Source organism: Muscardinus avellanarius, assembly GCF_963383645.1.
Source record: "Muscardinus avellanarius genome assembly, chromosome: 1".
NCBI lineage: Eukaryota > Metazoa > Chordata > Mammalia > Rodentia > Gliridae > Muscardinus > Muscardinus avellanarius.
In genome coordinates, this window is record NC_137786.1 from 224,199,542 (window position 1) to 224,323,596 (window position 124,055).

Below are 124,055 nucleotides of genomic sequence, written 5' to 3' on the forward strand. Positions count from 1 at the left end.
AAATGGCTAGAACTTAATTCAGTGGTAAGGAAAAGAAAATGGACTCAAGAATGTTGTGTGAGCCGGGAATGGTGGCGCAAGCTTGTAATCCCAGCATTTGGGAGGCTGAGACAGGAGATAGTGGTTCAAGGCCAGCCTCAGCTACTGCTGCTTAGTGAGGCCCTTTGCAACTCAGTGAGACCCTGTTTTAAAATAAAGAATAAAAAAATAAGGCTGGGTGTGTAGCTCCGAGGTAGAAAGGCCCTGGGTTCCATTCCTAGTACCAAAAAAAAAAAAAAAAAAAAGTGTGTGTGTGTGTGTGTGTGTGTGTGTGTGTGTGTGTGAAAACCCAGGCTGTGCATGTGTGTGGTATACTAGAGAGACAGAGACAGACAGACAAGGAATAAAACCCAAGGCCTGAGTCGGGCGTGGTGGCGCACGCTTGTAATCCCTGTGCTTGGGAGGCTAAGACAGGAGGATCGCATAGGTTCGAAGCCAGCCTCAGCTACTTAGGCTCTAAGCAACTTAGTGAGACCATTTCCAAAGAAAATAGAAAATAGGTCTGGGAGTATAGCCCGGAGGTAGGAAGCCTCTGGGTTTCACCCCCAGTACCACAAAAAACAAAAAACAAACAAAAAACCCAAGGCCTAGGTTTTTTGTTCTGATTTTAGTAACTAGATTGGTTTTGGTTATGAGATTGAAGAAACTCAGGGACAAAGGAATAACAAGGGTGTTTGGGCATTGTTAAGGTTTGCCTTATTAGTCATTCAGATGGTGACATAACTGGAATCTGGAGTGTGGGAAGTTAGGGCTGAGAGCATGTTAAGAAGTACCGGATAAGCTGGACGCGGTGGCGCACACTTGTAATCCCAGCATTTGAGAGGCTGAGACAGGAGGATCGTGGTTCTTGGACAGCCTCGGCTACTTAGGGAGGCCCTCCGCAGCTCAGTGAGACCCTGTTTCAATGTAAAGAAAAAATAGGGCTGGGGGTGTCGCTTGGAGGTAGAATGCCTCTGGGTTTTATTTCCAGTGCTGCAAAATAAAAAATAAAAGATAGTAGTACTGGATGAAATAATTTAGAGAAAGTAAAGGACACGAGAAAGAAGCAAAGGGGGGAATTAGGAGGATGAGCAGGGGCTGAAGATGCAGGTCACGTGGTAAAGTGCTTGCCTAATTAGTATGCAGGAGGCCTGGGTTCCATCACACCACATATACACACAAAAAATTAAAGTGTAAAGGGAACTAGCAAAAGTGACTTCGCTAGAAGCAATGATATATATTGGGTTTTTTTTTTCTTTTTCTTTTTGTGGTACTGGGGGTTGAAACCAGGGGCATTCTACCTCCAACCTGTACCCCAACCCTTTTTAGTTTTTGAAATACGGTCTCGAGCAGGTGGACCTAAGGTTCCGAGAACAGCCTCAGCTATTTAGTGAGGCTCTCTGCAACTCAGACCCGATTTCAAAATGAAGACTAAAAACTAGGGCTGGGGTGTAGCTCCGAAGTAGAATGCCCCTGGGTTCCATCTCCAGTACTGCAAAAGTTAATTAAAAAAGAAATAGGTTCTCCCTATGTTGCCGAGGCTGTCCTCGAACCTGTAATCTTGCTGTCTCAGCCTTCTAAATACTAGGATTACAGGTGTCTGTCACCATGCCGCCCCGCCCCCGGTACTAGAAATTGAATCCAGGGCCTCCTACATGATAGGCAAGCGCTCTACCCCTGAGCTCCAACCCCAACCCTTTTAAATTTTGAGGTAAGGGCCTTCAAAGTTGCCCGGGCTGGCCTCGAATTTGTAATCCTCCTGCCTCTGCATATTGAGTAGCTGGGATTACAGGGATGTACCATCAGCCTAGCTTATATGCATGTCTTGACATTGTTTTTTTCTGTATGTTTCATAATTTTCAAATAATATGCCAAAGAAAAAGTTACGAAGAAAAAGCAGGAGTGAAGGGGATAGGACCCAGAGGGGGAGGGCTGTTCTTTAACATAAGCAGAGACCTTTTTGCTTTTTTCCTGGGGAGTAAAACCAGGTTTCTTTTGTTTGTTTGTTTGCTTTTTGTTGGTACTAGGGATGGAACCCAGTGGCATTCTGTCTCAGGGCTTCACGCCTGGTCCTATTTTTTATTCTTTGCTTTTGAAACAGGGTCTCACTAGTTGCAAAGTACCTTGTTAAGTAGCTAGGCTGTCCAGGAAACTGGATCCTCCTGTTTCAGCCTCCTAAATGCTGGGATTACAAACATGCACCACTACGTCAGGCTAAACCCAGGGTTTTGCTAATGCTAAACTAAGGCTCTACTACTTGAGGTACAACCCCATTCTCAAAGAGACCTTTCATAAGGACAGGAGGGAAGATAGCAGTATTCATTTTTTTTTATTATTTTCGGTACTGGGGATTGCATCCAGCGGCATTCTACCTCCAAAATACACCGACAGCCCTATTTTTTTATTCTTTATTTTGAAACAGGGTCTCACCAAGTTGCAGAGGGCTTCACTAAATAGCTGAGGCTGGCCTCGAGCCTGTGATCTTCCTGCCTCAGTTCCCAGGTACTCAGATTACAAGCATGCGCCACCATGTCTGGCCATGATAGCAGCATTTCTTTTTTATTTTATTTTTACTACTTTTATTTATTTTTTGTGGTACTGGGGATGGAACACAGCACTATTCTACCTCTGAGCTATACCTTCCAGCCCTATTTTTTCTTTATTTTAAAATGGTCTCACTGAGTTGCAGAAGGCCTCACTAAGTAGCTGAGGCTGGCTGTGAACCTGCAATCCTCCTGTCTCAGCCTCCCAAGTACTGGAATTACAAGCGTGTTCCACCACACCTGGGATGGTAGCAGTATTTAAATAAAGAGAAATATAGAGGAGCCAGGCATAGTTATGCACACCTGTAATCCCAGTATTCGGGAGGCTGACAGAAGGATCACAGGTTTGAGGACAGTTTCAGTAAGTAGCAAGAGTCTGTGTAATCCAGTGAGACTCTTTCAAAAACGAAAAATGAAAAGGGCTGGGAATGTAGCTATGAGGTAGAATGCCTCTGAGTTCAATTCCCTAGTAACACACACACACACACACACACACACACAGTTGGTGTGGTGGCACATGCCTGCAATCCTAGTACTTGGGAGGCTGAGACAGGAGGATGGCAGGTTAGAGGCCAGCCTCAGCAATTTAGTAAGGCCCTCTGCAATTCTGACCCTGTTTCAAAATAAAAAAAGGGCTGGAGGTATAGCTCAGGGGTACAAAGCCTCTGGGTCCAATGCCCGTTACCACCCCAAAACAAAACAACCAACTATCAGGGCTTAAATTTCAATTATGATCACTTAGATATTTCATTGTTTTAAATTTTACTCTGGACAACTCCGCAGATGTGGGTGTCAGTTTAAACCTATGTTCAACTGTTGGACATTCTTTCCAGGAATTCTTTTCATGATCTTGAGGAAAACTGGATAAAAAAATGGAATCTCTCTAAACCTAGTGATGGTGACTATGCCTGTTAGTACTTATCCAGGCTAAGAAAGAGCTTGGCAATTGAGCAGTTTAATGTCCCTAACGACCCAGAGGAGTTCTGTGCCTTTTGGAAGGCTGACTTTTTTCCTTTTAGCACTGTCTAGTCAAGAGACATTACTATTTACAGATTCTTAGTTGAAAGTAGGAAAATGACTAATTTGTGAAGTGGAGGAAATCACGTATTAAAATACAAGAAAAATATTACATGTAAAAATAAAATTTGATTTCATGCAAGAAAACACGATTTACAGGTAGAAAATACAAGTAAAATAGTGTATCCAATAACACCTTGCGTGTTTATTTATTTCTGTGGTACTGGGGATTGAACCCAGTGGTATTCCACTTCTGAGCTACACCCCCCAGCCCTTTTTTATATTTTGCAACAGGGTCTCGCTAGGTTATTTATTTATTTTTGCAGTACTGGGGATGGAACCCAGGGACATTCTACCTCCGAGCTACATTCCCAGCCCTGTTTTTTATTCTTTATTTTGAAACAGGGTCTCACCGAGTTGCAAAGGGCCTCACTAAGTAGCTGAGGCTGTCCCCGAATCTGGATCCGCCTGGGCTTACAAATGTGCGCCACCAAGCCCGGCTCTCCCTGGGTTGCTGAGGCTGGCCTGGATGGAAGCTGTAATCTTTTTGTCTCAATCTTCCAAGTATTGGGATACAGGCACGCGCCACCACACCCAGATCTTTAATATACATTCTCAAAAGAACTTTCCAGTGTGTTGCAATAAATGCTGGATTGAAGCTTGTAGCGAGAATGAACTAGAGCTGATAACGTGTATAATAGATGCCACGTTAGAGAAGAAACTAGACCCTCGAAAACAGAAGGTGGTCTTTCTCCTTTTACCTTGCTGCCTAAAGCTCAAGTATCAGAGCGCAGATGAACCAGCACTATTTGAAACCAAACCCAAAGATGCGGCAGGATTTAGAATCATATTTGACAGGACAGGAGGGAATGTGACAGGTTCAGAGGGACGGCGGCCGGTGGGACACCTCTTTGAAGGGCCATTATGTAATAGTCAGAACTGCTTTCAAACGAGAGCCGGCCTCGAGCTGGATGAGGGAACCTGTGGCACTGCTGCTGGGCTCACAGCTGTCTTGGGCTAATTAGGGCAAAGTGTGGCGCTGACATCTATGGGGAGTCGGCCAGCAGCTCGCCAGGGACAGGAGCTATTCTAGAAAACCTCTTCTTTTCAGCCTGTGTTCTCAAATCGGGCGAGGTCAGGGCCGAGGGCGCCCATCCCTGGCGCAGCAGCGGGGTCGAACGGAGCCCAGCGGAGCCGACCGGCGGCGAGCGGCGGGGGGCGGCCGCTGGGAGACCGCTGCTCTCCCCGCACCCCCTCGGCGGGCGCTCGGGCCTCGGCGGGGGCTTCGCCCTACGCGGGCTCTTCCGGTCCAGCCCACCCCGCCGCCCGGGAATTCTCCTAGGATCAGAGAACTTGAGGGACCAGAAACTTCTCTAGCGAGGTGATGGCTGTAAATAAAGTTTCCGCCATCAAAAAAAAAAAAAAAAAAAAAAAAAGGGTGAGTGCGCGCGCGTGTGTGCGCGTGTGTGCGCGTGTGTGCGCGAGAAGGTCCACTTAGTCATCGCACGGCTGGCCAATGCGCGGAGGGGCGAAGCAGGAAGACCGAGGGACCCAGTGCTAATTGGCTACGCCGGGCGTCTGTCTGGACTGTACCACACTTACTTGGCGGGGGGTTGGCGCATGGCACTTCCAGTACCCGGGCATGGTTTGTTTTTTTTTTCTCCAGAAGGGTTCTGCTCGGCCATCACGGGAACACAAAATAGGACGCAAGAAAAGGGAAGACCCGGCCGGCTGGCCATCCGCTCGCTCCCGACTCCGGCGCAGTCCGCCGGTCCTCCTCGCCCAGCGGCCCGCGGAGCCCGACGGGGCCCTGGCGCGCGCGCCCCCGCCGGCCTGCGTGCGTGCGGCGCCGCGCCCCCACAGCCAATCGGAGCGCGAGGTCGCCGCGGTCGCCGCGGGTCGCGCGCACGCCCCGGAGCCGGGTGGGGGCGGGGGCTGCGGGTGAATGGGAGAGGGCGCGGGGGCGGCGCGGCGGCGCGAGCCGCATGAATGAGACGAACGTGCCCCGCGCGAGACGTCGCGCGCGCCCGGAGCGGGGAGCCAATGGGAACGCCGGGAGGGCTCGGGCCCCGGCGCTGAGGGCAACGGCCGCGCGCCGGCTCGAGGACGCGCGTCGCCGGGCGGGAGCGCGCCGGAGCGGGGCGGGCGGGGAGCGTGCGGGGGCCGCGCGCTGCCTCTCAGAGGCCGGACGGCACTGCCGGGAGGCGGCGGGGACCACGACGGCGGCGGGGACGGCCGCCGCGCCGCGCCGGGGTGAGTGCCGGGGACGCCGGCCGCTGCGGAACCGGAAGTGCCGGGCCGCGGGGTGGGCGGGAGAGTGACCTCTGGGGACGGGGGGCCGCGGGGAGGCGCTGGGCCCGCCGCCCCCGGCCGGCCGTCGGGGACGGCGCGCCGAGGCCGGCTGCCGGCCGCCGGGCCGCGGGCTCCGGACCCGGCCGCCGCCCCTTCCGCCCGGGCCGAGCGCCCCCGGCCCGCCGCGCCTCGGCCCCGGACGCGGGCACCGTGCGCCCCCTGGTCGCGGCCGCGGGCTCCCGCCCCCCTGGGCCGACTCGCTGGGGCTCAGGCTTCACCCTGCTCCCCGTTTTCGCCCGCCCGCCCGCCGGCCCGGTGCGCCGGGCTTTGCGTACGCGACTTCTGGTAAACGGAGACCGAACGCGTTCGCCAGCATTTTGCCCGTAGGAATCTCTTTGTGGGGCAGGAAGGTCGGCCCTGTGAAAACCCTGAAATGAGAAGTGAGAAAGTGATGTAAAGTTACTGGAAGGCAGTTGTGGGGTCAGATAGATAGACGTTGCATACGGCGTGCTCTAGACCATTTTTCTGCTTTGGGTTTTTCACTTCCTAAGGCCATCTCGACCCGGTGAGCCTTAACCTTTTCAACCCCATCCTCTTCATCCCCGTGGCCCGTGCCACATCTCCTTGGAGCGCACATTGTCACCTGTTCTATAAAACCCACCTACAGTTTATACGAATTGTGTTGCTGTGTACTTTGCTACCTCTGTATAATGATAACACACTCATTAAACTTCTCCTTGGCTCTCTGCTCTGATATCTGCATGTAGATTATTTCATGGCACCTCAATTACTGTTTTCAGGTTACTGTATGGTGTTGTTACACTCATTTATTTCAATAAATAATACTTAGGCTGTCACTGATACTGCTCATATACACTCCTTTAAGGAAGTACTCATATTAAAGCCTTTAAACAACATGTCCCCTCCCTCCCTCTTTCTCTCTCTCTCTCTCTCTCTCTCATTATATACATGTATTTCCCTTCCGTACTTTACTCTGGCTGGGGGTATATATGATATATATATGTCATATATATTCTTGTAAACTTTTCTGATACTGATAGGGATCCAGACTATTGACTCTTGAACCATACTCATCCTTCTAGTCTTATCCCTAGTATGTAAGGCAGACCCTTCTCCTAAGACTTGGTGTGTCTTTATACCCAGTAAGTGCTCATTTGGGAGGCTGAAACAGGAGGATTGCAGTTCCTAGGCAGCCTCAGCTACTTCGTGAGGCCCTTTACAACTCAGTGAGACCCTGTTTCAAAATAAAGAGTAAAAAATAGGGCTGAGGGTGTAGCTTGGAGGTAGAACGCCCCTGCCCCTTGTGTTTTATCTTGTCTCTTCTAATGTATGTCCTCCAAGCATCTCAGATGCGGATCTTTTTCGTATCCTAGTACTGTACTACCAAACTTGCATGGACTCTGTATTACTAGGGCAATATTAGCCCATGCGACTGTTTTCCTATAGAAAATGTAATCTGAAATAGTATATGGTGTCTAATATCTTGTTCTAGATAAAATTTAAGTCATATAATTGCTCATCTTTTTTCTAATCTTAGGGGTTTTGACAGAAACATTTACTTTAATAATATTGTGTGCAAATCAAGAATTTGCTTCTTAGCCAAGCTTGGCGGTGCACACCTGTAATCTCAGTACTTGGGAGTCCGAGACAGGAGAATTATAGGCTCAAGGATAGCCTCTGCAACTTTCTAGTTTTTTTTTTTTTTTTTTTTTTTTTTTTTTTTTTTTTTAAGGGTGGGAAAAAGCCAGGCATAGTGATGCACGCTTGTAATCCCAGCATTCCGGAGGCTGAGGCAGGAGGATCTCGGTTCCAGCTACATAGCGAGGCCCTCTGCAACTCAGTGAGACCCTGTTTCAAAATAAAGGAATAAAAAATTAGACTGGGGGTGTAGCTCGAAGGTAGAATGCCCCTGGGTTCCATCCCCAGTACTGCAAAAACAAACAAATGGGGGTGGGGTGGCTGGGGGTATTGCTCAGAGGTAAAATGCCTCTGGGTCAATCTCTAGCAACACACAAGAAAAGGAATTTGCTTCTTGTTAACAAAGTTACGTGGACCTAAATTCTGAAGGTGAGACTGTTTTTATAAGAAACTGAGGGCTTAAAGTCAGTCAAAATCAGGGACTAATGAGGATGTATCTTTTTTAGGACTTTAACAATTTGTTGTAATCTCTGAGTCTTTAATATGAATGTGAATGTGGGGGGGCATTGGGAATTGAACTCAGGGGCATTCTACCTATGAGCTACTCCCTCAGCCCCTATTTTATTTTTACTTGGAAACACTGTCTAGCTAGATAATTCTTAGTTCTTCCTTGAACCTGTGATACTCTTAGCCTCCCAAATACTGGAATTACGGGCGTGTGCCCAGCTTACGATTTGTTTTGAAACAAGGTCTTACTGGGTTGCTGAGAGTTTCACTATATTGCTGAGGCTGTCCTTGAATCTGAGATCCTCCTGTCTCAGCCTCCCAAGTACTAGGATTATAGGCGGGCAACACCACACCCAGCAAGATGATGCATTTTGAAGGAAGGTGCCTTTGCCTTCCATGCCACAGGGAGAAAGAAAATGACAAGTTCATATTTGTATTTCACTATCCTAATCTGACACATTTATTTATTTATTTATTTATTTATTTATTGTGGTACTAGGGATGGAACCCCAGGCATTGTACCTCCGAGCCACACCCCCAGCCCTATTTTTTATTCCTTTATTTTGAAAAGCATCTCGCTGAGTTGCAAAGGGCCTCACTAAGTAACTCAGGCTGTCGGTTAACCGAGATCCTCCTTTCTCCGCCTCCCAAATGCTAGGAATACAAGCATGCACCACCACGCCCTGCTTTAAATCTGATATTTTTAAATCTCTGCCTTTATTTAGTATTAAAGTAGACTGTGGGAAGAATGAAAATGCTTTGTTTTAAGATTAAGTAATGCTGGGTGTGGTGGCACATGCTTGTAATCCCAGCACTTGGAGGCTGAGACAGGAGGATTGCACAAGTTTGAAGCCAGGCTCAGCTACTTAGTGAGGCTCTTAGACCCTGTTTCCAAATAAAAATATAAAATAGGTCTGGGAGTGTAGCTCGGAGGTAGAAAGCCTCTGGGTTCCATCCCCAGTACCACAACACACACACACAAGAAAACAACAAAATTAAGTAAAAATTTAAGTATATAGATTCCCTGTTTTTATCTTTGGCACTCAGTGGATGAGAAAGAGTTTGTGTCAGCAAAGGGGCATGTGAACTCTTGGGTTTTGAACCCGGCTGCTCAAGTGACTCAGTAGAAGGCCTTGGGCATTCTCTACCCTTCAATTTTACAGAGTGGGATAAGGGACTGTGTCACCTGATAATGTGCTTGAGTAGAGTGCTTTGAGATCATCAGAGGAAAAGCATCATGTAAAATCAAGGTGCTGGTATTATTTTCCTACTGTCATCAACAGAAGTAATTGCTATTTTTTTTTTTTTTTTCTTTGCTGGGGATAGAACCCAACTCAGGGCCTTGGGCATACTAGGCAAAGGTTCTCCCACTGAGCCACCCTCCTCCCATCAATTGTTACTCCTAATCATTATGGTATTTGGGGGGAGGCTCAGTTTACTTCCTGATAGGCCATTATAGGAATGAAAAAAAAAAGTTGGATTAGGAAGAAAAGCACCAACCCCTTGTGGTAGACCCAGTTTCTCACAGAGGGCATTTCACCTTTTAGTTACAAGAACATTTCTTACCCGGGTCCCTTCATAGATGATTCCAGAAAATGAAAAGTTCAGCTCCTGTTTCTTTAGGGTTATAACTAAAAAACACAGAGGGGTAAGAAAGAGACACACATACACAGAGAAAGGAAATGAGATTTGCTGTCCTAATTTTGAGGTTACATTTTTCATTGTAGCAATAAATACCTCTCTTTGTCCGAAGAAATCTCTGTTCTAGGACTGCACTTTGCTGCTGTGCCCTTATTTGTTTTTAGATTTTTTATATTCGTGGTATTTGTTACTGCCTATTTGTGTCAGGTAAGGTGGGCCCCTTATAAGAGCTAGTCCTTTGATGACCTTAGGCCAGATAAAGCCATGTTCTTCAAGTCTGAACAGCATTTAAAAGGGTGAAAGATTCTGAATTCATTTTCCTCTAAGTGAGAGTTTATACATACAAGTGAAGTGAAAAGAATCTTTCTTTCAAAAGGCATTTTTTTTTTTTTAGCAAAGTAGCCTGTGGTGTTCTTAAAAAGTGCCCTAAAATAACTTTTTTGATAAAGATATTTGTTGTTTTTTTTCCCCCAGGTGAGGTACCACAGTGACACAGTTGAACTCTGCATCTGGAAAGCCCCAGATTGAAGAAAGATTGGAGACATTGACTAACCTGGAAACGGGGACATCTTTACTTTGCTTTTTAAATCCACAGTAATCTTTTAAAGTATCATCAGGTGGAATTGATTTCTTCATCTTATTCTTCTTGTTAGGAAGAACATGGCTTCAAGGATTTTAATTTTCCCTTTAGTTTTGCATGAACTCTGTAGGAAACGGAGCCCATAACAGGTTTGGAAATAACAAGAGACGGAAGACAGACAAACTTGTGTTCTCTCTTCTCCCTCCCCCTTCAAAGAAAAGGATTTACAACTCAATCCTGTAACAGCTGTTGTCCAGCTTTGGCCATCAAGAGAGAAATAAATAAAATTAAACCACCATTGCCAGACTCCAAGCCCTGGTGAAGTGAAGGTGTGGGAGCGTGGCATTGAGGAGACGGCCTGAAAGGGACAAGGACTGCAGTGAAAACAGCTTCTCTTTAAAGCTGGAAAGGGGCCCGGGTTCCTTCTTGGATTAAAATAGAAGCACAGGGCACACCTCTCTTAGGTGCTGCTCACATTTTGTGGCAGTGCAGTGGCGGAGGGACTCCTATATCTCCTGTATCGCCTGAGAAGAATTTTTTCGTCCCCGTCGCTTTCTGCCCTACCCTGATACTGCCCGCTTCTTTCCCTTTGAAGACCTGCCTCCCTCCATGAGTTCTCGCCTGACCTGTCCAAGCGTCCATGTTCTCCACCCGCACCTCTTTGCATGTGTGCGGCCTACCGTGTGTCTCCAGTTTTAACACTGCACAAGCTGTGTTTCTTACTCTCCCCTTTTGCAGTGTTCTGGGGAGGTGGTTATTCGTCATTTAAAATCACCTTTCCCCCTCCCATGTGCTTTCCCTCATTTGAGATCTTTTGACCTTTGGTTTTGTTTGGGAGGGGGAAGGGTGATCATTTCACATTTTCTGTTTTCCCTGTTTTGGTTTTTCTCTCTGTTGGTTCCCTCGGCCCATTTTCTTGTCTGTTCTGCCGCCGCGTGGGCCTGGGCTATGCGGCAGGGCAGATCTCCCATCAGAGCTCCAACATGCCCGCAGAGTCTGGAAAGAGATTCAAACCCAGCAAGTATGTCCCGGTCTCAGCAGCCGCCATCTTCTTAGTGGGAGCTACAACACTCTTCTTTGCCTTTACGTGAGTTTCCTCCCGGCTGTGGTATTTTGGGGTGTGGAGGTGGGGGATTCTGTGAATGGGGAAGAGTATATTTGAGTTTTGCTAGTTACTTGTCAAGTCAAGCGACTTGAGAGTGCTAAGTGTCTTGATTGAGGTACATACAAATCTCAGAGATGTATAAGAAAAGTGAAACCGGGCGCGGTGGCGCACGCCTGTAATCCCCTCGCTTGGGAGGCTGAGACAGGAGGATCACGGTTCACGGACAGCCTCAGCTACCTAGTGAGGCTCTCAGCAACTTAGTGAGACCCTGTTTCCAAATAAAATATAAAAAAAGGTCTGGGAGTATAGCCCGCAGGTAGAAAGCCTCTGGGTTCCACCCCCAGTACCACCAAAAAACCCAAAAACAAACAAACAAACAAAAATAAAGAATAAACCAGGCGTGGTGGCGCACGCTTATAATCCCTGCGCTTGGGAGGCGGAGACAGGAGGATCGTGCAGGTTCGAAGCCAGCCTCACTGGCTTAAGAGACCCTGTTTCCAAATAAAAATATAAAAAATAGGTCTGAGAGTGTACCCTGGAGAAGGGTTTCCAGGAACCCCAGTACCACCAAGATAAATAAATAAATAAATGGGGCTAGGAATGTAGCTTGGAGGGAAAATGCCCCTGGGTTCAATCCCTAGTACCACAAAAAGAAAAAAGAAAAGTGAGAAAAGGCCTATCTTTTCAGCTTTGTTAGAAACTTTATTTTTGATCTATTTATCTATTTTTCCCTTTCTCCCTTCTTGTGGAATCAGATATCTTCCTGTTTTCCTGCTCATCTCCCCTAGTAGATGATTCTAAACTAGGAAGGAAGTTGGAGGAAGCCAGAGGCTTGAAACAGCGTAAGCAGTCGATTCTGTGTGAGAAAGAGAACTGGACTAAAGTCTTTTCCAATGGTCATGCTTTTCCCCAGCATGTCTGAAACTTAGGTTTGAAATTGTGGAAACTGAGTAGTGGAAAATTTCAGAATTTATGAGATACACCACTGAGATGGTTTTGGCTTACAGTGTTTCTTAGATGGTCTTCTCTGTCCTCTTAAGAGGGGAAGCCTGGAGAAGTGATGGCCACTGGGAAAGGACAGTGTTCTTGTGTGGCACTGGGGTTTGAACCCAGGGCCTCCTCTATGCCAGGCTGTCTGTGGCTGAGCCATGTCCCTAGCCTCCTTTGTTTAGGAAGAGAGGAGCCCCTTTGCATCAGTTCCTTTTGAAAGGAATGACAGTAATTCTCCTGTTCCTTTTTGTTTTGGAAAGAGCAGTTAGCATTGAAAGAGTTCCTCCTCAGGCTCTAGGATCTGCATCGTTGCCGTTAGGATCGGCAGGTGTGGTGAGTCGCTAAAGGGGACAGCGTGATTCACCTTTACTCTCCTCCTCAGTGGTGTAGCTGTTGGCCACCTGGCAAGCATCTTTGCCATTATCAGTTTGTAAAGTAACCTGTACCAGGCTTCTGAGCCTTATACTGTTGAGTCATTGAGTTAGTGTTGTAGTTGAAACTCAAAACTATTAGAGGGTGCTAGATCATATGAGAAGTTTACTTTGACATAGTTCAAGCTCAGACCTAATTGTGAGGTGCTGTTAGAGCAACGTGAGGTTGCTGGGAAGAAGAAAATGAAGTGATAGGGAATACAAGCAGTTTGGGCTTATTGAAGTGGAATTGTTGGGGTGGAGATAGTTACACAGAAAACAAGTCTGAGGTAGGAGGAAGGAAAACCCCCAGACTGAGTTTCGTATGACGAAAGGAATTCTAAAAATATAGGTCAGTTGGCCAAAAGACTTTGCTGATATTTGTGTATCTAGTTTTTAAGCAAGAAAAGAAGAAATCAGCTGGGCGCGGTGGCGCACGCTTGTAATCCCAGCATTCGGGAGGTGGAGACCAGAGGATCCCAGTTCATGGACAGCCTCAGCCGCTTAGCGGGACCTTCTTGGACCTTTGCAACTCAGTGAGACCCTGTTTCAAAAAAGAAAACTAGAGCCGGGCGTGGTGGAGCACGTTTGTAATCCCAGCGTTTGGGAGGCTGAGAATGGAGGATTCTGGTTCGTGGACAACTTCAGCTTACTTAGGCCCTTCGCAACTCAGTGAGACCTGGTTTCAAAATAAAAAATAAAAGCTGGGCGTGGTGGCGCACGCTATAATCCCTGCTCTTAGGAGGCTGAGACAGGAAGATGGCACAGGTTTGAAGCCAGCCTCAGCTACTTAGGCTCTCAGCAACTTAGACCCTGTTTCCAAATAAAATGTAAAATAGGTCTGAGAGATAGCCTGGAGGTAGAAAGCCTCTGGGTTTCACCCCCAGTACTACCCCCAAAAAAGAAAAAAGAATAAAAAAATAGGGCTGGAGGTATAGCTTGGAGGTACAGTACCCCTGGGTTCCATTTCAAGTACCTCAAAAAAAAAAAAAAAAAAAAGAAGAAAGAAAAGAAATAAAAGAAATTTTCACCTTTCTCTGAAGGGTAGAAGTCAAGAATTTTTTGACCCCCGGCCCTGCAGTTTGAGCATACCTGCCAAATCCCTGAAGGATCTAGAGATTAGCCCTGCTTTTTTTTTTTTTTTTTTTTTTTTTTTTTGCTGGTCTGGGGATGGAACTCAGAGGTATTTAACCTTTGAGCTACATTCCCTGCCCTATTTTTTATTCTTTATTTGAAACAGGGTATTATTAAGTTGCAGAGAGCCTCACTAAGTAGCTGAGGCTGTCTGGAACAGCAATCCTCTGCTTTTCTTTACTGCCGTTGCCTCATCTTTTTTTCTTGTTTGTTTGTTTTTGGTGGTACTGGGGGTGAAACCCAGGGGCTTTCTACCTCCAGGCTATACTCCAGACCTATTTTTTTAATATTTTTTTTTTGAAAATAGGGTCTCACTAAGTTGCTGAGAGCCTCACTAAGTAGTTGAGGCTGGCTTCGAGAACCTGTGTGATCCTCCTGGCTCAGCCTCCCAAGCGCGGCATTACAAATGTATGCCACCACGCCCGGCTTTATTTTCTCTTGTTTAAATTCACTATTCAGTATGTTCAGTATTCTAACATGCATTGACTTTCCATGCATTGACTACCAATAACAAAGGGTGGGACCTCAGTGTTAGAACTTGTTTTGACTTTTCCTTTAATGGCCAATAAGCAGAATCAAAATTTTTAGCCAAGCAGCCAGGCACAGTGGCGTGGTACATGCCTGTAATCCCAATAGTTGGGAGGCTGAGACAGGAGGATCACAGGTTCAAGGACAGTCTCAGTGAGTAGTGAGACTCTCATCAATCTACTGAGACCCTGTTTCAAAATGAAAATAAAAATCTGGGTGTGATGGCAAATGCTAGTAATCCCAGTACTTGGGAGGTTAAAACAGAAGGATGGAAGTTTTGCAGCCAGCCTCACTACTTAGTGAGACCCATAGCCTAGTAGGACGCTGTTTCAAAATAAAGAATAAAAAATAAGATTGGGGGTGTAAGTTGGTGGTAGATTGCCTTGGAGTTCAATCCCCAGTTCTGCACATAAATATATAAATTTATTAATTAGAGTTGGGAGTGTAGCTCAAAGGTAGAGTTCCCCTGAGTTCATTCCCTAGTACCACACACACACAAAGAATTTAACCAGGGAACATTGTATCATATCTTATTTTTCTGTAGCAATTGTAGTGCTGTCAGGAGTGGTATGTACTAGGGCTATGTGACTCCCTTAGACCTTTTGATTGGGGAAGGTCTATTTTCCTTTGAGAAGCAAAGCTCTTGGAGAAGCTTGGCTAGTCAGGGGAATAAGTAGTTTTCTTTTTCAAACTATCTGTTCCTAAGGTAAATCATGCAGAATCCTTGTTCTTAATATGTTAATCTGGAACCATTGAAGTGCTTGGCTGGTTATACCAGTTTGTCTACAAAGAGTTGTCCTGACATAGGCATTTTCTCAACTGATAATTGAAGCTATTTAACCTACTTTCCTATTCTCTGGTGCTGGTAAAGTAGGGGCCCTCCTTATTCCATGGTCTTTCAGCCGTAGAAGAAAAGATCTGGGGAACTTCATTGATTCAGTTTGAAACTCTGCCTTTAATCCAAGGTTAAAAATACCTTAAGTCACAGCTGTCCAGTTCCCACTGGCATTAGTTTTCTTAGGACCAATTTCTGGACTCCCTTTTCTGTTTATGGTCTCTTTTCCCCCATTGCAGATTCAACCTGTGTATCTTGCTCTTGTCACCTAGCTTTTGTACCTCTGAAAGTATCATTTCTTTTTTTCTTTTTTTTTTAATCTCTGATGCTGGGGATTGAACCTAGGGGCATTCTACCTCCAAGCAACACCTCCAGCCCATTTTATTTTTTGTTTTAAAATAGTCTTGCAGCTGGGCATGGTGGTGCATGCTTGTAATCCCAGTACTTGGGAGGCTGAGACAGGACGATCTCAGATTCACAGCCAGCCTCAGCAATACTAGGCCTTCCACAACTTAGTGAGACCCTGTTTCAAAATAAACAATAAGTAGTGCTAGGGTTGTAGCTCAGAGGTAGAACACCCTTGGGTTCGAGGCCCCCCCCACCCCCCCACACACAGATACAGTCTTGTTTGGTTCCTGAGGGTCTTGCTAAGTTGCTGAGGCCGGCCTGGCTGAAGCAGCACTATTTTAAAAAATAAATTTAGGCTGGGCGTGGTGGTGCACACTTGTAATCCCTGCACTTGGGAAGCGGAGACAGGAGGATCGCACAGGTTTGAAGCCAGCCTCGCTGGCTTAAGAGACCCTGTTTCCAAATAAAAATATAAAATAGGTCTGGGAGTGTAGCCTGGAGGTAGAAGGGTTTCCAGGAACCCCAGTACCGCCAAAAAAATAAATAAATTTGTACCTCAAGACAGCCATGGTAGCACACGCTTGTAATTCCAGTACTTGGGAGGCTGAAACAGGAAGATTGCAGGTTTGAGACCAGCCTCAGCAGTGTGAGGCTCTTCACAACTTAGACCCTGTTTCAAAATAAAAGAATAAAATAGAGCTAGTTGGTGTGGTTGGGATGTAGACTGCCCCTGGCTTCCATCCCCAGTAGCATCAAAAGGCAAACAAAAAAACTATTTCTCCATAGGTTCTTTTCTCTTTTCTTTTGGTACTGGGTTCATTCCACAGGGACGTTCTACCTCTGAACTCCAACCCCAGCCCTTTTTCTTTGAGACAGGGTCTTGCTGAGTTGCTAAGGCTGCCGTGGAATCTGTGGTTCTCCTGTTTAAGCCTTGTGCACCAGCAGGCCTGCTGCTTTCTACCCTTTTGAGGTTCAATTATTTGTAGAACCCCTTGTTGAAAACCATATACAATGCACAAAATAAAAGAGTTTATTATAGTTTTAAATAGAAAGCGAGAGGAAGGTTATCTCCAAATCAGTTCCTGTGTGGGGCCTTAAATATGTAACTACTGTCATCCTCCACCTGTTCTCTTTACTAGGTGACAACTGTCTAGTCTTACATCAGTGGTAGGACTCAGGTGAGGACTGCTTTGCCACATAGACGACTAGGAGGAGGAGGAAGAGTCCCTTTCAGCTGGCAGACATAATTACAGGAGGCACGTAGGCTTCAAATAATTAGGGACAATTTTATCCTCCGTTTCTTTGTCTAGTAGGGAAAGCTATGAGCAGAAATTACCAGTTGGATTGGTCATCAAAGGAATAGTGATCTTCTTCAGAGAAGCTTGAATAGAACAGCTGAGGCCTTTCTTTCCAGAGCTAGATCTCATCTCTCATTCACTGAATTTGTCCAGTAAAACTAAGCAGCAGTGTTGAGCCTCAGTGTGTCTCCTCTTCCACTGTTTTGGAAGGAGAGTGTTAAAGTAACTCGTCCCCTCTCAGGTGTTGGAGTTTGCATTTAAGATAATGCACCTGGCCCTGGTGTGCTGGCCACTCTTGTAACCTCAGTATTTGGGAGGCTGAGACAGAAGGTCTGCAGGTTTGAGGCCAGCTTCAGTAGTTTAGCAAAACCCTCGGTGACTTAGCAAGACCCTATTTCTATTTCAAAACAAAAAAATTGAAGCTGGGCGTGGTGGCGCACGCTTATAATCCCAGCCTTTGGGAGGCTGAGACAGGAGGATCATGGTTTATAGCCAGCCTCAGCTACTTAGTGAGGCCCTTTGCAACTCAGTGAGACTCTGTTTCAAAATAAAGAATTAAAAATAGGTCTAGGGGTGTAGCTGGGTTCCATGCCCAATACCATAAAAATAAAAATTAAAAAAAGGGTTGGGGGTATAGCTCAGAGGTAGAATGCCCCAGGGCTCACAGGGTTCAATCACCAATACCACACACACATAAAAAAAAAAGATAATGTATTTGGATCCTCATCTGTCATAGTTCTTGTGACTGACAAGGGGCAATCCTAAGTAAGTAGGATGAACTTTTTTGTTTCAGGGCCAGGAGACTAATTTTGGTAAAGTCTCTTAACCTTTGTGGACCTCAGTTTTTTCTTGTCTGTAATGGGAAAGTTAACCCAAAGCTGTTTATTAGGTAGGACAGCCGTCTTTGGAAGGAAATCTTAGGCTGAACCCAAGTGTGACATGTCTAGGTAGGAATGCTGTGGTTCAAGTGTGTCTCCGCTGCCTTCCTGGGTCCCTCTCCTATCTGCGGGTCAACTCATGGCCTCGTTTTGTCCATTTCTGAAGATGGAGAGGAGAGGAGGTACACTTAAGATCTTTTTTTTTTTTTTTTTTTTTGTGGTGGTACTGGGGTTCCTGGAAGCCCTTCTACCTCCGGGCTATACTCCCAGACCTATTTTTACATTTTTATTTGGAAACAGGGTCTCCTAAGCCAGCGCGATCTTCCTGTCTGCCTCCCAAGCGCGGGGATTACAAGCATGCGCAACCATGCCCGGCCAAATTTAAGATCTCTTTTTGAGGTGATACTCTTAAGGGTAGGATAAAAATCATGGTTGCCAGTAAATCCATAGTGGTCATTACAGTGTCCCATCCAGGGTGCTGCTGCTTTTAGTTTCTGCCTCTGGTCCCTTCCAGCCTTTTTACTCAGAGTTGGGCAACCTCAGTGGCTCTCCCTGTTTTTTCTTGTAACTGCGGAGGTGCTAGCACCTGACTTGAGTGGGAGCAGCCTCGTGATTGAGGGCATTAATTGAGCAGTGGTTGTTCTTTCCTTCCCACATGGTTTTCTCATCCAGGAATAAGTGCCTGGGACCTCCTATAGCATTCAGGTGCTCGAAAGTCTAGGTTATAGAGACACCACAAGGCAAGTATTTTAAGAGGAACTTACCCAGCTATAGAGGCAGAAGCTATTTTCTCATGGAATCTTGAAGCAGTCCTAGATGGGGATCCCCAAGGGCAGGAAATGGGACACACTCCAGCCTTCTCATCAGAAGGAACACTAATCATATGCTCATGCAATACGGTAGGCATGGGTGGAATGCATGGACCTGTTTTTTAAGAGCCTCGTGTCTGTTTCACGTGTCCTTGAATCCCTTATACCTCAGGTAGAGGAAGTGGAATTGAGCATGAAGGTGGAGCTGGAATGATAATTGATGATGACGGAGATAATTAATAATGTTTTCTTGTGTCTCCTATCCTGTGAATGCTTAGTACTAAGCTAGCTGGCTAAAAAAGAAATCCAGGATCTTTTCAAACATTTGCCCTCATCCTCATACTGGGTTATGTGGCCGACATAACAAGCTCGAGCGTTTTCCTGTGGATTGCCAAGGATACATAGTGAAGCATCGAGATAGGATTTAAAAATCCAAAGCTTCTTGATTCTACTTGTTCTTTCCAGGAAGTTAACCATTTTTCATATAGGCATTGTTAGGGAAGGCTAGGAAACAGGGCTTCTGGAATATGGATATTGAAATCCCCTCTTCCAGTTTTATTTGGCTTTGAGAACAGAAGTGTAGAATGGGTGGGCAGAAGAACCTGTTCTACTGAGAAGGTTTAGGTCTGGATCACATCTGTGAGTCAGACAGCCTTCTGGGCCGTGGCCACTCCCTTTGCTTCTGGTGCTCTATGATTATTGCTGTAGTTTGAGGACGAGCCCCAACAGCTCCTCTCCTCGGCATGGCCTCATCTCCCTGCATCAAAGGCAGCGGATTCAGACAGGCCACTCAGGGTGTCACTTAGCAATCTGGCAAGTGCTAAAGCAGTGGAGCGCCTCCTCGAGCCGAGCCGAGCGTATGGGATGTGGCAGACTCTCTGCTCACACATGCCTGGCCTTGGGTGTTTCCTCAGCTGTAGTGCTAAGGTTGGAAGTAATAGGTCTGAATCCTAATGCTCACAGCTGAGTGACTCGTGTCACCTGGAGATTATGCCACTGTGGGGGCTGACTTTATTATGGCAACAGATATTGGAACTCAGTTCCAGGATTACACACTGCAGCTGGGGTGGTTGATATGAAGAAGGCTGTAGGGGTAAAGTTCATCATCCAGGGGTGGGTTGGCAGGATACCCGAGAAACTGGGTGAGTTGCTTTGTTTGGAAATGAAACTGAGAAAAGAGTAGGATGAGGAAGCTCGACACTGGAGCTTCCGGGGAGCTGGGACTCGTACTGATTGTAGTTTCTCTGGGATGGAAGGTATCCTTGCTTATTTCTTTTAGAAGCTCAAGAGGCTACAGTGGCCAATTCTAAGAATTTTAAATCACAGGCACCTCTGTGTTCTAAGGATTTAATTTATTTTTCCCATCTAATTATCTTCCCAGGGTGTAGGAGTGAAATGAGTCACCCTTTCTCTTCTTCCCCAGGCGGAAATTGAAGCGACAGCTAAGTACTAGGGAGGGGCTCTGACCTGGATGACTGGTTTTCAGTTTCTCTCTTCCCTCCCTCCTGAGGAACCCCGGAGGTCAGGCCTTCGGGTGGGGCTGTGCAGGGACTCTTCCTTCTTGCTTGTATTCCTCCTCACACTGTGCCAAAGTGTTGGGACATCTCTGAGCCGAAGAACTCAGAGGAAGAGGCTTCATAAGGAACATTTATTTATTTATTTATTTATTTATTTGTATTGGGGATGGAACCCAGAAGCATTCTACCTCCGAGCTACACCCTGAGCCCAATTTTTTATTCTTTATTTTGAAACAGGGTCTCACTGGGTTGCAGAGGGGCTCACTATGTAGTAGCTGAGGCTGTCTGTGAACCCGGATCCTCGTTTCGTGAATCCCAGATGCTGGGATTAAAAGCGTGCGCCACCACTCCCAGCTTCATAAGGGTCTTTTTTGATGATAGCATAGAACTAACTGTTATTGAAGGTCTGTTTTGTTGTTGAAAATAGTGTCTACATTCCAGTTTAATTATTTTATTTTATTTTATTTTTTGCAGTACTGGGGATGGAACCCAGGGGCATTCTACCTCTGAGCTACACCCCTAGCCCTTTTTTTTTTCTTTATTTTGAAACCAGGTCTCACTGAGTTGCAAGGGGCCTCACTAAGTAGCTGAGGCTGTCTGTGAATTGCAGTCCTCTACTGTGATCCCCCGGTCTCAGCCTCCCAAATGCTGGGTTATAAGTGTATGCCACCACGCCCAGCCAGTTTCATTATTTTTTTCTCCCAACTATGTATTGACTTAACCAAGAGAAGCACAGAGTTTGATACTTACTATCTAAAACCCCTGGCACAGCTGGGCATGGTGGTGCATGCCTATGATCCCAGTACTTGGGAGGCGGAGACAGGAAGATCACAAGTTCAAGCTAGCCTCAGAGACTTAGAAAAACCTTCAGCAATTTAGTGAGATCCTATTTCAAACCAGAAAATAGTCTGGGGATGTAGTTCAGAGGTAGAATGGCCGAGCCGGGCGTGGTGGCGCACGCTTGTAATCCCTGCGCTTGGGAGGCTGAGACTGGAGGATCGCACAGGTTCAAAGCCAGCCTCGGCTACTTAGTGAGACCCTGTTTCCAAGTAAAATATAAAATAGGTCTGGGAGTATAGCCCAGAGGTAGAAAGTCTCTGGGTTCCACCCCTAGTACCACCAAAAAAAAAAAAAGAAAAAAAAAGGTAGAATGGCCCAGATCTATCCCCAGTCCCCCACCCCCAAAAAAGAGATAAAGCCTAGCACATAATAAGTATTAAAAAATTTTTTTAAGCAAGGCGTGGTGGGTCATACTTGTAATCCCAGCATTTGGGAGGTTGAGACAGGAGTATCACAGGTTCAAGACCATCCTTAGCAAGTAGTGCGACTTAGCAACCTAGTGAGACTCTGAAAACAAAAAAATAAAGCTGGAGTTGTAGCTCAAAGGTAGAATGCCCCTGGGTTCAGTCCCCAGTACACCACACATACATGCACACACGTAATGAATAGAATTTGTAAACATGGGTACTAGTAGTAAAGATCTGTGAGGTGTGAGTTTTGCCTCTTATGGTTTTATTTATATCTCGTTGAGGAGCTCAGTACCTCCACACTGTCTTGAATCACTATTCAGGGCTGTGCTTTTTGATTGATGGGGACAAATTGCATTTCTTGACAGAATCCAGGACTGCTGTGGATTAGTCTTCCAGACTCATATGCTGTCTTATTCTCCTGGCCCCTTTCTTTCCTTCAACGAGGTCTTTTTTTCTTTTAACTGGTCCAGATAAAGGGGACAAGGACAAATGCTGTCCTCATTCTGGAGATTAAGTTCTCAGCTACAAAGCAGATTAGGGTATTTAGCCACTGTCTTGCAGTGGGAAGTTCTTCTTTGCCTGGGACAGGAGAAGAGGGCATGTGAGACTACTCACAAAGCAAGGCGCACATCAGAAGTTCCGTGCAACTGTGTGTGTGTGTGCACATGTGCGTGTGCGTGCATGTGTTACTGGGCATTGAACACAGGGACATTCTATTTCCAAGTTACACCCGTAGCTCGCTCATTCATTCATTCATTCATTCATTCATTCATTCATTCATTCATTCATTGTGGTCTGGGGACTGAACCTAGGGGCATTCTACCTCCAAGCAACAAGCTAAACCCTCAACCTTTTTGAGTGTGTGTGTGGTGCTGGGGATTAAACCCATGGGCATGCTACCTGAGTTATACCCCTATTTTTAATTCTTTATAGCCCTATTTTTAATTCTTTATTTTGAAACAGGGTTTCACAAAGTTGCAAAGGGCCTCATTGAGTAGCTGAGGCTGTCCATGAACCCTGATCTTCCTTTCTCAGCCTCCCAAGTACTGTAGGATTACAGGTGGCTAGGTATTTTTTTTTTGTTGTTGTTTGTTTGTTTATTATTTTTGCGGGTCTGGGGATGGAACCCAGGGGCATTCGACCTCTGAGCTACGCCCCCTGCCCTATTTTTTATTCTTTATTTTGAAACCGGGTCTCACTGAGTGGCAGAGGGCCTCACTAAGTAGCTGAGCCTTGTCTGCGAACCGCGATTCTCCAGTCTCAGCCTCCCGAATGCTGGGATTACAAGCGTGCGCCACCATGCCCGGCTTTTTTATTTGTATTTTGAAACAGAATTTCGCTAAATTCTGAGAGCCTCACTAAATGACGAAGGCTGGCTTTGAATCTACAATCCTCCTGTCTCAGCCTCCCAAGTGCTGGGAGTACAGGCATTCACTGCCGTGCCTGGCTCTGTAGGAAACTTTGACTCCCAGGAAAGCAGCCAAGAAAGGAAATGCTCTTGAAGTGCTTCTACTTCAACACCTCCTGAAAGAACCTGAGCTTAACCCAGAATGGCAGTTTTAAACCTTGAGAACTATCCTCTGGTTGAATAAAACTCTCAGGAGTATTGGACGCAGTGAAGAACCTGTGGCAGTTCAGAATGGTTGACAGCCAGCTGGGCGGGGGAGGTGGACGGGGAGGCGGTGTATCTCGCGCTTTGGGTCACCGTGCAGGCCAGCGGACATGGCTGGGATCCAGAAGCCTCGGGCTCCTCCAGACAAGGGAAGGTAGCTGGTGTCAGTTACATAGTCCCTAGTTCTCATGCGTGGTTATAAAGGAGATAAGTACACATTCCCAAACCTATGGATTGATGCACAGAACATAGAACTTAATGCGGGCGGTTCAGATAGAAGAGATTCTCTATCTCATACCTTGGTTTAGTCTATAATGAGCAGTTCCATGAAACTGGGCTATGTGATGAGAAGGAAAAGGTGATAATTTGGGATGACAAAGGTAAGCCACATAGATTTATCTATGAGGGCTGAATCTTAGCAGAGTATGGTTGGTATCCAAAGTGGTAAAGGCAGACCTTCATTTTCTTTATTTTCTGTGTAGGTGTCCAGGACTAAGCGTGTATGTGTCACCTGCAGTGCCCATCTACAATGCGATTATGTTTCTCTTTGTGCTGGCCAATTTCAGCATGGCCACTTTCATGGACCCAGGGATTTTCCCTCGAGGTAAGATCATTCTGTCTCTTAGAAGCTTCTTTTTGCCTTTAAAAAATAATTATCTGGGCAGACACAGTTGATCTTGACCCTTTAGAGTCAAGGATTGTGAGATCCTTTTTCTTTTTTTTTATTTTATTTATTTTTTTGTGGTATTGGTGGTGGAACGCAGGGGATTTCTACCTCCAGGCTACACTCCCAGACCTATTTTATATTTTAGTTTGAAACAGGGTTTCATTAAGTTGCTGAGAGCCTCACTAAGTAGCTGAGGCTGGCCTCGAACCTGAGCAATCCTCCTGTCTCAGCCTCCTAAGTACTGGGATTATAAGTGTCTGCCACCATACCCGGCTTGGAAGATACTTTTATAGTCTAATAAAAGTATAAATAAAAGGAAAATAGGGCAGGAACTTCAGGAATATATGTTATATAATATCTAGCCATTTGATTCACTTTGGGCAAATCTTTGGTTTTTAGTTATTCAGCAGAATTATTTTGCAGAGCTGGGTATTGAACCTAGGGTTGCTCAACTATTGAACTACATCCCCAGTACCTCCCCCTCTTTTTTTTTTTTTTTTCTTTTGCACTGGGCGTAGTATGTAGGGGCATTCTACTTCTTAGCTACACTATTTTATTTTATATTGCCCTATTTTATTTTATATTGAAACAGGGCCTTGCTAAATTGTTGAGGCTGGTCTCAAATCTGTAATTCTCCTATCTTAGCCTCCTAAGTACTGGATTACAGGTGTATGCCACTGTGTCTGCTACATAGCATTTATTCTTTTGAGATGGAGTTTGGCTACGTTGTCCAGGCTGGCCTTGAACTCAAGATCCTCCTGCCTCTGCCTCCTGTAGTTGGGATTGCAGGTGTGTGTTCATCATCGCCATTTATTTATTTATTGGTACTGGGGATTGAACCTAGGGGCATCCAACTCTAAGCAGTACCCCTACCCCTTTCTTTCAGTTTTTACTTTGATACTAGGGTCTTCCTAATTCTCAGCCTCCCAAGTACTGGGATTATAGTGTGCTTCACCATGTCCAGCAGCAGAAATTTATGTAGAGCATATGGATTGGGTGGATTGCTAATTACAGTAATGCCCATGATGTTTAAACTGTTAAAACAGTGTGTGTGGCTAACTGTATGGAGGTATCAGGAAGGGCCTGTGAGAACACAGAAAAGGGTACAGTTACATCTGCTTAGAGAAGCTGGGGAAATGCTTTTAAAAATGGGCGGGAGGTATGGCGCACCCTTGTAATCCAGTATTTGGGAGACTGAGTCAGGAAGATCTGGGTTTGTGGACAACCTCAGCTACTTAGTGAGCCCCTCTACAACTTAGTGAGACCTTGTTTCAAAATAAAGAATAAAAAATTGGGCTGGGGGTATAGCTCGGAAATAGGATGCCCCTGGGTCCCATCCACAGTACTGCAAAAAAAAAAAAAAAAAAGTGGTGGGGAAAACCACCAAGTAAAGATGGAAGGGAGGGATCCTTTTAGACAAAGCATGCGGCACAGGTAGAGCTCATAGACATGAAGTAATAAACTCAGGGGGTTGAAGGATTTGCTACATGAAGGAACTGCCCAGAAGGGGCAGGAAATAAACTCAGCCAAGTTGTAAGGGACTTTATATGTTAAATCCAATGATTTATTTATATATGTTCAATTAAACAGATTACTATTTATTTATTTATTTATTTATTTATTTATTTATTTATTTATTTTGTGGTACTGGGGGTGGAACCCAGTGGCTTTTCTACCTCTGGGCTGTCCTCCCAGACCTAGACTTATACTTTATGTGGAAACAGGGTCTCACTAACTTGCCGAGAGTCTCACTAAGTAGCTGAGGCTGGCTTTGAACCTGTGTGATCTTCCTGTCTCAGCCTCCCAAGCGCTGGGATTACAAGTATATGCCACCATGCCTGGCTAGATCACTTCTTTTGACATAGAGGTCTTTAATTGGAGGAATCCTGGGATTGGATTTCCTATTATAACTTTTTTTCCCCCCGGTACTGGAGATAGAACCCAGGGGTATTGTACCTCCAAGCTATACCCCCAGCCCTATTTTTTAGTCTTTTTATTCTTTGAAACAGGGTCTTACTGAGTTGCGAAGGGCTTCTCTAAGTAGCTAAGGCTGTTTGTGAACCATGATCCTCTGGTCTCTGCCTCCCAAATGCTGGGATCAAAAAAATAATTTTTAAGCTGAGCATGGTGGCATATACTTGTAATTCCAGTAAAAGAGGATTAAGGGTCTGAGGACTGCCTTAGCAAGTAGTGAGACTATCATCAACCTAGCATGACCGTGTTTCAAAATAAAAATAAAATAGGGTTGGAGATAGTTTGGAGGTAGAATGCTCCTGTGCTCAATCCCTAGTACACACCCCCCCACACACACACACATAAAATAATGATTTTTAGCTGAGCGCTGTGGCACACACTTTTAATCTCAGTACTTGGGAGGCAGAGACATGGAGGATCACTGGTTCAAAACCAGCCTCAGCCAGGTGTGGTGGCATGTGCTTATAATCCCAGTACTTGGGAGGCTGAGACAGGAGGCTCACAGGTTTGCAGCTATCCTCAGCAGCTTAGTAAGGCCATTTGCAACTTAGTGAGACCCTGTTTCAAAATAAATAAAATAGGGCTGGGGTATATTTCAGAGGGAGAGTGCCCCTGGGTTATATCCTCACTAACACACACACACACACACACACACACACACACACACACACACACACACACACACACACAGAGTCTCAGCAATTTAGCAGGAGTCTCAGTAACTTAGTGAGACCCTATTTCAAAATAAAAAGAGTTAAAGGTGTAGCTTGGAGGTAAAATGCCCTTGGGTTCAATCTCCAGTACCCCAAATTAACAATTATTATAAGAATATAAAGATACTGTTTGGGTGACTGTGGCAATAATACAACCCAGTGAGAATTTGAGTTCATGTGGATTTACAGATTTTTAAAACGTAGGCTCTACAGAGTTCATGAGAGCTTACTGGGTCAGAGTGAGAGGTAAGAGTCTATTGCCATACTACCCCGAACACTCCTGGGTCTCATCTGATCTTGAAAGCTAGGCAGGGTTGGGACTGGTTAGTACTTGAGATAGGAGAGGGTAAAGGAATTATCTAGAGTAGTTAGTTTCAGGGTATCTAACTTGTGAGATAACTTGGATGCTAATTTTATAAACTACGAGGTATAAGAATGTTTACATGTTTGGAGGGAACAGAGCGCCTTCTCCTAGACTGGCGCCTGTGTGCAATGTCGGGTGTTGAGCACAAGGCTTGCCATATGCGGAGCGAGTGCGCTACCACTTTTTTTTCTCCCGGCCTCAGACACGAGATACTGATGTGTCATTGAGGGAGAGTTAACCAGTGGACAGTTGAATAGAATCAAAGACCCTGATTTAGGACTCCAATCGCGGTATTCGAAGATAAGGAGTAAGATTATCTAGAGAAAGTCGAGTGCGGTCAGGAAAGAATCAAAGTTAGACACTTTTATAATGAGCAGTGGAGGGGGAGCCAGTGAAAAGGGATTGAACAAGAGCGGTTAGTAGGAAAAAGTGGGACAAAGATGGAACTTGGAAAGTTTATGAAGTCACTGATAGTTGGCAGTGTCAGAAGTAGATCCAATAAACTCAAAACTTCCATTGTTTTGGTAACTAAGAAATAATAGGTCTTAACAAGAAGAGTATTAACACTGCCTAGTGGCTCATGCCTGTAATCCCAGTACATGAGAGGCTGAGAAAGGAGGACTGTATGTTCTAGGCTAGCCTCGGCAACTTAGTGAGACCGTTTCAAAATAAAATAGATGCCGGGCATGGTGGCACATGCTTGTAATCCCAGCATTCCGGAGGCTGAGACAGGAGGATCGCGGTTTGCAGACAGCCATAGCTACTTCTTAAGCCCTGTGCAACTCAGTGAAACCCTGTTTCAAAATAAAGACTAAAAAATAGGGCCATGGGTGTAGTTTGGAGGGAGAATGTCTCTGGGTTCTATCCATGGTGCCGGGGAAAAAAACGAGCCGGGATGTGGTGGTGCACACTTGTAATCCCAGCACTTGGGAGGCTGAGACAGGAGAATCACACAGGTTTGGAGCCAGCCTCAGCTACTTAGTGAGGCTCTCAGCAACTTAGTGAGACCCTGTTTCCAAATAAAAATATAAAATAGGTCTGGGAGTATAGCCCGGAGGTAGAAAGCCTCTGGGTTCCACCCCCAGTACCACCAAAAAATAAAATAAAAAATAAATAAAATAAAATAGAAATAATAAAAAGGGCTGGGGGTATAGCTCAGAGGTAGAATGCCTTTTGGTTCAATCCTCAGTACCTTCTTTCCACCCAAAAGAATAGTTTTAATAGTGTATTTATGTATGTGTGAGAAAGAAATACAAAGAAATTACTAAAAGTGGTTCGGATAGGAATGAAGAAGCCAAGTTGGTGAGTAACAAAACTTCTTTCAAGAAGTAAGCAGCCAGGCATGGTGGCACACACTTGTAATCCCAGTACTTGGGAGGCTGAGACAGGAGGATCGCAGGTTTGTGGCCAGCCTCAGCTACTTAGTGAGGCCCTTTGCAACCTAGTGAGATCCTGTTTCAAAATTAAGAATAAAATATAGGGCTGGGGGTGTAGCTCAGAGGTGAAATGCCCCTGGATTCAACACCTAGTTTAAAAAAAAAAAAAAAGCAAAAAAGCTGGGCATGGTGGCACACATTTGTAATCCTGGTACCTGGGAGGCTGAGCCAGGAGGATCACAGGCTCGACAGCTCAGCAAACTGAGACTCTCATCAACCTAGCGAGATCCTTTTTCAAAATTAAATAGTGCTGAGGGTGTAGCTTGGAGGTAGAATATTCGGATCTCAAGTTTGAAGCCATCCTTAGCAACTTAGGGAGACCCTGTTTCAAAATAAAATAGGGCTAGGAGTTTGACTCAGAGATAGAATGTCCCTATGCTCAACACCCAGTACCACAAACAAGAAAAACATTTTATTTCATTTCATTTCATTTTATTTATTTATTTATTTTTGGTGGTACTGGAGGTGGAACCCAGAGGCTTTCTACCTCCGGGCTATACTCCCAGACCTATTTTATACTTTATTTGGAAACAGGGTCTCACTAAGTTGCTGAGAGCCTCACTCAGTAGTTGAGGCTGGCTTCGAACCTGTGCGATCCTCCTGTCTCAGCCTCCCAAGCGCGGGGATTACAAAGTGCGCCACCATGCCCGGCTAGAAAAGCATTTTATTTAAAGTAAAGATTTTTGAGCCCTGGTCTTGAGGTGCATGTCTGTAGTTGCATCTGCTCAGAAGGCTGAGGCAGGATTTCTTGAGCCCAAATTTGAGGCAAGTCTGGGTAGCCCAGCAAAACCTCATCTAAAAATGAAGAAGAGCCGGGCATGTGGCACATGCTTATAATCCCGGCATTTGGGAGGCTGAGACAGGAGGATCCGGGTTCACGGTCAGCCTCAGCTACTCAGCCTTTGCAACTCAGCGAGACCCTGTTTCAAAATAAAGAATAAAAAATAGGGCTGGAGGTAGAGCTCGGAGGTAGAATGCCTGGGTTCTATCCCCTGTACTGCAAAATGAATGAATGAATGAATGAATGAATGAATGAATGAGCTGGGCATGGTAGCACATGCTTATAATTCCAGCATTTGGGAGGCTGAGACAGGATCTCAAATTCAAGGCCAGCCTGGGCAAAATAGCAAGACTCTGTCACAAAAATAATAAATAAATAAAAAGGGCTGGGGAGGTACCTCAGCACTAGAGCCTAGTACTCCAGAGGTTCAATCCCCAGCACCACAGAAAATAAAAAATAAAGATTTTAATAAAAGTAGCATACTCATTTTATGAAGTATTAGAAAGATAAATGTTACCTATAATTTGACAGCCCAGAGATAACTACGGTTATACTGACATATATTTCCTTCTAGTAATGCTAGTAATGTTTTTTTCTTTTTTGGCAGTGCTGGGGATTGAACCCAGACCCCTGCACATACCAGGCAAGCTCACTACCTGAGCTACATTCCCAGCCCTAAAAAGGTTTTTTTGTTGTTGTTGTTGTTGTTGGTACTGGGGTTCCTGGAAGCCCTTCTACCTCCGGGCTACACTCCCAGACCTATTTTTACATTTTTATTTGGAAACAGGGTCTCCTAAGCCAGCGCGCGCGGCTGGCTTCGAACCTGCGCGATCCTCCTGTCTCTGCCTCCCAAGCGCGGGGATTACAAGCGTGCGCCACCGCGCCCGGCAAAAGTTTTTTATTTTGTGTGTGTGTTGGTGCTGGGGATTGAACCTCTGGAGTACTAGGCTCTAGTGCTGAGGTACCTCCCCAGCCCTTTTTATTTCTTTCTTCATTTTGTGAGTCTTGCTATTTTGCCCAGGCTAGCCTTGAACTTGAGGTCCTCATGCTTCAGCCTCCTGAGTACCTAGGATTACAAGTGTGTGTGCCCACTATACCTGGCTTGAAGATACAGTTTTTATATCTGCATTTTTAAATTTTTCTTTTTTTTAATTTTAACTTTTTGTGGTTCTGGGGGTTGAACCCAGGGGCATTCTATCTCTAAGCTATACCCCCAGCCCTCTTTTTTATTCTTTATTTTGAAACAGAGTCTCACTAAGTTGCAGAGGCTGGCCGGGGACCTGCGATCTTCCTATCTCAGCCTCCCAAGTACTAGAATTACAGGCATGTACCACCATGCCCAGCTTTTCTGTATTTTTTAAATTAATTTATATATGTCACATATCTGTAGTAGTATGTCCATTTTTATTTATATTTTCAAAGTGGGTTCATTCTTTTTGTATGGTTCTTTACATTTTTTTATTTATTTATATTGTGGACATTTTTCAAGACAGTAAAATTTGAAACTTAATTTTTAATCCCCACGCATCATTTATGTTTCCTTTCTATGTATATCTTTTGCTAGAATAATAATAAAAAATAAGTTGGGTGTGATGGTGTAATCCCAGTACTTGGGAGGCTGACACGGGAGGATCGAAGGTTCACTGCCAACCTTAGCTACACTAAGTTGTAGAGGCCCTCTACAACTTAGTGAGACCCTGTTTCAAAAATAAAGAATAGCCGGGCATGGTGGTGCACGCTTGTAATCCCAGCATTTGGGAGGCTGAGACCCAGAGGATCGCGGTTTGTGGACAGCCTCTTAGTGAGGCCTCTTAGTGAGGCCTCTGCAACTCAGTGAGACCCGGTTTCAAAATAAAGAATAAAAAATAGGGTAGGGGGTGTAGCTCGAAGGTTGAATGCCTCTGGGTTCCATCTCCAGACCTGTGAAAGGAAGGAAGGAAGGAAGGAAGGATGGAAGGATAAAAGCCGGGTGTGGTGGCACATGCCTGGGAGGTGGAGGCGGAGACCCGCTTGCTGGCTTAAGAGACCCTGTTTCCAAATTTTAAAAAAAAATGGTTTGGGAGTATAGCCAAGTTCAGAGGGAGAATACCCTGAGTTCAATCCCTAGTACTGCAAAAATAATAAGAGGTGGGGAACTGGGCATGATGGTGCAAGTTTATAATCCCAGTACTTGGGAGGCTGAGACAGGATCACGGTTCATGGCTACTTAGTGAGCCCCTCCACAACTCAGTGGGATCCTGTTCCAAAATAATAGGGCTGGGGTTGTGGCATGGAAGTAAAATGACCCTGGGTTCAATCCCCAATTCTGCCCCCCCAAAAAAAAAAAAATAGAGTGGAAAAAACCATCTGGGGATTTGTGTAGGAAAAAGGTTGATGCTAGCTCCGTGTGGTGGCACGAGCTTGTAATCCCACCATTTGGGAGGCTGAGACAGGAGGATCAACGTTCAAGGACAGCCTCACCTACTACTTAGTGAGGCCCTTTGCAACTCAGGGAGACCCTGTTTCAAAATAAAGGATAAAAAATAGGGCTGGGGGGGGGGGTAGCTCGGAGGTAGAAAGCCCCTGGGCTCAATTCCCCAGTACCACACACACAAAAAAAGGTTGATGCTAGTTCTTCTCTTGGATTATTATAGTTTAACCATGTACTTTTAGATATTGAACTATTCTGCAAACTCATTATATATGTATTATATGTAAACTATTTCTTTAAAACATTCATAATATTATGTAAACTGAAGAATATCAGCATGTGCATATGAGAGCCACCTCCTCTGAGTCATTTTCTCTCAGACCCACTTCCCAATGCAGAATAAATTACTTCCTCATCTGTGTTCCCATAGTATTCCAAAGCTCTCTCCGTCTTACAGTTCCTAGTTTCTAGTCTTTCTTAACCATTAGACTGCATTTCTCAAAAGCAGAAGCCATATTTTAAATGTTATCGCATCCCTAATGCTAAGTAGTGTTTGTTGTTTTGTTTTTGTCATACTGGGGATTGAACCCAGGGGCTTTCTAACTCCAGAATACAACCCCAGTCCTCCTTTTGAAAATTATTTTTGTGGTGCTAGGGATTGAACCCAGGGGCATTCTATGTCAGAGATACACCCCAGCCCTACTTTTTATTCTCTATGTTTAACAGGGTCTGACTTAGTTGCAGAGGGTCTCACTAAGTAGCTTAGGCTGGCCTCAAACCTGAAATCCTCCTCTCTCAGCCTCCCAAGTACTGAGATTAGAAGTGTGCACCTCCACGCCAGGCTTTATTATTATTATTATTATTATTATTATTATTATTATTATTATTTGAGGTGCTGGGCCTTGAACCCAGGGGCATTCTACTTCCTAGCAACAATCCTAGCCCTATTTTTTATTCTTTATTTTGAAACAGTGTCTCCCTGTGTTGCAAAGGGCCTCACTAAGTAGTAGCACAGGCTGTCCACTAACCTAGATCCTTCTGTCTCAGCCTCTCAAATGCATGGGTTACAAGTGTGCACCACCGTGCCCTACTGTTTGTTTAGAAATAGCATCTTGCTGAGTTGCTGAGGCTGGTCTTGAACCTGAGGTCCTCTTGTCTAATCTCCCAAGTACTGAGATTGAGGTGTGCACCATCATGCCCGGTTAGCACCACTGTCTCTAATTGACTTTTCTTCTTTATAGCTGAGGAGGATGAGGACAAAGAAGATGATTTCCGAGCTCCCCTTTACAAAACAGTGGAGATCAAGGGCATCCAGGTGCGCATGAAGTGGTGTGCCACCTGCCGCTTCTACCGTCCTCCTCGATGCTCCCACTGCAGTGTCTGTGACAACTGTGTGGAGGTGAGAGCGCTGGGCGAGCAAGACTCGACTCGTGTTCGCGCAGGTGTCTCCTTCCTACCCGCAGAGTGGGTTCTTGGCCTTAGTGAAGTGCAGTCCTGGCCGGCTGGCCTCGCTTGTCAAAAGGTTTCAGGAATGAAGTATGTGTGAGAGGCAGAGCGGTAGTATTCTGTTACTACTGGAGGGGAGCTTTAATCCCACATGAGCAGACCATTCCCACACCGGGGCTCATAGTGCTAGCCTTCCCGCCCTTGGCTTGTCTTTCGCTATCTGTCCTGGCTTTGTGTATCTCTTGCTTCCACGAGGCAGAGTCATCGTGTTGCATTCAAATTTCAGTGACATTTCTCCTCCTAGCTGCCCTGCATTGCTTGTCTTTTCTTTTTAACCTTTTTTCTTTTTTTTTTTTTTTTTCCAATACTGGGGATGGAACCCAGGGGCATTCTACCTCAGAGCTCTACCCCCAGACCTATTTTTTTTATTCTTTGTTTTGAAACAGGGTCTCACTGAGTTGCAAAGGGCCTTACTTAGTAGCTGAGGCTGTCTGAGAACCACTATCCTCCTGTCTCAACCCCCAGATTCTGGAAATACGAGCATGTGCCCCCATTCCCAGTTTTTAACTTTTTTTTTTTTTTTTTTTTTTAAGGAACTGGGGATACAATCCAGGAGCACTGTATCTCCAGCTACATCCCAAACGCTATTTTTTACTTTTTATTTTTTTATTTAAAAAATTTTTTTTTGGTGGTACTGGGGTTCCTGGAAACCCTTCTACCTCCGGGTTACACTCCTAGACCTATTTTTATACTTTTTTTTTTTTTTTGGGAAACAGGGTCTCTTAAGCCAGCGCGGCTGGCTTTGAACCTGCGTGATCCTCCTGTCTCCACCTCCCAAGTGCGGGGATTACAAGCGTGTGCCACCACGCCCGGCTATTTTTTATTTTTCAAACAGGATTTCACTAAGTTGCAGAGGGCCTCACTGAGTAGCTGAGACTCTCTGAGAACCTGCAATCCTCCTGTCTCAGCCTCTCAAGTGAGATTATAAGCATGTGCTACCACGCTGGTTTTATTTTTATTTTATTTTGGTTTTTTTTTGGTGTGTTGGGTATTGAACCCAGGGGCATTCTACCTTTGAAGTTCACCTCAAGCCCTATTTTAATTTTTATTTGGAATCAGAGTCTCACTAAGTTGCTGGGGCTAGTTTTGGACAAGCTACTGAGTACTGGGGTTTCAGGTGTTTGCCACCACCCCCAGCTACATTTGTCCTTTGTAGAGTTCCTTGGTTGTATAGGATAATTTTTTTCTTTTTTTTTTTTTTTTTTTTTTTGGTGGTACTAGGGGTGGAACCCAAGGGCTTTTCTACCCCCAGGCTATACTCCCCAACCTAATTTATATTTTATTTGGAAACAGAGTCTCACTAAGTTGCTGAGAGCCCCACTAAGTAGCTGAGGCTGGCTTCGAACCTGTGCGATCCTCCTGTCTTAACCTCCCAAGCACTGGGATTCTAAGCGTGTGCCATCACGCCCGGCTCTAGGATAAACTTTTGAGAACTGGCCTTAGCCTTTGACCAACCTCTGGGTGGTCTTCCTTTATAGATAATACAGAGCAAGAGAAACTGCCTGAGTTTGTTTTTTTTTTTTTTAATTTTTTTATGGTACTGGGGATTGAACCCAGGGGCATTTCTACCTCTGAGCTACACCCCCAGTCCTGTTTTTTATTCTTTATTTTGAAACAGCATCTCACTAAGTTGCAAAGGGCCTCACTGAATATTGAGGCTGGCCACGAACCTGAGATCCCCCTGTCTCAAGTACTTCTCCCAAGTTTTGGGACTAGAAGCATGTTCTTTTTTTTTTTGGTGGTACTGGGGTTCCTGGAAGCCCTTCTATTTCCGGGCTACACTCCCAGACCTATTTTATATATTTTTGAAACAGGGTCTCTTACGCCAGCACGGCTGGCTTCGAACCTGCGCGATCCTCCTGTCTCCGCCTCCCAAGCGCGGGGATTACAAGCGTGCGCCACCACGCCCGGCTAGAAGCATGTTCTTGACAGAAATGATCAAGCGCTATAGTCCAAGGATACCTTTCATTCTGTCTCTTTTTGCTTCTAGGAATTCGATCATCACTGCCCCTGGGTGAACAACTGTATTGGTCGCCGGAACTACCGTTATTTCTTCCTCTTCCTTCTTTCCCTGACAGCCCACATTATGGGTGTGTTTGGCTTTGGCCTCCTTTATGTCCTCTACCACCTAGAGGAACTCTCAGGGGTTCGCACAGCTGTCACGTATCCTTCAAGGCCTTTGGGCTGTGGGATTGGGGTGAGGTGGAATGAAGAAAGTTGAAAGTTGAGTCCTGTGGTAGTGAGGGTCAAAGGGGAAATGACTACAGTCGGGCTTCGGGAAGACACATTGTTCTTTTCTCCTTGACTACTTGGCAATAGAATGGCAGTGATGTGTGTGGCTGGCTTATTCTTCATCCCTGTAGCTGGCCTCACAGGATTTCATGTGGTGCTGGTGGCGAGGGGACGCACAACCAATGAACAGGTATGGGAGAAGTGACAGGAGATGCCTGAGGAGCGGGCAGTGTCTTAAGCCCTCTGACTAGTGTGCAGCATTGTCTGCTTCTATGAGTAGACACTTTCTATGATGGTGCAGATAGTGATGGGTGAGGTATGACTTATTAGATGTGAAAACAGGCCATTTGTTAAATTTTTACTGAGCCAGGCGTGGTGGCACACACCTGTAATCCCAGTACTTGAGGCTGAGACAGAAGGATTGCAGGTTTGAGAGGCCTGGGTACCTTAGTGAGAATCTGTTTCCAGATAAAAATAAAATAGTACTATAGTCTTGGGGTTATAGCTCAGAAGATTGAGTGCTCCTGGATTCAATCCCCAGCACCAAAAAGAAATATGTTTACTGGATGGCACAATATGTGTGTGTGTGTGTGTGTGTGTGTGTGTGTGTGTGTGTGTGTGTGTGTATTCTACCTCCGAGCTAAACCCTTAGCCCCATTTTTTTTTTTTTTTTTTTGTGGTACTGGGGTTCCTGGAAATCCTTCTACCTCTGGGCTATACTCCCAGACCTATTTTTATATTTTTAAAATTTGGAAACTGTGTCTCTTAAGCCAGCGTTGCTGGCTTTGAACCTGCGCGATCTTCCTGTCTCTGCCTCCCAAGCGCTGGGATTACAAGCGTGCGCCATCACGCCCGGCCTATTTTTTATTCTTTATTTTTAAACGGTCTCACTAAGTAGCTGAAGCTGGCCACAAACCTGTGATACTCTTACCTCAGCCTCCCAAGTACTGGGATTATAAGTGTTCACCTACCATGCTTGGCTATACTAGACTATTTAAGCTCTGGGTTTATAGAAACAATGAAAGAGTTGGTCCATCCCTCAAGAAGTTTATAGTGCTAGTTAAATTGAAAAAAAAATTTGCATGTAATAGTAGCTAGTCTTAATTGCTTACTCTTGTACATCTGCCGCTCTATCTGTGGGTTCTGTATCTGTGATTTCAACTAACTGCAAGTGGAATATTCTTGGGAACAAAATTGCCTGACATTACATTAGGTGCTGGAAGTTACCAAGAGAGGGTTTAGAGTATATGAGCTGTGCATAGATCATATGTATGTGCTATGCCATGTTATATAAGGGACTTGAGCATCTGTGGATTACCCTATTGTTGAGTATTGAGAAAGCTGCTTATCTCATTTCACATAAGGAAACTTATTTTTTATTTATTTATTTATTTATTTGGTGGTACTGGGGGTGGAACCCAGAGGCTTTCTACCTCTGGGCTATACTCCCAGACCTTTTTTATATTTTATTTGGAAACAGGGTCTCACTAAGTTGCTGAGAGCCTCACTAAGTAGCTGAGGCTGGCTTCAAACCTGTGTGATCCTCCTGTCTCAGCCTCCCAAGTGCAGGGATTACAAGCGTGCACCACCACACCCAGCAGGAAACTTATTTTAGAGTTAGATAGCTACCATGAGTTAGACCTAGGATAAAAATTTGAGGACCCTAGCCATGTGTGATCGTACAAGCTTGTAATCCCAGTACTTGGGACTGAGACTGAGATGAGGATCACAGATTAATAGCAGCCTAGGCAACTTAGCGAGGCCCTCCACAACTTAATGAGACTGTTTCAAAATAAAAAACATAGGACTGCAGGAGTAGTTCAGAGGTAGAATGCTCCTGGGTTCAACCTCCAGGGGGAGACAGACAGACAGACAGACAGACACACACACACACACACACCTCTGCCAAGACACACACACACACACACACACACACACACACACACACACACACACACACACCCTACCTACCTGCCAGGATGCCAGGCATGCTTGTAATCCCAGCATTTGGGAGGCTGAAACAGTAGGATCACAGTTCATGGACAGCCTCAGCAACTTAGTAAGGCCCTTTGCAACTTAGTGAGACCGTATTTCAAAATAAAGACTAAAAATAGGGCTGAGGGTATAGCTGCGTTCCGTCCCCAGTACTGCCAAAAAAAAAAAAAAAAAAAAAAAACCCCAAAAACCTGAGGACCCGGGCTCTAGAGTCTCTATTCTTAATCATCACACATAAAAGTTTCTTGATGGTGGAACTTTTTACTCATTTTTGTATCGTCCAGATAATGGGCACACAGTAATTGTTTATCAGGTTTGGCCTTTGGGAGTCAAGGTCCCATAGTCTGACGGACCTGCTCCTTTTATCCTCCTTCTAGGTTACGGGTAAATTCCGAGGTGGCGTGAACCCCTTCACCAATGGCTGCTGTAACAATGTTAGCCGTGTACTCTGCAGCTCTCCAGCACCCAGGTACACCTACCTTTTTGGAGTAGTGTTTACCCTTGGTACAACTTTTGTCTCCTTTGGGCTTGTTGGGTATAGGGGAGTCTGGTGGTAGATAGCCTTTTAGGAAGGGTTTTCTGTCTTGGTGGGAAGTGCCTGTAAGGGAGAGGCATGCTCAGCCTTTCGTGGACCCTGTGAGTTGAGCTGATATTCTTCAGGCATTTTGGTAAATTCCTTTGAGGGTTGAGTATGAATAAGATTTACCCTAGAATGTCTTGAGATATGTCTCTGCTCAGAGTTCTAGTCTTCCTGCAGTTCTTCATGGAACACAATAAATTGACTTCGTGCTAACCTTCTCCCTGGCCTGGGAGGACTGTTTGTTTTGCTGCTGAGGATTGAACCTAGGACCCTGCGCTCTATTCACTGAGCTATATTCCCACCCCAACCCCAAAATGCTTTACACATAGTAGGCAACCAGTAGGTTTTTTTGAATGAATGAATGAAATGAATGAATTAAAGCCTTCTCACTTTTGAAACTTAGGTATTTGGGGAGACCAAAGAAAGAGAAGACAATTGTAATCAGACCTCCTTTCCTTCGACCAGAAGTGTCAGATGGGCAGAAAACTGTGAAGATCATGGATAATGGCATCCAGGGAGAGCTGAGGAGAACTAAGGTGAGGAATTGAGAGAAGTAAGGCCAGGTAATTTGGAGAATCCCACCCATGGCAGGGATGGAAACTTGATTTTAGTCTATATCTTTCTTATAAAATCACTAATTTGTATTAGTTATTTATATACAAGTCTTTAAGTTCAGCGACAGTAGAAATTGAGTCCATTCATTAAGTTGTCATAACACTTAAGAGCCTGCAGGTGGCAGAACTCAGCAAGCAATTGTTGGCTGACACGAACAAATGTGTGATGGAATTAAGCCTGTTGGACACTTTTCCTAATTTAGTACCTTCCCCGAGTTCACTCTTGTGCGTTGTCCTCCTGTCCTAGAAATATATAGCTGATTCTCCAATACTTCTGTATGAATTTAATACTTTGAGTTGTCCCAGTGCCCAGGTCTCTGACTTCCCTCCCCTCCCCTCTTTTATCAAGTCTAAAGGAAGCCTGGAGATAACAGAAAGCCAGTCTGCTGATGCAGAACCGCCGCCGCCTCCCAAGCCGGACCTGAGCCGTTACACAGGGCTGCGAACACACCTCAGCCTGGCTACTAATGAAGGTAAGGGCCGCCCTGACCTGTGGGACCCCAGAACTAGAAGACAGGCGTGAGACCGTTTCTCCTGTGAACTTTGGAGACCGTTTCTCCTGTGAACTTTGGAAGGCAGGCACGGACCGGGAGCTCTATTCTTGTGGCTTCGAATACCCAACAGGTGGCACTTAAATCAGTTTCTTAGATAGGTGGGAGAGGAGCGATGCCATTTAGCAGTTGGCAGTGAACCGGGCTTTTGTGGGGGAAACTATCGCCTTAGACAGACCAGAGAATTTCCTAGGACCTGTTGGTGCCATTCACCACCCTGCGTTCTGGGCTGGCAAAAGCTTTTAGTCTCTTTTGAGGGAGGGGTGTGGCCCTGGGGTGCCCACCACTGAGCACTGAGCTACATCTCCAGCCCTCTGTATCCTGAGGTGAGGCGGTCTTGCTGAGTGGTCCAGGCTGCCCTTGAGCTTGTCGTCATGCTTCATGCTCCCAAGTGCCTGGAATTACAGGAGTGTGCTACCATCCTCAGGGGGTTAGTCTAAACTTCAGCATAATCGTGTCTCTTACTTTCCTTTTGCTGGGTATATCTGTTCTTACCTTGAATGCTCCATATATTAAAGAACCCCAGGCAGATTAAGAGAACAGCTTGTAAAGTAGTGCTCCCTGGGCATTTTCCCCCTGCAGATAGCAGCCTCTTGGGCAAGGACAGCCCCCCCACGCCTACCATGTACAAGTACCGACCAGGTTACAGTAGCAGCAGCACATCAGCCGCCATGCCTCATTCCTCCAGCGCCAAGGTACTGTGCACTCTAAGGGGGTCATAACACATGCCAGCTCTTGGGAAAAACAGAAGCTGGGGAAGAAAAGGCAAAAGGGAAGAGAAGTAAACCATGGGCATTTTATGAATTGATGGCATTAGTGGAACTGAATTTCCTTGATAGTGTGTTCATCAGAGGGTACAATTTATTTTTATTTACTTATTTATTATTATTATTTTGTGTGTGTGTGTGTGGTACCAGGGATTGAACCCAGGGACATTCTACTTCTGAGCTACACCCTCAGCCCTATTTTATTTTTTATTTGGAAACAGGTCTCACTAAGTTGCAGAGAGCCTCACTCACTAAGTAGCTGAGGCTGACCGTGAACTGTCGATCTTCCTGTCTCAGCCTCTCGAGTACTGGGATTACAAGCATGTGCCACCGTGTCCGGCAAAGAGAGCACAATTTAGCATGATACGTAAAAGCACATTGACAGATCTGATTTCAAAACCCAATTTTGCCATCAGAGTGTCAAGTTATTTACCTTCTCTAAGCCTCATTTTCTACATCTTAAAATGAGATGTAAATTGTTCCAACTGACACTAGATAATGCATTCCAAAGTTCTAAGCGTACTGTTGACCTCTTGATTCTGTTCTTGACTCACTCCTTGGGCTCTGGGGTCTAGTGTCTGTCACAAAAGGAGCATTAAGAGTATGCTTTACTTTCTTCCTCAGTTAAGTCGTGGGGACAGCTTAAAAGAACCAACCTCAATTGCAGAAAGCAGCCGCCATCCCAGCTACCGCTCAGAGCCCAGCTTGGAGCCAGAGAGCTTCCGCTCTCCCACCTTTGGCAAAAGCTTTCACTTTGATCCGCTGTCCAGTGGCTCCCGCTCCTCCAGCCTCAAGTCCGCCCAGGGCACAGGCTTTGAGCTGGGCCAGCTGCAGTCCATTCGTTCAGAAGGCACCACCTCCACCTCCTACAAGAGCCTGGCCAACCAGACGCGCAACGGAAGCCTGTCTTACGACAGCTTACTCACTCCTTCAGACAGCCCTGATTTCGAGTCAGTGCAGGCAGGGCCTGAGCCAGACCCTCCTGTAGGCTACACCTCTCCCTTCCTGTCAGCCCGGCTGGCCCAGCAGCGGGAAGCCGAGAGGCACCCACGTTTGGTGCCAACTGCCCCAGCACATCGAGAGCCCTCACCAGTCCGTTATGACAATCTGTCGCGCCACATTGTGGCCTCCCTCCAGGAGCGGGAGAAGCTGCTGCGCCAGTCACCCCCACTTCCAGGCCGTGAGGAAGAACCAGGCCTGGGGGACTCGGGCATCCAGTCAACACCAGGCTCAGGCCATGCACCTCGCACTAGTTCCTCCTCAGATGATTCGAAGAGGTCGCCATTGGGCAAGACTCCACTGGGACGCCCAGCTGTTCCGCGTTTTGGCAAGCCAGATGGATTACGGAGCCGGGGATTAGGGTCCCCTGAACCAGGCTCAGCTGCCCCGTACCTGGGCCGATCTGTGTCTTACAGCAGCCAAAAAGCCCCACCCGGTGTCTCTGAGACAGAGGAAGTGGCCTTGCAGCCATTACTGACACCCAAGTAAGTACTGGTACCATGCTGACCCTCAGTCAACTTAAAATTAGCATACCACTCTGCAGAAGCTGTTTTGCTTTCCTTGTGCATTTTAGTGTAGGAGGACCCAGGGGGTTCCTGATAGCTCTTCATTTTCACTCTCATTTCAGCTCCTTTAGGCAATTTTTCTTAAGAAATTAAAGATGAATACTTTTACCTTAATACTGTCTTCCTAAAAATATTACTTGTCTGAGAGTAAGTGTATAAGATAGCTTTAGAGATAAGTGAGTAGGGGAGATAGGAATCGGAGGTAAATGGCCATAAAGCAAAAGGGACTGTTAGGGTAAGAAAGTATGGATAGAGTCGGGCGTGGTGGCGCACGCTTGTAATCCCTGCGCTTGGGAGGCTGAAACAGGAGGATCGCGCAGGTTCGAAGCCAGCCTCATCTACTTAGTGAGGCTCTTGGCAACTTAGTGAGACCCTGTTTCCAAATAAAATATAAAATGGGTCTGGGAGTATAGCCCAGAGGTAGAAAGCCTCTGGGTTCCACCCCCAGTACCACCAAAAAGAAAAAAAGAAGCCGGGCGTGGTGGCGCACGCTTGTAATCCCCACGCTTGGGAGGCGGAGACAGGAGGATCGCGCAGGTTCGAAGCCAGCCGTGCTGGCGTAAGAGACCCTGTTTCAAAAATATAAAAATAGGTCTGGGAGTGTAGCCCGGAGGAAGAAGGGCTTCCAGGAACCCCAGTACCACCACCAAAAAAAAAAAAAGAAAAAAAGAATGTATACAGGAAAGCACGCTTTTCCCCTCATTTGTGTGTGTGTGTGTGTGTGTGTGTGTGTGTGTGTGTGTGTGTGAATTGTTTGGGAATTGAACCTAGGGGCATTCTACCTCAGCATTACACCCTTATCCCTATTTTATTTTTCATTTTTGAAAGGATCTCAGTAGGGCATTTCCAAGTAGCTGAATCTGGTCTTGAACTTGCAATCCTCCTGTCTCAGCCTCCCAAGTACTGGGGTTATAGGCACGTGCCAACACACCCGACTCATTTTTTTCCCCCTTAATTAGGGAAATGTCCTAGGCATTGGAACCGGGGGTATTTTACCTCTGAGCTATACCCCCAGAATTTTGAACAAGGTGTCACCAATTTGCTGAGGGTGGCTATGAACCTGCAATCTTCCTGTCTCAGTCTCGTAAGTACTGGGATTACAGGAGTGTACCACCAAGCCTAACTTTCTTCTTAACCAAATTTTAAACTCATTTCTGTGTTTTGTGCTCCACTTCCTCACACACGTCTTTTTCTTTTCTTTCCAGAGATGAAGTACAGCTCAAGACCGCCTACAGCAAATCCAATGGGCAGCCCAAGAGTATAGGCTCGGCCTCCCCTGGCCCAGGCCAGCCGCCTCTCAGTAGCCCCACGAGGGGCGGAGTCAAGAAGGTGTCGGGGGTGGGTGGCACCACCTATGAGATTTCTGTGTGAGCCTTTGGCACCTCCCTCCCCCACACCTCTGCGCCTACACCAAAGGGCCCCAGGTGGCCACCTTCCTTCCCTCAAGGGGCTCCCCTCCCCTGCATGGACATTTTTTAAACCACCGATTCCAAAAGGATGAGGAGTGTTTTATAAAATGCAATGGGGTTGGGGAGTTGGGGCCCTGAGACTGGGGTAGCAATCCCCCTGTTACCTTTTAAGACCTTCCCTTCCTTAATCCCTGGACCAGACTCAGTGGACATTTGTGCAATTGCTCGCCCTGGAGGGAACCAGATCATTTTTAAACCAGAAATAATTTTTTTTATTATTGTTACGGATTCTATTTTTTTCCTCTTCTGCGTTACCAGGTGTGTGTGTACATATATATATATATATTATAAATATCAAAGAAATTATATATCTATCCTGGGATGGGGAAATGAGGGAGGGATATATATATATAAGGAGGGGGAATTTTCCCTTTCCTCAGACCAGCAGGAAAAGAGGAAAGACATTTAAGTCTTCCTTTTTCCCATGGTTCCCTCTTTTGTTCCAGTTATCAACTAAAGAAATAGCGCCCTTCGTTGGTGCTAAGTGATTAGGAAGAAACCTGGGGAGAGGCGAGCCTGGGGTCTTGGTCAGGAGGGACTTACTTTGGAGAGGAGAGCTGGTTTTCTAGCTCACTGGTATTCACTTCCCCAGGAAAGGGGTCACAGTTCCATGACATTGGTGGTGGTGGTGGTGGTGGTGGTGGTGGTGGTGGTGGTGATCAGGAAGAGAGCTTGGTCTAGCTCAAACAATTACTGGATAATACCCCCTTCTTGGGGGAGAGGGATTAGGGTAGGCTTCAGTGACTCCTCTCAAAAACTTTCCCTTCGCTTACACGGTTACCATGATTTTAAAATCCAAGGCCAGGAGAGAAAAAAAAAGCAATATTTTCATCACATGCCAAAAACGGGGTAGAGAGAAGGAGCGGCAGCCTGGGCCCTCCGCGTGTCCCCTGGGTGTTGCCCCTCAGCCCATCTCAGTATGGTGCTGGGTGGAGGGGATGCCTGGGTTCTAACCTCTAAATAGGGAAGACCCCAGCCTCTACACAGAGGCCCTTTTATTTTTTATTCTGATTACCCATTTTAAACCAACATGGAATAAAAAGAAATCCTGATCTAACCAGCTCCCCCTGACTTGTGTTGTTTTGTGTGGTTAAGGCAAGGTGAATAGTCTTTGGTGGAAATCACCACAAAGAAAACCTCAAGCTCCTCTCTGGTCCTGGCCCGTCTTTAGGCTGGACATGAGATAACTACGTGTAATAAACAGGTCCTGTTTTCACTTAGGTGATTTAGTTTAAAAATTTCTCAGAAGTCTTGCAACCACCAAAACTAGTTATTTTCCAAGCTTAGAGAACTCTTGACTTTTGTCATAGTTGTTCCTTAGTTTTGTCTCTGGAAAATAAGGTTCCTTTTGAATCTAGCCAAAGGTGAGATAGTAATCAAGGTAGGGGAAGCTGGCAAAAGCAGCTTACTGGATATGGGTGGCAGTTTAGGTAGTTATTACATATTGCTTTTTATATGTTAAAAACAAACAATTGTCTAGTTTTTTTTTTCAGTACTGGGGATTGAACCCAGGGTCATTCTACCTCCGAGCTATACCCCCATGCCTCCCCCCCCCCTCTATATATATATACTTTTTTTTTTTTTTTTTTTGGTGGTACTGGGGGTGGAACCTAGAGGCTTTCTACTTCCAGGGTATACTCCCAGACCCATTTTATATTTTATTTGGAAACAGGGTCTCACTAAGTTGCTGAGAGCCTCACTAAGTAGCTGAGGCTGGCTTTGAACCTGTGTGATCCTCCTGTCTCAGCCTCCCAAGCGCGGGGATTACAAGATTGCGCCACCACGCCTGGCTATATTTTTTAAATCTTTATTTTGGAACAGGATCTTACTAAGTTGCAAAGGGCCTTACTAAGTAGCTGAGGCTAGACACAAACCTATAATCCTCCTCTCTCAGCCTCCCAAGTACTGGGAGTACAAGTGTGCGCCACCATGCCTGGCAGTGTCCTAATTTATATAAAGGTGTCTTCAGATACTAGATTTCAACAAACAGGCCAGAACTCTTGTTTTCACTTTCAGGAACTTAAAGTTTATAAACTCTTGTTCTAAATTCCTAGATTAGCCGGACATAGTGGCGCACACTTACAATCCCAGCATTTGGGAGGCTGAGACAGGGATCACAGTACACGGACAACCTCGGCTACTTAGTGAGACCCTTTGTAACTCAGTGACACCCTGTTTCAAAATAGAGAATAAAAAATAGGTCTGGGGGTGTAGCTCGAAGGTAGAATGCCGCTGGGTTCCATCTCTAGTCCCACAAAAAAGTGGGAGGGTATAGCTCGGAGTAAGAATGCCCCTGGGTTCAATATCTAGTACTGCAAAATAAATAAACAATTCCTAGGTTAAAATAAATGAGTTGCATTTTACCCAATGATTTGGGAATAGTCTTGGCCCAAAACAAGAGGTTTAAACTGTTTTAAATTCAAAGTAAGATTACGTTAGTTCAGATTTTCTTATAGGTTTTTCTAATTACCTAGCCTGCTACAGAACACTAAATGGAGGTGGGCATGATGGCGCACACTTGTAATCCCAGTACTTGGGAGGCTGAGACAGGAGGATTGCCGGGTTCCCAGCCAGCTGAACTACTTAGTGAGGCACTCCACAACTTATTAAGACCCTCTTTCAAAATAAAGAATAAAAAAAATAGAGCTGGGGGTATAGCTCAGAGGTAGAATGCCCCTGGGTTTAATCCCCAGTACTGCAAATAAAAAAAATTTAAAAAGGGATTTTGTATTTTTTCTTGTAGTGCTGGGGATTGAACCTGAGCTATGAACATCCTGGGCAGGAGTCTCTACCATTGAGCTACATCCCCATCCCTTTTTATTTTGACAGAGAATATTGTTAAAATTACCCAGGCAGGCCTCAATTTTCTGAGTAGTGCAGGTATGCAAACCACACTTGTCTGTTTTACTTTTTTTCTTTTGTGGTACTGGGGATTGAACCTAAAGCTGTTCTACCTATGAGCTATATACACTTAGCCTTTTTTGTTTTTGAAACAAGGTCTCACTAAGTTGTCTGGTTTGGCCTTGAACTTGTGATCCTCCTGTTCAGCCTCCAAAGAGGTGCTGGGATTATAGGCTTGTGCCAAGATGCCTAATGTCTGTTTTACATTTTGATAACTGTCAGGCTGCTTTTTTTTTTGGTAATGGGGATTGAACCTAGGGGCATTTACCTCTAAGCTATACCTTCAGCCCTATTTTATTTATTTTGAAAATAGCTCTTACTAAGTTGCAGAGGGCCCTAAGTAGCTGAGGCTGTCTGTGAACCACAATCTTCCTGTCTCAGCCTCCCAAATGCTGGGATTACAAGCATGCTCCACCACGCCCAGCCCCCAGCCCTATTTTTTATTCTTTATTTGGAAACAGGGTCTCACTGAGTCGCAAAGGGCCTAAGTAGCCAAGGCTGTTTGCAAACTGCAATCCCTATCTCAGCCTCCCAAATGCTGGGATTATAAGTGTGTGCTTATAAATGTTTTCACAAACTGGGTATAGTAGCCCATATCCCCAATCCTAGTACTCTGGAGGCTAAGATAGGAGAATTGCAGTTTCTAGGCTAGCCTCAGCCAAGACCCTCAGCAACTTAATGAGATTCTCCTTCAAAATAAAGAGGGGCTGGGGATGTAGCTTGGAGGCAGAATGTCTTTGGGTTCATTCAATCTCCAGTCCCACCAAAACAACAAAAAAACCCAGGCCTGTTGAAATACATCAGTGGTTGTAGGTGCTTTTTTCAGTTGCTACTGTTTCAGTACCGAATAGACCTAGAACACATAGCTGAACCCAATAGGGCCGGTCTTTCAGATGAAGCCTAAGGATCATCCAGGTGTTTGGTTCCCGACATGGGCAGTGTCATGTCTACTGAAGTATTAGCAAGCTCTGCCACTTTCTCATTGAGGACCGAGTCCCCCAATCTCATCTCTCATTAACAGGCAACCGGCAAGACTCAAATCCCTTCTGATCTTAGCAGTACTTTGTCCTAAACCCTGACTCCTGTGGAAAGGCACTTACCTCTTAACAGGCAGCCACACTTCAAATTTCATAATGCAATTTTTTTAAGAAAAAAAAAAACCCAACAAATCAAGTCCTGAAATAAGACAAATTGCACAAAAGAAAAGGAAATAGAAAGCTTCCTTGGAGAGGAAGAGGTGTCCATGAGAAAGCCAGCTGGGCTGAGCCTTACAAAAGCATGGTCCTTCTCTCATAATGTATCACTCTCAATCAGCTGCGGTAGGAGCTAGCCTGTCCCAGCTGCTCTGCTCTCAAGGCAGTGTCCAGGAGCCTGGAAGACAGCTTCTGTCAGCAGGTTCAGTTCAGCAGGAAAGGCCGTCCTGCCAGAGTCCAGTGGTCCTGTTAGCGGAGGCTGCTGCTGCTGCTGGCCTGGGAGCTGCCCATACCTGGGTGGTCTGGACTGTGTCGGTTCTGGGAGAGAAAAAGGCGGGGTAAGAATGTTTAGGAACTAGCCTGGGCCTTGACCAGTGCTGTACAAGAAACACTGCAACCCGCCCTGGGTTTTCAATCTTGGGTCCAACTTGAGATAAAGGCCTTGACTTATTATTATGACAGGGGCAAAATACAGGCAAACTCACTGGGCTTCAAAACCAGGCCTCCACCCTACCTTCTTCTTCTTCTTCTCTTTCTTCTTCCTTTTCCGGTCAGGATCCTCTTCTTTTTTCTTTTTCTTCTTCTTGTGATCTGAATCAGATGGTGTTTCTGTGGGAGACATTAGGTGCCTATGACCTGTAGAGCTCAGAATCCTCTACTGCTAAGAACTCTGAAGGCTACAGGAAGACCTTGAGTCAGGGGCAAAGGATTCTTCCCAAATGACCAGAAAGAGCAGAGGCTGCTAGAGGCCCTGTCCATAACTTGCTTGTCCAGGAGACCTCAGATACGGCATTCTCATAGAGAATGTGGGCATCCAGGGCTCTTCTGCCGGGTTTAGGCGGCCGAACCGGATCGGGAGGCTCTCCCTTGCTCTGACGAGCCACTCCTTACCTGGGGGGACGGGGTCCTGGGTGCGGCTCTGCTTGTGCTTGTGTTTATTCTTCTTGGGGGGCTGAATATGCATTAGACGACACTGCTCCGGCAACTGAAGGAACCAAAGGAAGGCCCGGGTGAGCAGGGGGAGGAAATGCCCGGCTCCCATCATCTGTTTGGCTCAGCAAATTGGGAAGGAACAGACTTGGACAGAAAAGCCACCTTCATGCCTCTGAAGCCTCCCCAAGAGGGGACTCACCGGGCCAGTGTGGAGGCGGAAGCCAGAGAGCATGGTCCCTGTGATAGGGTTAAAGGAGCTGTTAAGGATGGGGGGCTTCTCGATGAGGGAGCGGAGGCTGCTGTTGTCATGGGAGCCGGGCAGATCGATCATCCCTGGCAGGTCGGGCAGGAAGTCACTTAGCTTCTCTTTCACCTTTTTTCCACAGAATTTATTGTAGGCATGTTCCAGGTTGTAATGTGTGATCAGATTGGTGCTGCCTGTCAGCTCTGTGCTACCTGGAGGACACAGAGAAGAATAAGGATTGGTAACAAAAATAGACAAGTTTGTTGTCATAGTCCCAGAGGGAAAGTAGAGGACTGTATTTTTAACATCTATAAGGACTCTTATTATTTTAATTTTTAATTTTTATTTTTTGCAGTACTGGGGATGGAACCCAGGGGCGTTCTACCTCCGAGCTACACCCCCTGCCCTATTTTTTATTCTTTACTTTGAAACAGCGTCTCACTGAGTTGCAGAGGGCCTAAGTAGCTGAGGCTGTCCGCAAACCACAATCCTCCTGTCTCAGCCTCCTGAATGCTGGGGATTACAAGTGTGCGCCACCACGCCAGGCTGATAAAGACTCTTAAATGAGAATTGCAAAATCTTAAGTTTATTTGTAGAGTAAGAAGTAAATACAAGCCGGGCGTGGTGGCGCACACTTGTAATAACAGCATTTGGGAGGCTGAGACAGGAGGATCCGGGTTCGCAGCCAGCCTCAGCTACTTAGGCCCTTTGAAACTCAAGTGAGACCCTATTTCAAAATAAAGAGTGAAAAATAGGGCTGGGGGTGTAGCTCGGAAGTAGAATGTGCCCCTGGGTTTCTTCCTCAGTACGGCAAAAAAAAAAAAAAAAAAAAAAAAAAGAAGTAAATAGTAAATATAGCTTGAGCAATCCTGATCCAAAAATTTGAAATATTTTATACTCTAACATGAGACTCAAAAAGTTTTGGATCTTGAAGCCGGGTGTGGTGGCGCACGCTTGTAATCCCCGCTCTTGGGAGGCCGAGACAGGAGGATCGCACAGGTTTGAAACCAGCCTCAGCTACTTAGTGAGGCTCTCAGCAACTTAGTGAGACCCTGTTTCCAAATAAAAAATATAAAATAGGTCTGGGAGTATAGCGTGGAGGTAGAAAGCCCCCACCCTCAGTACCACCAAAAAAAAAAAAAAAAAAAAAAAAAAGTTTTGGATCTTGGAACATTTCAATTTCAGATTGTGGATTAGGGACACTGAACTAGTAAAATCTATACAGATACATCAAAATCGGAAAATTATGACATCTGAAACACTTCTAGTCCCTTCCAATAATATTTGATATGGGACAGTCAACCTGTCATAACAAATACTAAAAATTATGCTATAGAACAATAGAAATGGGAAGAAGAAAAAAAAAAGGCAAGCGTCTCTGTAGGGTAGAGATAGACACTGCTCTATCCCAAAGAAGGAGATGCCCTCCTCTCCTTGAACTAACTAGCATAACTTACAGGCTCCTGGGAGCAGTAGTACACACCCGTAGTCTCAGCACTGGAAAGGCTGAGAGGAGGATCACAGGGTTGAGACTAACCTCAGCAGCCTAGACTGTCAGCAGCTTAGCAAGACCCTGTTTCCAAATAAAAAATAAGGCTGGGGGTACAGCCTGGAGGTAGAAGGCCCCTGAATTCCATCTCCAGTACCACAAAAATAAATAATAAAGGGTTGGGGTATAGCTTGGAAGTAGAATGTCCCTGGGTTCAATTTCCAATACAAAAAAAAAAAACCTCACAAAACCCAAAAAAACTCACATGACACCACATCAGACTAAACATTATTCTGAGTGCTTTTCATAAAGTGTACTAGGTAAGTGCCGGGCGTGGTGGCGCTCGCTTGTAATCCCCGCGCTTGGGAGGCTGAGACAGGAGGATCGCACGGGTTCGAAGCCAGCCTCAGCTACTTAGTGAGGCTCTCAGCAACCTAGTGAGACCCTGTTTCCAAATAAAATATAAAAAAGGTCTGGGAGTAGAGCCCGGAGGTAGAAAGCCTCTGGGTTCCACCCCCAGTACCACCAAAAAATAAATAAATAAATAAAAATAAAGTGTACTAGGTAAGAACTGGGTTCAGTGGTGCATACCTGTAATCACAGTACCTGGGAGGCTGAGACAGGAGGATCACAGGTTCATGGTCAGACTCTGCAACTTAGACCCTGTTTTAAAATAGAAAAGGCCGGGGGTGTAGTTTGGAAGTAGAATGCCCCTGTGTTCAATCTGCAGTACCAAATACAGATAAGCAAATAAAATGTACAAGTTAGAAATTATTTCCTGACATGACCAAGATACAGTACTTCATAGCTCAGCTCCAAGCATCTTGTCAAGGACTTGAGGGTCAAGACTTTCTATTGGTCTGTGTGTACATGTATTTAATAGCAAGAAACATGAATCATCATTACATGGAAAAAGAGACAGGAAAAGGCAGTTGTGGTGGCTCATGCTTGTAATTCCAGTACTTGGGAGGCTGAAATAGGAGGATTGCAGGTTTGCAGCTACCCTCAGCTACTTAGGGAGGCTCTCTGCAACTTAGTAAGACCCTGTTTCAAAATAAAGAATAAGTCTGGGGGTGTAGTTTGGAGACAGAAGAATGCCCTTGGGTTCAATCCCCAGTATTGGGAAAAAAAAAAAAAAAAGGTAACTTGTCTTTTTTTCCCCCCTTTGGTATTGGAGATGCAAACCAGAGGCACTCTACCTCTGAGCTACACACACACCTAGCTAAATTTCTGAGGCTGGCCTCGAACCTGTGATTCTCTTGTCTTGACCTCCGTAATTCTGAGATTATAGGCATGCTCTACCATGCCCACACAGGCAAATGAAATTCTTTTTTTTTTTTTTTTTTTTGAGGTATCAGGGATGGAACTCAGGGGCATTCTACCTCCAAGCAACACCCCCAGCCCTGTTTTTTATTCTTTATTTTGAAACAGGGTCTCACTGAGTTGCAAAGGGCCTCACTAAGTAGCTGAGGCTGGCCACTAACTTCGATCCTCCTATCTCAGCCTCCCAAGTGCTGAGATTACAAGCGTGCGCCACCATGGCTGGCTAGGCGAGGGAAATTCTAATTCTGGCTGTCCTTCATGCCACAATTTACTCTTATCTGTTTAATGGGATAATAGTTATACACTTCATATTTTTTCAGGGTTCAAATGAAAACAATGAAAAGTATAAAATACTATATACGAGCAAGGCATTATCAATATAAACACTGCAGGCTGATTTCCCAAGGAATAGAAACTTACCAGTAGCATAATAAAGACCAAGCAGCAAGGCTGGAAATATCTAACCTACGACTTCATCTGCAATGTGATGGACACACCGCGTCCAAATAACAAGAGCGTTTGGCCTATAACTATTATCACTCACTTGGAAACTACTTGCGTTCTGAACTGTGAGCCCCTTGAGAGCAGAGAGCGTTCATTCATGTCTTGCTAATGTCCAGCACAGTACACACATTATTCAATAAACAGCTATTAAATGAACAAACAGGTCCTTTACCTCTGTATGTCCTAGGCCTCACACCACCCTTTTCCTTCTCTTTATTGTCAATACTTCAGAGAAGTGTTTCCACTTCTCCTATCACTTTCCACTTTCTCAGTATCACAAAGCCTAATAACTCCTAATAACTCTGGGTACTGTTTCCTGATTTCTTTCCCTCTGACAGCTCTCTTGCTCCGAAGTGCCCATACTTCAGGTTCAGGAGAGAAGGCGCTCACTTTCCCTAAATCCTGAAACAGACTACAACTTTCTGTTTTGACTATTAGTTCCATGAAGATGATTCATAAATCTCTCTCCCAGTCTGACTCCTTTTTCAGACAGGGCCTCACTAAGTTGCTGAGCTTGGCTTTGAACCTGCGATCGTCGTGTCTCAGCCTCCACATACTGGGATTACGAGTGTGCACCACCACACCTGGCCCTGACTCTTCTCTTCAACATAAATCTTTCAGCCGGATGTGGTGGTACACGCTTGTAATCCCAGCGCTTGGGAGGCTGGGACAAGAAGATCACGGAGCCGGGCGTGGTGGCGCATGCCTGTAATCCCCGCGCTTGGGAGGCTGAGACAGGAGGATCGCACGGGTTCGAAGCCAGCCTCAGCTACTTAGTGAGGCTCTCAGTAACTTAGTGAGACCCTGTTTCCAAAAAAAAAAAAAAAAAAAGGTCTGGGGGTATAGCCCGGAGGTAGAAAGCCTCTGGGTTCCACCCCCACTACCACCAAAAAAAAAAAAGATCACGGTTCACAGGTAGCCTCAGCTACTTAGTACGCAACTTAGTGAGACCCTGTAGGAATAAAAAATAGGGCTGGGGTAAAGCTCGGATGTAGAATGCCCTGGGTTCCATCCCCGGTACTGAAAAGTTAAAAACCTTTTTTTCTTGAAGTTCCAAATCTTGCCTACATTTTTATTTCAATCCATGGCATTTATATTCCATTCATTCCTTCCTTCCTTCCTTCCTTCATTCATTCACGGTATAGTTGGGATTGAACCCAGAGGCATTTTACCTCTGAAATACATCCCTAGCCCTATTTTTATTTTCTGATTTTCAAACAGGGTCTTGCTAAGTTGTGGAGGGTTTCACCAGGTTGCTGAGGCTGGCGGCTGGCTATGAACCTGTGATCTCCTGTCTCAGCCTCCTAAGTACTGAAATTACAGAGGTGCGCCACCACACCTGGCTCTCTGGATATTTTTATAAGGGAGCATTCCTCAGTTCAAAAATCTCAAAGGTTTCCTATTACTCAGGAAAAAGCTCAGTGCCTTTGACTGGCACTAAAGTCCAGTCACATTCTACTTCAGCTTAGCTTTAGAGCCTAATCAACCACTGCTTTTCTATGCAAAATTTCTGATTCATCCAAATGGATTTCCATAGCTCCTGGGGGAAAAAATAATATGTTTCCTTTTAGGGAAATTCTTCCTAAAAAGTTAGGAAGAATTTTTCTTCACCTATATGAATTTTTAAAAGTTCAGCTCTGCCAGGTGTGGTGGCGCACGCTTGTAATCCCCACACTTAGGCTGAGACAGGAGGATCACACAGGTTCCAAGCCAGCCTCAGCTACTTAGTAAGGCTCTCAGCAACTTAGTGAGAGCCTGTTTCCAAATAAAATATAAAATAGGTCTGGGAGTGTAGCTCGGAGGTAGAAAAGCTACTGTGGGTTCTACTCCCAGTACCACCAAAAAAAAAAAAAAAAAAAGTTCAGCTCAAGTGACATATTATTCTTTTATTTTGGATAACAAAGAACATATTTTATTTATTTATTTATTTTGGTGGTACTGGGGTTCCTGGAAGCCCTTCTACCTCTGGGCTACACTCCCAGACCTATTTTATATTTTTGAAACGGTCTCTTACGCCAGCGCGGCTGGCTTCGAACCTGTGCGATCCTCCTGTCTCCGCCTCCCAAGTGTGGGGATTACAAGCGTGCGCCACCATGCCCGGCAAAGAACATATTTTAAAACAATCAGAACATATTTTAAAACAATCAGCTGGGTGTGATGGCACACACTTGTAATCCCAGCATTCGGGAGGCTGAGACAGGAGGATCTTGGTTTGCAGACAGTCTTAGCTACTTAGGGAGGCCCTTTGCAACTCAGTGAGACCCTGTTTCGAAATAAAGAATAAAAAAACAGGGCAGGGGGTGTAGCTTGGAGGTAGAATGCCCCTGGGTTCATTCCCCAGTACCAAAAAAAAGTCATCCTCAATTCCTTTCTCTCCTTCACTTTTTTCCTGTGTGTGTGTGTGTGTGTGTGTGTGTGTGTGTGTATGTGCACACAGGGATTGAATCCATGGGCCTTGTACCTCTAAGCTACATCTTCACTCCTTTTGTTTTTTTAAACAGTGTCTCAAGAGGTTGCTGAGTCTTGCTAAACTACTGAGGCTGTCTTTGAACCTGCGATCCTCCCAGCTCAGCCTCTCAAGTACTGGGATTACAGGTGTGCAGCTCTGTGCCCAGCTTCTCTCTTCACTTCCATTTATTTTATTTATTTATTTATTTATTTATTTATTTATTTATTTATTTATTTATTTATTGTGATACTGGGGTTCCTGGAAACCCTTCTACCTCCGGGCTACACTCCAGACCTATTTTATACTTTTTATTTGGAAACAGGGTATCTTAAGCCAGGGAGGCTGGCTTTGAACCAGCGCGATCCTCCTGTCTCCGCCTCCCAAGCGCGGGGATTACAAGCGTGCGCCACCACGCCCGGCCTTCACTTCCATTTTCAACGCTTCATTCCTGTCAGTTCATCTCTAACCTGTACCCCATATCCACTCACTTTTCAACTGCTAAGCCCTGGTCCAAGCTTCATCCTTTGGGCGGACTACTGAGTGCTAGCTTCTGACTGGTCTTTTTCTTCTTCACAAAACTGCTTGAATAATAATTAAAATAAATTTGAACTCCCATGTTAAAATGGCTTCCCTGTGAACTTAAAATCTATATGCCTTACGTTGCCTTATCATGGCCTCTGCCTACCTCTCCCACTTTATCCCCTACTTTTTTTTTTTCTTTTTAGTGGTACTGGGGATGGAACCCAGGGGCATTGTACTTCTGAACTACAGCCCCAGCTCTTTTTATTTAGTTATTTTTGGGTGGTACCAGAGATGGAACCTAGGGGCTTTGTACCTCCTGGCTACACCCTCAGACCTGTTTAGTTTTTATTTGTAAACAGGGTCTCACTAAGTTTCTGGCTTCAAACTTGCAAGCCTCCTGTCTCAGCCTACCAAGTACTGGGATTACAAGTGTGCACTACTAATTCCGGGAGCCCTTTTAAGTTTGAAACAAGGTCTCACTAGATTGCTAAGGGTTTCTAAATTTCTGAGTCTGGCCTTGAATCTTCAATCCTCAGTCCCCCGCCTCCCAAGTACTGGATTACAGGCCTGTACCAACAAGCCTGGATCCCCTCAATTATTTACAATATTTTCTTCCCACAGCATTAACCACTCATTGTCTGATTTATTATCTTGTTTACAATCTATCTCCTGTGCTGACATGTAAACTTCACAAAGGCAAGGATCTTATCAGTGTTGTGAGTGCTCAGCAAAATTTGTTTTTGTTTTTTGTTTTGTTTTTTTTTGCTGTGCTGGGAAGTGGCTCCAGGGGTTCATGCATACTAGGCAAGTGCTACCTCTGAGCTACATCCCCAAACCTCAAGTAATTTTTTTGAACGAATGATTTTTGCTCATTTTAGTATCTTTAGGTTCCCAAGTATTCAGGTTTCTAGACTTCCAAACTCAATCCCGGAATCTTTTTTTTCTTTTTTTTCAGAGAACCACAAATTTCAGTGACAGAGCCCGGATTTAGCATAAAAGACAATCCAACGGATGCACAGCCACGCAATCCCAATCAATCCCAAGAATTCATCATTTAGGCGGTGCATCCTAACAGCCCTTCCTACTTAGAGCGGTAATAGCCGGCCACGTGTTGCCTAGGTTACCTGGCACCTCCGCAGCAGGCTGGTGGCCACGCCCACTACCTCCTACCGATGATCTGATTGGCTGGCTTCGGCCGGGCCTAGCACTCACCTGGCAACTCCCTCATTAGGTAGAAAGGGCCACAACCTGCAGCTGACTTGTCCGCACCCGGAGGGGCCGCGGCCGCGGTTGGAGGCGGCGCCGTGCCGGGTCCCCCGCCAGGAGGAGGCGGAGGTGGGGGTGGAGGCTTTCCCGGTCCAAAGCCGAGTGCTGATGGGGGCGGCGGTGGGTCCGATTGAGTTCCGAACAGCGCTGAGAAATTCTCCATCGTCCCCTCGGTCCCGGCGCTGCCTCGGTGTCTGGCATTAGTGGTTTTCATTGGACAGTTCTTTTGCCGGGTACTGCCCTCTTTCGCTAAGAGCCGCTTGTGATTGGATGTTCTGGGCTCCGCCTACCTCATTCCGGAAACTACTTCCGTCGCTTTCTAAAAACGTTGAGGAAGTGCAGTCTAACCTTATTAAATTCTCTGAGCACTCAGCTTGCCGCAGTGATATACCCAATAAGATGACTTAGATGGAAAAGCGACAGGTACATTAACCAATAAGATGTCATATCCTCTTTTCCGTTCTGGGCTACACAGTGCCCAATCAGAGATATGCTTCCGGGTTCAGAGGCGGTGCTTCTGAAATTTTGTCCAATAGAAGTCTCAATGGCGAGGAAGGCGGGGCCAGATCTTTAGACGCCGGAGAGCGGCTGGCTCCGCCCGGGCCGGAAAGATGGCGGTCCTGGCACCTCTGATTGCTCTAGTGTATTCAGTACCAAGGCTTTCGCGATGGCTGGCCCGACCTTACTGCCTTCTGTCTGCCCTGCTCTCTGCTGCCTTCCTACTTGTCAGGAAACTCCCGCCGCTCTGCAACGGTCTGCCCACCCAACGCGAAGACGGTAATCCGTGTGACTTTGACTGGGTGAGCGCCTCTTTGTAGCCCCGACCTTGACTGTCTCTGCCCCCGCCAGGTGCAGCTAGAGCCCCGGGTTCGCCTTTCGGACCACGCCTTGGGTTTTGAGGCCGTGGCAGGCTTACAGACGTAGAGTGTAGGGCCCAGACTCGTACGTATTTAGGATGGGAAAATGGGGATCCGCCTCGTCGTATCCCCTGCACCACAGCCCGGAGTCTTCTCATCATTCATACAGTCAGTCTTAGCAAAATTCTACACATGCACAACGCTGCACCGAGCTGGCGAGGTAGACAAAGCGAGTATTCCGGGATTTTTGTTCCTTGTTTACTCTTGAGGTGAGATGCTGGGGATGGTACCCAAGGCCTTGCGCAAGCCAGGCAAGCGCTCTACCACTGAGCTGCCTCTCCATTCCTCCTTGTATTTTTCTTTTCTTTTCTTTTTTCTTTTCGGAACCCAGGGGCATTTGACCTCCAAGCTACACCCCCTGCCCTATTTTTTATTCCTTATTTTGAAACCGGGTCTCACTGAGTTGCGGAGGGCCTCACTAAGTAGCTGAGGCTGACCACGAACTGCCATCCTCCGGTCTCAGCCTCCCGAATGCTGGGATCACAAGCGTGCGCCACCACGCCCGGCTTCCATTCCTCCTTTTCTTTGAGTTAGAAATTGATTTTGGCCTGATTACGCGACTTGCCCAAGGTCACACAACTCTTGAGTGCCTGAGTGTTTACAGTTCTGGCCACAGTACTTGCGCACATTATCAGCCACTATTTGAAAGAGTAAGTAAACCTTTTCAGACTGCACACGCTATGCCGAGCACCATGCAGGAGCCTGAAGATGTGTAATTGGAAAAGACTCTGAGGCTTATTGAAAAGGAATTGTAAAGAAGCCTGTTCTGAGCTCCTTGCTCTGCTTCCTCCCTGGGAATGAAGGGATAGCTAAAAAAAAAAAAAAAAAAAAAAAAAAAAAGCCTTGGGTGTGATGGTGCAGATTTGAGATCCCAGTATGTGTGAGGCTGAGACAGGAGGATCTCAGGTTTGTGGCCAGCCTCAGCAATTTAGTGAGGCCTTCCTTAACTTAGTGAAACCCTGTTTCAAAATAAAAGAATACAATAGGGCTGTGGGTGTGGCTTAGAGGTAGAATGAATGCCCCCTGGGTTCTATTCCCAGTGCCACCCCACCCCAAAAAGAAATGTAGCCAAGCATTACACTCTCTGATGAAGAGCACCTGATAAAACATGGTCATCTAGAAACTGTCTTTTTTTTTTTTTCTAAAATCCAAAATGAGTCTTGATTTTAAGCTGAACCTACTCTTTTTTTTCTTTCTCTTTCTTTCTTTCTTTTTTTTTTTTTTTGGTGATACTGGGGTTCACGGAAGCCCTTCTACCTCCGAGCTACACTCTCAGACCTATTGTACATTTTTATTTGGAAACAGGGTCTCTTAAGCCAGCCAGGCTGGCTTCGAACCTGCGCAATCCTCCTGTCTCTGCCTCCCAAACGCAGGGATTAAAAGCGTGCGCCACCGCGCCCCGCCGAACCTACTATTACTTCCTTCCTCCTCTTGTTTATTTTTATTTTTTTTATTTAATTATTTTTCTTACTTTTTTTTTTTCTTTTGGTAGTGGTATTGGGTGATTGAACCCAGCGGCACTCTACCTCTGAACTACACCCTTAGCCCTATTTTATTATTTATTTGTTTATTTATTTCTGGTTCTGGGATTGAACCCAGGGGCATTCTACTTTCTACTTTCCAGATACACCCCAGCCCTATTTTTTATTATTTAATTTTATTTTTTAAATTTTATTTATTTATTTATTTATTTATTTATTTATTTATTTATTTATTGCGGGTCTGGGGATGGAACCCAGAGGCATTCGACCTCCAAGCTACACTCCCTGCCCAATTTTTTTTCTTTTATTTTGAAACAGGGTCTCACTGAGTTGCAGAGGACCTCACTAAGTAACTGAGGCTGGCTGCAAACCGCAGTCCTCCTGTCTGTCTCAGCCTCCCAAATGTTGGGATTACAAGTGTGTGCCACCATGCCCTGCTTTATTCTTTAATTTTAAACAAGGTCTCACTAAGTAGCTGAGGCTGGTTGCAGAGGCTGGCTTCCAATATGTAATCCTCCTGTCTCAGCCTCCCAAGTACTGGGATTATAGGCATGTGCCACTGCATGTAACCAAAGGATTTTAATAAATGTAAGGAACCTTTTATAGACTTTATTTCTCTAGCCAGGCATGGTAGTGCACACCTATAATCACAGTACTTGGGAGGCTGAGATAGGAGGATCACAGATTGGAAGCCAGCCTCTCCAATATAGTGATTTTGTTCAGCAACCTGCAACAGTTTGTCTCAAAACAAACAAACAAAAAAAAGTGCTGGAGTGTAGGTCAGAGTAGAACACCCCTCAGTTCAATTTCAACTAATCTGTCCCTCCAAAAATAAAATAGGACTGGAGGTGTAGATTGGAAGTAGAATGCCCTGTGTTCAATCCCCAGTACCAAAAAAAAAAAATATTTTTTAAAGACCATAGAAACATTGCCTAAATACAATATTTGGAGCAATATATGCAATATGTTTAAATCTTGATTTGAATTAAAAAAAAACCCTATATAGTAGTCCCTCTTACAGGTAGTTTCAGACTGTAGTCTAAAAATATTAGAGAGGGCTGGGTGTCATGGTGCATGCTTGTAATCCCAGCATTTGGGAGGAAGAGACAGGAGGAACCGGGTTGGAGGACAGCCTCAGCTACTTAGTGAGGCCCTTTGCAACACAGTGAGACCCTGTTTCAAAATAAAGAGTAAGAGCCGAGCCTGGTTCGGGAGGCTGGGACTGATCACGGTGCGCGGACTGCCTCAGCTACATAGTGAGGCCCTCTCCAACTTAGTGAGACCCTGTTTCAAAAATAAAGAATAAAAAATAGGACCGGAGGTGTAGCTTGGAGGTAGAATGCCCCTGTGTTCCACCATCAGTACCACAAAAAAAAAAAAAAGAATAAAAAATAGGGCTGGGGGTATAGCTCGGAGGTAAAATGCCTGTGGATTTCATCCCCAGTACTGCAAATAAATAAAGAAAGAAATAAGTAAATAAATAGAATGGAAATTCCAGAAGTAAGTACATCATAAGTTTTACATCGTGCATTGTAATGAAATCATGTGCGCCCCACACATACTTATTATTTCTCGGGATGTGAATAATGTCTTTGTCCACTGAACCCTGGCTGTCTGTGTCCTCTGCCCACTAGTTATTTAGTAGCTGTTTCAGTTATCAGACCAACTGTTAGGAGAATCCCAGTGCTTGTCTTCAGTTAACCCTTAGTGTATTGACTAATGGCCTCGAAGTGCAAATGTAGTGACCCTGGCAATTCAGCTATGCCAAAGGGAAGCTATAAAGTGCTTTCTTTAAGTGACAGAAGTTTTAAACTTAATAAGAAAGAGAGAGAAAATTGTATGCTTAGGTTGCTCAGGTCTCTGGTAAGAATAAGTCATCTTCATGAAATTATTTTGAAAAATAAATTTATGCTAGGTTTGTTGTACTTCAGCTTGCAGGAGTTTATGGCCATAGTTTATGGCGAGTATTCAATCAAGATGGAAAAGGCTGCTGGCCATGAGGCCACCTACCTGACTGTAATTCCAGTACTTGGGAGTCTGAGACAGGAGGATGACGGGGTTGAGGCTGGTCTCAACAATTTAGTGAGACCTTCAGCAACTTTGTGAAACTCCATTTCGAAATAAAAACTGAAGCTGGGTGTGGTGGCGCACACTTGTAATCCCGCACTTGGGAGGCAGAGACAGGAGGATCGCGCAGGTTCGAAGCCAGCCTCAGCTACTTAGTGAGGCTCTCAGCAATTAGTGAGACCCTGTTTTCAAATAAAGTATAACATAGATATGGGAGTATAGCCCGGAGGTAGAAAGCCTCTGGGTTCCACCCTCAGTACCAAAATAAATAAATAAATAAATAAAATAAATAAAATAAAAACTGAAAAGAAATGGGGGTATAGTTTGGAGGTAAAATGCCCCTGGGTTTAATCACCAGTACAAAAAAAAAAGGATTTTTTTCTTTGGACATTACACTTCTGGCCACAGTGGGAGGGTGTGGCAGGAGGATTGCCAATTCAAGGCCGTTTATGGCAATTTAGTGAGACTGTTTCTGGGAATAAAAAGCGCTAAACTGGGCGTGGTGGCACATGCTTCTAATCCCAGTTCTTGGGAGGCTGAGACAGGAGGATCGCAAGTTTGAAGCCAGCCTCAGCGACGTAGGGAGGCTGTCAGTAAGTTAGTGAGACCCTGTTTCCAAACAATAAAATAAAAAGGGCTGATGGTATAGCTCAGAGGTAGAATGTCCCTGAGTTCAATGCTCATTCCCCCAAATAAATATATAAATAATAATTAAAAAAATAAAAAGGAGCCGGGCGTGGTGGCACACGCTTGTAATCCCAGCATTCGGGAGGCTCAGACCAGAGGATCGCGGTTTGCAGACAGCCTCAGCTACTTAGTGAGGCTCTTTGCAACTCAGTGAGACCTGGTTTCAAAATAAAGAATAAAAAATAGGGCAGGAGGTGTAGCTCGAAGGTTGAATGCCTCTGGGTTCCATCCCTAGACCCGCAAAAAAAGAAATAATAATAAATAAATAAAATAAAAAGGGCTGGGATATAGCCCAGGGGTAGAGTGTTTCTGGGTTCAGTCTTCAGTACAGTAAAAGATAAAAGGGCTGGGGAGAGAGAAGAGAGAGAGGGAGGGAGGGAGGGCAAGCGCTCGCAAGCAAGCAAGCCGGGCCGGGCGTGGTGGTGCACCCTTGTAATCCAGCATTTGGAATTGAGGCTGAGACAGGAGGATTGTGGTTCGAGGGCAGCCATAGCTACTTAGGGTTCAAGGACAGCCTCAGCTACTTAGTGAGGCCCTTTGCAACTTAGTGAGGCCCTGTGTTAAAGTAAAGAATAAAAAATAAGGCTGGCTGTCGCTCAGAGGTAGAGTGCCCCTGTGTTCAATCCCCAGAGCCAATCCACCGTGCTACACATGGCGACACATGTTTGCAGTGCCAGCTTCTTGGGAGGCTGAGGCCGGAAGATGAGTTGAGTCCAGGAGCTTAAGACCGGCCTGAGTAACAAGAATCTGTTTCAAAATTTGTTTCAAATAGCCAGGCATGGTTGTGTATACTTGCAATCCCAGTACTTTTGTAATTCCAGTACTTGGGAGGCTGAGACAGAGCATCATAGGTTTGCAGCCAGCCTCAGTTGCCTAGTAAGGCCCTCCACAACTTAGTGCGACCCTGTTTTAAAATAAAGAATTAAGCTGGGTGTGTTGGGGCACACTTTAACCCCAGCATTCGGGAGGCTGAGACCGGAGGATTGCGGTTCAGAGAATTACGGTTCACGGATAGCTTCAGCTACTTAGTGAGGCCCTTCGTAACTCAGTGAGACCCTGTTTAAAAAAAAAAAAAAAGACTTTTTTTAAAAAAAAATAGGACTGAGCTGGGCGTGGTGGCCTGCTTGTAATCCCCGCACTTGGGTTCTAAGCCAGCTGTGCAGGCTTAAGAGACCCTGTTTCCAAATAAAAAAGTATAAAAATAGGTCTGGGAGTGTAGCCCAGAGGTAGAAGGGCTTCCAGGAACCCCAGTACCACCAAAAAAATAATTATAATAGGACTGAGGATGTATCTCAGAGGTAGAATGCCCCTGGGTTCCAGCCTCAGTGCTGAAAAAAGAAAAAAAAATTAAACAAACAAGCAAACACTAGGATTGGGGTTGTAGCTCAGATACAAAAACACTTAACCACTCCAGAGGTTTCAAGGGTTTTAGGAGTTGGAAGTCAAGAAACCAGATGAAGAGCTGGGGTGCCGGGGCGCACCTGCGATCCCAGTGTGGGAGGCTGAGACAGGGGGGTTGAGGGAGCACGTGATTTTCCGAGCGGCACCAGACAGTCCGGCGGGGCAGAACCCGAGCCCAGCCCTTCTGACCGGTGTTCTCCCACGCTACCTCAGCCAGCTAAGGTCTCCCCAGTTATAATTACCATTCTCAGTTTGGGTCTCTGTTGGTTTCTGTTCCATATTTGGTCCTCTTGTCCCCTCCCGCCCCCCCCCCATCCAGATCCACTCTGTTTACTGCATTCCTGTCCCTTGGATTCTGTTCCAGAGAGAAGTGGAGATCCTGATGTTCCTCAGTGCCATCGTGATGATGAAAAACCGCAGATCCAGTGAGTGGCGCCGCTTCTCAGCCGCTCCGGGTTGGCCCTGCGCCCTCTGCAGGGGCTTTTTTTTTTTTTTTTTTTTGTCCTGAGACGGGCTTTATGTAGTGAACTAGTCCCACATTTCACGCCAAGGCTGAGTTTGATCTTGGACTTCTATCGCCTTTCCCATTTCAAAGTACCCCAGGGAGAGGGACAAAGGCTGGGAGGTGGGGACCTGCAGCCCCGCCTGATCTGTGGCCTCTCTGTGTTCCAGTCACCGTGGAGCAGCACATCGGCAACATCTTCATGTTCAGCAAAGTGGCCAACGCGATTCTCTTCTTCCGCCTGGATATTCGCATGGGCCTGCTCTACATCACGCTCTGCATCGGTGCGCTGCCTGCCTTTAGTGAGGTCTTCGTAAGACGGCTGAGCTGGGCTCGGTGCCGCATGCCCATAGTCCCAGCTGCTTGGGAGGCTGCTTGAAGGCGAGCCATGTGAGAAAGGCTGGCAGCATATAGCTCAGTGGCAGAATCCCCTGGCTTCAATGCCCTGTACTGCAAAAAAAAAATAAATAAGTAAATAAATAAAACTTAGTTGTGGGAACCAAATTCCAACCCAAACAGGCTTACCCTTCTTGTACCTCATTAGTTAGTGTGTAGCTCAGATAGTAAAAGTCTAGAGACTGGCCGGGCGTGGTGGCGCACGCTTGTAATCCCCACACTTGGGAGGCAGAGACAGGAGGGTTGCACAGATTCAAAGCCAGCCGTGCTGGCTTAAGAGACCCTGTTTCCATATCAAAAAGTATAAAATAGGTCTGGGAGTGTACCCCGGAGGTAGAAGGGTTTCCAGGAACCCCAGTACCACCAAAAAAAAAAAAGAAAAAAAGAAAAAAAATCTAGAGACTGTATTTTAAGAAGGGAGCCAGCTGTGGTGATACACACTTGTGATCTTCGTACTTGGCACGCCAAACTGGAGGATGGTATGTTCAAGGACAGCCTCGGCGACACAGTGAGACTCAGTGACCCAGCAAAACCATGTTTCAAAACAAAAAATAAAAAAGGGCTGGGGGTTACAGCTCAGAAGTCGAATGCCCCTGGGTTCAATCCCCAGTATCACAAAAAAAGAGAGAAAAGAGGAAGGGAATGTGCTGGTGGTCTGCATAGGTCCACAAATATATATTCTTTGGCCGCTGAAACCCTTGAGTTGGTTTGGAAGTAAATCCCCTGCATAAGGCCTTGATGGTTTTCATCTAATGCCCGTTTTCTGTGTTCAGTGTTCCTGATGACCTGCAAACCGCCCCTGTACATGGGCCCTGAGTACATCAAGTACTTCAATGATAAAACCATTGACGTGAGTACGCGCCCTTCTGTTTCTTGGGTTCCTGGTGGGTGATTATCTAGCTCTCCGCTCACTAGGAGAAATGACTGCTTCAGAATGAAAATCAGAGTCAGGCGTGGTGGCGCACGCTTGGGAGGCAGAGGTAGGAGGATCGCGCAGGTTCAAAGCCAGCCGCGCGCTGGCTTAGGAGACCCTGTTTCCAAATAAAAATGTAAAAATAGGTCTGGGAGTGTTGCCCGGAGGTAGAAGGGCTTCCAGGAACCCCAGTACCACCAAAAAAAAAAAAAAAAGAATGAAAGTCAGGGTCACTGCGCTTCATCGTGGATGCCAGGGAGAGGGACCCAGGATGAGGAATTAGATGCTCAGGAGGGAAGCGTCCGGGTCCTTGTATGGTCCAGCTCACTGTTTCTTCCTCGTGGCAGGAGGAGCTGGAGCGGGACAAGAGGGTCACTTGGATTGTGGAGTTCTTTGCCAATTGGTCTAATGACTGTCAGTCATTTGCGCCGATCTATGCTGACCTCTCCCTCAAGTGAGTTAGCCCAAAGGGAGGGACCAGAGAAATGGAGAGGGTGGACCTTCCCTCCCCAGATGCCTGCATCTTCACTTCCTTCGTCCATTTTTCCCAGTATATTAAGTAAGATATTCTTCTCAGGTACAACTGTTCGGGGCTGAACTTTGGGAAGGTGGACGTTGGGCGCTACACTGATGTTAGTACGCGGTACGTAAAGGCTCGGGCCAGGGCTCGGGCCAGGGCGCTGAGTAGAAAATTACTTTGAGCCGGGCGTGGCGGCCATTGCTTGTAATCCCAGCTTTCGGGAGGCTGAGACGGAGGATCGTGGTTCGCGGACAGCCTCAGCTACTTTAGTGAGGGTCTCCGCGACTTAGTGAGACCGTTTCAAAACAAAGAATAAAAATAGGGCAGGAGGTGTAGCTTGGAGGTAGAATGCCCCTGGGTTCCATCCCCAGACCCACAAAAAAAAAAAAAAAGAAAGAAGGAAAGAAAATTACTTTGTGTGTTGTACACGGCGCATCTACAGAGTTCCTTCTGGGCCCTGTAGGTACAAAGTGAGCACGTCACCCCTCACCAAGCAGCTCCCTACCCTGATCCTGTTCCAAGGGGGCAAAGAAGTAATGCGGCGGCCGCTGATCGACAAGAAAGGACGCGCCGTCTCCTGGACCTTCTCTGAGGTGCGTGAAGGAGAGTAAGTGGTTTGAGAGAAGGGTGTAGAATGATGGATAGGCTTTGAAGCTCAACCTAGGTCTGATTGATTGATTGATTGATTGATTGTGGTGCTGGGGATGGAACCCCAGGGCATCCTACCTCCGAGCTACAACCCCAGCCCAATTTTTTTATTCTTTATTTGGAAACAGGGCCTCCTCACTAAGTAGCTGAGGCTGGCAGCAAATCCGGATCCTCCTGTCTCAGCCTCCCAAGTACTGGGATTACCAGTGTGCGCCACCATGCCAGGCTCCAGCCTAGGTTTTATTCCCGGCTGTGCCACTCGCCTGCTCATTTTGAGGATATAGACTAGTTCTTAGGCCTCATTTCTTTACTTTCCTGGGTACCGAAAAGGGAGGTGAGTTAAGCTAGAGCAGGTTTTTCCTCTGCTTCCTCCCATCTCTTAGTCTGTGCCTGGATGCTTCTTATTTCCCAGGCTTTCAACCCTGCCTTTCAAACCAGAGTCTGACATGTGACCTCTTTTGTGCAGGAAAATGTAATTCGCGAATTCAACTTGAATGAGCTCTACCAGCGTGCCAAGAAGCTGTCAAAGGCTGGAGACAACACCCCCCAGGAGCAGTCTGCGGCCCCGGCTTCAGATGGGGAAAGCAAGAAGGACAAATAGGACCCTTGTCTCCTGGTTACTCCTTCTCCTGTCAGTTCCAGGCACCTTTGAGGCCCTGCTCCTGCTGTAACCACAAGCCCTGCTTGGGCGTGGCCTTTCTTTTTCCCCCCCTGTTTGGGTGGGCAGGGAGCTGCTTCTCATTTTAAAGAAGCATCCAGGGAATTGTCAGGCACCCCACTGGAAAGCTGCCCTTTTGTGGCCAACTGTTTCCCTAAGGAAGGGAGAGGTCTCTTAAGATGGAGGAGGAACTGGTTTCCTTCCAGGCTTGGGCCAGTGTGTGACCTACTATTCATCACTCAGACATCACCATCCTGTGGTTTCATTAGTCCTCTTGATGGACTTGCACAGCCCAGTCTAGATTAAACCCTGACCTGATGCCAGGGTATAGCAGTAGGAGTTTTCCCTCAAGGACCCTTGCTTTCCTTAGGCCCCCCTGGCTTGTCTGTAGCATTCATTAAACAATTATAAGCCTCAATTTGTTACTGGGCCCCAGAGAAACCTTCACCCACAGAGTTTTCGTCACTGAAAAGAGTACTGAGCCATCCCCTTATCCTGTGGGGATCCAAAGCTTTTATGATGCTTGCGTGTGTGGTGGGACCTAGAGGAGAAAGCCCCTGGGTTGGACTGTCCTTTTCTCCTACCTACTCCCCGCACCCGCAGATGGTTTTCCATTATAAAGAGACTGGGATTTGGTTTTGTTTGCCCCTTTGTGTGTCTCTTTTGCATTTGACAAGCCTGCAGTAGGGTGTGGTGGCACTGGTCTATAATTCCAGGCCAGCTTCTGCAACTTGGTGAGATCTTGTTCCAAAACTTTAAAGGGGGTGGGGGGTGGGGGAGCTAGGAATGTAAGAAGGTCGAATGCCTCTGGCTTCATCCCCTAGTACCAAAAAGAAAAGGCTGGTAACTGCAGAGCAATTGCCCATCTTTTTATATTTTTCTTTTTTCTCTTTTATTTGTTGTGGTGGAGATTCAATCCAGACATTCTACCTCGTAGCTGCCCCCCAGCCCTTTTTTTTTTTTTTTTTTAATTTGGAAACAGTCTGGATAAATTGGTGATAGCCCAAGTTGCTGAGGCTGGCTTCGAACCTGCAATCCTGTCTCAGTCTCCCAAATACTGGAATTATATGCTTGAGCGACACACCTGGCTTTTTTCTTTTTAAAGAGGGACTTACAAAATTGCCCCTGCCCCGGCTGATCTCATCTGTGACCGTATTCCCTCAGCATCCCCTGTAGCAGGTTTACAGAAGTGCCACCAGCCCAGCTGAGCCCAGGTTTTTGTATCAGAGGACATCCTATTTCTCCAAAGTTTCGGTATTGATTCCTAGGATCGGCAACAAATGGTTGGGGAAGGCGAGATTCTATAATACAGATCACTACTGCTGGGAGGGAGAATCGTATTGTCCTCGGACCCAGGGGAGGAAGGGCTCGGGACTGTAATAGACTACACCATTCAGAGCGACCTGACTTGGGGTGGGAAGGAAACCAAGCTTTCAGAGGCGAGGCCTCCTCCCACCTGCCCCGCGGCGCGCAGCGTGGTGCACCTCTGGGCTCGGGCCGGGGGGCGGGGCCTGCAGAGCACGTGGGGTCCGCTCCTCGAGGCTCCTCCCTCCGGAATGGGGCATGCGGGTCACGTGGGGTCGGCGGTGGGCCGGCTTCTGAAGGCTCCTCCCTCCGGGGAGGGGCCTGCGGATCGCTGGGCGCTGTGATGGGGCCGACTCGTCGAGGCTCCTCCCCGGGGCGGGGCGTGGCGGTGGGACCGGCTCCTCCCCGGGGCGGGGCCTGCGGGCCACGTGGGCTTCGCGCCCGCGCTTTCAGAAACTCTGGGGTCTGTTCGCTCCTGCGCCCGGGGGCTCGGTCCCGCGTCCGTCGCGTGATTGTCCCGCCGGGGCCGCGTCCTCACCCTCTTCTGCCCTGTGGGCTCGGCTCGCGGCAGGACCGCAGCGCCATGGCTCCTCGCGGGAGGAAGCGGAAGGCGGAGGCCCCGGCGGCCGAGGCCGAGGAGAAGCGGGAGAAGGCGGCGGGCGGCGGGGAGGCGGCGGCCGTGGTCATCGAGCACTGGTGAGGGCCGGCGGGGAATGGGGGGCGGGCGGGGGGCGGGCGGCGGCGGCGGCGGGCTGACCGGCCTCTGTCCCCCGCAGCACCAGCTGACGGGTCTACGCGCGCCACGCCGCGGCCCTGAGCTCGGCGCTGCGCCTGCAGGCGCCCGGGCTCGCGGTGGAGCTGAACCCCGCCAAGCCCCGCAGGGGCAGCTTCGAGGTGACGCTGCGGCGCGCGGACGGCAGCTGTGAGTGCGGGGCGCCCGGGGGCGGGGGCGCCGGCCGGGGCGCGCGTGACTCGGGCCTTTCCCAGGTGCTGAGCTCTGGACTGGGATTAAGAAGGGGCCCCCGCGCAAACTCAAGTTCCCTGAGCCTCAAGACGTGGTGGAAGAACTGAAGAAACGCCTCTCTTAGGGAGGTCGGGGCAGAAGTCCTCATGCTGAGGTTTGTACTGGGACAGGGGAATTCGTCTCAGGGTGGCTACTTGCAAAGGAGAACTTTATGCTAGTTTATTTCGTACAAGCTAAGAAAAGGGGCCTCATACCTGTACACCTGTTTTTAAACCTTTCCTTTCACTGCCTATAAACTGAATCGTTGAGTACTGGTGGGAATTATTTATGTGGATGTGTGTAACACATAGTACTTGGAATAGGAGCATTCTGTCCCGAGCGACACACTGCAGCCCTTTTTCATTTTGAAACAAAAATCTGGCAAAATTGCTGGGCTGAGCTGGGCGTGGTGGAGCACGCTGAAGCCCTTTGCAACTCAGTGAGATCCTGTTTCAAAAAAAAAAAAAAAAGGTCTGGGGGTGTGGCTCAGAGGTAAAATGCCCCTAGGTTAAGTCCCCAGTACTGCAAATAAATTGCTGGGCTGGCCTTGAACTTGCTACCCTTTGTGTGTGTGCTGGGGGTGGAGCCCAGGGGCATTCTACCTCTGATCTACACTCCCAGCTGTATTTTATTTTTATATTTGCAGTACTGGGGATTGAACCCAGGGGCATCCTACCTCTGAGCTACACCCACAGTCCTGTTTTTTTTTTTTTTTTTTTTTCCCCCTGTGGTACAGGGGATGGAAACCAAGGGCATTCCGAACTCCATCCCCAGCCCTGTTTTTTTTTATCCTTTATTTTGAAACAGGTCTCATTAAGTTGCAGAGGGGCTAAGAACCTGAGGCAGACCTCAAACCTGCATGCCTCCCGTCTCAGCTTCCCAACTGCGATTACAAACATGGGCCACCACGTGTGACTTTATTTTTTTGAAATGGGTTCTTACCAAGTTGCTGAGGGGTCGCTAAATAGCTGAGGCTGGCCACAGAGCTGGGTCCTCTGGTCTCAGCCTCCCAAGTACTGGGGATTACAAGCTTGGCCACATGTGCTACTGGTAAATGATTCTTTGTAGATGTGTGATTTGTCGGTGCTATTGGTTGTAGCCCTGGGGGTATGTGATAATTAAGTATTTGAAAATTAATTTCTGCACTCCTGCATTCATGGTGGCTCTTTTAATTCCATGAATTAGTTGTGTATTTAAATTTACCTTAGTGGATTAAAATCGTTAACGTGTTTTTGTAGGAGTCTTTTGTAAGAGTCAGTGATTTCCCTTTTTTTTTTGTGGTGAGGGTGGAACCCAGGGGCTTTTCTACCTCCAGGCTACACTCCCAGACCTATTTTATTTGGAAGCAGGGACTCACTAAGTTGCTGAGAGCCTAAGTTGCCGAGGCTGGCTTTGAACCTGTGATCCTCCTGTCTCAGCCTCTCAAGTGCTACGGGTATTACAAGCGTGCGCCGCCACGCCTGGCTTGATTTCCCCATTTTATTGGCAGATTCTTCCTATCCTCATGTGCCCACCTTTGTTCCTCTTTTTTCCAGTGCTTGTTCTTTACTAATTGTCCCCGATCAGGAACACTGTACTACAGGACGGTCACTCCTGGCTTTAAGGACTTTTGTCTGATCCTAGTGCTTTGGACTTGTCAGGCAAATATGTCTAATGTGCTTTGGGGATGGTACAAGCCTTGCCCTCCTGGATTTGTACATTCAGGGGTAGGGGAGTAAGTCTTCCTTGTCTTGTGATTGCTTGGATTCCTTCTAACTTTTCCCTTCTCATTTTTCAGCTTTCTGTTCCTGGTGATGTTGGAACATTTATGACGGGACATGGCCAAACATCAGTCATGTACCTGAAGCCATGTTTTCTTCTCATCCAGAAATGATGGTTCAGATGTGAGGCAGCCCTCTAGTAAGGCATTGTAAAAGTGTTTGGATTTGATTTGTTCAATAAAAAGTTAAAATGAAATATCTGAGTAAGAGTAAAATTTAATGTTAAGGGGTAGACAAAGCCAGCTATGGGGTTGGTGGTCCTTGTATTTTTCAATGCTCAAGGTTACCAATTAGCCTGAACTTGTAGGGTCTCTAGTAAGGCATGTGAAATACCCAGAAAAACTATTGGAGCAAAGTAATTGTTTAAAAAAATAAAATTTTAAAGCAGTTTATTCTCCCCCACTGTACCCCCAATTTACTTTCTCAAAATGATGGTAGAAGTACATCTTCTGGTTCCTGTAGATGTTTTACCCAGACTTCCCATACTGGTGGTGAGTAAACCCACAAACTTTAGATGCTGGATAATATCCCATCTTGCATCTTCTGAGATACTTTATCTTAAACACAACACCACAGTGTTCTTTCTCAGCTTTCCTGAATTTGCAGTGACTAGATCCCTCATGAACTGAGACCCCTGGCTTTACCAATTATCTACAGCCTGGAATTGGGGACCATACAATTTGTTTCACTTCTTACTGACTGGGAAAGTAGATTACAAAAAAGATAGTTCAAGTTCATAATTTTCTACCTATGGTACTACTTGACTTCTGCCTGGCTCCCAAGGCCTGGAGGAGACCTATGAGCCTCTTGTGCCCAGAGGACATAGCTTGTGCTAGTTTTTCTGCCAGTAGGCCTTCTGCTAGCCAACACTTCCCACCCTCCCAGGACCCCGAACCAGTCTTCCCACCTCCCCTACGTTAGTATATCTACCTCTGTTTCTGACTCTGAGGAAGGGTCAGGCCATACAGAGGGGATACTAGTGGGTACTAGTCTGCCCTCTGCTGTCCAGTCTACCACATCAATCTCTTCGTCTTCAGAGCTGGCAGGAAGTGGGTCCAGCAGCTCAGAGTTAGCAAATACTTCCTTGCTTCCCTCTGGAGCAGGGTACAATACCTCGTCCATGGTTAGGGACACTTCAAGCCCAGTCTCTGCCCAGTCTGAGCATGGCGGGGAGAGGTCCCCATAAGGTCTTTGGGGAGGGTCAGAGGAGTCAATACAGAGAAGTTTATCTCCCTGACCATCCAGTGGCTGGGAGTTAGTAATTTCCAGGTGTGGATTCCAAGAGCCGCCCACTGAAAGCACCTCTCCTTCATTCACCTCAGAAGGCATGACGAGGGGGCTCAGGGGCTCAACTGGCACTTTGTTTTCAGAAGGCAGGATAAGGGGACTGAGAGGCTCTAAAGACTCTTTGTTCTCATCAACAGGTTCTTTTTCTAATCCTGCGAGCTCCCTGGGCCAGAGTTCCATGTCTGGCAAACACCATTCTTCTCCTTCAATCCAGTTCTTTCCTGTTTCTGTCAGATGGTAACTAGGGGTTCTGCAGCCCTCAGCCCCTGGACTCTCCAGAGACCCTACAGGGGGCTCAATGTCTGAGCCACATAACATGAAGTCAAGGATCTCTTCCAGCTCACTGGTGGCTGCAGCACTCGTGATCCGGTACTCCTCGGCTTCACAGGGCTGCCGGAGCAGGGCTGTGTTAAATGCATACGGCTCTCTGCAGTCAATATTCAATGCAGGTGCCTTCCCTACCAGCTCTAGACTGGACCCAAACTCAGACTTCACCACAGGGTGGTCTGGGGAGTGGCCAGCGGAGATCAGAATGTCTTGCAGCCTAGAGCTCTCAGGGGAGTCCTGACTCAGTTCTACTCTAGCAGATGACATTTCCTGTTCATTAACTGAGGAGAGGCGAGTCCCTGGAGGTTCTTCTGAGTCTGCTACAGGTGCTGGGGTCTGGGAGCTATCTTGAGAGTTTTTGAGGGGAGGTTCCTGCACCACCTCCCAGCAAGTCCCATTTACAATCTTTCGAAGTTTTACTCTTCCAATCTGCCCCTCCTCTGCACAGTCTGCGTTGGGAGCCCTGACTTCAGGGCTCCGCTTCTTACTCCCACCTGTCTTCCCAAGACCAGATGGACTTGGGGTGCTCTGTAGAGGACTAGCTCTCCCTAGCTTCTCCTTGTCATCTGGCACTTCTTTCTTTATACTCCTCTTCCGCCAAAGACGCCGGCCCGGGGCTGCTTGTACCGAGCTGGGTCCGCTTAAAATGCTAGAAGGCTTCGATGTACAGATATCAGGCGATGGCTTTGAACGACTTAGCCTGATCTTTCTAGGCAACAGTCGCTCATCCACAGAAGGGTATAAGCTGGGTGGGGAAAGGGCAGGACCAAGGGCAGCGTCATTTCTGTTCTCCTTGGGCCCCTGACTGTGGCTTGATGGAGAAGAGTGTTTTTCTTGTAGAGTCGGGCAGGTTCTAACCTTCCTCTTGAGCAGAAGAGTGCCGGATGAGTTCTCTGCATCTGGTTGGTTGCTCTTTTCCTGGGGAACCTCTTCCTTCCCCAAAGACTTCAACCTCACGACTCCAAGAGGACAGGGAGCCTGGGTAATAGGCAGTGGAGTTCGAGGGCGGCGGCTGGGTGGCACCACTCTGGCAGAGATTGGTGTAGTGCTTGGTAGCTGTAAACACTCTCGGTTCAGTCTTCGGCCCTGTGGGGACTTCACCAACTTTCCACCCTCTAGTTGAAGAGATTCTAGCTCAGATACACGGAGCTGACGAGCAGCAGAAAGCACATCCTGGGCTTCTTCTTGAGATACTTCCATCTCCGAGGTATAGAGGAAGTCCACCAGCTTCCTAAGCGTTCTGATCTTCAGGCCCCCCAGCTCCAGTACCACCTTCCGTCCCTGAGCTGGCCTTTCTCGCTCCAGGCGTTCTGTAAAGAAGGGGCTGCAGGCTGATAGGATGCAGCAGTGGGCTGGGACTGCCTCACCTGGAGGGAAACGCATAGTTACGTATAGACTGGTGTGTTCATGGGCCAAACAGCTATTACCAACAAAACAAAACAAAACAAAAAAAAACCCAAAAAACTAAGTAGCTGAGGCTGTTGGTGAACCGCAATCCTCTGGTCTCAGCCTCCCGAATGCTGGGATTATTATTATTATCGTGTGTGTGTGTGGTACTGGGGTTCCTGGAAGCCCTTCTACCTCCGGGCTACACTCCCAGACCTATTTTATATTTTTATTTGGAAACAGGGTCTCTTAAGCCAGGGTGGCTGGCCTTGAACCTGTGTGATCCTCCTGTCTCTGCCTCCCAAGCACGGGGATTACAAGCGTGCGCCACCATGCCCAGCTAGATCTTTTTTTTTGGTGGTACTGGGGTTCCTGGAAGCCCTTCTACCTCCGGGACATACTCCCAGACCTATTTTATATTTTTTGATTTGGGAACAGGGTCTCTTAAGCCAGCGAGGCTGGCTCTGAACCAGCGCGATCCTACTGTCTCCTCCTCCCAAGCACAGGAATTACAAGCGTGCATCACAATGCCTGGCTTCCGACTGCTGGGATTATAAACGTGTGCTACCATGCTCGGGTCCTTTTTTAATTTTAACACCAAGTCCTGCTAAGGTTTCCAAGCTAGTCTGGAACCTTAGACACAGCTGTGAGATCCTACCTCAGCCTCCTGAATTGCTGGGATTATAGGAGTGCATCACCATTCTAGGCTACAATCTCTTTTTTTTTTGCAGTACTGGAGATGGAACCCAGGGGCATTCTACCTCCAAACTACATCCAGCCCTACTTTTTATTCTTTATTTTGAAACAAGTTGTGAGGGCCTCACTAAATAGTTGAGGCTGGCTGCAAACCTGCGATTTTCCTGTCTCAGCCTCCCAAGTACTGGGATTACAAGCGTGCGCCACCACACCTTGCTTACAATCCTTTTTAATAAATAAAGACTCCTACCCTAGAGAGATAAAATTACTTGCTCATTTGGCAGTTATTAAGTAAAAGAACTAGGACTAAATGCAGGGCTTTTGACTCCTATAATCATGAGCCTTTTACATTACACCAGAATCTACTTCATGCTGATTTAACATTTTCACATGAAAAGAAGAGTGGAAATAAATTATATACATAGAGAAAGAAGTTGTTTTTTTTTTGGTAACACGGTCTTGCTAAGTTGCTGTGAGTCTCTCTAAACTGCTGAGGCTGACTTTGAACCTGAGGTCCTCCTGTCTCAGCCAGGAGGATTACAGGCATGTGCTGTTTTATAGAATTTCTATGCTTATGAAACTTTTACCATTAGTTTCTTTTTTTTTTTTTCAGTACTGGGGATTGAACCCAGGAGCATTCTACCTCCAAGCTATACCCCCAGCTCTATATTTTATCATTATTTTGAAACAAGATCACTAAGTTGCGAAGGACCTCACTAAGTAGCAGATGCTGGCCTCAAACCTGTGGTCCTCCTGTCTCAACCCCTTTTTTTCCTTTGAAAAGGTAAAAAAGCACCAGGCGTGGTGGCACACGCTTGTAATCCCAGCATGTGGGAGGACAGGAAGATCATGGTTCGAGGCTAGCTTCAGCTACTTAGTGAGGCACTTTGCAATTTAGTGAGATCCTGTTTCAAAATAAAGAATAAAAAAATAGGAGCCGGCCAGGTGTAGTGGCGCACGCTTGTAATCCCAGCACTTGGGAAGCGGAGACTGGAGGATCACACAAGTTTGAAGCCAGCCTCAACTACTTAGAGAGGCTCTCAGAAACTTAGTGAGACCCTGTTTCTAAATAAAATATAAAATAGGGCTAGGAGTATAGCCCGGAGATAGAAAGCCTTTGGGTTCCACACCACCAGTACCAAAAAAAAAAAAAAAAAAAAAAAAAAAAGGAGCCGGGCATGGTGGCACATGCTTATAATCCCAGCACTTGGGAGGCTGAGACAGGAGGATCGCACAGGTTTGAAGCCAGCCTCAGCTACTTAGTGAGACCCTTCACAACTCAGTGAGACCCTGTTTCAAAATAAAGAGTAAAAATTGGGCAGGGGGTGTACCTTGGAGATCAAATGCCTCTGGGTTCCATCCCCAGCCCAGTAAAAAATAAATAAATAAATAAATAGGTCTGGGAGTATAGCCCAGAGGTAGAAAAGCCCCTGGGTTCCACCCTCAGTACCACAATAAATAAATAAATAAGATAAAAAATAAAAAAGAATAAAAAAGGGCTGGGGGTGTAGCTCGGAGGTAAAATGCCCCTGGGTATTATCCCCAGTACCACACACACCCCAAAAAAATGGTAAAAAAGCATAGTCACGTGGCATGGTGGCACATGCCTGTAACTCTAGTACATGGGAGGCCAAGATAAGAGGATCATAGATTGAGGACAGCGTCAGCAACTTAGCAAGACTCTCCGTAATCTTGTGGGACCCTGTTTTATTTAATTAATTAATTTGTTTATTATTTATTTATTTATTTATTTATTTATTTATTTATTGTGGTACTGGGGATGGAACCTAGGGGCTTTCTACCTTCGGGCTATACTCTCAGACCTATTTTACATTTTATTTGGAAATAGGGTCTCGCTAAGTTGCTGAGCACCTCACTAAGTAGCTGAGGCTGGCTTTGAACCTGTGCGATCCTCCTATCTCAGCCTCCGAAGTGCTGGAATTACAAGCGTGTACCACCATGCCTGGCTTGTGGGACCCTGTTTTAAAAACAAAAAATAAGTTGGGCATGATGGCACACATCTGTAATCCCAATACTTGGAAGGCTGAAACAGGAAGATCACAGGTTTGAAGTCAGCCTCAACAAACTAGTGAAGCTCTGAGCAACTTAGTGAGACCCTGTTTCAAAATAAACAGTAAAATGGGGATGGGGGTGTAGCTCAGATAGAGCCACTCTCCCTGTTCAATCCCCAGTACTTAAAAACGAACAAAACAGGGCATGGTGGTATACACTTATAATCCCAATACTTGGGAGGCTGAGACAGGAAGATCGCGGGTTCACAGCCAGCCTCAGGTACTTAGGCCCTCTGACACTTTGTGAGACCCTGTTTCCAAATAAAGATTTAAAAAATATGGCTGAGAAGCCAGGCGTGGTGGCCCATGCTTGTAATCCCAGCATTTGGGAGGCTGAGATTGGAGGACCGCGATTCAAGGACAGCCTCAGCTACTTAGGCCCTTTGCAACTAAGTGAGACCCGGTTTCAAAATAATGATAAATTAATAAATAAAAACGGTAACTGTCCTAGAAACAAGCAGCTCCTTACTAAATATTTTACAGTACTCAAAGGGAATAACATCCTCCTGGTTTTGTCCTTCACTCCTAGCCTTACCCTCATTTTATCTTATGACTTTATCTCTTGAGTGTTCAGTTGAGTTGCTACCAGTCTTACCTTCTGCCTGCAGAAGCACATCACAGAACACACCACTCTGCTGTTGGTGATGAAGCTGCAGAAAAGCTAACCGAAGGAACCGGGGGTTCCTGTATAGGATTTTGGAACTGGCGGGAGAGCACATGTTTTCAGTCTCTTAATAAACTTAGATTTTCATGGACCAGGTTCCTGTAGGTGAGAGAATATATTTCAGATTTGGGGTAATACCTAATTTTTTTTTTTTGCATTTGAAATGGCAGAAAAATTCTGAAAATGACAGACAATAATATAAGTTGAGGAAGCAGCCCAGAAGTTGTGCCAAGAATATCTCAAGAATAATATTGCCAGGCATGGTGGCATGTACATAATCCTAGTACTTGGGGGCCAAGACAGGAGGATTATAGGTTTGCAGCCAGCCTCAGCAACTTAGACCATGTTTCAAGATCATAAATGAAAATAGGGCTTGGACTCCAGGTGTGGTGGAACAGGCTTGTAATCCCAGTACTTGGGAGGCTGGGCTGAGAGGATCACTAAGCCTCAGCAACTTAAGGAGAGTCCTTTGCAACTTAGTGAGACCCTTTTTCAAAATAAAAAAATAAAAAAGGGCTGAGGTATGTATTGCTCAGAGATAGAATGGTACTGGGTTCAATCTCCAGTAGCCCCCCACATACACACACCAATAGGGCTGGGGGTATAGTTTAGAGGTATAATGCCCAAATTCAACCTCTAGCAAAAAAACAAACAAACAAACAAAAAAAAAAACCCCAAAAAACCAGAAAGAAAGAAAAAAAAAATAAATGATATCATGGGGCTGAAGGTGTATATTAGAGTAGTACTTGCCTACCATAGAAGAGGCCCTGGGTTCAATCCCCAGCAGCCCTCTTCCCCAAAGAAAGAAGGAAGTTGGGCATGGTGACACATGCCTGTAATCCCAGTAATTGGGAGGTGGAGACAGGAGAATCAAAGATTCTAGGCCAGCCTCTGCAATTTAGTGAGATCCTGTCAAAATAAAAAGGGCTGGGGGATAGCCGGGCGTGGTGGGGCACGCTTGTAATCACAGCATTCGGGAGACTGAGACAGAAGAATCGTGGTTCGTGACAGCCTCAGCTACTTAGTGAGGCCCTCTGCAACTCAGTGAGACCCTGTTTCAAAATAAAGAATAAAAAATAGGGCTGAGGGTGTAGCTCGGAGGTAAAATGCCCCTGGGTTCAATCCCTAGTACTGGGAAAAAAAAAAAAAAAAAAAAAAGGGCTTCGGGGGTGCAGTTTGGAGGTACAATGCCTCTGGGTTCAATCTCCAGTACCAATAAATAAATGAAAGAAAGAAATGAAGGAAGGAAATCATCATAGTAGTTACCTTTGAGAGCTCAGAGGTAAGTCTAGGTTTAAATGATGTCTCTTATTCATTAGCCTAGCTGCAAAATCTCACACAGGTGAGCTAACTTCTCAGAGTCTCACTTTCCTCGTCCATGAAATGGGAATAATAACAGTACTTACCTTGTAGGGCTGTTTTAAAAATTAAATGAGTCAATGAAGGCAAAACTGCTTAGCAATTTTATGCCAGGCACACAAAATAACTATTATTCCCCAAATGGTAGCTATCATTATCCTTCAAATATCTTCATTCATATCACTACTGAGACTCAGCTCGGGTGCTAACTACTCATTCTTTCTGAGTATCACATCCCAGTTCCCTGGGTTTAATCCTCAGTTAACACTTGTAAAGGAACAATACTGGGTATAAAACTCTCTCTAGGAAGTCATATGTGCCTTCTTTTCTCTGAGCACTCTACCACACTAGCCAGCAGAGGGTGCACCACAAAGAGAAACGACCAAACTTGATGGAAAGTCTCTCACAGAAACCAGGACATACACATCGCTTCCCTTGGTTCAATTGTACTTGACCAAATCTCGAACCTGATCAATCCTGGTAGTTCGTCTGTCTGCTTAATTATCTGGCTAGCAATACAGCCAGAATAGAACAGCATTCTACCCCTCCTCAAACAAGCTGGATAGTCTGACTGCAGGCCTATTATATTTCCAGCACTTTTTTTTTTTTTTTTTGGTACGGAACCCCCCACACTCACTGCAGAGCTGTTTTCCTTTCCTGGCTTGAAGTTTTCTGTCGATGGCATCGAGGGTCTGAATAATTCAAGTCGAAACTATCGGGAAAGAAAAGGGTGGAAAGGTAAATTGAAAAAAAAAAAAAAAATGGCAGGCTCAATCCGCCATCCTGGCCGGAGTTATGAGTGGAGGATGGCAGCTGTTGCAAGAGCCCTGGGGAAACTTTCCAAAAGGCCAGTTGCTGGCCTTGCCCCCATACCCAACCTGGAATGCTTCTGCAGCAGCACTTGCTATTGTCCTCTGTCTGCTCGGGTCCTCTGGCCAGCCTGCCGTGCTTCCTCTCCAAAATGTCCAGCCTCGTTTCAAGAAGCCGAGCAAAGCGGCGCAAGTAGGCCACGAGTCTGAGCGGTTCCTTTCTGGCTCCAGGATCGAGGGACTCCGGGTTGGTGGAGAAAGCAGGGCGTCAGGGAAGGCCCTGCAAGGCTGGGCGCCCCGGCCCAACTCCTCGGCGAGGTCGGCGCGAAGGTTTCTGGGAATGGAGCGTGGGGGATCCCGGAGGCCCGAAGTCAGGGCTCGCCCTCACAGCCACCGCTGACGGCGGCGGGCGGGGCTTTGCAGCCACCCCTCGGCGCCCTCGTCCTGCCGTGGGCCCCGGCACCTACGTGCACCGGGCAGGGGTGGCAGCCAGGGCCGCAGCCCTCGCAGCCCGCGCCACAGCCGCGCGCAGCCGCCCTCGCGCTCCGTGCGTCGCGGGCCCGACGTCCTCCCTTCGCCCTAGCCCTTGGCCACGTCCGTCCGGATACGTCATCCCCATTGGCCGCGGACTCCCGGCGGGAACCAATCAGAGGCGGGGACGGGTTTTGGGCGGGAGGCTGAGTCTCGAGGGACTTGAGGGGGCTGAGGAAGATGGCTGGACTTGCGCGAGGTAGGGGAAGGCCTGCCCGGGAGGCTACTGGTGCGCGCGCGGGGTGAAAGCTCTCAGAAACACCCTCCTAGGGTGGGCTCCAAGGCGGTGGGCCGACATCTCCGGCTTTCCCTAAAGGGGCGGCAAATGGCCGTAGCCCTGCCAGGGCCTCTCCGGGCTTCCAGGAGAGAAAAAGCCTCGGCCGTCTCTGCTCGGACCTCGGCCCCACATCTCTAATCTAGGTATCTTTTTTTTTTTTTTTTGGTGGTACTGGGGATGGAACCCAGGGGCCTCCTATCTCCGGGCTATACTCCCAGACCTATTTTATATTTTATTTGGAAACAGGGTCTCTTAAGCCAGCTGAGGCTGGCTTCGAACCTGCGCGACCCTCCTTGTCTCCGCCTCCCAAGCGCGGGGATGACAAGCGTGCGCCACCACGCCCGGCTAATCTAGGTATCTTTTAAGACCCGAAGTGTTCTGGAACCAGGTCACTGGACTCGTTTCTAAGTTCAGTTAAGTCACTGATTCCCCTCGAGCCCCAAATCCTCGAGAATTGATGACCCAAAGGAATTGGAGAAGTTCCACCCTGGAGTGATCTCTGTCCGCTGACGATTTATTTAGCCCAGTTCCTGACAATTTTTTTCCTTTGTGCGTGCGTGCGTGCGTGTGTGTGGTACTAGGGATTGAACCCAGGGGTATTCGACCTCTGAGCTACACCTCCAGCCCCTCCTATTTTTATTTTATTATTTGGAAACAGGGTCTCATTAAGTTGCTGACAGCCTCACTAATTTGCTGAGGTTCACTTCGAACCTGCAATCCTTCTGCCTCGGCCTCCCAAGTACTGGGATTACAAGTGTGCACCACCAAGGCCGTTTTTTTTTTTTTCTTTCCTCAGAAAAAGGGTTTAAATGGGACATGGTGGCGCATGCTTGTAATTCCAGCATTTGGGAGGCTAAGACAGGAAGTTAGCAGTTTGGGGACAGTACAGGTGCGAGGCTAACCCCAGCAATTTAGTAAGACCCTGTTTCAAAGTAAATAAAAAGGGCCGAGGAGGTAGTTTGAAGGTAGAGTGCCTCTAGGTTCAATCCCCCCAAAAAATCACACACACACAAAAAAGGGTGTGTGTGTATGATTTTGGTCCAGACTTCTGGAAGCCCAAAGTCAGAGGGCCCCACTTATTGATGGCCTTCTTGCAAAGAGTCCTAAGGTGGCAAAGGACATCATATGGAGCCAGGCATGGTGACCGATGCCTTTAATCCCAGTACTTGGGAGTCTGAGATAGAAGGATCACAGGTTTGAGGTCAGCCTCAGTAATTTAGCAAGACCCCGCAACCCTCCTGTCTCAGCCTCCCAAGCACTGGGACTATACAGGTGTGCATGTTGACAACTTTTTTTCAGGAGTGATAACAGAAATTAAGTGATCTCAAGATAAAACATTTACAAAGAATGCCAGTCCCCTGAATACATCTGGAGAGCAGATCTTTCCCCATGTACATTAGGATCCAGGCCCTGGCTTTGGTTACTGCCCTCGGTAGATGTCCAGTGATGCTCTGGGTAGAACTGGCTGAATCCATTTTCACAAGGTTGGTGATAGAGACGATGCAACCCCGCTGGAGCCAATTGGAGGTAGAAAGGAAGATGCTTAAGAGAAGGGGAACCTGCAGAGGGACAAAAGGTAGAAGGGTACGTAGTCCACTTCACTCAAATACGTCTTTATTGGTATCTACCACATTGTCCCAGAGGATTTGAGAGCTGAGGATATAGTCAGCGATAGGATACTTGCCTAACATGTGTGAGGCCCAGGGTTCCATCCCCAGCACTGCAAAAATAAAATAAATAAAATACACTTTCTTTTTTTTTCTTTTCTTTTTTTGTTTTTTGCAGTACTGGGAATGGAACCCAGAAGCAGTCTACTTCCGAGCTACACCCCCAGCCCTAATTTTTCGTCCTTATTTTGAAACGGCCGCACTGAGTTGCAAAGGGCCTCACTAAGTAGTAGCTGGGGCTGTCTGCGAACCCAGATCCTCCTGTCTCAGCCTATCAAATGCTGGGATTACAAGTGTGTGCCACCATGCCCGGCTAATAAAATACACTTTCAAATGCAGTTGTCATATTTTTAAGAGGAAGTAGTTCGTGAAAGGACATAAACCTTCGCAGAAGGAGAACAGATTTTAGATGTCAGCAGCAGCTCTTGTGTGCGTGTGTGCGCTTGCACGCATGTGCAAGTAAGCAAGCCAGGAAAACAGAGAAAAGGGAGAACAAGGCTAATTTATGGCATCTGTTACTGTAAAATCAAGACTTGATTGGGGAGCCAGGCGTGTGACGCACACTTGTAATCCCAGCATTTGGGAGGCTGAGACAGGAGGATTGCTCCTGGACAGCCATAGCTACTTAGTGACGCCCTCTGCAACTCAGTGAGACCCTGTTTCAAAATAAAAAATAAAAAATACGGCTGGGGGTATAGCTCTGAGGTAGAATGCCCCTGGGCTCCATGCCCAGTACCCCACCCCCAAAAAAAGACTTGATTGGGCAGATGAAGTACCAGTATAGATGGTTCTGTGGAAATTTAAGGAAAATATACACATTATACACCACCCTTATTAACATATTTCCATCAGTTAATTTTCAAGAAGTAGGACTCACGTTTTGTTTTTTTAATCTAACACTATTTTCGCCCGACATGGTGGCACAGGCCTGTGATCCCAGTACTTAGGATGCTTAGACAGGAGGATCACAGGTTAGAAGACAGCCTTGGCAAGTAGTGAGACTCTTATCAATCTAGTAAGACCATGTTTCAAAATAAAAATGAGCTGGGCGTGGTGGCACATGCTTGAAATCCCAGCATTTGGGAGGCTGAGACAGGAGGATCAGGGTTTGCGACAGCCTTAGCTACTAGTGAGTTCCTTTGCAATTCAGTGAGACCCTGTTTCAAAAAATAAAGAATAGCTGGGCGCGGTGGCTCATGCTTGTAATCCCCGCCCTTGGGAGGCAGAGACAGGAGGATCACACTGGTTTGGAGCCAGCCTCGCTGGCTTAAGAGACCGTTTCCAAGAAAAGAAAAGAAAAGAAAAAAAAAACAATATATATATATATATATATATATATATATATATATATATATATATATATATATATATATATATATATAATAGGTCTGGGAGTGTAGCCCGGAGATATAAGGGCTTCCAGAAACCCCAGTACCGCCATAAATAAATAAATAAATAAATAAGTAAATAATTTATGGCTGGAAGTATATCTTAGAGGTAGAATGCCTCTGGGTTCCATCCCTAGCACCACACAAAAACCAAACAACAACAACAAAAAAAGCCGGGCATGGTGGTGCATGCTTGTAATCCTTGCTCTTGGGAGGCTGAGACAGGAGGATCACACAGGTTCTAAGCCAGCCTCAGCAACTTAGTGAGACCCTGTTTCCAAATAAAGTATAAAATAGGTCTGGGAGTATAGCCCGGAGGTAGACTCTGGGTTCTACCCCAGTACCACCAAAAACAAACAAACAAACAAACAAACAAAAAAACAAAGCCAGCCTCAGCTACTTAGTGAGGCTCTCAGCAATTTAGTGAGACCCTGTTTCCAAATAAAGTATAAAATAGGACTGGGAGTATGGCCCAGAGGTAGAAAGGCCCTGGGTTTTACCCCCCAGTACCCCAAATAAATAAATAAATAAATAAATAAATAAATAAATAGGAGCTGGGCGTGGTGGCGCACACTTGTAATCCCAGCATTTGGGAGGCTGAGACTGGAGGATCGTGGTTCACAGACAGCCTCAGCTACTTAGTGAGGCCCTCTGCAACTTAATGAGACCCTGTTTCAAAATAAAGAATAAAAAATAGGACAGTGGGTGTACCTCGGAGGTTGAATGCCCCTGGGTTCCATCCCCAGACCTGCAAAAAAAAAAAAAAAAAAAAAAAATAGGGCTGGGGGTGTAGCTTGGAGGTAGAATATATCCATGGTTCCATCCCTGGTACCACAAAAAATAAATAAAACTGATATTGAGCCAGGGTGTAGCTCGGAGGTAGAATGCATCAGAGTTTAATCCCCATTACCAAAAAAGGAAAAAAACCCACACTATTTTGTATGTTGATAAATAACCATCCTAGACTGGGCGCGGTGGCACACACTTGTAATCCTAGCATTTGGGAGGCTGAGACTGGAGGATCGCGGTTTGCAGACAGCCTCAGCTACTTTGTGAAGCCCTGTTTCAAAATAAAGAATAAAAAATAAAGCAGGGGGTGTAGCTTGGAGGTAGAATGCTTCTGGGTTCCATGCCCAATATCGCAAAAACAAAACAAAACAAAAAAACCCAGCTATCCTACCAAGGACTTAAAAAATGACAAATTTTGGATGTGTACCTACTAGAGAGTTGAAAGGAAGAAAGGAGTAAAGATATTTTTGTTTTCTTTGTATAGATAGGCAGTGTTAGCCGAGCGTGATGTTGCATGGTTGTAATCCCAGCATTTAGGAGGCTGAGACAGGAGGATCCCGGGTTTGTGGACAGCCTCAGCTACTTAGTGAGGCCCTTTGCAACTCAGTGAGACCCTGTTTCAAAATAAAGAATAGAAAATAGGGCTGGGAGTGTAGCTTAGAGGTAGAATGCCCCTGGGTTCCATCCCCAGTATTGCAAAAACAAAACAAAACAAAAAAGATAGCCAGTGGTTTTTTTTGTTTGTTTTTGTTTTTGTTTTTTGTTTTTTACTAGAGATTGAACCCAGGGGAATTCTACTTCTGAGTAACTATACTCCCAAGCCTTCCTTTTTTTGTGATACTGGGAATTGCTCTGAGCTACACCCCCAGCCTTATTTTATTTTTATTTTGAAACAGGATCTTGCTTGATGAATGAGAGTCTCACTACTTGCTGAGACTGTCCTTGAACCTGAAATTCTCCTGACTCAGCTTCCCAAGTACTGGAATTACAAACCTGTGCTGCCACACCAAATTTTATTTTTTATTTTATTTATTTTTCTTTGTGGTACTGGGGATAGAACCCAGAGGCCTTCTACCTCTGGGCTACACTCCCAGACCTATTTAATTAAATTAATTAATTTATTTATTTATTGCGGGTCTGGGGATGAAACCCAGAATCTTTTGACCTCCGAGCTACACCCCCTGCCCAATTTTTTTTATTCTTTATTTTGAAACAGGGTCTCACTGAGTTGCAGAGGGCCTCACTAAGTAGCTGAGGCTGTCTGCGAACCACGATCCTCCGATCCTCCGTCTCAGCCTCCCGAATGCTGCGCCACCATGCCTGGCCCAGACCTATTTTATATTTATTTGAAAACAGTGCATCACTAAGTTGCTAAGAGCCTCACTAAGCAGCTGAGGCTGGCTTCAAACCTGCATAATCCTCCTGTCTCAGTCTCCCAAGTACTGGGATTACAAGTGTGTGCCACAACGCCTGGATTTTTATTTTTTATTTAGAAACAAGGCCTCACAAAGTTGTTGAGGGCCTCACTAAGTTGTGGAGGCTGGCCTTGAACCTGTGATCCTTCTGTTTCAGCCTCCTAAATACCAGGATTTCACGCAATCACTACCATACCTGGTTTAAAATATCTAATACAGGCCGGGCTTGGTGGTGCCCGCTTGTAATCCCAGCATTCCAGAGGCTGAGACAGGAGGATTGTGGTTCTTTATTTTGAAACAGGGTCTCACTGAATCGCAGAGGGCTTCACGAATAGCTGGTGCTATCCTCGAACCACGATCCTCCTGTCTCAGCCTCCCAAATGCTGGGATTACAAGCATGTAACACCACGCCCGGCTTTTTATTTATTTATTTATTTTTGCAGTACTGGAGATAGAACCCAGGTGTATTCTATCATTAAACCACACCCCCAGCCCTATTTTTTTTTAATTCTTTTTTTTTTTTTTTTTGTGGGTCTGGGGATGGGCATTTGACCTCCAAGCTACACCCCCTGCCCTATTTTTTATTCTTTATTTTGAAACAGAGTTGCAGAGAGCCTCATTGAGTAGCTGAGGCTGTCCTGGAACCGCGATCCTCCAGTCTCAGCGATCCTCTGGTCTCAGCCTTCCGAATGCTGGGATTACAAGCGTATGCCACCATGCCCGGCAACTCTTCATTTTTTGAAACGAGGTCTCATTGAGTTGCAAAGGGCCTCACTAAGTAGCTGAGGCTACTTAACCCGAGAACTGTGATCCTCTTGCCTCAGACTCCCAAAAGCGTGCGCCACCACGCCCAGCTATTTATTTATTTATTTTTGTGGGTCTGGGGATGGAACCCAGGGGCACTTGACCTCCGAGCTACACCCCCCCGCCCTATTTTTTATTCTTTATTTTGAAACTGGGTCTCACTGAGTTGCAGAGGGCCTCACTAAGTAGCTGAGGCTGTCCGCGAACCGCGATCCTCCAGGTCTCAGCCTCCCGAATGCTGGGATTACAAGCGTGCGCCATCACACCCGGCCCAGCTATTTATTTTGAAACAGAGTCTCACTAAGTTGTGGAAGGCCTTACCAAAAAGCTGAGGCTGACCAGGAACCTGCAGTCCTCCTGCCTCAGCCTCCCAAGTACTGAGATTACAAGTGTGAGTCACCACGCCCAGCTGGAACATATTTTTTTTTTTTTTTTTTTGCGGGTCTAGGGGTGGAACCCAGGGGCATTTGACCTCCGGGCTACAACCGCTACGCTATTTTTTTATTCTTTATTTGAAATGGTCTCACTAAGTTGTGGAGGGCCTCACTGAGTAGCTGAGGCTGTCTGCGAAACTCGATCCTCCGGTTTTAGCCTCCTGCAAGCTGGGATTACAAGTGTGCATGGGACATATGTTCTTAACCACTAGATTATGAAAACTTTATGAAAATTCACTTAGCAACAGTCTATTGGATAGATTTTAGATGTTTCAGTAAAAAAGAGAATGGAAACCTTTAATTCATCATTATCATCCTTGTTTAGTAATTAGAAACTATAAAATGCTAGCTTTGAGCCGGGCATGGTAGCACATGTCTGTAATCCCAGCACTTGGTAGGCTGAGATAGGAGGTTGGCAGATTTTGAGGAAAGCCTCAGCAAGTAGTGAAACTGTCATCAACCTCACAAACCTGTTTCCAAATAAAAAATAAAATTGGACTAGGGTTGTACCTCGGAGGTAGAATTCCCCTCAGTTCAATCCCTGGTACCACACACACACACACAAAAGAGAGATTTATTTTAATTTTGAAACAGAATCTCACTAAGTTTCTGAGGCTGGCTTTAAACCTGTGATCCTCCTGTCATAGCCTTCCAAGCACTGAGATTATATGTGCCACCACACCTGACTTCTGCAGTGTGTGTGTGATAGAACCCATAAGCACCCTAGCCCTATTTTGTATTTATTTATTTTGTGATACTGTGGATAGAACCCAGGGGCATTCTACTGCCAAGCTACACCTTCAGCCCTATTTTTTATTCTTTTTTTTTTTTTTTTTTTTTTTTTGGTGGTACTGGGGTTCCTGGAAGCCCTTCTATCTCCGGGCTACACTCCCAGACCTACTTTTACATTTTTTTTTTGTTTGGAAACAGGGTCTCCTAAGCCAGCGCGCGCGGCTGGCTTCGAACCTGCGCGATCCTCCTGTCTCTGCCTCCCAAGCGCGGGGATTACAAGTGTGAGCCACCACGCCCGGCTATTCTTTATTTTTAAACAAGGTCCCACTAAGTTGCGAAGGGCCTCACTAAGCAGCTGAGGCTGGCTGTGAACCTGAGATCCTCTGGTCTCAGCCTCCCAAGTACTGGGATTACAAGTGTGTTCCACCATGCCCAGCTTGCTTGCTTATTTGTTTGCTTTCTTTCTTCTTTCATTTCTTCCTTTTGTTCTTTACTTATTTATTTTTGTGGTACTTTTACAAGCATGAACTCAGGGGCATTCTACCTCTGAGCTACGTCTCCAGTTCTTTTTTTTTTTTTTTTTTGGGGTCTGTGGATGGAACCCAGGGGCATTTGACCTCTGAGCTACACCCCCTGCCCTATTTTTTTTATTCTGTATTTTGCAACCGGGTCTCACTGAGTTGTAGACAGCCTAAGTAGCTAAGGCTGTCCGCCAACCATGATCCTCCAGTCTCAGACTCCCGAATGCTGCTGGGATTATAAGCATGCGCCACCACACCCGGCTCCCAATTCTATTTTTAAATATATTTTTTTGAAACAGGGTCTCACTAAGCTGCAGAGGACCTCACTAAGCAGCTGAGGCTGGCTGTGAACCTGAGATCCTCCTGTCTTAGTCTCCCAAGTACTGGGATTACAAGCATACGTCCGCACACCTGGCCTTATTTTTTTTTTTTTTTTTATTTTGAAACAGGGGCTCACTAAGCAGTTGAGGCTTGCCTTGAACCTATGATTCCCATGTCTCAGCCTCTCAAGTACTGGATTACAGGCAAGCACTACCACGCCCAGCTTTTATAATTGTGTGTGTGTGTGTGTGTGTGTGTGTGTGTGTGTTACTGGGAATTGAACCCAGAGGCATTCTACCTCTGGGCTATACCCCCAGCCCTAATTTATTTTTATTATTTTGAAACAGAATCTCACTAGGTTAAGAGTTTCAGTACTTGCTAAGGCTGTCCTCGAACCTTCAATCTTCCGGTCTACTCCCAAATTCTGGGATTACAGGCGTGCACCGCCACGCCCAGCTTCATAATTCCTTATATAGGTCAAATGTAAAAAGAGAATGTATGAACCAGATACTCTTTAGCTTAAAGTTCACAAAGGAATCCAGTTTCTTAATAGAAGATTTATTTTACTTATGCTGTTAACCACTCTAAATCTATTGCTTGTTTATTGGATTCCACTTACTTTCCCCCCACAAACCCACATTATTTTGATTTGGGAACAAATGGGAAGATAGTGATTTTCCTTAACAGCCCAGTGAATTCCTCTTTCTTCTAGCTCAGAGTATAGAGATTAAAAACTAATAACAAGTCCAGGCATTTACTTTTTCTAATTATCGCTAATGCAATTAAAACAAAACAATGAAATGGAGAGTTTACCTCAGATATTCCCTACCATCCCAATCAACACAGAGTAGTCCTGTTCCTACGATTTCTCTCTCCTTTCTTTCCTGTCTTCTTTGGGAAAATGCTTTGGGGCAAAAAGCAACAAACCAAACGGCAGCACGAGAATAAAATCAGCTCTTTTCTGTTTCTCCATTCGGATAGGTAGGAAGAGGAAGCTAGAACCCCCATCGCAGGTAGAGGACTGAGCCTTAGGTGTGCCATTCTAGAAAGTCCGCGTCTCCCTGCCCCCCCAGCTCTGCAGTAATTCCTCAGAGATTGTATAGTCTCCGCTTTAAATATAAATATATATACATATATATAGCTTCCCCCTTTCTCTCCTCCTCTCTCTCTTTTTTTTAATTTCCTATAATAAAGTTTCCTATTGGATAAGGTCGGCTCCCTGATTTATGCTTGGCTCCTATTGGAAGCTTGCAGGGGCTGACATCACTTAGGAAAGCGAGGGGGTAGGGTTGCCAGATCAGTTTGTCACCACCCAGGCTCCCTTGCCTTTGGCTGGGTGCAACTTCCATTTTAGGTGTTGGAGCTGAGGGGGAAAAGAGAGAGAGAGAGAGAGAGAGCGCGAGAGAGTGAGAGAGAGAGAGAGAGAGAGAGAGAGAGAGAGAGAGAGAGAGAGAGAGAGAGAGAAGCAGGAAAGATCCTGAAAGGAAGAAGAGGTGGCGAAGATCATCTGCCTTGCTGGATTTGTCTTTCTCAGCACATTGGCGAAGCCGTGGGTTTCTTTCTTAAGGACTGGTTTTTAGAAGTCCACATTTGAGGTGTGTGCCTTTTTTTCCCCCCTAAATGTGTGTACAGACGGGCAGAGGAGGATAAGTGGAGTCGAATTTTTGTCTGACGGTAACTAGAGGGAATTTAAAAGCGCGAGAGAGTCTGTTATGCCTATGGGTGACTTTTGAGCAATTGTGTTTTCCTTGTACTTTAAATACTTTGGAGGGATTTTAGCGTTTTGTTATACTAAAAAAAAAAAAAGGTAAAATATACAAGACCCAGAAACAAACTTCTAGGTCTAATACTGGGAGCTGACCTAGAGGGGTACAGTAAGTTGTATAAATTTACATTTTGGTGTGTTCTTTTATTTTATATATATTTTTTCCGAATTAAGCTAACATACTTCTGTTTTCAGAACCCAAATCAAAAGTTGGTTTTTTGGCATGTTGCGTGTGGGTTGGGAAAGGAATTTGTCCGGGTCGGAAGCTAGTTATCCAGATGGTTCTTCATATGTTTGAAACTTTTTTTTTTTTTTTTCTTTTACCATTGGATTTGTGGAAATGGAAAGTTGCAGGGAGCTTTGCAGCTTCAGTGGTATTGTTTTCCCCCCCCGCAGAGAGTTTGATGAGCCCAGATCAGTTTCAGCCCGCCGGTTCTTGGGTGGATCCCTGTTTTACTTTTCCAGGTGCGGTGGGTGGGAGCCTCATTCGCCTGCTAGAATAGAAGTAGCCTTCCTGCTTGGCTTTGCAAGAGAAAACAAACGGATCTATGTTAACTGAATTGCCATCTCCTTCTAAAGCTGCCTTTCACGGCAAGGATTTTATGGAAGTATCATATTAAATCTGGACATATAACAATATTTGATATGTGCTGCAAAGGGTAAGGGAATTGGAATCATGCTTTTTATTTCACCTGTGTGTAGTTGCAACACACCTGAAAATATTTTCAGCTTTGTCGTCTCAGAAAGGGCTATGGGTTGAATAATGTTTGGCTGAGAGAAATCACTTACCACAAACTTTAGTGTTGAAGATGCATTTATGAAGGTGTCAGGGGAGTTTTCCTTTTTAAACCAACCAGAAAGTTATTTTTTTGGAGGTGAGTTTTTGTTTGATTAATTTGCCATGAAGATAGAAATCTGCTAGAGCTGAAGGCTTGTGCCTGTTCTTTCGTATCTTACATTTAATCTTAAGATTTGTTTGGTTTTTGTTTTTGCAAGTACATTTTTCACAAAAGTACTGATTCTAGATAATTATATAGCCAACTCATCAGCAGCTGAAAAGTAGGGTGTCCTCTTCCTTCTTTTGAAATGCGAATCAGTCTGAAAATTATAGCTGAAATAGATACTGCCCTAATTGTAACAGGATGGACCTTAATGTGTAAACTGCTCATTAGCTTTAAACTGGTATGTATCTTTAATAATCCTCAGATTTTATCCCCCCCCCCGCCCATTCTTTTCAGACTAGAACACTTCCTTGAATTTTTTTTCTAGAATTTCTTGAAAGATGATTTCATCCTTGGGAGAGTGTGGCTTCAGGAGGAAACCGAACTTTGTTCCTCCTCTCCATATAATCTAGGCAAGGGCTTACAGGAAATTGTGTTGTCTTGATCTCATAAGTACAGTTAAAAAGAAAGAAAAAAGACAGTGTATACAGCCTGTTGGGCTATTCTTATTTAATATTTTTCAGATTTTCTTTCAAATGTTCTGTCTTGCCTCCAGCCCAGGGAGGTTTCTTGGGGCTCTTTGGGGAGTTGGTCATGTTGCTGCCAGAGTGTCGGTTTCCCACTCAACCTTTAGGGGGAGGGATGAGGGAATCTGAAGGAGGAGCACAAAGGCAGTTTGAAAATAGGTTCTGGATGACTGAGTGATGGTGATTTGGGTCCGGCTTTAAATGCTGGGCTTTGTGTAGCTGCGGGGGAACGTTGGAGTTAACTAGGGTCCAGGACTATTTCCCTGAACTAAGGCGTTCTTTTGACTGGTGTGTAGAATAGAGCCTTTGGGGTGATAGATGGAAGATTTGTCTTTTATCTCATCTCCAGTTGGTTTTTTAGGAATTATAGGAAGGGGTACAGATAACTAAATATTTTATTTTGTAATTTTTTGTTTTGCTTCTCATTTTGATTTTGGGGTAAAAAATGGTGACAAATAAATATGAGCTGTACAGATTTCTCTTTCCTTGTTTGCCTCCTGTATAATGCTGTTGGTTTCTTTGTTGTGTGAGTAAGGTAGGTCTGTGCTCCAGGTGGGACTCCCTTTTGGGTGGTTAGGGTTCTAGTACCTTTCTTAGGATTCCAACATGGACAGACTGTCAGAGGGGCTAGATCATGTTCTCTCAGCTAGTATAAAATTAGAACTATTTGAGATCTTTGAAAAGCTCTAATTACAATCCATCTTTAGGTTCATGAAGTAGTTGCTCTCTTAGGATGGGTGCAAATAAATCACACAGATTACTATCAATTGGAATAACACAATGACTAGCTCTGTATAATTTATTGCTTTCTCTTTTAGTACCTAATGGTATCCTGTTAGAAACTGCCAGATCCTCTGGCCTCTGCCCTCCCTTTCATTTTTTTTTTTTTTTTTTTTTTTACTGTATGCTAAGCATTTTGTATAAACGACTTAATTTCAAACAATAACCTCTTTTTAAAGGAATTTGAGACTCAGAGAAACTGAGGTTTGCTGAAGATCTCACTGCCTAGAAATGGTGGAGATCAGAATTAACCCTGGTCTAACTACAAAGTCCATGGACTTAACCTCTAATATACTACCATTCTGCAGAGAATGGAAACAGCAGCTAGAACTAACGAAGGTAGGAGTGTTTACCTGAGGTAGGAGCGGTAGTCTCTTAGATATTTTTTTCTTTTGGTGGTACTGGGGATGGAACCCAGGGGCCTTCTACCTCCAGGCCATACCCCCAGATCTATTTTTTAAAGTATTTTATTGGAAACAGGGTCTCACTAAGTTGTAGAGGGCCTCACTAAGCTGCTGAGACTGGCTTCAGTACTGGGATTACAAGCATGCACCACCACGCCCCGCTGTCTCTTAGATATTCAATTTCCTTGCACTACCCTAGCAAAAACATTGGCATAATGCATGTGAATAAACCATTTTCCTTAGATCCCATGGGGAGCTAATATGCTAGGATGGATATTATTTTAACCGTTTTCTTTTGGTGGTGCTGTGGATGGAACCCACAGGAATTCTACCTCTGAGCTATACCGCCAGCCCTGTTTTTTATTCTTTATTTTGAAACAGGATCTCACTAAATTGTGGAAGTAGCTGAGGCTGGCTGTGAACCTGCAATCCTCCTGTCTCAGCCTCCCAAGTACCGAGATTATAAATGTACCACCACACCCAGCTTTATTTTAACCTTTTATTTTATTTGTTTATTTATTTTTTGCGATGCTGGGGATGGAACCCAGGGGCATTGTACCTCCGAGCTCCACCCCCAGTTCTATTTTTTATTCTTTATTTTGAAACAAGGTCTCACTAAGTTGCAGAGGGCCTCACTAAGTAGCTGAGGCTGGCTGTGAACCCTGATTCTCCTGTCTCAGCCACCCAAATGCTGGGATTACAAGCATGAGCAACCACGCCCAGCTAACCTTTTATTTTATTTTATTTTTTTGTGGTACTGGGGGTGGAACCCAGAGGCTTTCTACCTCTGGGCTATACTCTCAGACCTATTTTATATTTTATTTGGAAACAGGGTCTCACTAAGTTGCTGAGAGCTTCACTAAGTAGCTGAGGCTGGCTTCGAACCTGTGCGATCCTCTTGTTTCAGCCTCCCAAGTGCAGGGATTACAAGTGTGCACCACCACGCCCGGCTCCAGGTAACCTTTTTTTTTTTTTTTTTTTTTTTTTTTGTGGTACTGGGGTTCCTAGAAGCCCTTCTACCTCCGGGCTATACTCCCAGACCTATTTTATATTTTTATTTGGAAACATGGTCTCTTAAGCCAGCAAGGCTGGCTTCGAACCTGCGCGATCCTCCTGTCTCAGCCTCCCAAGTGCGGGGATTACAAGTGTGCGCCACCACGCCCAGCTCCAGCTAACCTTTTAAAAAACAATTTTGTTACTGGGGATTGAACCAAGGGGCATTCTACCTCCAAGCTATACCCCAGCACTTACTATTTTTTAATGAATATATGAATGAATGAATGAATTTATTTTTGTAGTATTGGAGATCGAACCAGAGGCATTCTGCCTTTGAGCTACACCCCCAGCCCAATTCTTATTTTTTATTTGGTAAAAGAGTCTCTCTAGGTAAATGAGAATCTCACTACTTGGTAAAGCTGTCCTCAAACCTGTATTTCATCCTGTCTCAGGTTCCCAGGTACATTACCACGCTTGGCTTTTCTCTTTCTTTCTTTTTTTCTTTTTTTTAATTAAATTAAATTAATTAATTAATTTTTTTTGCAGTACTGGGGATGGAACCCAGGGGCATTTTACCTCTGGGCTACACCCCCAGCCCGATTTTTTATTCTTTATTTTGAAACAGGATCTTGCTGTGTTGCTAAGGGCCTTACTAAGTAGCAGAGGCTGTCCCTGAACCGCGATCCTCCTGTTTCAGCCTCCCAAATGCTGGAATTGCAACTCTGCCACCAGCCCCGGCTAAGGCCCAGCTTTATTTATAGTTATTATTTTTTTGGTACTGAGGATTGAACCCAGAGGCATTCTGCCTATGAGCTACACACCCCATCTTTTTAAATTTTATTTTGCAACTGGTTCTTGCTAAGTTGATGAGGCTGGCCTCATAGCTGCTATCGCCCTATTTCAGCCTTCCAAGTACTGGAATTACAGGCATGGGCTACTGTGCCTGGCTTTCTTCTTTCTTTCTTTCTCTCTTTTCTTTTCTTTCTTTCTTTCTTTCTTTCTTTCTTTCTTTCTTTCTTTCTTTCTTTCTTTCTTTCTTTCTGTGTGGCACTGGGGATTAAACCCAAGGGCATTTTACCTCTTGAGCTACACCACCAGCCCTATTTTTTTTTTTTTAACTTGGAAACGGGGTTTTGCTATGTTGTTGAGAGTCTCACTATTTGCTGAGGCTGTCCTCAAACCTGTGATCTTCCTGTCTCAGGCTCCCAAGTACTGGGATTACAGATGTGTATTACCACATATGGCTTTTTTTAAAAATGGTACTGGGGATTGAGCCCAGGGGCATTCTACTTATGAGCTATACCCCAACTTTATTTTACTTTTATTTTTTTATTTATTTTTATTTTTTTGGTGGTACTGGGATTCCTAGAAACCCTTCTACCTCCAGGCTACACTCCCAGACCTATTTATATACTTTTTTTAAAATTTGGAAACAGGGTCTCTTAAGCCAGTGCGGCTGGCTTTGAACCTGTGCGATCCTCTTGTCTCTGCCTCCCTTATTTTTATTTTGAAACAGGATTTCACTAGGTGCTGAGAGTCTCATTACTTGCTGAGGCTGTCTGTTTTCAAACCTAAAATCTACCTGTCACAGTTTCCCAAGTACTGGGATGCCACCATGCCCGGCTTTTTTCTTTATTCTGTTCTTGAGATAGAATCTCTCTCTGTTGCCCAAGCTGGCCTCAAACTCTCCATCCTCCTGCCTCAGTTGTTGTAGCAGCTGGAATTACAAGCATGCAATACTGTGCCTGGCCAGTTTCTTAAGCTTCTTAGAATTGTCTCAAATTTCTTTTGATTATGAGTGAAATTTCTTCTTCCATGAAATAGCAGGGATTTGGTTTGGAATAGTATCACTTTGTAGGGAGAGGCTTGGAGGAAGAGTTCATATAACGAGTTTATCATACTATATTAAAATGGTCCTTTTTTTTTTTTTTTGGAGCCAGGCGTGGTGGCGCACGCTTGTAATCGGAGCTTGGGAGGCTGAGACAGGATCGCGCAGGTTCGAAGCCAGCCTCAGCTGGCTTAAGAGACCCTGTTTCCAAATAAAATATAAAATAGGTCTGGGAGTGTAGCCCGGAGGTAGAAGGCTCCTGTGTTCCATCCCCAGTACCACACACAAAACAAAACAAAACAAAAATGGTCCTTTTTTAAATCATCAATCATCTTTACCTCTAGACTTAGACTGTGAGCTACTTGGTAGGAACTGCCTCTTCTCTGTTTTTTTTTTTTTTTTTTTTGGTACTAGACGTTGAACCCAGGAGCATTCCTCCTTTGAGCTATACCACAGCCCTATTTTATTTATTTATTTATGGTACTGAGGGTTTAACCCAGGGTCTCACTGAGTTGCAAAGGCGTCACTAAGTAGCTGAGGCTGTCCATGAACCATGATCCTCCTGTGTCAGCCTCCCAAATGCTGGGATTACAAGGGTGTCCATTACACCAGCATATTTTTTATTTTGAAACAGGGGCTGAGGGGCCTCACTAAATTGATGAAGCTGGCCTTGAATCTATGATGCTCCTTTCTAGTCTCCCAAGTACTGTGATCCCCCCGCCCCGTCTCAGCCTCCCAAGTGCAGGTGTGTGCCACTACGCTCAGCTTCTCTGTCTTTTTAGCACATGTGTTAGTCTCTGCTACACGCTGAGGTGTTCAGAAGCCCTGATTACATAAACGACTTCATCAGGGATTTGGTGAGGGACTTTGTTTTTTTTTCATGTTACAGGGAACTGAACCTAAGGGCACAGGGTATTCAAACTCTGAGCTACATCTCTGCCCTTTCTTACTTTGTATTTTGGAACAGGGTTTTCCAAAGTTGCTGAGACTGACCTCAAATCTGCAGTCTTCCTTCTCAGCCTCTTAATTACTAGGATTATAGGCAAGGACCACCACAACATCTGGCTCTCCCTTTCATTTTTTAAGCAGTTTCTGGAAATAATAGAAGATTTTAAGTGTGTGTGTGTGTGTGTGTGTGTGTGTGTGTGTGTGTAAGAATACTAGAGATAGGAGCTGGGCGTGGTCTTGCACGCTTGTCATCCCAGCATTCTGGAGGCTGAGACAGGAGGATCGAGGTTCACAGACAGCCTCAGCTACTTAGTGAGGTCCTACACAACTTAGTGAGACCCTGTTTCAAAATAAAGAATAAAAAATAAGGCTGCAGTGTGGCTCAGAGGTAGACTGCCCCTGGATTCCATCCCAGACCCTGGCTCTGTTCTTTTATTTGGAAACAGGGTCTCACTAAATTGCAGAGGGTCTAAATAGCTGAGGCTGTCCATAAACCATGATCCTCTTGTCTCAGCCTTCCAAGTACTCGATTTACAAGCACCACTACACCCGGCTCTTATTTTATTTTTTATTTTGAAATAGGGTCTTACTAAGTTGCCGAGACTGGCTACAAACCTAAGATCCTCTTGTCTAAACCTCCCCAGTACTGGGCTTACAGGCCTGCACCACCAGCCTGGTTTAGAAGAAGTGCTTTTTACACTTGCTAATACAAACATGAAGAGCTTGGAATGATCATTTTGAACGGCAGTGCTTCAAAGAAAGTATGTTTGATCCTTTTTCTTTGTCGTTGTTTTCAGTGCTGGGGCGTCTCATCCAAGGCCTCTTACATGTCCTGCAAGTGCTTTATCCCTGAGCCACCGTGCGGCCCCATATGTATTTGTATCGCTGCTTTAGTCATGGAACTTTAGGAGATTTTGTTCATGAAGTGTATCGGGAAGTTTATGAGTTTAAGAACCAAAATTATGTTGGACATGGTGGCACATGTTTGTAATCCCAGCATTTGGGAGGCTGAGATAGGAGGATCGTGGTTCGAGGACAGCTTCAGCTACTCAGTGAGACCCTTTGCAACTCAGTAAGACCCTGTTTCAAAATAAAGAATAAAAAATAGGGCCGGGGAGGGGTAGCTCAGAGGTATAATGCCCTGGGTTCCATTCCCAGTACTGCAAAATAAATAAATAAATAAATAAATAAATTAGTTTTTCATGGGTGTTTGGAATCATAGTAGTACCAGGAAACTTGCCTAAAATAATGAATCGTAGATAACCAGTATGTGAATAACTACAAATAATCCCCCCCCTTTTTTTTTTTTGTGGGTCTGGGGAAGGAACCCAGGGGCATTCGACCTCCAAGCTACACCCCCCGCCCTATTTTTTATTCTTTACTTTGAAACAGGGTCTCACTAAGTTGCGGAGGGCCTCACTTAGTAGCTGAGGCTGTCTGGAACCGTGATCCTCCAGTCTCAGCTCCCGAATGCTCGGATTACAAAGGTGCGCCACCACGCCCAGCTGACTACAAATAATCTTTCATGTTCCCTTCTCTCAGAGAAAGGGGATAAATGTCACAAAATGTTCAAATAGGGATTGTTCTGCCTAAAAGATACAGCTGCCTCCAAGCTTCCCAGTAGAGAATTGATACAGCCTGGCAAGGGATTGGAGGCCGGAGCAACTTTTCCCCAGGGAAGTTAGGGTGTGATGGATTTGTATTTTTGTATTTCGTTGTGTAATGTCAGTTTTGGAAGCACCCCCCCCCCCATTGGAATTCCGTGTTGTTGGTTATTAAGTACTAAGCACTGATAATAGGGCCGCACTCACTGTTCTGGTTCACGGGTAGTGCTTTCTCTTTCGGGCTACTTCCTTTCCAGTGAGCCCTTCAAAGGCCGATTGGCGTGGTATGGGCAGTTTAGGCCAGGCACATAGTGGAGGCATCTAAGGGATCCAAAGAGTATTTTTTTTTTTTAGCTTCCAGAATAGCTGGGTCTAGTGGTGCCCATCATGGTTCCTATCAACAGGTTTTCCTGACTTTAAGCGTTCTGTCAGCAGTAGAGAATTTGGTCATGATCTCATAAAACATGTTTCATTAAATGAGGATAGAAACAGTTTGGGGTTTTTTTCCCTTTTTTTTTTTTTTTTTTTTTTGGTGGTACTGGGGTTCCTGGAAGCCCTTCTACCTCCGGGCTACACTCCCAGACCTATTTTTTAACATTTTTATTTTGAAACAGGGTCTCCTAAGCCAGCGCGCGCGGCTGGCTTCGAACCTGCGCGATCCTCCTGTCTCTGCCTCCCAAGCGCGGGGATTACAAGCGTGCGCCACCACGCCCGGCGTTTTTCCCCTTTTTTTTTTGTACTGGGGATTGAACCCAGGGATATTCCTCCTCCAAGCTCCACCCTCAGCCTATTTTTTATTTTGAAACAGAGTCTAACTAAGTTGCTGAGGGCCTCCCTAAGTTTCTGAGGCTTGCTTCAAACCTGGGATACTGGAATTATAGGCATGCACCACCATGCCTGGCTAATTTTTAAGTTTCTATTTTAAATCTACAGAAAAATTACAAGAATAGTGCAGTAACTTCTGCACATATTTCATGAACCCAGACACCATTTGTTACTTACTTTCCTTTAAATGTTTAATTTAATATGCTTTTTGTTAGTATGCTGAAGAAAAAGGTAATTTCCAATCTGAAGGCTTCAGCAGTTTGGTGAGACAAGGCAACATGGCCCAGTAGTTAAGAGCATGGGTGCTGGAGCCACACTGCTTGGATTCAGATCTTGCTCTAACCTACTAACCACGCGCCCAGGGCAAATGGCTTCACTGCTCTGTGTCTTGATCTGTCTGTAAAATAAGAATATTATTATTGACTATCCCATAGGATTGTTACCACAATTAAGTGATTTGATACATAAAAATTCATGGAACAGTGCACAGCTCACAGTAGTACCTTGTATATATGAACTCAAATTACATTTGTCAGTCTGTGTGTGTGTGTGTGTGTGTGTGTGTGTGTGTGTGTGTTGTATATATATTTACTGGGGATGGAACCCAGGGGCATATACCTCAGTCCTATTTTATTTTTTATATCAAAATAGAATCTCACCAAATTGCTGAGGGCCTCACCAAGTTGCTGAGGCTGACTGCCAACCTCTGATCTTCCTCGTTTAGCTTTCCAAGTACTGAGATTACAAGTATGCACCATCATTACCACTATGCCCAGCTAAATGTCTTTTACGGTCTCTTAAAACCTGAGATTTAGTGCAGAGCGTGGTGACATATACCTGTAATTCCCAATACTTGGGAGGCCGAGACAGGAGAATTCCCCTCTGCAACCCAGTAAGACCCTGTTATAAAAAAAAAAAAAAAGCCAGGCATGATGGTGTACCCTTGTAATCCAGTACTTGGAGGCTGACACAGGAGATCTCAGGTTCAAAGCCAGCCTTAGTAACTTAGCAAGGCTCTCAGCAACCTAGTGAGACCCTGTTTCAAAATAAGAAAAAAATAGGGCTGGGGTATAGTTCAGAGGTAGAAGGCCTCTGGATTCAATCCTTGTTACAAAAAAAAAAATGGTTCTATTTGGGATTATGATATTCTTTCTCTCATTTTCTGTCTCCATCTCTCTCATGGTATTGGGGGACGGACCCAGGAGCATTCTATGGGAATGGAACACAGGGGTATTCTACCTCCCAAGTTACGGCCCCAGCCCAATTTTTATTTGTTTTAGTTTTGAAACAGGATCTCACCAACTTGTGGAGGGTGTCACTAAATAGCTGAGGCTGGCTGCCAACCTGCAGTCCTCCCAGGTACTGGGATTACAAGCGTGTTCTACCATACCTGACTAACTCCATCTTTTGTGTTCAAAAAACATCATTCTCTGTAGACATAGTTATACACATTTTGAGTTCATGAATGTTTTCTTGTGAAAAGTGTGCTTCTAGGAAAATATTCTTCTCATATTTGCAAGAGACAAGCCATGGCCTATGGGATATATGTATGTGTTAGATGCAGCCTTGCTTATAGATTTTTTTTTTTTTGCAACATAGGACTTTCTTTCCTTTTTCTCATTGGAAGAAACCTACAAACTAGCATTCTAAACATTATTTAAAATAATTTCTTTTGGTACTTTATAGCCTCCTGCCTACCTTTGTAACTCCCATACAATTTAAGACTTCCTCTTTTTCTCTTTTTTGCTGGAAATCAAACAACCCGGCTCTTCCTCCTTCTTTTTTTTTTTTTTTTTTTTTTTTTTTTTTGGTGCTACTGGCTGTTGAACTCAGGAACATTCTATCTCCAAGCTATACCCTAGTCCTATTTTTTTTAATTATTTTTTTAAATTGGAAACAGAATCTTGCTAGGTTGCTGAGAGCCTCACTAGGTTGCTGAGGCTGGTTTTAAACCTGTGATCTTCCTTTCTCAGCTTCTCAAGTACTAAGATTACAGGTGTACACCACCATACTAGGCAAACGCAGGCCTTCTGCATGCTTAGCAGGTGCTCTTCCATGGAAATATACTCTCAGCGCCAGGCGTGGTGGCGCATACTTGTAATCCCAGCATTCAGGAAGCTGAGACCTGGAGGATCGCGGTTTGCGGACAGCCTCAGCTACTTAGTGAGGCCCTCTGCAACTCAGTGAGACCCAGTTTCAAAAATAAAGAATAAAAAATAGGGCAGGGGGTGTAGCTCGGAGGTCAAATGCCCCTGGGTTCTACCCCCAGACCCGCAAAAGAAAAAAAAAAATAAATAAAAAGGAAATAAACTCTCGGCCTCACACCCCATTTACTGATTCTTTTATGGTTTTTCTATTTGTCTGCTTTCCTGTTCTCCGTGGTGCTCCCCTTTGTCTCCTTTGCTGCTTTTTCCTCTATCAATTTTTTCGCCTTAGATTGGGGGTCTTCATGGGTATTGTTTTGCCTTACTAACATTTGATAATGGGGAAAGTTTCTGGTTCTTATTGTAGAATATACTCAGGTGCTTCTGGTACAAGCCTTAGGTTGTTGCTTCAGGCTTATTTCAGTTAGATCTACATTAGGATTATAATTGTAGTACAAGAAGATTGATCTCTTCTAATAATTTAGGTTAGTTATTACCTTTGAGTTTTTTAGATCTCAACTACATTTCATAATTACTCATTTTAGTTTGACAGAGCAAAAGAAATTTATTTTCTCTAGAATAAGTTATATATATATTTATATATATATTTTTTTTTTCTTCTCTAGAATAAGTTACATATATATGTAACATATATGTAACATATATAACAATATAACAATAATTTGTACTGGAAATTGAATCAGGACCTCAATTGTATTAAGCACATAGTAGGTAAGGAGATACATCTCCAGCCTGGCCAAGTTACCAGTATTTTTGTTGTTTGTTTTTTTAGTTTTTTATTTTTTTGGTACTGGGGATTAAACCCAGAGCCATTCTACCTCCGAGCTACACCCCAGCCCTGTTTTTTATCCTTTATTTTGAAACGGTCTCCCTGAGTTGCAAAGAACCTCACTAAGTAGCTGAGGCTGTCCTTGAATGGTGATCTCCTGTCTCAGCCTCCCAAATGCTGTGATTACAAGTGTGTGCCACCATGCCCGGCTCTCAGCCTGATTTTAAAAAATAGGGTCTCACCAAGTTGCAGAAAGCCTCACTAAGTAGCTGAGGTTGGCTGCGGACCTGCGATCCTTCTGTCTCAGCCTCCCAAGTGCTGGGATTGTAAGCATGTACCATCACCCCTGGCTTCATTACCAGCGTTGCATGTGCTTCCCATGTTCTGTATTGGAATGAAGCGCTGCATTGGGACGTCCTTTGTGGAGTGAAAAGATTCTGTTTTAGGAAGTTTATATTTTAGGAAACCGAAATTTATTCTAATGGTTGAGGATATAAGACATTGTTACAGAAACTAGGTCAACTTTTCATTACCTTTATCAAAGCACCTGCAGTTCCCATTTCATTGCAAGTGAAGTAAATCTCATTGAAATAAAGTAGCTGGTGTATATCCAGTATACTTTAAAATAGAGTAGTCTATTTTAAAAGAGCGATTGGTGCCAATCTGATTTCTTTCCTGCTTCTTTGTTGGAATGGGGAAAGTTCTGTAACCTCTCTTTTTTTTCCCTCCATTGACGACTTTGTAAACCAGGGCACAGTTGGCCACTTGTGTCTGCCCTGCTGAAGGTCAGCCAAATACAGAGGTAAGGCTACAGGAGCCCCTAATTCATAGACCTAATAGCACAGCTAGAGCAAAATTGATTTTTTTTTTTTTTTTTTTTGGTGGTTTTAGGGCTTGAACTCGAGGGCATTCTACCTCTGGGTTGCACCTCTAGGCCCATTTTATTCTTTTATTTTGAAACAGATCTCACTGAGTTGCAAAGGGCCTCACTAAGTTGCTGAGGCTGTGAACGTGTGATCCTCCTGTCTCAGCTTCCCAAGTACTAGGGTTACAAGCATGTGCCACCATGCCTGATTTTGATTATTTTTCTAAAACTTAACTTTTCATATTCATTGAAGAAATAAGGCATCTTTATTCATTCAATAGAAAATAAAGAGACTGCAGTGTACCATTATACCATGCGCTGGAGTACAACACTAAACCAAATACCCTAACAAATATTTTTCCTCAGAGCTTACATTCTAGTTGTAGGACAAATAATAAGTAAGCACATAAAATATATGTCAGCTTGCTAATGCTATTGAGGGGGGGGGAAGCAGAATAAGAATAGAGGATAGGAGGTGCCAGAGTGGGAATAAAGTTATTATGTTTTTGTTGATTGGTCAGGGAAGGCCTTAGGTATAAGACATGTTTGAAAAAGAAAAAGAAAAAAAAAAGAACTGGAGCCATATAGATAGGAAGAGTAGGAAATGCAGTCTCAGAGGCCGGCTGTCGTCAGTGAACAAGAGAGCCCGGGAGAGGGTGGGGAGGTAAGAGGCCTGTCCAGAGAGGTGCAGTGGGCGTGTTCTGAGGGAAAGGGAGTAAGTAGGACCATATGCAGTCCTATGTGACACCAAAGTTGGCCTCTCATGTCAGCCCCAAACACAACAGCCATTACATTTTTGAGTATTCTTAAGTTGAGGCCACACCATCCTAACCTCTATCTTTGTCCCCTTATAGAAGCTCCATGAGAGTAATCTGCAGACTTTTTTATAGGGTGATGAGGCTTGTCTCAAGAATGGTAATATTAGGACAGCTACTTAGAATAAGTCGGTATGTGTTTGGGAAGTGAGATCAAAATTTTTCTTTTGTACTGGAGATGGAACCCAGAGGTGTTCTTTTTCTTAATCTGAATATATCTTTTTTTTTTTTTTTTTTTTTTGGTGGTACTAGGGGTGGAATCCAGGGGCTTTTTACTTCTGGGATATATTCCTGGACCTATTTTGTATTTTATTTGGAAACAGGGTCTCACTAAGTTGCTGAGAGTCTAAGTAGCTGAGGCTGGCTTTGAACCTGTGTGATCCTCCTGTCTCAGCCTTCCAAGCGTGGAGATTACAAGCGTGCGCCACCACGCCCGGCGTTGAATATATCTTGAACCACCCAGTTTTCTTTGACAAGCTGAATTATGGTTTAGATCTGGTACCATTTCCTTTTGAGAACATTTGTTGGTTTGCTTTATGTGCTTTTGACCAAATAGTCTGCTTGTCTCATTTATCAGCTGCTGGCTCTTTTGCTCATTGGACAAAAATATCTTGCTTTAACGCTTTAGTCATCAGAATTTGATGGCTTCAGGGACCAGTTTTCTCCTTCTTCCCTCCCTCCCTCCCTTATGCTTTGCTGAGGACCAGGGACTACTTTATAGGCCACCCATATTTGTCTTGCACATCAGGGCATTGATCACCCCTGATAACTAACTGTAGATCTTTTCCTCCTGTTTAGCCAGTCAGGGCTTATCCGAGTGCATGCTAAGACACTTTGCCTGGTTGGCTTTGATGGAGCTGAGGAAGAATCATGAGATATTCAGTGATGTGATGTTCTCTGGCAACAACCCCGTAGAGGAAAGTAAAAGAGTATTTGATTACCAGAGTACCTGTGTCTTGAATCGCCCACTCTTACTTTCCCTCTCAAGATTTCTGGTTTAGCTAGTCTGTCCCTCTATGAAAGAGTCTCTCTGTCTCCCTCTTTTCCTCTCTCCCTTTTCTCTGGAGGTTTTACCCCTGGTACTTGACCGGTTACCTTGTGTTCTTCTCTTTAATTATGTTTATTTAGTTCACATCCTGTTACTTGATACCATCTTTGGGAGATGACCTTCATCAGGAGACATTTTCCCCCTTCAGTTCTTTTCTTTTTTGGTCAGGTAACTAACTATAATTTTGCATGGGTAGGCAGTCACAGATTCCCCAAGATTTTGAAGTTGCTTTGAAGAACTGGTTGATATGTATTGTTTTGGCATGTATGTAGAAGCTGAGATGTTTGTGTTTGCCGTAGAAGTATGCCTTTTCTTTGCATGTGATACTGGGGATTTAACCCAGGGGTATTATACTTTTGAGCTACATCCCCAGCCCTATTTTATCTTTGATTTATTTTTTGGTACTGGGGATTGAACCCAGGGGCATTTTACCGCTTAGAGAAACTCTCAGCCCTTTAAAAAAAAATTTTTTTTTTAAATTTTGAAATAGGGTCTTATTAAGTTGCAGAGGCTGTCCTTGAACCTGTGATCCCAGTTGTGTACCACAGTGCCTGGGTTATCTTTATTTTTTATTTTGCTTTTTGCAGTACTAGGGATGGAACCCAGGGGCATTCTACCTCCAAGCTACACCTCAGCTTGATTTTATTTCTTATTTGGAAACAAGATCTCACTAGGTTGCTGAGAGCCTAAGTTGTTGAGGCTGGCTTCAAACCTATGATCTTCCTGTTTCAGCCTAGGTTACAGGCGTATGCTACCACGGCCGGCTAAGAGTTATGTCTTTTAATGCTGTTTTCCTTTTCTTTTCTTTTCTTTTTTTTTCCTGCTGTGCTGAGAGTTGAACCCAGGGTTGCTATATCCCCAGGCTTTTTTATTTGTTCACTTCAACACAGGGTCTCCTAAACCTGCCCAGGCTGGCCTCAAACTTGTGATTCTGCTGCTTCAGCCTCCTGAGAAGCTGAGATAACAGGCATGTCCCATCACTTCTAGCTATTTATTTATTCTTTTTAAAATTTTTTTGTGGTACTTGGGATTGAACCCAGAGGCATTATACCTTTGAGCTATACCCCCAACCTGATTTTATTTTTTATTTGGGTGTGGTGACACTCGCTTGTAATCCCAGTAGTTGGGTCACCACTTATGAGGCTCTCTGCAACTTAGTGAGACTCTGTCTAAAATAAAGAATGAGCCGGGGATGGTGGTACACTCTTGTAATCCCAGCATTTGGGAGGCTGAGACAGGAGAATCGCAGTTTGTGGGCAGTCTCAGCTACTTAGTGAGGCCTTTGCAACTCGGTGAGACCCTGTTTCCAAATGAAGAATAAAAAATAGGGCTAGGGGGTGTAGCTTGAAGGTAGAATGTCCTTGAGTTCCATCCCCAGTACTGCAAAAAAATAAAATAAAAGTGAAAAATAGGACTGGCGGTGTAGCTTGGAGGTAGAGTGCCCCTGGGTTCAACCTCTAGTATTGCAAAAAAAAGAAAAGAAAAAGAAAGAAAGAAAAGAAACAGGGTCCTAATAGGATGATGCGAGTTGTACAACTTGTTGTGGCTGTCCTTGAACCTGAGATCTTCCTGTCCCAGCTAATTCTAATTCATACTGAGTAATGACCTGAGCTGTCTGATGAGAAGCAAAACAGGCCCAAATAATGTATTTTATAACCAGTGTTTGTTTTATAAGAGAAATGTGGGTTAGGTTTTCAAGAAGGCCAGTACAGTTGTTCCCTATGAGCTATCAGAATCACTATGAGGACTTTTTTTATGTATGATACTGGTGACTGAATTCGGGGACATTCTACCCCTAAGCTACATCCCCATATCTTTTTTTTAAAACAGGGTCTCACTGAGTGGCTAAGGTCAAGTTTCTGAGGCTGGTCTCAAACCTGCAATCCTCGTTTCAAAACTTACTTAGTACTGGGATTGCAGATCACCACTCTCAAGTTTATGAGGACTTTTTTTGGGGGGGGGTGTTTGAACCCAGGGGCATTCTACCTCCGAGAGCTACACCCTCAGCCCTATTTTTTATTCTTTATTTCGAAGCAGGGTCTCACTGAGTTCTAAAGGGCCTCACTTAAGTAGCTGAGGCTGTCCGTGAACTGTAATCCTTCTGTCTCAGCCTCCCAAATGCCGGGATTACAAGTGTGCACCACCATGCCTGGTTTATGAGGGCTTTTTAAAAACATGACTTCACAGACCCCTTCTCCCGAAGTTGAGATATGAGGATTTTATTGTTTTTCAAGTTTCCAACGTAATTCTGATATTTTAGGTTTAAGGACCAAAAAACCTGATTATTTGTGTTAAGCATTTTATGTATGTTCTTAGGTGAATAGTTTGATCATTAGAATGAGAAGTAGCTGGGCACGGTGGCACACACTTGTAATCTCAATACTTAAGAGGCTGAGCCCGGAGCATCTCAGGTTAGCGGCCAGCCTTAGTGAATTTCTCTGCAACTTAATGAGACCCTCTTTCAAAATAAAGAATAAACCAGGCATGTTTCAAAATAAAGAATAAGTAGGGATAGGGTGTAGATCGGAGGTAGAATGCCCCTGGGTTCAATCCCTAGTACTGCCAAAAAAAAAAAAAAAAAGAAAGAAAAAAGACAGGAAGAAAGGAAGAGAGAAGTAGAGACGACTGCTAGTTTGTTGGTGGTAGATATTGTGAGATGGTGGTTAACTTGAAGTTCTCTTTTTCTGTATTTGTATTGTTTTGGAATTACAAGTGTTACCCTGAGTTGGAGGTTATGCCAACACAGCACGGTAAGGAGAGCTGGTTTGTTAGAATGAAGGAAAGCTTTTAGGCCGTATCTGCACTTCCTCTCTCAATTTTGAAGTTGTGAAACAAATTCAGGAGAGGATGTTAGCATTGAAACTCAGCTGGACAATTTGTTTAAAACTGGGCAGGAAGGGTCAATTTACTTCCTGTCTGAAAAGGAAGTGCTGGCTTCCTTCCCTCCTCCTTGACTAACCCTGGCCAACTTGGAATGCGTTTGGGGTCCTATTCGCCCTCTCCGCTGGCTGCCTCACCTCAGGACATGTGGCGAGTGGGCTGCAGAGTTTTTCCTTGCCCCCTTCTGTCGGGTGCTCTCCTCGCTTTTACATGGGAGCCCCGTTCTAGGTTTGGCTTTTGCAGTCTGGGAAGCCTTCTTTCTAATCTCCCAGGCATTATTATTTTTATTCAGCTTTCTATACACTTATGTATTCTCTGACATTTGAAAATAGATCAGCAAGTTGTAGGGAAGAAACTGAAACCTCTTTGACACTGAAGGGTAGCTTGTAAAAAGGAAAACATAATTGGGCAGAAGGGAGTGGGTAGGGAGTGGGTAACAAAGGTTTCTTATTTTTAAGTTGAGCCAAGAAAACATTCCTTCTAAGTGGGGCCAGTTGGCACCCTTCCTGCTATTTTAGTCCAGGCTTCGTCCTACTGGCCAGCCAATTGTATTAAGTGTTTGATGTGAGTTTGAACTGTGGTCTTAGGAGGTGGGGGAGGGCAGGGAGGGAGAGTGGTGGAAACAGCTGGTGCCTTCATCAGACCGTCTCAATTACCCTTCTTTTTAGAGTGTTTGGGGGTGAGGGGTGGCGGAGGATTGGAATTGGATAGTAGAGCCCCAGCAACTAATGTAGCAGGCTTGGATTCTCAGGCACTCTTCATACTTTGTGGGATGTTGGCTAGTTGGAATGTAGCTAAGCCTTTCCCAGTCACATTCTTTTCTCTGCTTCCCCTACCCCTCAGTCCTTTCAGCTTTGGGCCTGCTTTGAAGAGAGTGGCTAGGAAGCTGCATAGCAAAACAGGTCCATCCTTCCATTGAGTATTTCAGCTTAAGTCTTGGGCTCTCAGGAACTTTCTCATTATTCCTTTGGTTGGTTCTCCAAATATGTCTGCAAACAGCCAGAGATACATTAGAACCAGGATCTTTGGTGAAGTAAGCTGGAGTGTAATTGTTTGGCGTATACAAGTCTCTTCCCTCCCCCATACTCCAGGGTGACTTTATTTTGAGTCAGCGCTCCTTTTCTGTTTCACCTGCTTAGTTTGATTCAGAGAACCTGCCAAGCATCCTTTGGAAGTAGCAGAGGCATTGATATGGGTGTGTTCAGTTCTTTATCTAGGGTGTGTCTTTTATAACCCTCTTTATTTAAAAAAAAAAAAACTCTCTGAAAATTTCTCAAGCCCAGTGTGGTGGCACGCACTCCTAATCCTAGTACTTTGGGAGGCTGAGACAGGAGGATCGCAGATTTGAGGACAGCCTCAGCAATTTAGTGAGGCTCTCAGCAACCTACCTAGTGAGACCCTGTTTCCAAAAAGGAAACAAAACCCTGTTGTGCATGGTGCCACACATTTGTAATTCTCGTTTTTGGGAGGCTGAGAGGATGGATTTTAACTTTCAGGACAGACTCAGCAAAGAGACTCATGAATCTAGTGAGACAGCCCTCTTGGAAAGTTGGTCTGGGCATAGCTCAGAGGCACATGCAGCCATCTTCATCTGTTTCTCTATCTCACACTGATACTTGATTGACTTTGACTTGGTCTGTGCTATAACTGAGGTATCTTTAGGTAAGAACACTAACATTTGCAACTAATTTTGTAGTAGTTTTGAGAGAAATAAGGAGTTAATCTGATTAATTTACAGCATCTCGGTCCTATTGTTGATGTACTGTTCGTGTGTGTGTGTGTGTGTGTGTGTGTGTGTGTGTGTGTTTTATGTGTGTGGTGCTGGGGATTGAACCGAGAACCTTGTGCATCCTGCAAGCTCTCAGTGAGCTACAGCCTCAGCCCTGGGTTTTATTTTGAATCCGGGTCTCACTAAATTATCCAGGCTGCCCTTGAACTTGCCAACCTCCTCCCTTGGCCTCTCAAGTGGCTGGAGTAACAGGCGTGGACCACCAAAGCCGACTCAAGTTCTGTTCCAAAACAGTGTTACAAAGCTTTTCTTCTGCCCATCCCTAGGATGGCTGACCATTGTGTGTATCCCCTCCCTGCCTCCCCACCTGGCTGTACCAAGATCCAGATACGGACTAAATCCTTCTAAGTCTTGCTGTTCTAGGCTTAGCTCCTTTTGCATCATGTATTTAGCCCTGGGTGCTTCTAACAGGTCCCAGAGGAATGAGGAGGGAGCCTGAGAGAAAAAGGAAGTAGAAAAGATGAGAGAAGATAGCATATTGTAGTTAGTCGCTGGAATGTCCTTCTGGTTGGCTACTCCTGCTGAGGTTGCTGTTTACGCCCAGAGAATTGAGCCTTTGGGCAAAGGGTGTTACTTCTTTGGTTTTCAGGAATCTAATAGTTTGACCTCTATCTGCATATTTGCCTCTGGGGTTTAGAACTGACTTCCAGTGGGCTTTGTGAGATAATAGAAAAATTATAATTTATCACATTCTTGGAGTTAGCAGAGGACCCTTATTAGGAAGGGAGGCTTTCTTTCCGATGTGATTGCAAATCTACAGCCCAGCAGGAAAAACTGAGGTTGCCGTCGTGACCTCTTTGCCGCCAGGGTTCCAGTGCAATTCGGAGTGGCCGTCTTATTCTCTGGGGAAGTAGGAAACTTTGCCCCCGCGCTTGATAAACTGCCTCTCTGTAGGGTGGAGTCGGCTGCCTTTGTTTGTTCTCTGTGGGGCCAGTCCTAGGAATCTACTCTATGCGAGTAGGGGAAATAGTTTGAAAGATTTTGAAAACAGAGGAAATGGGTGGTCAGGAAGGTGAACAAGGCTAGGGCCCAAAGAAGTCTCTAAGTGGGATATTCCTCCACTGAATCCAGGTTGGTGATCACATGGCTGTGATAAAGCTTTCTTGTATCAAGCTAAGTGTAACAACAGCAGTAGCTTTAAACTCCCCAGTGCCATGTCTCCAAAGTAAAGAACTTGCCAAGCAGGAATCTTCAAAACCCCTCACCCCTCTAAACTTTGAGATCCATGTGCGCAGTATCTTTCTACAGATTCTTGAGGGCCTGAGCTTTGTCCCGTGTCCTGTTGGTTTGGGGCAGGGAGGAGGGTTGTTTTCCCGAACATGATAAGGAACTGCAGGGCAAAGTGGGAGCTCTGGCTGGTGATTGGTAGACGGCATGCCCTGGAATGTGGCTGGCCCGCAGCCCAGAATCCAGCACTTTGTATTTGTTTGTTTCTGGGAGACTGTGGTCTGGTGCTACTGTGACAGGAAGTGAGAAGGCTGGGAGGGGGGACCGAGGAGGGCGATGTCTTCGTGGTTCTCCTGTGAAATCTCTTTGTCCCTGGAGAGCAGCTCCGCCACAGAGCTCTACTGAGAAGAGAGCGGCCTTTGTGTGCATAATGGGGCCCGGAGCATCCAGCTACTCTCGGGGATTAGAGGGTGCGAATTCTGACCGTGGCCTCAAGTCTTAGCACTTGAATTATATAAATGTCCTCGATCTCTTAGCATCAGGGAGCTGACTGAGTTTTGTGTGTGTTCCTATTTATGAATCTCTAGGATTTAATTAAGGGAATTGTAGAAGGTGTTAAATAATGTTCATGTACTATATATACGTATGTATATATATATATATATCTGCAGATACCTTGTTAGGTCTGAAAGGGAAAGAAAGTAGTGCAAGGGCTCTTCATCTTCGATCTCATCCTTCCATTTGGCATTGTACTACTTCAGAGCAGTAGAAACCTACCCTTTCTTTGATTTCAGTATCGTTAATGGCAGTTATGTGATGTTTGCACATAACTAGGAAATATTTGGTAGTTTCCTGGGATCACTCTGCCCCATGTCTAGACTGAAATAGTGCCTGTAGCACTCTTTGTCTTCTTCCTCCCCTCTTCTCTCCCCTGTTCTGTATTTTCCCTGCCTTCCATTGCAGCTGCAAAACAGGCATCTTTTCTCACTTTGTGGATTGGATGGCTGAATCCTCAACTTCTCGCCAAGTTCCCTAGCCCCTGAGCACGCACACAAACCCTCTTTTGATTGCCCAGGAGGACAGCTGCCCTAGAGGCAGATTGCTAACATACCGCTGGGACAATCCCTCCCCTCTGTTCTGATGCTGACTAGCACAATCTTCCTGCTTCTAGTTCCTTCTCTTTCCCTTCCCAACTCTGATCTTTGCTTCTGGCTTAATGGGAAGTCACATTAAAAATGAGAGTAGAGCTGGGTGTGGTGGCATATGCCTGTAATCCCAGTACATGGGAGGCTGAGACAGGAGGATCCCACGTTCGAATATAGTTTCAGCAGTATGGCAAGACTCAGCAATCTAGCAAGAGTCTGTTTCACAACAAAGAATAAAAAAATAAAAAAAGAATAGCTAGGGTGTAACTTGAAGGCGGAATGCCCCTGGGTTCAATCACCAGTAAAACACACACAAACACACACACACACACACACACACACACACGTGCGCATGTGAAAGAGAGCTAAAGAATACTATATATATATATATATATATATATATATATATATATATTTGTGTGTGTGTGTGTGTGTGTGTGTGTGTGTGTGTGTGTGTGTTACTGGGGATGGAACCCAGGGGCATTCTACCTCAGTGCTCTACCCCCAGCCCTATTTTTTTATTCTTTATTTTGAAGTAGGGTCTCACTGAGTTGCAAAGGACCTCACTATGTAGCTGAGGCTGTCCACAGCAGGGACGGTGGCACATACTTGTAATCCCAGTATTCAGGAGGCTGAGCCAGGATATTGGTTCATGGCCAGCCTTAGCTACTTAGTGATGTCCTTTGCAACTCAGTGAGATCTTGTTTCAAAAAATAAAGAGTAAAAAATAGGGCCGAGGGTGTACAACAGAGGTAGAATGCCCCTGGGTTCCATTTCTAGTACCTAAAAAAAAGTCTAGCTGGTTCCATCCCATCTTCTCTCACTTTCTTTCAGTAACTTCTTAGTTCAACTTTTTTGGGGGTATTAGGGAATGAACCCAGGGACATTCTACTTCTGAGCTACACCCCCAGCCCTTTTTAAAAATTTTCAAGCTAGGTGAAGTAGCACACACACATGTAATCCCAGCAATAGGGAGGCTGAGACAGGAGGATTGTGGTTTGTGGTGCAGCCTCAGCTGCTTAGTGAGGCTCTTTGCAACTCAGTGAGACCCTGTTTGCAAATAAAGAATCAAAAATAGAGCTGGGAGTGTAGCTCGGAGATAGAATGCCCCTGGGTTCCATCCCCAATAATGCAAAAAAATTTTTTTCAAGCAGGGTCTTGCCAAGTTGCTGAGGCTGGTCTTAAGCCCTCAGTTCTCCCAACTTCTGGGATCATAGCTTTGCGCTACCATGCCCAGCTCTATTAGATTTAGAATTACATAACAGGAACATAGAAAGTTCATATTCAACTCGCTTTATCAAAGGAGAGGGAAGGTGGACTTGGAGTAGAATGTAAGTATTCCTAACACTTCTAGCCTATTATCTTGGGCAAGATACTATTTTCTATATATTGTTTACTCATTCATAAAAAGAAGCCATTAGCTGGGCTCTGTGGTACACGTCTGTGGTGCCAGCAAGTCAGGAGGCCGAGGCAGGAGGATCCTTTTAACACTACGACTGGTGTTATATTGGGCAATATAACAGAGCACGACTCCATCTCACAGAAACAAAAGACAAGACAAAAGTGAGAGGGAGGCATCCAGGCACCACCTGGAGGGTGCTGAGAGGAGGTGTGATAACCTCCAGGGGGCTGTCAGTAATATTCAACTTTTCTTCCCCTTTGTACCTGGATTTTTTTCTCTTTTCATTCACATTTTTTTCAGAAACATTTTTTTTCTTACCTGTTCTGTAGCTGAAATAGAACCTTAACACTTCTTCTGATTTCTTCATAGACTTACCCTTTTTTCCCTGTTGTTTTTTCCTAAAGAGGGGAGAGGTATATGATCTATTCTAAACCTGATGGAAGGGGTAGCTTATTGATCTTTGATCTTTTTAGGGCTCATTTAAGGAAGTGTGACTTTGTAAATATATCTCAATCTTATGCTCTCACTTTTTCTTTTTTTCTTTTGTGTGTGTGTTGGGGGGGGACTAGGGATAGAATCCAGGGGCATTCTACCTCTGAGGCACATCCCTAGTCCTATTTTATTATTATTTTATTTATTTATTTTACTTGTTTATTTGGTGATACTGGGGATGGAACCCAGGGGTATTCTACCTCCGAGCTATACCCCCAGCCCAACTTTTTTATTCTTTATTTTGAAACAGGGTCTCACTGAGTTGCAAAGGGTCTCACTAAGTAGCCGAGGCTGTTCGCAAACCCTGATCCTCCTGTCTCAGCTTCCCAATGCTGGGATTACAAGCATGCCCACCACGCCTGTCTTTCTTATTTATTTATTTATTTATTTATTTATTTATTTATTTATTTTTTATTTATTTATTTTTGCAGGTCTGGGATGGAACCCAGGGGCATTCGACCTCCAAGCTACACCCACTCCCCTATTTTTTTTTTTTTTTAATTCTTTATTTTGAAACTGGGTCTCACTGAGTTGCAGAGGGCCTCACTACATAGCTGAGGCTGTCTGGGAACCGCGATCCTCCGGTCTCAGCCTCCCGAATGCTGGGATTACAAGTGTGCGCTACCACGCCCAGCTCTAAATAACTTTTAATGATGGGCAAAGAGCTGGGATTGCTATAAATAAAAAGTAGAGGGTTTGGTGAGATGCTGCCTTTTTAAAAGAGGAATGTGAAGCCGGGCAAGGTGATAACTCACTTTTAATCTCAGTACTTGGAAGGCTGAGACTGGAAGAGAACAGGTTGAAGCCACCACAGCAATTTAACAAGACCCTGTTTCCAAATAAAAGATAGACTAAGTCTGGGGGTGTGGCCCTGAGGTCGAAGGCCCCTATATTCTATTTCTAGTCCCATCCCTCTTAATCTCAGTATTTGGAGGAGGCTAAGATGGGAAGATTGCTGGTTCAAGGCCAGCCTCTGCAATTTAGGGAGGAGATTCTATTTCAAAATGTAACAAAATAAATAAAAATTAAAAAAAAATACATGAATGGGGACATAGCTCAGAGGGAGAATACCCCAAGCTCAAGCCCCAGTATTAAGGAAAAAAAAAAAAAAAGAATGTGAGTTCAAATATTTGTGTGACCTAGTAAACCCTAAAGCCAAGCTTTTCTGTGGATATTTTCTTCCTAGCCTAGGGTAGGGAAGAGAATAAGGTATCCCAGTTAATTCTAGGATTTCTGTTTTATGACCAGAGTTAAACAATACCTTCCCCTTTCCATTAGATTTTTCTCCCCATTGTGTACCTGACCTCCCTTTCTCCCTCTTGTCGGAAGGAGAGAGGCATTTGGCCTTTCTCCTGCCTTTCCCCTGGCTCTAGTCTGGCACCTCCCTGCTTTTGCTCCTCCCACTTATCCTGGTTTCCTTATCGGCCTCTCCCTAAAGCCCTGCTTTCTCCTTATATGGCCAGGTAAGGCGCCTTTGGCAAGCTGCAAAGGGAACCAGGTAAGTAGTTCTGTATGTCTCAGACTTTGAGGACTTAGGAGAAAATTCAGTGTGCCGGTCCTGCGCCTTGGAGAGGCCCGGTGACAGGAGTGATGGGGGAGGAGAAGGCGGCGGCCTGGCCTGAGAGATCAGAAGGACTAGTTAGACCAGTCCTGTGTGTGTGTCATGCAGCTGCAGAGAGAAGCAGGTTTTGTTTCTCTCCGTACTCTTTCAGTCCTGGGCCCCTCACCAGCTCAGCACCACCACACCCTTCCTATGCTTCAAAGCCAGACCAGGAATTAGCATTTTAATATGTTATGATGGGCGGGGTCCCTGAAGAACGTTTTTTATCAGGGTTCTGGATTTAGAAGGTCATGATGGTGATTTTTTTCTCCCTTTCTGAGATGCTGCCTTGCTCTGTTGCCCAGACTGGTCTTGAACCCTTGGGCTCCAGTGATCTTTCTGCTTACGCCTCAAGCATCACTATGCGTGGTGATTTTTGGGGTGGGGATCAAGCCCAGGACACGTGTGCACACTAGGCACTACGTGTAAGCTACATCCTTGGTCCCCGTTTTGATTAGTTAGTTTTTAAGGTTACAGTAAAATCTTTAAATCCTGACAGGTAACTTTAGGTCATGAATATAAGACAACCAAATTTAAGATGTCCTAATTGACCTAATCTCCACATACTAGGAAGGAGTTCTTTTATTTGTTTTGTTTGCCTTCCTGGGGATTGAACTCAGGTCTTCACACATGCTGGGCAGGTGCCCTACCACTGAACTACATCCCCAGCCCTTTTCTTATTTTATTGAGACAGGGTTTTGCTGAGTCTCTCAGGCCCACCTTCAACTTGTCATCCTCCTGCCTCAGCTTCCTGAGTAGATCTGATTACAGGTGTGTGCTGCCAGGACGTCCTCCTCTTCCTCCTCCTCCTTCTTCTTATTAAGGTGTTAGGTCTTGCTATGTTGCTTTGGCTGGACTTGAACTTCTAGACAGAAGAGATTACCTCCCCACATCTAGAAGGCTTCTAGATAGAAGAGATGCCTTCCAAGTAGCTGGGACTTTACATGTGTGCCTTCCTGTACCTGGCTCTTAACAAGAAATATTAAAAAAAACCTTTTATATGTTTACTTTAAATTCCTTCTTTTCTGACACCCCAATCAGATATATTATCTTTCCCAGAGTCTCCCTTAATTCATGATAGAGGTTCATTGTGGACACAGAGAAACCCTGTCCTCCCTTGTGAATGGAAGACTCCTTTGGTCAGCCGTGTGTGTGTGTGTGTGTGTGTGTGTGTGTGTGTGTGTGTGTGTATACTTTTGAGCTATACTAGAGCTTACTTGCTTGTTTCTTTGTTTGTTTATTTATTTATTGTGGTACTAGGGATTGAATCCAGGGGTATTTTACCTCTTAGCGACACCCCCAACTTTTATTTTTTATTTTGAAATAGGGTCTCACTAAGTTACTAAGGGCCTCAAACCTGCAAGCCTCCTATCTCAGCCTTCTGAGTTCTGGATTGCAGGTGTACATCACCATGCCTGGCTGGCCAGCCCTTTGAGTGCTGTAAATGGCAGGCCTAGCATAAAGCATGTCCACAGGGAAGTGCAGGCACTGTGATGACAAGGCCGTTTCAGAGTAGAGGTTCAGTGGTTCTGCGTTGAGATGAGATTGTGAAGTGAGCAGAGGTCTCTCTAGATCTTTCTTGGTCATGGTGTGTTGTTCAGGCTGTCCCTGAGCTGGACCCCAGCAGCCCTCCTGCCTTAGCCTCCTGAGTATCTGCCATTGTAGTGTGTGTGTGTGTGTGTGTGTGTGTGTGTGTGTGTGTGTGTTACTGAGGATTGAACCCTGGGGCTTCCTACTTTTGAGCTACAGTTCCAGCCCTATTTTTTTTTTTTTTTAATTTTGAAATAGAGTCTCGCTAAATTGCTGAGGTTGGCCTCGAACCTGCACTCTTCCTGTCTCAGCCTCCCAAGTACTAGAATTATAGAAGCGTGGGTCCTTTATACCCTCTCTTTAGGTCTTAATGCAGGTTAGCTCCAGGGAGTTGGCATTAGCACAGATGAGTACTGTGCAGTGAGAAACACTAGAATTTCCATGATTGGGCCTGATTGGGCCTTCTGAAGAAGGCAGGATTCCCAGTGAGGGTGGCGAGTGCTTAGACTTTGGACTCTAGTATAAATTTTCTTTCTGATAAGGAGTCTAGAAAAAAACTGTTGATAAAGTGTATTCATTTGTTTTAGAAACAAAATAATTTTCTGCGTGTGTATGTATGTGTGTGTATTTGTAATTGAACAGGAATAATTTGAATTTTGAAAGAAATCCTTTCTTGCTTGAATGTTACCTCATACACTTCTATAGTATTTCAGGTGGTATATTTAATTTAATATTTATTTATTTATTTATTTATTTATTTATTTATTTATTTATTTATTTATTTAGGTGGTACTGGGGTTCCTGGAAGCCCTTCTACCTCCGGGTTACACTCCCAGACCTATTTTTATATTTTGATTTGGAAACAGGGTCTCCTAAGCCAGCACGCGCGGCTGGCTTCGAACCTGCGCGATCCTCCTGTCTCTGCCTCCCAAGCGCAGGGATTACAAGTGTGTGCCACCACCCCGGCTAATTTTATTTTTTAATTTTAATTTTAATTTTAATTTATTTTTGTGGTACTGGGTATGGAACCCAGGGGCTTTCTACCTCTGGGCTACACTCCCAGACCTATTTTTATATTTTATTTGGAAATAGGGTCTCACTAAGTTGCGGAGAGCCTCACTAAGTAGCTGAGGCTGGCTTCGAACCTGTGTGATCCTCCTGTCTCAGCCTCCCAAGTGCGGGGATTACAAGCTTTTGCTACCACGCCCTGCTGAGGTGGTATTTTTTATTGATTGGTATTCTTCAGAATGAGGGGGTGGGTGGGTGGGTGGGTGGGTGTGTGTGTGTGTGTGTGTGTGTGTGTGTGTGTGTGTGTGAAGCCCTACCGGGAGCCAGGCATAATCCCAGCATTTGGGAGGCTGAAACCAGAGGATCACTGTTCAAGGACATCCTCAGCTACTTAGGCCCTTTGCAACTCAGTGAGACCCTGTTTCAAAATAAAGAATAAAAAATAGGGCGGGGGATGTCTCTTGGAGGTAGAATGAATGCCCCTGGGTTCCACCTCAGTACCCCCCAAAAACAAAACAAACCAAACGAAGAAACCCAAGAGTGGTGGCACACACTTGTAATCCCAGTACTTGGTAGGCTGAGACAGGAGGGTTCGCAGGTTTTCGGCCAGCCTCAGCTACTTAGTGAGGCACTCTGCAATTTAGATCCTGTTTCAAAAATAAAAGAATAAAAAAATAGAGCTGAGGGTGTAGCTCAGAGGTAGAATGCCCTTGGATTCAGTCCTCAATACCACAAAAACAAAAGAAACAAAACAACATAAAAAACATTTTAAGCCAGCCTTGGTGGCACACGCCTGTAATCCTAGCTTTTTTCTTTTTTTCTCTTTGCAGTATTGGGAATGGAACCCAGCGGCATTCTACCTCCGAGCTACATCCTCGGCCCTATTTTTTATTCTCTATTTTTGAAATAGGGTCTCACTGAATTGCAAAGGGCCTCACTAGGTAGCGGAGGCTGTCTGGGAACCACAATCCTCCTGTCTCAGCCTCCCAAATGCTGGAATTACAAGCATGCACCACCATGCTCAGCTGTAATCTTAGTTTTTAGGAGGATCCCAGATTGGAGGCTAGCTTCAAAGATTTAGAAAGATCCTTAGCTACACCCCCAGCTCTATTTTTTATTCTTTATTTGGGAACATAGTCTCTGATTTGCAAAGGGCCTCACTAAGTAACTGAGGCTGTCCTCGAACTGTGGTCTTCCTGTCTCAGCCTCCCAAATACTGGGATTACAAGCATGTGCCACCATGCCAGGCCCCCCCCCCTTTTAAAAAATTTTTTATTTTGAAACAGGGTTTTGTTAAGTTGATGAGACTCTCACTACTTGTTGATGCTGTCTGTGAACCTGTGATCCTCCTGTCTCAGACTTTCACACCTGGCTGTGAGACTCTGTTTCAAAAAGAAAAAAATAGCTGGGTGTGGTGGCGCATGTTTATAATCCCAGCATTCAGGAGGCTGAGATGGGTGGATTGCAGTTCACGGAGCTTCAGCTATTTAGTGAGGCCCTTTACATCTCCGTGAGACCCTATTTCAAAAATAAAAGAATAAACTGGGTGTGGTGACACATGCTTGTAATCCCAGCATTTGGGAGGCTGAGACCAGAGGATCACCGTTCGCAGACAGCCTCAGCTACTTAGGCCCTCTGCAACTCAGTGAGACCCTGTTTCAAAATAAAGAATAAAAAATAGGGCTGGGGGTGTAGCTTACAGGTATAATGCTCCTGGGTTCCATCCCCAGTACCGGAAAAAAAAAATATATATATATATATGTATATTAAAAAAATGGGCTGGGGTATAGGTCAGAGGTAGAATGTCCTGAGGTTCATCCTCTAGTACCCCCCCAAATGCCATTTTTTATTCCTAAAAGATATGGATGTGAAATTTTGCTTATCACTGCTTTTCAGGGTGAAAGCATGAGTTTGTGACATTGGTTTTGATTTCATAAAGCATAAATGGGAAGAGAAGAGAAGAGCTACCTTTAGAACTGGCTACAGAAGGCCAGGCGTGGTGGCACACGCTCGTAATCCCAGGATTTGGGAGGCTGAGACAGGAGGATTGCGGTTCACAGATAGCCCCAGCTATTTAGTGAGGGCCTCCGCAACTCAGTGAGACCCGGTTTCAAAATAAGTAATTAAAAATAGGGCAGGGGATGTAGCTCAGAGATCGAATGCCCCTGGGTTCCATCCCCCAACCTGCCCCCCCCAAAAAAAAAAAAAATACTGGCTACAGAAGATAAAATTTTCTTTCCCAAGAAGTCAAAGATTGGTGAAGTTTGCAGTTCTCTATCTTAAGACAAATTCTTTTTCGCTTCAGTGGAGGTTCATTTCCCTAACTCTGGTCATGTGATTGGATATGCTTACCTGAATTGCATAGAGTAGCAGATGTATATTAGCTCATTAAAACTAACCCCAGAGGTAACAGAAACGGAAGCTTCCAGGGCTTAGGACTTCTCTGAGGTTGCCTAGCGAGTTTTCGCAGAGCCTTGAGCCCTAGGTCTTTGGCTCCTGCTCTGGAGTGTTGTTTTGCCCATTAAGAGTGGAGAGGATTCCTAAAGAGTGAGAGAAACCCCGGGAGATACGCGGTTTACTCAGAACTACCACCACCACCAAGACTCTGGTCCCTTGTGTTCAGAGTAGTATTTGTAGTAGTAATGTTATTAATAGCTCCCTGTGTGTCAAGACCTTTTCCTAACAACTTTACATGGATTGTTTTATTTAATCCTCAGAACTTCCCTACTTATTTTTATTTCTCCATTTTGCAGAAAAGAAAGTTCAGGGTTTTTGTTGTTTGTTTGTTTCTTTCTTTGTTTTTTGTTTTTTTGGTGGTACTGGGGGTGGAACCCAGAGGCTTTCTACCTCCGGGCTATACTCCCAGACCTATTTTATATTTTATTTGGAAAAAGGGTCTCACTAAGATGCTGAGAGCCTCACCAAGTAGCCAAGGCTGGCTTTGAACCTGTGCGCTCCTCCTGTCTCAGCCTCCCAAGCACAGGGATTACAAGCCTGTGCCACCACGCCCAGCCACATTGCATTTCTATAGCCAGATTATGGAACACAAACTCTCCAGGGAACCGGCCTCAAAATTGAAACCACCTTGCGGTGGCCTTCCCAGTGACTGGGATTACAGGCACACGCCACTGTGCTCCTCCAACGACTACTTTTTGCCCTGCTGTTTGGTTGGCATTACTTAATTCTTTGGTCCTTCTGGCCATTTGATTCTGTTTAGAATGTGTTGGTTTGTAGTTCTGACAAAAGAGACTGAATTTTTATCACTGTCATTACTTAAGTGAGGGAGTCTTGCTGTAGGCTCTGGGTAATAGCAGGAAGGTCTTCCAGTGTGGGTGGGATCCAGTAATACAGGACCTGTGGCTTGTTAAGCTGAGAGCCAGCTATTCTCAGGGTATATAGTCTAGAGGAGAATAACAAGGTTCACTTTATGTGCCCCCCTTCTCACATCAGGAATTCCTTGATGATCTTTTTTTAAAAAGTGAAGGCAAGTGTAATCTATTTGAAAACATTAAGTAGAAAACCTGGAAAGGTGTTGGATCAGACTTAGAAGACTTTTCTGAATCTATCTGCCAAAGTCAGTTAATGTCTTGCAGACTTTGGTCTGTAGCATAATCTTTTTATGATGTGTGTGGCGTGGAGAAGAAATTTCATCAAGTCTCAGGGTTACAAGACTGCCTATTATAGCTTGCCTAATAGCTTCTTTCTCTTAACCCACTTGTTTCTTTTTTCTTGGACTTTCTCCCCTGTTGTCCTTCTCTGTATATATGCAGAAAAGGAATGATTCATTATTTAAAGAAAAATAGAAACTTTTTGTTCGCTGTGTCCTGTGATGGTCAGGAAGAAACCCTGAGGTTGCAGGGCAGAGGCCCCCCCCCCGCCCCCCCCCCCCCCGTCCTGCCCTGCACTTCTGTGTAGACGTGGCAGCATGGCATTGGAAGGTAGACTGTGGAGTGGCATAGACCTGGGCTTGGAGTTTAAATTTGGTATTAACTGGGATCTTGAGTAATCTCTACCTGTGTGTCTCATTTGCAGTAAAACTCACTTCCTTATGGTTGTTTTAAGGATTGCCAGGATAATGAGTGTAAAACATTTGGCAGTTGTTACTTTGGGGGTTTCCTTTTTCTTTTCGCTTTAGGATTGAACCAGGGGCACTCTACCACTGAGCTAAATCTCTAGTCTTTTTTTTTTTTTTTTTTTTTTTTTTTTGGCGGTACTGGGGATGGAACCCAGGGGCATTCGACCTCTGAGCTACACTCCAAGCCCGGGTTTTTATTCTTTATTTTGAGACAGGGTCTCGCTAAGTTGCGGAGGGCCTCACTAAGTAGCTGAGGCTGTCCGCGAACCGTGATCCTCCTGTCTCAGCCTCCCAAGTACTGGGATTCCAAGCATATGCCACCCCAGCCTGCCTTTAGTCCTTTTTAATTTTATTTTGAAACATAGTCTCACCAAGTTTTCCAGGCTGGACTCTAACCTGTGATCTTGAGTAGCTAATATTACAAGCATGTGCCACTTGTGCCTGGCTTGTTTATGTTCTTTTTAGGTTTCCTTTTTCCTTGGTAATAAACAGGTAAGGCCCTGAATAGAGAATCAAGAAATTAGTATAACAAATTTGTAATGCATGACTGTGGGGCACTGGAGAAGCACCCTCTATCCTAGAAACACTGGTCTAGGTGGGACTTTTGAGTAAATAGAATTCAAGTGGGGTAACCAGCTCCTCCACTCCTTAGTACCTCATTATGTTCTCGATCCAGCTAATTTCATCTACTGTTTCAAAAAATGCTTTGAGGCTGAGACATTACCATGAAGTAATATAACTGGAAGATAGAAACTAACTCTTGAAATAACTTACTACCTCACATTTGTGTAACGTGCATTATCTCACCTGATCCTCACAGTGGGTCTAAGTTACACTGAGCTGGAGATGTTGGTATTGTGCGGGTGAGAACATGGCAGGCAGCACTTATTGCCGTTTTTGGCTAGTGGCAGAGTCCGGATTGGCACTAGTCTTCTTAGTTGTATTCTGTTCCATACAGCCTTTGCTTCTGCCCGCTTTCAACTTAAGTCTCCCTATGCTTTTAATTTTTTAAATTGTTTGTGATATTGGGAATTTAACACTGGGGCATTCTTCCTTTGAGCTATATTCCAGCCTTGGTTTTTAGTTTGAAGCAGGGTCTCACCAAGTTGTGGAGGGTCTCTATAAGTTGCTGAGGCTGGCTGTGAACCTGTGATCCTCCTGTCGCAGCCTCCCAAGTGCTGGCATTATAGTTGTGTGCCACTATGTCTGGCTTAAGGGGAACAATTTTTGTGTGTGTGGTACTGGGGGTGGAACCCAGAGGCTTTCTACCTCCAGGCTATACTCCCAGCCCTATTTTATATTTTATTTGGAAACAGGGTCTCACTAAGTTGCTGAGAGCCTCACTAAGTAGCTGAGGCTGGCTTGGAACCTGGCGATCCTCCTGTCTCAGCCTCCCAAGCACGGGGATTTACAAGTGTGCACCACTATGCCTGGCTTAAAGGGAACAATTTTTAAGAAATTATACTTATTAAAGAAAAACCTTGAATCAGGGGGCATGGTGGTGCATGCTTGTAATCCCAGCATTTGAGAGGCTGAGACAGGAGGATCGCGGTTCACAGACAGCCTCAGCTACTTAGTGAGCCCCTTTGCAACCCAGTGAGACCCTGTTTCAAAATAAAGAATAAAAATTGAGCTGGGGATGTAGCTCGAAGGTAGAATGCCCCTGGTTTCTATCCCCAGTACTGCCCCCCCACAAAATAGGGCTGAGGTTGTAGCTCATAGATAGAATGCCCCTGGGTTCAATCGCTAGTACTCCCCCCCCAAAAAAAAAAAAAATAGAAAGATCTAGGAGAGACCTGTTGTAATGTAGGGTGGGAATATGAGAAAGTGGCAGTGGCCTGTGAGAGCCAAGAGCTGGGTCGGAGGGATTTAGGGATTTATAATTAATTCTGATTTAGGGACTGAATTAATTCAGGGGTTTATCAGGCACCCCTTGATCAGTTTCCCCTGGGCACCTTGCTTGCTGAATGCTGCATACTCTAAGGCAAACAGGCCCAAGCTTTGGTGCTTGGTGGGGCTCTGGGGAGCGTGGGAAAGGGAACCTAAGCACCAGGCTCAGCCTAGGCTAGTCCTCACTTGTCTTCCCCATCACTACTATTGCATTGGTTTCTCAATGTCTTTGTGGGCATGCTGGGACTGGGCTTTGAGGTTTCTGCCTTAGGGGTAGGAAGGAGGGGGAAGGGCATTCCAACAGCAATTTTTTTTTTCTCAGATTTGATTGCTGGGAGCAGGGGATCAGTGGATTTTTATCCATATTTTAAATGGTTCTTAGTTCTGTATGGAGGTGAAAGTAGAATGGAAACTGTGTCCAAGGCCCGGGGTCTGAACACAGTGAAGTCTAAAGGACATTTGTCACCTTAAGCAATTTCAAGTCCTATTTTAAATTGCTCCTCTTCAGCCGGGCGTGGTGGCGCACGCTTGTAATCCCAGTACTTGGGAGGCTGAGACAGGAGGATCACAGGTTCATAGCCAGCCTCAGCTACTTATGCCCTGCACAACTTAGTGAGACCCTGTTTCAAAATGAAACAAGACTGGGGGTATATCTCAGAGGTAGAATACCCCTAAGCTCAACCCCTAGTTCCACTCCCCCCAAATTTTGCTCCCTTTCATTCCCAATACCTCCTTTTATTCCTCTTGTATTTATGCACTGGGAGTATTTTATTTTCCTCTCATTCTTATTTTTCCTCCACATATTTCTGCAGCTCTCTCCTCCCTGCTTCTTCCTTGCTGTGGTGGCTGGGATGCTTCTTCCATGATTTTTTTGAATCTAGACTGGGCTGTTTTCTGTGTTAAAACAGTCAATTACGACCCTTCTCTTAACAGGTGTGTATGGAATTATGTTTGTTAAGAATAAAAATAAGTGTCTGTTTGCTTAGGGGTTGGCGAGAGGGTGGGGAGTAAAGGAGATTTATTCCTAACCTGTCTTTTAACTGTGTATATTTTGGGCTGATCACAAAGTCTCCTCTATCTTAGAAAGAAAACCCACCACATCCAGTAGTATGAGTATAATGCCTCTTCATTTACTAGCCAACTTGCTGTTTATAAAATAAGGATATGAGGAGCTCTTCGTTTCTGTATAACACCATTTATTGTATAAATAGTGCACCCATGAATCCCCTAGATACTTGGTTATTTACCCTGAGTTGAAACAAGTAAAGGGGCACAAAGAAACCCTCAGAGGCGGAGGAAACTCCAGCGACTGATGACTGGAGGTTTGGACTTGAACTTCTTCAAAGTCCAACTTCAGACTTTGGGTCTAGTACTCCCTTTTCTAGTCCCCAAGAAGTCAAGGGCCCTGGAAATAGTACCATTTTTTAGTGTATATTGGGGTAGTGGGTATTGAACCCGGAAATTCTACCTCTGAACTCTATTCCCAGGCCTTTTTATTTTGAAACAAAGTCTCACTCAGATGCTGAGGCTTTCTCAAACCTGCATTCCTGATTCAGCCCCCAAGTGCAGGTACTACGGGCGCCACCACCATGCCTGGCCGCAACAGTATTTCTCTATCCATAATGTGTTTTATTGGTTTCA

The 124,055-nt window shown here is 45.3% G+C and overlaps 5 protein-coding genes across 6 annotated transcripts; 3 read left to right on the forward strand and 2 right to left on the reverse strand.

Annotated features, from left to right (window-relative positions):
• Nucleotides 1-11,240: 11,240 nt before the first annotated feature.
• Nucleotides 11,241-42,497, forward strand: ZDHHC5 (zDHHC palmitoyltransferase 5; the record flags this gene model as incomplete). The annotated part of the gene is made up of 11 exons (XM_080703720.1): nucleotides 11,241-11,344; nucleotides 23,454-23,575; nucleotides 32,558-32,715; nucleotides 34,813-34,985; nucleotides 35,142-35,244; nucleotides 37,427-37,518; nucleotides 38,033-38,165; nucleotides 38,593-38,716; nucleotides 39,377-39,489; nucleotides 40,186-41,045; nucleotides 42,332-42,497. 11 exons carry the CDS (start codon nucleotides 11,241-11,243, stop codon nucleotides 42,495-42,497), a joined length of 2,148 nt encoding a protein of 715 aa, XP_080559846.1.
• Nucleotides 42,498-46,938: 4,441 nt separating this feature from the next.
• Nucleotides 46,939-55,633, reverse strand: MED19 (mediator complex subunit 19; the record flags this gene model as incomplete). Of its 2 annotated transcripts, none has more annotated exons than XM_080708085.1 (5): nucleotides 46,939-47,007; nucleotides 47,204-47,298; nucleotides 47,581-47,674; nucleotides 47,822-48,074; nucleotides 55,362-55,633. In XM_080708085.1, 5 exons carry the CDS (start codon nucleotides 55,631-55,633, stop codon nucleotides 46,939-46,941), a joined length of 783 nt encoding a protein of 260 aa, XP_080564211.1. The 2 variants fall into 2 exon arrangements, with proteins under 2 accessions (XP_080564211.1, XP_080564210.1); XM_080708084.1 differs by having other exon boundaries at nucleotides 47,204-47,318; nucleotides 47,574-47,674.
• Nucleotides 55,634-56,000: 367 nt separating this feature from the next.
• TMX2 (thioredoxin related transmembrane protein 2) lies at nucleotides 56,001-65,552 on the forward strand (the record flags this gene model as incomplete). Its single annotated transcript, XM_080698456.1, has 8 exons — nucleotides 56,001-56,219; nucleotides 62,337-62,397; nucleotides 62,645-62,758; nucleotides 63,644-63,720; nucleotides 64,131-64,237; nucleotides 64,361-64,426; nucleotides 64,767-64,896; nucleotides 65,418-65,552. The coding sequence occupies exons 1-8, from the start codon at nucleotides 56,031-56,033 to the stop codon at nucleotides 65,550-65,552; spliced, it is 879 nt and encodes a 292-aa protein (XP_080554582.1). The 5' UTR covers nucleotides 56,001-56,030.
• Nucleotides 65,553-67,497: 1,945 nt separating this feature from the next.
• Nucleotides 67,498-68,002, forward strand: SELENOH (selenoprotein H; the record flags this gene model as incomplete). The annotated part of the gene is made up of 3 exons (XM_080700249.1): nucleotides 67,498-67,610; nucleotides 67,691-67,836; nucleotides 67,902-68,002. 3 exons carry the CDS (start codon nucleotides 67,498-67,500, stop codon nucleotides 68,000-68,002), a joined length of 360 nt encoding a protein of 119 aa, XP_080556375.1.
• Nucleotides 68,003-70,589: 2,587 nt separating this feature from the next.
• Nucleotides 70,590-76,164, reverse strand: BTBD18 (BTB domain containing 18; the record flags this gene model as incomplete). The annotated part of the gene is made up of 2 exons (XM_080704121.1): nucleotides 70,590-72,658; nucleotides 76,041-76,164. 2 exons carry the CDS (start codon nucleotides 76,162-76,164, stop codon nucleotides 70,590-70,592), a joined length of 2,193 nt encoding a protein of 730 aa, XP_080560247.1.
• Nucleotides 76,165-124,055: the final 47,891 nt, after the last annotated feature.